General features: G+C 41.8%; 8 protein-coding genes across 11 annotated transcripts in view; 3 read left to right on the top strand and 5 right to left on the bottom strand.

Annotated features, from left to right (window-relative positions):
• The window catches only part of LOC123765701 (uncharacterized), an 8,462-nt gene extending 6,864 nt beyond the window's left edge, over window positions 1-1,598 (top strand). The window contains exon 2 of the mRNA XM_045754389.2: window positions 1-1,598. This exon is cut by the window's left edge and continues 1,181 nt beyond it. The gene's annotated coding sequence lies outside the window, so the exon portion shown is untranslated.
• Window positions 1,599-16,137: 14,539 nt separating this feature from the next.
• On the bottom strand, window positions 16,138-32,792 carry LOC123765897 (glutamate receptor 1). Its single transcript, XM_069336871.1, has 12 exons — window positions 32,768-32,792; window positions 32,390-32,559; window positions 30,344-30,496; window positions 28,694-28,855; window positions 27,828-27,922; window positions 21,961-22,143; window positions 20,261-20,487; window positions 19,781-20,001; window positions 19,287-19,413; window positions 18,656-18,821; window positions 17,699-17,879; window positions 16,138-17,262 (listed from the first exon to the last, which is right to left on the bottom strand). The coding sequence occupies exons 1-12, from the start codon at window positions 32,790-32,792 to the stop codon at window positions 17,218-17,220; spliced, it is 1,755 nt and encodes a 584-aa protein (XP_069192972.1). The 3' UTR covers window positions 16,138-17,217.
• A 14,258-nt stretch (window positions 32,793-47,050) lies between these two features.
• LOC138371844 (putative uncharacterized protein ENSP00000383309) lies at window positions 47,051-47,974 on the top strand. Its single transcript, XM_069336872.1, has one exon. The coding sequence runs from the start codon at window positions 47,051-47,053 to the stop codon at window positions 47,972-47,974; it is 924 nt and encodes a 307-aa protein (XP_069192973.1).
• Window positions 47,975-52,869: 4,895 nt separating this feature from the next.
• LOC123765706 (troponin C) lies at window positions 52,870-66,383 on the bottom strand. The gene is made up of 6 exons (XM_045754396.2): window positions 66,229-66,383; window positions 63,525-63,552; window positions 62,572-62,715; window positions 55,248-55,367; window positions 54,896-55,027; window positions 52,870-54,371 (listed from the first exon to the last, which is right to left on the bottom strand). The coding sequence occupies exons 1-6, from the start codon at window positions 66,229-66,231 to the stop codon at window positions 54,346-54,348; spliced, it is 453 nt and encodes a 150-aa protein (XP_045610352.1). The 5' UTR covers window positions 66,232-66,383; the 3' UTR covers window positions 52,870-54,345.
• A 1,260-nt stretch (window positions 66,384-67,643) lies between these two features.
• Window positions 67,644-68,177, top strand: LOC138371845 (uncharacterized). Its single transcript, XM_069336873.1, has one exon. It carries the CDS (start codon window positions 67,644-67,646, stop codon window positions 68,175-68,177), a length of 534 nt encoding a protein of 177 aa, XP_069192974.1.
• A 4,436-nt stretch (window positions 68,178-72,613) lies between these two features.
• LOC123765702 (troponin C, isotype gamma) lies at window positions 72,614-79,085 on the bottom strand. Its single transcript, XM_045754390.2, has 6 exons — window positions 78,933-79,085; window positions 76,799-76,826; window positions 75,450-75,593; window positions 74,930-75,049; window positions 74,283-74,414; window positions 72,614-73,611 (listed from the first exon to the last, which is right to left on the bottom strand). Exons 1-6 carry the CDS (start codon window positions 78,933-78,935, stop codon window positions 73,586-73,588), a joined length of 453 nt encoding a protein of 150 aa, XP_045610346.1. The 5' UTR covers window positions 78,936-79,085; the 3' UTR covers window positions 72,614-73,585.
• A 7,144-nt stretch (window positions 79,086-86,229) lies between these two features.
• LOC123765703 (troponin C, isotype alpha) lies at window positions 86,230-121,572 on the bottom strand. Of its 4 annotated transcripts, XM_069337178.1 has the most exons (7): window positions 103,196-103,341; window positions 97,071-97,098; window positions 95,874-96,017; window positions 91,209-91,328; window positions 90,111-90,242; window positions 89,603-89,667; window positions 86,230-89,521 (listed from the first exon to the last, which is right to left on the bottom strand). In XM_069337178.1, exons 1-6 carry the CDS (start codon window positions 103,196-103,198, stop codon window positions 89,642-89,644), a joined length of 453 nt encoding a protein of 150 aa, XP_069193279.1. In that variant the 5' UTR covers window positions 103,199-103,341; the 3' UTR covers window positions 86,230-89,521; window positions 89,603-89,641. The 4 variants fall into 4 exon arrangements, with proteins under 4 accessions (XP_069193279.1, XP_045610349.1, XP_045610347.1 ...); XM_045754393.2 differs by lacking the exon at window positions 103,196-103,341 and adding an exon at window positions 121,458-121,572 and having other exon boundaries at window positions 86,230-89,667; XM_045754391.2 differs by having other exon boundaries at window positions 86,230-89,667.
• LOC123765705 (troponin C) lies at window positions 110,805-121,440 on the bottom strand. Its single transcript, XM_045754395.2, has 6 exons — window positions 121,408-121,440; window positions 117,413-117,440; window positions 115,983-116,126; window positions 114,600-114,719; window positions 112,905-113,036; window positions 110,805-112,754 (listed from the first exon to the last, which is right to left on the bottom strand). Exons 1-6 carry the CDS (start codon window positions 121,408-121,410, stop codon window positions 112,729-112,731), a joined length of 453 nt encoding a protein of 150 aa, XP_045610351.1. The 5' UTR covers window positions 121,411-121,440; the 3' UTR covers window positions 110,805-112,728.
• Window positions 121,573-121,896: the final 324 nt, after the last annotated feature.

The following is a 121,896-nucleotide window of genomic DNA, read 5'->3' on the forward strand; positions in this document are numbered from 1 at the left end:
TCCTTACACAAGTTTCTAAAGGCAGTTCTTATGCTGGCCAACCAGCATATGCCGCTGATGATATCCTTTTGATGTGGGCCTCTGGGGACAGGTTCGGTGTGATATCAACCCCCAGATCTTTCTATTTGACTCTTGCAGAATTTATACTGGGTGTATACTACAATGTTTATACTGGGGCGTCAGTGTCCACTCCTTTTCCTGTTGAAATATAAATCATAATAGGAAAAGGAACTAGAAGCACACTGCTGCTTTGAAAAGCTGCTGAATCGAGCTATTAGCTCTTGGAGCCCGCCTTTCTAACCAATCTATTTTCCCCTCTGTCTACTACATATACTCTCTAGCACATGTACACACACACAAGTTCTTGTTCCGATCTCGAACCTACATTGTAGCATGTCTCTGCATTATTTTTAACTTTTAGGTAGTTTTCTTTGGTGGTGGTCAGGTGATATATACACCTAGAGGGGAGAGGAAGGGGATGTTATATATCCTTATATATAGCTTATGAGTCAAGACTGGCCTCAGCCTGGACTCGGGGAGTAGAAAAACTCCCGAAACACGCTCCAAGTATATACATATGTGTATAAAATATATATGTATATATTAAATAAAATTTAATAGACCTGAGACAAAGTGAAAGGGTTAAAATCAAATTAAAACTATTATGTATTATATATTAGCATATGTAAGTGGGATTTATTTGATTGTTACTGCCAGCAGCTGCTAATTTATTGTGCATCCTATACTCTTCTGCGAGCAGTAGCACAAAGATTACAAAAAGCACAAAAGCTGTTTAATGAGGCCACATTTGGTGTTAACATTGAATGCTACAAGTTATATGTACACCTTACATTTAATTATTACATCCTTGCTTGCAAAAAAGAGAACCACTGAGTGCACTGCAGTTGCAATCAGGCCTAAGATGTAATACTCTAGTGTGCCCTCCCCCCATCTTTGTCCACACACCTTTTTTTATACTATTTAGATCCCCCCACACAAAGTGAATTGCCAGAAATACTTGCAACCTACTCTTATTCAAGCTGTGCCAAAATCTAGTACAGTACTAGTTCAGAAATATTTCATACCACTGGAGGTTATCTTGAGATGATTTCGGGGCTTTAGTGTCCCCGCGGCCCGGTCCTCGACCAGGCCTCCACCCCCAGGAAGCAGCCTGTGACAGCTGACTAACACCCAGGTACCTATTTTACTGCTAGGTAACAGGGGCATAGGGTGAAAGAAACTCTGCCCATTGTTTCTCGCCGGCGCCTGGGATCGAACCCGGGACCACAGGATCACAAGTCCAGCGTGCTGTCCGCTCGGCCGACCGGCTCCCAGTGGGGATGTGGAGCGTAAGGGAAATCACTCGGCTCAACAGGAGTTGTTAGTTTTAAAACTACACAACTGTGGTAAAAATTAACAATGAACTGTAACATTGACTTGAGCAATACAATGAACATTTGGCATCATGTGATACCTATGATTCTTGATTTTTTAAGTATTTCTAATTTTTATTTAAACAATGTAAAAATATGGGTAGAACATCATATAATTGACAATTTATAATGATAAGCATATAATCATTAAATTTAAACCAACCATTGTTTGTTTTAGGATGAACCAAAGAGGAACCAAATATATATTAATATTATGCAGTACTAGTTAGTAATTCACTGCTGAAATATGTCAACTGGTTACATTGTGGTAACAGGAACTAGTAGTAGTAGTGTGTTGCTGCAGAGTCTGACTAGTATGGTGCAATGGGAAATGTTGTGATGTAATGATCCCATCCCATTTGCTTGACTCTCTTAGGTATATTTCTAGCCACATGTCCAGAGATTAGCTTACTGCCTGGCTAGTCAAACAAACTATAACCATCATATTATGTGAGAGACAAAGTAAGTAATTATCAAATGAACGCACCAAGCCGGGCAGGCTATGTAGCACCATCAAATGTATGGGATATTCAACATGCGCTAAATATCACTAAGGATGCCAATACGAGAACAAAAGTGCATAAGGCGAACAACATCAAAGGTATCCAATTCACCAAGGATTCCACTGAGGGACAGGTGACTGCGAGGGGCAGTCGGGAAGCAAGACGCACGCACATTCTGGAAGTCCGAACATTCAACAAGGATATGCATGACTGTAAGAGGGACAATGCAGTTTGGACAATAAGGAGCAGCATTAAGTTATACAGGAATCGTCACTACATAACCTCGCCAGAGCCGTTTTCCACCGCCGGTTATGGTGGAGGAAGGCCATGAGGACACACTACCCTCAAGAGCATGCAGCTTGTCACCAGTAACAGAAGACTAGCAATCCTGCCAATGGGCACAGATTGAGGAATGAATAACTAGGTAGAAGTCGAAATAAGGAACACCACTGCAGGGAAATGGGCCAAGTGTGGATAGCCTCCTTCGTGGCAGCATCTGCACGCTCATTTAAGTTAACACCAATATGGCTGGAAACCCTGGAAAACTCGACAGTCTTAAATCTGCTGGAGATAAGAAACAGCCACTATTGAATTTCGATGACCACAGGATGGACAAGATTAAATATACCCGAGCCATGAGGGCAATGTAACAGTCAACTACAACAACAAAGGAAGATTGAGAGTGAAAAAGCAGTTGATGAAGAGCTTACAAAATTGCATAAGTTCTGCTGTGGAGATGCTAGTCTCTGGAAGTAGGTGACACATATAGGTACAGTCAGGAAATACAACGGAGTAGCATATACCGTCAGCAGACTTAGACCCATCTGTGAAGACAGAGATGGAGCTGGAGTGTAAAGAAAAGTGAGCAAGGAAAATTCTATTCAGAACTGTAGGAGGGGTAAAAGCTTTAGTCATATGGGTCAAGGTTCTACAGAACTTAGGAAGAGGGACCCCTCCATGGGGGCAAGGATGGAATGACATGAGAAACATTTTTAACACAAACCGAGAGAGAACCTTGCAAGCCAGACAAACGTACAGAAAGGGGAAGGTGGTGAAAGGGAACAGAGGCCACAGGAGGGGTAATGGTCAAAGTACGAGAATGAGGGTGTTGTAGGGACTGTGCAAAGTAGTGAAGACAGTAGAGATCACAGTGATCCTGTAGAGACAGGAGGCCGATCAAGATAAAGAATTGTTGGAGAGGCGGTCGAGTAAGCAGGACAGCCATAATCAAGTTTAGACAGCACGACAGAGGAATGTAAAGAGAGGAGCGTGCGCCTATCAGCTTCCCAGGAAATATGGGACAAGTTCTTAAGTTAAGGGCCTTAGAGCATTCAACACGGAGGTAAGATACATGTGGTGACCAAGACAAATGTGTGTCAAAGATTAAGAGAGACGATGAAATGATGGCAAATATTACTTCTCATAACCTAACTCATAACTTAGGGGAAACCTTCAACAAGCAGCTGGTTTCTTGTCCTCGTCTATGCCACTATTGTTAGTGGCCCTCAGGTAAATCAGGTAAATAAAATCTGGTGAATTTTAGAACTTAATTTTAAGTCTGCCACTGGAACTCACTTTTTCTCTGAGTTTTCTTAGCAGATCTGCCAAACCTGGTACAATACTTGGTACAATAATTTTATCACAAAGTTATACCATCCTCGTAAACTTTCCCGTATGAAACACAAGCTCTTTCATGTCAATGTCATGCCTATTTAAGCTAAGAACCTCCATCTCATTAATTATGTAATGTGACTAATAGGAAGAAAACAAATTTGGGTTTTCAATCGAGTCAGTTTTAATTCCTGCCAATTCACTAATAGCATCATTGCAACCATGATGTCTAGTTTGTGCTGTAATAATGTTGGCTGCTGTTGCCATGTGAACATTTCCAATCATCCTGAAGTCAGTACCAGTATATAAGTATGTATCATATGAAGGCAACAAGCCTTGAAAGACTATTTAGCAGTGTCTGTGGCACAGAACAGTAAAATAATTCCAAGATATTTTTCAGGATGTCAATATGAGAGCAAAATGACATAAGACGAGCAATGATAATGGTATCAGATTCATCAACGGTTTTATTGAGGGGAAAGTGTGACACTATATACATTACATCCTGTGATATGGCTCTCATCAACTGCTCACACCATGAAGATATTGGATTTTCATTCAGGATGCCAAAGACATGAGCAAAAAGATATACATCGAATCATTTCAAAGGAAGGAGGGACTTATCAGGAGAAAGTGCCAAACCATTACGACTACTGTATATAGGACTTGGATGGGATCTAGATAAGGATTTTGATGGGACAGAGGGAAGGAATTGTTGCCAACCACTTGGACGGTCGAGGATTGAACGTCAACCTGCAAGAAGCGAGACCATCGCTCTACTGCCAGCCCAAGTGATTGGGCACAATTTCATAGGAGGCAGATTCACTGAGGATTTTTTCAAGGGGCAACTGATTCTAATGACCATTGGTAAAGCAAAATACCTGTCCTGTTTGGAGTAATTGATAATAAATGTTACGAGTAATGATAAGATTACTGTAAAACAATCAAGAAAACTTATTGGTTTACCTTAAGACTCCTTCCTTGAAGGAAAAACATAAGCGTCTTTTAAAGATAGAAACTCCAGTACTACTTGAATGATCAAGTATGCCTCAACAGTGCCTGAGCTGGGCAAAGCTGAAAGAAAGAGTAAAAAGCTAGAATAACGGAGACAAGAGGTCCACATAAAAATCTAAGAAAAACAGGGAAATTCACTAGAACCAACAAAAACAAAAGACTGGGTTAGGCATGGTGTAGTACTCCAAGAAGAGCCAGAACAAGAATGCCATGAGTACTGATACAAATACAAAGGACTCCTAGCAAAGAGCAGGAACTAGTGAAAGAATCACAAAGAAAGTGAGGAGAAAGGAAGCATACATGCAAATGAAAGACCAAAAAAAAAGTGCCACCTGGTTTCTATTTGGCAGAGGTAGAACTGCCCAAAGCCTTGAGATGTGAATACTGGTGGAAAGTGGAGAAGGGTTCACATAAATCCATCCACATAAGTCTGGGAGAACCAAATGTTTGAAAAAAAGATACAAGACACATACGAGTCATGAGGACCATGAACCAGGGCTAAAGCAGTCCCATGGAAGCCAGCAGAAGAATGCTGCTCACAAACCTCTCAAACTTCAACACCATGCCAAGTAGCATCTTGATTGCATAAAAGACTGATTGTGTCCTGCTGATTCGTCTAAACACATTCATAAAATGCAAATACCTCTACATATGAAAACTCAGCACTGCACAAAGGTGGCTTATGATTCCAATCAGAGGCAAATGGTTCCATCTGCAGCTGTTCAAAGATCTCGCACATACGAAAAAAAGAGGCCTTGTCCACCTCCCACTCCATTGCAATAAATAAAAAAACGAGATAGGACATCAGTGAGCACATTCGATTATGCCTAGAATGTGAACGTTCTGGGAATCTAAGCCCTGATAACCCAGTAATTAGAGAGACTACAGTTAGAATACAATGGTAGCAAGAGCAGTTCAGGAAGCAAGAGCAACAACTGAGAACCCAAAGTAAAGAGTCATTGAAATAAGCCAGGACAAAAATCCCTTGGAGTTAAAGTTCCCCAGTACAGTATAAGAGTCTTGTCCAACCAAGAATCATAGCCAATCTCTGAACCTTGACACATGTCAATAAGTGTTCTGGAAGTTCAGGTAAATGAGCAATCACTAACTTGAAACCACCTAGCAAAAAAAAAAAAAAAAAAAAGTAGTTATCTGGTAAAAAGAAACAAAGTTAGAACCCAGTACATATTTACCAACCCATCATCAGCTACAATGAAGCAGGGCAAGGCTAGAATTCAGTCAAATAATAAAACAGCAACACTGATGCACACGGACATCAGTGGTACCAGGTGAAGAAATCATCCAGCTATAGACCACTATAATAATAATAATGATAATAATTAATAATACTATTTGTTATCATTATTATTAATGATAAATAATAATCATCATTATTACAGCAGTGTTATTTACTTTAAACTCCTAATCATGCTAGTAAATAAATAAATAATTAATGAAGTGTCATGCTGTACAGGAATTTATTTATTTATTTTTTTTTTTTGAAATGCCAAGAAAATATGTTTGATCGGCAAGCAACAGGTGGCTGTTGCCAAAGAATAAAATGATTGTAGGCACTACAAAGTTAACCATGCCCATGAGTATTATAAATATACTAGTGACAAATAATGTAATAAAAGTAATGAATTATGTGCAGTCATTAAAATAGCAGTAATCAGAAATTAAAAGTTTCATCAAGTTAGTGAGGCTGCAGCTAAGGCAAGTTATATGACTGCTCATGAAATAGCTGTCTTTGAAGCACGTATTGGATAGGCATATGATACAAAAATGCATGTTTATGGCTACATAAGTTATTTGCCCTGAAAAAATGGTAAGCTTTTACAAATATAATCTTGTCAAGAAATACAATTGCCAAAAAATTAAGTGAATTATCACTAAAAATTAGTTCCACTCAAAGAGAAAGTGAAACTTTACTGCATTTGCTACTGCCATTGATGAAAATACAGATGTAACTGATACAGCAAAATTTGCAATTGTGATATGTGGCCTTGATGAAAGTCTGCAGGTAACAGAAGAGCTTGTGGAATTAATACAAATAAAGAGAACGACAGCTGATGACATCCGAGATGGGAAGCATTCACCAGATCAGATATTAACTGGACAAGAACCTAGTCTGACTACAGATGGAGCCTTGCAAATGACGGATAGAAAAGCTGGCATGGTTTCTAAATTAAGGAAAATTCTGCTTGCAATGAGCAAAATCAACAAATTTTGCAATTTCCATTGCATTATCATAGAAGTGCTAAACAGTAAAACATTCATTCTATACATTCATATGTCATGAATGTTGTCAAAAAGAAAGTGAACTACATATGAGCATGAAGTTCTAACCACAGATAATTTGATTGTTCTTTAGTAGAAAATATGAACCTCTCACAGACTCCCATCACACTGATGTTTCATGGTCAAGTCGGGGAACTGTACTGAAGCACTTTGATGAACTGCATGGTGAAATAAAGATTTTACGGAACAGAAAGGAAAGGTCATTCATGAACTGAAAGATAATGAATGGGTTTGAGATCTAGCTTTCATGCTAGACATCACAGAAAACTTAAATTACCTGTACACAAAGATGCAATAAACTGGCAACAGAGTTTTATGGGTGTATTCATACTCCAGGTTTTTTAAGGCAACCTGCAGAGTAATCTTTCATAATTTCCAATTTTGAATTCCCTGTAAAACACACCCGAGTTTTAAGCCGACATTCACACAGAAAAGTACTGAAGCAAGAATTCTGAGTTTGGGAATGAGTCATGAGAGATTTGCCAACTTTATATCTCCAAAATCCAAAATCTCCAAAATCAGATATTATGTTCCTAACTCTGCTCTCCTCTCACTATATTATGCACTAATCTACCCCTATCTTAATTATGGTATCTGTGCATGGGGGTCTACCACTGCAAACCGCCTCAAGCCCATCATCACACAGCAAAAATCTGCTATCAGAATAATAACTAACTCTGCTTTCAGACAACACTCAGCTCCCTTGTTTAAATCCCTAAACTTGCTAAATATTAACTCCCTCCACACATTCTCTTGTGTCAACTACATTTACAAAACCCAGTTCTTAAATGCAAACCATGCTCTGAAACTCTCCCTGGACAGATGTAATAGGACCCATTATCACCACACCAGAAATAAATATCTCTTTGATATCCCCAGGGTCAAACTTAATCTGTGTAAACACTCTATGCAAATTAAGGGACCTAGTCTATGGAACTCACTCCCTAGTGAATTGAAAAACTGTAAAACTTTTGCCTTATTTAAAAGCAAAACCAAAAAGTACCTAACTTCATCTTCTTAGTTTCCTACACTGAGCTTTAAATTTGCTCTGTACCTAGTGTTACCCAATCTCCTAATTTTTATGTAATATCAAACAACCTTATTGTGTTCATTGCTGTCTTCTTTTATGTGCTAGCCATATGCTGTATTGTGACTACCAATTTTTGTCAACTACCATTCAAGCCGTCATTGCAATCAATCTTATATTGTTTCTGCTGTATTGTGCCTACCTATTTTTTGTCAACTACCATTCAAGCTGTCATTGCAATCAATCTTAGCTACCTATGTGCTTTAATATACTGTACCTACAATTTTCTCTCATCTTCTTTTTTTTTTTAATTTCATGTAATCTGTTATCATTTTTTTGTCTATAAATTTTGCAAGTATTTACCTCCTTAAAATTTTCTTAGATTAAGGACCTGCCCAAAACGCTGCGCGTGCTAGTGGCTTTACAAGACTGTAATTACCATATCTGTATCCTCACATTCCTTATGTACATTCTTGTATATGCATAAATAAATAAATAAATAAATAAATATAAATACACACAGACAGATTTCTCTTTTTAAAACCCATTTTCTATCGGTGCAGCTGAAGTACTGGAATTTCCTGGGTTAAAATAATAGTACTATGTGTTCTGTTTTGAGAGAAAAAGTTTTAAAATATCTGTGTTAGCATATTTTATCATTATTTGACACCATATTTCCTCAGGATCAAGTGTTTTGTCTTAAAGATTACGACCATTTTTTTTAAGAACATACGTCTGTAAACAGCTCTTTTTCTGTAAGAAGATTTGTAACACCTCAGGTTATTAACAATGTACTGATGCACACCTTAATTCATTACTGAAGGTTGCTGAGGCTCTGTCACTTGAGCCAAACTTGGATACAAGGTGCCAAACCAAGAGATGATGCCAAGTGTCAGGAAACAGCAATACCAGGTAACAAACAGCCTGAGAACAATAATAAACAAACTACTAACAAAACCTTGTAGAGCTGTGACAAAGTGCAATCTACACTAGTTATTTCATCTATCACTATACTACTATGCAAGAAGAGCCACATAAAAAGATTTATTCTGCTCAACTTGATTTTTTTTAATTTAATTTATAATCATTCTTACTTATGGAAATGAAAATATTTCAGATGAAAAATTGCACAAGCATCACTTGCTTTGCAGCAATGCAGTTTACAGAATTTTGCAATTTATATTACATATATTGGAGAATGAATTAATGATACATCCCATCATATCTCCGATTCAAAAATTTGAGGAGAAAATAAAAAGACAAACTTACCAATTTATCTATGAATCCTGTGCAACCAATCAATCTTCCAATCAATCAATCTGTGCACCAATCAAACTTCCCAGAACAGTTTTGAAACCCTGAGTGTGAAAGGACTCCCAACAGGCACAATGACAGAGAAAGAATGAATGAATGATTGTTGGTGGCCAGAAGCACCCATCTACATTCAGAGAAGCCACGTAAAACGGTGTCAGGAATTGAGGCCGGCAAAGCCAAACCCCATCTACTAAGAATGGGTCATGAGGAAGGTAAGACAGCCACGTAACTGTCAATGGCAAGCAGGAGGTCAGGTGCAGAAACACTTCTTGATGAAGCAGACACAAACCTTTGACCTTAATAGCCACTCCATACAGGAAGGTATAACTCACCAGGAACCTCAAGAAATAGTCACCTATGTGACTGAGTGAGCCCACAGGTAAATATCAGGAAGAAGGTTCACTAATCTGAAAAAAATGTGAAACAAAGGCCTTATAATACATCCCTGATGAAAATCTTAGCTATATGGAAAACATGTAAATTAGTCAAAGCTTTTGCAGCTAAGTCTGGAATTTTCAACTAAAAATAGGAGAGATTTTCAACCTCTGGCAAATAGGAATAAATAAAACTCCTTAGGAAAGAATGGACAGTGAAGCACTAAGGATTCAATAAACAAAGTTTAAGAGAAACCTTACTTACCACATTACCTAAAATGGTAGGTCGGGCAGTGGACACTAGCATTGCAAGTCTATTTATAAAAACACCTGAATCATGTTGGAAGTTTCTTCATCCACCGAGTTTAAAACTACTCAAACCTCTGAACTTGAGCACACAGTTTGGTTGTTGTTGGTCTCAATTAAACATATCTGTGTGTTGAGTGGGATTACTGTTATTACCAATAAGTTAAGAGATATAATACAGCATATAAATATCCACTTAAATATTAAAAGGGTAAAATATTAAATAAATATTAAATATTAAAAGGGCAGCCACACTCTTGAAATGAAGGCATAAAGTGTAACATATCCCATGTATCATATGTACCTGTGATGGGAGAATAAAGTAGGATTTGGTAGTCATCATACCCATGTGCATCTATACTACAAGTTTATACTTAATAAGTTACTGCACAATGATAAAGATCTGGCTATAAAACATTATTTCATGGTCTTAACAAATCTGAAGCAGATGAATGAAAAAAAACTACCATTACTAGTCAAGGATCTAAACACTTTAAATATTGTAGTTATCAGTTGGTTGCATTTGAGGTTTCTTGAATCTGCCAATCTAAGCTGTTGAACCAATGGGATGCTGGTAAACATTGCAACATCATTTAGAGATATAAATCAGCACTCTTTCAAAGCAATCTACACAACATTTGTTAGACCAGTGCTGGAATATGCACCACTGGCATGGAATCTACCATAAAATAAAAATAAAAAAAGTACAGAGGTTTGCAATGAGATTGGTGCCAGAGTGAAGAGAGCTGAGCTATGAGGATAGCTCATGTAACTAGATCTTACAACCCTGGAGGACAGAAGGAAACAGAGGGGATACAAGCACAACATACAAGTTACTGAGGGAAATAGACAACGTGAACAAAGACAGGATATTTAAATTGAAAGAAAGTAGAACAAGAGGACATAAGTGGATTCAGGAAATGCAAATGAGCCAAAGAAATGTAAGGAAATACACCCTGTACAGGTGGTCAACAAATAGAATGTACTCAAAGTAGTAGTTATGGAAGTACCTCTATCCAGAACTTTTATGCTAGATTAGACAAGAAATTTGAATTAGGATAGTTAAATTATACTGCAACAGGTGCAACATGGCTAGTAGGCAGAGCATAAAGAACTAAACCTTACTTTCCCATAAACACTCATAGTTAAACAAATAAATTTACTGCCTAAAAAAGATAAAAAACCATTAGGATGGTCAAATAGTTGTTGTTTATTCAAGGGCAACGACAAATCTAAAAGTATACACCCTGCCAAACCAGATTCTGGTATTTAATGAAAGCCAGACGGCGTAAGAAAACCATCAATTGGTGCTGACCCCCTGGCAACACCCGAATACCCCCGTCAGGGCAGGTACCGGCAAGGCACACCACATGCAAAATAACAACCCTGGCAGAGTGAGAGGCAGGCAGCCTACATGTCCAGAGAGAACACAGGAGCCTCCAAGGGCCTGTAGCGAGTATATTATTGGGATAATCTACTCGCTACACGTCTGTACCGAGTAGATTATCCCAATAATATACTCGCTACAGCCCGCCAGACCAATGCACCTCTCGGCCAAGCCGGCTCAACGCCCGAGGTGAAAACCGGAAAACGCTAAAAAATTTATCAACGGCCCCGTGGCGATATAGACACCAGGCGTCGCAAACATCCGGACAGTTGAATTGGGTTACGTGTGGGGCAGGAAAAGCAAAACGTTAACCAGCAACCCTTAGACGGAGCGCAAGTCAGGCGCCCGCACAGTCAAGGTTGAACCAGGAATCATGGTAAAATAGTGCAATTATTAAATTATCAAGGAGTGTGTTGTTGTTAGTTGAGGGGGCAACGACCATCAAGGGATCGGATGCCCCCCGAGGAGTGTCGTTGTTGATTTAGGGGCGACGGCGATCGACTATGAGGAGAGTTGTTGTTGTTTTGACTGTCAAATGCTCGCTTGCGAGCAGGAGTCAAAACATTTTCATTTTCTTTGGTTAACGTTTTTGGGGAAACTTTAATATATTTAGTATGACATAATTTACCAGAGGACCACCATTTTCTAGTGGCATCGGACAAGAAGTCAGCAACTTCTCAAGTGTTCCACCATTATTCTTCAGGATTTTTTTTTTGCTGTTGAATACCCACTTGAATACTCACTTGTCATTTATGACAATGATGGAGAGGGAATTTCATGGATTTAATTCATTTTAATTTTTTTCCCAATAAGTGAAAAATAAGCTACATTGTGGCTTCTTGACCTTGAAGCTATTTGGTAAGTTAGTACATAGATTCGTAGGAGTGAAAGGGTCTGTGTTTGGTATGAGTGAAGGTATTGTTTTGATTTTTTCTGTTTTAATGTGATGAGTCGAGAGGAAAGTTAAATTATGAAGTATTTTAATTGTCACCAATTAAAGGAAAAGAGTGAGAGTGGTTGGTGGTGATTGTTAGGAATAAACGTAAGGTATTAATGGGTAGGAGTCTTATATATGACAGTTTGTGGTTATGGATGTATACGTTTTCTATGGTTTCAGAATTTTAGTTGCGCATCAAATGTAGACGATCAATTTTTCTGATTGGATATTTTTTGTAAGTACTCGAATTACTTGTTGCCTTAAATATGATAGGAACATACTAGGCATATGTTCAGCGAGAGTTTTTTTTGCTTCTCTTGGTGTATATAGTGAGCAGTACACAGTTTTGTTTAACTCTGGTCCAATTTAGTGGGGAGTGTCTGCCATACTGGGAAGGAACATACCGCCATACAGTAGTGGTGGCGTGAGTGATGTTGTTGTTTTAGATTCAGCTACTCGGAGCAAAAAAATCCAAGTAACACGGGCTATGGTGACCCCGTAGTGGACTTACCTGGCACATGAGTGGGGCTGTAACTGGCGCGAGTGATTTCAGCAGAGTTCAAGTATTGTATAGGAAGAGTTGATTGAGAATTAATCATTTCTGTTCGTCCTTGTTCACCACAGCAGTAATTGGGAACTTGGGTGTAAAGAGATTGGCAAATCGTGTTCCAGGGGGAAAACTATTCTTTTGTAAAGCTTAGGATGAGAGATGGGAAGGGAGAGCTGTGCCTACTGACAATAGTAGTCGTCTGTTCCTATATCCACATGAGTTAAAACAAACTACATAATAACTAGAAGAAAATCCTCTTGATTGGTCATCCATTAATTTGTCCCCATACGCTGCTAGGACTCGCTTAACTTTCTGAAGTGAACAGATTGTCTAGAACTCGTTAAATGGTGGTCAACTTCTTTAAGACGTTTGAACCAGAGTGAGTAAATCACTCACTCTGATTTACCTGGTGATTTACCAGGTAAATCATTGAAAAATCAGGGGTGTAGGTAGTCTATATATTTTTTAAAATAACCAGGCTGTAAGAAGGCACTACGGGCTCACCATAGCCCGTGCTACTTGGAACTTTGTTCCAGGTAGCGAATCTTTAACAACAACAACAACCAGGCTGTTAGACATTGAAACGCAAAATAACAATTAACAATAAAGTCATCAGGACGGGCAGCCCGTCTTTATAAACAAAGGCCAAATGCTTGTTAATCCAGCAGTCAAACAACTTGTTTATGAATTAAAACGGTTTACACCAGCCCGTTCTCCAAACAAAGACCCAAAAACTGATTCCATGCACCCGCCAAACCCCCTGTTTATGCAACCCGTCCTCGGCTCAAGTCCATTACATCCAGCGGTCGACTCCACAGACGCATTCATAAATTTTTACATGCTGTTCATTCAAAACGGGAATTTTCTCAAGTATAAATTAATATTATAATATATTAGCATATTGTGCATATATAGGCATAGGTTAGGTTAGGTCAGTTGTTTAGGTTCTGTTGGCGATTATTTGTATTTGTAGTACGTGGGTGAAGCATTTATAGCGTTGTGATTCGAACAAAATTCGTCAGTGAAACACTTGTTCCGGATATGTTCGAACGTCAGCAGTTGTGAGTCGTGTGTAAACCGCTTTTCATTCATAAACAGGGGGTTTGGCGGGTGCATGGAATCACTTTTAGATCTTTGTTTGGAGGACGGGCTGTTCCATGCACCCGCCAAACCCCCTGTTTATGAATGAAAAACGGTTTACACACGACTGCAACTGATTTCGTTTGAACACTTCCGGAACAAGTGCTTCACTGCCGACTTTTGTTCGAACTACACCACTGTAAATGCTTCACTCACGTACTATAAATACAAATAATCGGCAACTGAACCTAAATATCTAACCTAACTTATGCCTATATATGCACAACATATATATTATAATATTAATTTATATTTGAGAAAAATTTCATTTTGAATAAACAGCATGTTAACATTTATGAATGCGTCTTTCGGTTCGACCGTTGGATGTAATGGACTTGAGTCGAGGACGGGTTGCATAAACCCGGGATTTGCTGGCTGGATAAACGAGCGTTTGGCGAATATTTTAATGCTGGACTACTTCCGCGGGTCAGGTCATTGAGTCGTTAGCCGTGGTGAGCGATGGTGTTCCGTGACGAGTTGAATGGAAATATATAAAGTGCTTAAATAATGTTACCAATACTGCATAAGAAGCCATTGTGCTTAGTGACAGTGATGTTAAAGTGTTGAAGTGAAGGATATGTTCACCGAGATGTGCACCCTGCTCCTCTGTGTTGATACACTGTGAATTTACCCTAGTCCTGTTACCCATTCACTGCTGCGTGAACTGAGGCTTCAGTTAAGGATTGGCACCAAGTCAAACGTCGCCACGGGGCTTATAAGTATAAAGGTTAGTAACCAAGCAGTGGCTTTACATCAACGTCATTACCAAGGTCATCCATAGCAACATACAACACCACAGGTACGTTCCTATTTCTTTCTGTTTCCATAAGTCTATTTTTTTTTGAGATATATACAAGAGTTGTTACATTCTTGTACAGCCACTAGTACGCGTAGCGTTTCGGGCAGGTCCCTGGAATACGATCCTCTGCCGCGAAGAATCGTTGTTACAACCAAGTACACATTTTACTGTTGCGTTAAACAGAGGCTACAAGTTAAGGAATTGCGCCCAGTAAATCCTCCCCGGCCAGGATACGAACCCATGACATAGCGCTCGCGGAATGCCAGGCGAGTGTCTTACCACTACACCACGGAGACTGTTATATATATTTCAGGTTTCCAGCGCTCCCAGGGTGTGGGAGGTGTTCATAATTTTCGAGGGGGGCTATATTTATTGTGGAGAATTGTGTGTACAAGCTGGTTGTCCTGGCAGTGTGACGACAGCTCACTTTTACAGCTTTAGGACTCGTTAGTACAGCTTTAGAACTATTAGAAATAAATAAATAAATGCTTATTCAGGTAAAAAGTACATTCAGACAAGATGAGTTACAAACAGAATGTTAGATTCTGTTAAAAACTGACAGTTAAATACACTCATTGAGCTTCAGGGGCCAAAGTTGTTTCAATTAACCCCAGTGAGAAAATCAACGATGCCCTGGAACTTATATAATATATTTTTTTATATACAAGAGTTCTTTCATTCTTGTAAAGCCACTAGAACGCATAGCGATTCGGAAAAGTCCTTAATCCAAACTTTTTCCCCGGAATACGACCCGCCAAATCGTTTAACTACCAAATTGTTATTATTAACACCCAGGTACCCATTCACTGCTGGATGAACAGAGGCTACAGTTAAGAATTGGCATCAAGTCAATCCTCCCCGCCCATTATCACAACTTTAGTGTGAGTCGGTGAGTCAGCAGTACTAAGAATAAAGTACACCTTCTTATTCCAATATATATCACCTTTTAAATTGTAAGCTAAGTGTTACTTTATTCCAAAAATGTAAATATTATATAATCTGCTGTACACCTGTTTACTTCAGCCAGTATTGTAATGATTTGTATAAGTTCTTTACGAATAGTTTCTGAATCAAAATCCCAAAACTGTGATGATTTTTTTTTAAATAATTGATAAATACAGCTTCTAAATCTAAATCTTAGAGTATATATAATTAAAGTGATTACATGTTGTATTATTATCATGATTTTCTCCTAGGTAAATAATTTACTGTAAATTTGTGTCGACTAACTCGACTATGAATGTACAAACATTTATGAATAAAGTTTTTGAGTTTAAATTTGAACTTCATCTACAAAGTAAAAGGATATATATTATTGAGTAGAATTGGTTGCTGCGACGTCGTAGTTTGGGAATGGGATTAGGGTTGGAGGATTTATGAGATGAGGATAGGGATAGATTTAGAGATCGGAACAGGGGTTGACGATGTAACTGGGGACAGGGCTGTAGATGGGACAGCATGGTGAATAAGATCCATCACCCTTGACACACCACAGAATGGGATCACAGTTCCCGCTGGTGGTATGTAGAAGTTAACCAAATATTTTGCCATGTATACATTTATTAACACATTACAAACTTGTACAACACTTAAGTCTTGATTGCAAATCACAAATCAATATAAGTTATCAAATACATACGTTGCAAGGAATGATAAAGTTGAGAGAAGGAGTTCACTGTAACTTTCCAGCGTTAGTTACAGCAGTTGAAAGGTGTTAATGATGTAGTGTTGTTATTATGTACTAATATTACAGAGTCAGTTGTGTTGCCCAGGATGAAGCTTTTCTGTGAAGCTGTTTGTGATGTGTCACAAAACACAGCAACATGAGTTGTTAGAGAGTAGATCCGTGTTAATTACCGCTTCAAGTCTTGTGCGTTTTCAGGTCTTGAACGGTTTCAGACCTTGCACGGGTTCAGACCTCGCACGGGTTCAGACTCTATTCATTTCCTTCAGTGGTCCGAATAAGAGTTGTTTGTAAAGGCTGAATGATTAGTACAAGTAAACATTGAGTCACCAGATGTGAGAGCTGGTGACTGCGAATGGCTGGCTTAAACATCGATGTGTAGATGCCTCATAGTGTTCATTATTTTCAGCTGAAAATATTCTGCAATTCTTAAAAAAATCCAGTTTTTTTTTGTTGGGATGACTCTGATCATGGAATTTAGTATATGTTTATAGTGTTTCACAAATAAACATCCAACCACATTTAAGTAGGGCAAATCTGATTTTGTCTAATGTTAAGTAAGTTCAATAATATTTAAAGCACAGTCTAGAGTCTCTAGATGCATTTCAAACGCAGCTTAAACACAACTTAAGCCTAGCCCAAACAAACGGAACCTTGTCTGTTGAAATGTGTATTAAGAGTTATTTGTTGCAATAAATGGCCTTTAGGCACGAACAAACAACGACAGACTAGTAGGTTGGACATTAACAAGTATATTCAGTAGTACTGAACTATAATTATTAATTCGACTTGTATTAATGTTAGCGTCGACTCTGAGGGGTTAAGGGTTATTCCTCTTCATGTGTCATCGTGCGTTGGCTGCCTTTTCTTGGACCGGGAAACCTGCCAGAAAGTTTCTATTAAATGCAAATCAAAAACTAATTTCAATGTTGACTTGAGTAAGTGTTCGACGCGTGACTTTTTTATAATTTATCTTGAGAAAGGCTAGAATTATGTCAAAGTTAACAATGAAAAGCAAAAGGCGAAAGATTTATATGTTTTGAAGGGAAACCAGCAAATGTTCCCAATATACTCAACATATATATATATATCCTATAGCCATGCTGCCTGGGTAACAGCTTCTCCCCCGTATCAACCTACCCTGGCTTTGCGCCCTGCTGGGGCCACTCCAGACCGACAACCAGAGCGCAACTCCATAGTCTCCTGAGACTGATGGATGCCTACTAGCTAGCCATGATTCCATGAAATATAACGAACAAGCTCTGGTCAAAAGGCGTTTCTAATACCGCTCGTGGCAATAAAGTATCAGAAGTCTTACCACGATTTCTCCCCCAAGGACCAGTAGGCTGGCGGATATTCCCATGAACAGAAGGATGAAGACCGCGGCGAGGTCTGTGAGGCTGGCGTTGACGGTGGTCTGGAGGCTGCAGGAGCGCCCCACCTTCAGCCAGGTCGCCACCAGGCGTTTCATCACACCTATCTCCTTCATCCTCTGCAGGCTGTTCACCGCACCAGGGGGAGAGATGCATGGATCATTAACATGTTTATCATTGGTGTGTGTGTGTGTGTGTTTAATTACCTCATTGTAATTACCTAAATGTAGTTATAGGTTAAGAGCTACGCTTCTGGTGTTCCGTCCACTCAGTATTCTGTGTTTTTTTGTCATATGACGCTTTGAAACCATTGACGGTTTTGTAATTCATCGCCTTCTCATTTGTTTCAATCGTGTAAGTATTTACTAAAAAGAATAATGTGTGTGTGTGTGTGTATTTACTATTTGCCAGCAGGATCGAGGCATTAGGCGAAAGAAACTCTGGCCATTTGTTTTTGCCTCGTCCGCGAATTGAACTGGGGCCCTTTGGACTGACTCGCACGGGCGTGTGTGTGTGTGTGAGAGATAAGAATGAGACCAGCTGGTTACTACAAAAGATTAAACAATGCGATGGTCAGCGCAAACGTTGTGGTATGGTAATTACTATGCGAAAATATTGTATTTGAAAGTGTTCTCATACTAAGAGAGCTCATTTTGAAGGAGCCCAATCACTTACAATAAGAAAAATCTGATTAAGAGTCTATTAACGTAAAATACAAATTTCTATCACATGCCTGGGTGATACATCAAACAATGCAAGCACAAGTGGGTGATTTGCATACTTCATTTTCACCTGGTAACGGAAAGCCCAGCTTACACGGGCTCATTACTTGAAAATCTTGCAGTTTTTAAGACAGTGATCTGTTATCCAGTGTGAGGGATGGTCACGTGCAAGAGACGCACCTGTAGTCGAAGACGCCCCTGAAGGGAGATCTCTTCTGGAGACCGATAGCGATGCCTCCAGTGATGTACTGCCCAGGCAGCTCCTTGACCCGACACGCGTCTTTGGACGGCAGGTTCCGAATGTAATAGTTGGTGTTGACATCGACGCCAATGAAGACATATTTACCTACCGAAAAAAAGACATGGAGGTCGCTAGGATATCTAGTGGTTTGTCTTCTCACATGTTGATGTTGTGTAAGGTAGGATTAAGTGGTGAAAGAGGACGGTATCTCACAAAAGTGAAATAATAGATGGCAACTTTTGAGATATCCATGGCAGAGTAGTACAAAAAAAGAGCTAAGAGTGATCTTGGAGAAAGAATTAATGAGACATTATTATTATTTATGTATTAATGAGCCTTAGGGAAATGTGGGGAACATAAGACAAATATTTAGCTAAGTACGCCAAAGAACCATATATAGCTGTAGAAACTGGTAGATGAATGGGATACTCTGCTGGGTGGGTTTTCTTGTTGGCCGATTTCGATTATTTTTTGTTGGCGGATTTTGAATTTGGATTTAATTAAAGCATTTGAGCTTCAAAATGGGTATTTATTGACAATATCTCACTTACGTATTCGCCATAGGCTTACCTTTGAGGACCTTCTGAAGTCCTTCGTTGTAGGAGTTGACGATGTTGCCAGGACTGCGAAGTACCACCTTGTTCCACACGTCCTGCATGACGCGGCACTCCTCCGTCTGCGACCCCGCACATGTTTGCTGCACCATGAGACGTTTTCTTTAATGTGTTGGGTTATGAAAGGAAGACTAAATTGAATCTAAAACCATTTCCTGAATTTAATAGTCCGACTTTTGAGATCGATAACAATATATATACATTTGTAATGTAGGTATCGGAATGGAAGGTTTAACTGGTTCTCAAAACCCTGGTCAACCGAAGACCTTGAAACACCACGTAGAACACCCAGGAAATGCTAAAAGATGCTCAGATGTCCCTCTCGTAATCACGTCTAGACACATGCAAAATGCTGTACACATACTGATGCTGAAGAGATCTTGCAACAGTATTAGCATTGTGTTCGTTGAGTTACAAGGGGCTTGAAAGTGTACCATTGGGTCTACTTACTGAAGCTGTAACTTGGAAGAGATCGTTGTTGTTGGGGCCGGCATCCCAGCGCGTCTGGCGTGACAACTGACGAAGGTTAGAGAACGGAAGGGGAGCAGGCTTCTCGACGGCCAGGTGGGCCATCAACGTGGCTGAGTACGCTGTGTACACGATCAGCGACACCACGAACCCAACCCAGAAGATGATGCGTGCCGCTGTGCTGGATGGTGTTGGGTCGTAGCCTGCAGAGAACAAGGCCGTCTGTTGGGTTAAGGAACACGGGAATTCAAGAATAGTGATGGTGGGGTTCCCTATTGGATGGCAGGTACACGCTGGGAATAACAGTGAACAGGAATATTTAGTAGACGAGAAAAAGTACTGAAAGATATCAACAAAACAGTAGATAAGTTCATATCAACACTTGCAGCCATAAAAGATACAATGTCAACAGCAGAAGTATGTTTAAGAGCTGTGAAGGAGGGGGGAGCAGGAGGCACCGACCTTGCTGCAGGAGGGCCGACACCATGCTCCACGCGGCCACCGACAGGCTCACTGGCTCCTCTTCCGATGGAAGGAAATACAGACGAAGACGCTCGACGAAATTCAGGCCCAAGGCCATGACGGACATAGCAACGAACACACACACATACACAACTTTGTCCATCGGGTCTACGTAGGCCAGCAGCTTCTTCCTGAAGTCCTGTGGGGTCGACACGTACAGTCTGCGGCTGGAGCAGAAAGGACTGGGTTAGAATTATGTTCATTTTTTATATATCTGTTTAAAATCTAAGATTTCCATTTGCATCATTTTTCATGCCTCTATATTTCGAATACACGAGTCTCTCCAATAATACATTTTAACAAGCGCATTCTCTCTTTCTATCCGTTTTCTTTCATCACCTGTAACTCTCTCCTTTCCGGCACGGAGACTGTCCTAATATACTCGCCACCAGCATGCAACACACCTGCCATAACACCGACCTTGTCGCCCGCAAGCAACCCACGTGTGTTCACAGATATCACCAAGGGATTCAATAAATATCTAAACTGCCGCTTTTCCTGATCCAGTAAGTCCCCATCTCACCCAAAGGCAGCCTTGGAAACTTAACCAGAGACCAGAGGCTAGGAATCAATGTGGTCGGTACACCTAACTTCATCACATGCAACTACACATGATGGATCTATATTGTTACTGTGTTAGTATTGTGTTCAAGCTTGGCCACTATATCACAGTGGCCAAGCTTAAACACCGGGGTACACAATTTCAGCGACAAATGCTAGGAATATCTTAAAATTCTTAACCCAAGCGAACGACTTTCAGACATCGTCTCATACAATAGTAGTCAAGGCTCTGTGAATAGAAAAAAAGATCGAGCTACGTCCCATTGCCTCGGATATACGCAGCATACGATCATTAACTTTGATCAGGAACTTTGTCAAGTCTGTCAAACATCTTGATGCCATCAACAGCGCCCACTTGAGACACTCGGTCGAAGGATCAGAAGAATCAAGAACTTATGGATTAAAAAAAACAGGAATCTGCCCCTTATAGATTGAAATTATTTACTAAGGTCCCTTCCCCCCAAGAGTTCAAAAGATTCCTCAAGCAGGTACTCTGCAAAAGACTAAATAGTCATCGATACAACTTCACTAATCTTACAATAACACGCTTCTCTGCTCTCATAATTTGCATGCCTATGGCCTTTCTAGTTTGGGTAGTTCGTGCATACCTGTTTATGGAACCCCTGGAGGTGGCACCTTTATCGTCCTAATTCCTAGTGTTATCAATTAGTTTCTGTACAGATATGACATCCTGATCATTGCTCCTCTAACCTGGCTACCAGAGGAAGGCCCCACTACGTACTGACAACAGTGAGAACCGGTTTTTGTTAGTTGATAAAGTAACTTAATGTTGTTCCTTTTGCTGCTGCATGTTTATGTGTTGCAGCAGGTTGTCAAAAAGGACAGAGTTGAAACATTTTTAAATAATATTATAGACAGAAAAGAACCTGTTTTTTCCATCTGCATCCTTATTTCTTCACAATGAAAAAGTGTTCGAATTTGCAATTTAGTGATGGCAGTGAGTGTGCCATTAGTGACAATGTGTTAGTATGCCAGTAGTGGTGCCAGTAGTGGTGCCAGTAGTGGTGCCAGTAGAGGTGCTAGTGTACTAGGGTGTGGTGCCACGAACATGCCATTACCTAACGACAAAGACGGGTTGGGTGTAGGTGACGACATCATTACGCTCCTTTGTTATGGAGAGCTCTGAGACGGTGAGGTCAGCTCGGCCCTGCTGCAGCTCCCCGACCATCCCCGTCCACTTGTTGCTCGACCCATTCACTAAACTCCCGTAGGCGTAGCCCTTCAGGATACTGTAGCTCAACCTGTCGAAAGTCAGAGTTCACGGGATGTGGTGGCAGAGGACACTAGCTATGAAGGGTTGCTATCAAGTGTCACTAGACAGTAACAAAGAGGAGGGGGGACCTGCTGCATGGGTAACAGCTTCTCCTCCATATCAACCTACCCTGGCTTTGCGCCCTGGAGAGGCCACTCCAGACCGACAACCAGAGCGCAACTCCATAGTCTCCTGAGACTGATGGGTGCCTACTAGTAGTGTATACCGGCTACCATCAAGGGGCCACTAACAGTACGCATAGAAACTACAAGAGCGAGATATGTCGATGAAAAAATCAGTTGGAGCATTAAAGGGGATTTGAACCAACGTTCTAGTGAACATCAGACGCGTGCCTTAACCCCCACTCAGCCACCACGACAGGTTAAATATAGCTATTCAACCCGGAACTCTACTGAACCCATTAGGGAAATCTGGAGGCCTCAGCTGGTGCCACAAGTAGATTTGACAAATAGCCTGCCTGCACTCTGGCGTGTGGGTAATAAGAATTCTCAACCAAACGCCCCTTTTCAGAACATAAAGAAATCACAATGACGTGATATACTAATGAGGACGGGCTGTGTTTATGAGGAAGGGCTGTGTTTATGAGGACGGGCTGTGTTTATGAGGACGGGCTGTGTTTATGAGGACGGGCTGTGTTTATGAGGACGGGCTGTGTTTATGAGGACGGGCTGTGTTTATGAGGAGGGGCCGTTTGTCCACTTTGAATTACTGCCAACTGTACGAGCATATTCATGACGACAATTAACCCTTTCTCTGCTTACAAAACCTACAGAAAAGCCTCGTTCCAATAACGCGAATGGATTATTACCTTGTAAAAGCTCTCGATCGGCCTTTACGGGCTCACCATAGCCCGTGCTACATGGACATTTCGTTCTGAGTAGCTGAATCTAAAATAACAACAGCTCTCGGCAGGACCCGAGTTTCTTGTAGTCCGTATTTTGTCTTAGAGTACTGGGAAGAGAAGCAACATGCTTATAGATTACTGATAAATGGATCATGGCTCATTTGGTTTGGAAATACGTAAACACTTCAGTGTGTGTGAAGTGACTTGATGTGATTATTTGTTTTTAGTTATGACTGAAGGGTAAGGTACTTAGCATACATTATATATACATGTATATCATTTATAATTATATATGTATATCGCACATTATATATGGATTGCATCACTGTGATCATCTTCACTACACCTCGCACCGTCGGTTACCCCCTTCTACAAAGCATCATTATCATTACTTTCACCTCTTTTCCTACCCTTCACCACCTTCCCTTACCCTTCACCACCTTCCCTTACCCTTCACCACCTTCCCTACCCTTCACCACCTTCCCTTACCCTTCACCACCTTCCCTACCCTTCACCACCTTCCCTTACCCTTCACCACCTTCCCTTACCCTTCACCACCTTCCCTACCCTTCACCACCTTCCCTTACCCTTCACCACCTTCCCTTACCCTTCACCACCTTCCCTTACCCTTCACCACCTTCCCTTACCCTTCACCACCTTCCCTTACCCGTCACCACCTTCCCTTACCCTTCACCACCTTCCCTACCCTTCACCACCTTCCCTTACCCTTCACCACCTTCCCTTACCCTTCACCACCTTCCCTTACCCTTCACCACCTTCCCTTACCCTTCACCACCTTCCCTTACCCTTCACCACCTTCCCTTACCCTTCACCACCTTCCCTACCCTTCACCACCTTCCCTACCCTTCACCACCTTCCCTACCCTTCACCACCTTCCCTTACCCTTCACCACCTTCCCTTACCCTTCACCACCTTCCCTACCCTTCACCACCTTCCCTACCCTTCACCACCTTCCCTTACCCTTCACCACCTTCCCTTACCCTTCACCACCTTCCCTACCCTTCACCACCGTCCCTACCCTTCACCACCGTCCCTACCCTTCACCACCTTCCCTACCCTTCACCACCTTCCCTACCCTTCACCACCTTCCCTACCCTTCACCACCTTCCCTACTCTTCACCCTTCATCTTCTCTTCACCACTTTCCTTTCATCACTGTATCCCTCTTCGTTACTCTGTCTTCGTTTAATACGTATATTGCATGAAACAATATACTTATGCTTTAATTACTATACAGAAAATAATATGCTGGATGGACCGTTATGATGTAATCTAGTATTTAGCGAGATTGGAATATGATATAATTATCCATTTTATGCAAAAAAGGGGGTGGGGCGTAGGGGTCAAACTCGATTCGAACCTGATGACCCCCAACCAACTGTCAGTCACCCTGCAAAGTCTGGTGAGGGACTTTGAGCAAATAGCAAAAAAATATAGGATATGTAGACGACGACTCACAATAACATGACCAAACCACACATCACAAAATGAAGAAACGACGACGTTTTCGTCGATAGAAAGATGAAAATAGAAAAGCTCTTTCGCAATAGAAAGAGACTTTCTATTGCACGACTTGTTAAGGGTCCAGGGCGGACTGAAACGTCATTTTCTGATGTGGGGTTTTGGTCTTCATATTGACTGGATATTTCGTTCCCAAGCAGGAACTGTGGAAATTAAAGGGGAATAACAAAGATGGGACCGAAATATCCAACCTACATTGTTTTTTTCTAAATAGCGGGGGTTATTTTGTTGATTTTTGCACTTTCATAAAGTTAAATCGCACTCCCCACACTGGGGCCCTCCCACAATGGGGTCCTCCCACAATGGGGTCCTCCCACAATGGGGCACCTAGTTCCTACATTGTAGTGCCGCCTTTGGTTATCAACCGCGTTTGAAAAACATTTCGGTGATAATGCTGAGGACAACTTTAATAGGCTTGAAGGCGATGGTGCCCATGATGGCGCCCACAGCCGAGGTACCGACAGGGCTTTTGATGGCGTCCACAGTATTAGCGACAACGGCGGTTATAACGTTCTGTAAAAGTCTGGTATAGATTAAATCCACAAAGTGGCTGGCGACGGCGTCTATGATAGCGGCCTTAATACAGGTAGCGATGTACCTTAAGGCAGCGCCAACGGCCGTAGCCATGCCAACCGCGGTTTCCCGCCAAAACTGCAGGAGCGTCATGTCTGCCGCCAGCCACCTCTTGAGGTTCCATACCTGTCTTACCCTGCAGGCGAAGGTAGCCACGGTGGTGACCACAGGTAGCCTGGACACCCAGCCACTAGGGTCCTGCGGGAGTCGGGGGACATCACGCACCACCTGCAGCTTTGGGACCAGTTTCCCCAGCAGCGGAAGGTCCCCCAGAAGAGACCCCGGAAAGGACCCCAAAAGGGAGGCCATTTCATGCTTCTGGTCCGTGACCTGCGCCAGTCGAACCAGCTCAACAAGCTGATCCATGTAGCGACTCAGGCCGTGGTTGGTGCATATCAGTCCCAACCACACGACCACGGTTGATCCCAACCATGTGACCACTCGCTTCTCTAAGCTCTCCACCCACTCCACCTCGAGCACCCACTGGCCAACCTTCTGCCTCTCCAACCTCTCCAACGGCACCAGACGATCCAACAACCAGCAGCACACCAGCAACCAACCCACAACCTCCCACCCAAACCACCGTACCACCAACACAACCTTTTCAAATACCATATTGTAGAATACTGTGTTGTAGAATACTGTGTTGTAGAATGATTTATAACTATTTGTTCTTATCTTTCATAGGGGTTTGTTGACGTTGGGTGTTTATGAGGGAGATGGAGATGTTAAGAAATGAGGGGGACCAACATATCATGGTTGGCTTATAAGCGTGAGTCATGAGGTCGAGTTATGAGGATGAGTCATGATGAGGAGATTGGGTGAAAGAAATTATGCTGAATAATGAATGGAAGAATTTTGTCATTATGGTGAGGGATGTGTAGTGGTTATTGTGAGTTATCGGTGAGAGTTAAGGTGAGTGATGGACGATACTCACGATGAGTGATTGGAAACAGTCATGGTGTAGTTAGGATGAATGAGTTATAAGGTTGTGGCGAATTCTTGACGGGTTTCAGCTATGGCGACCGATAGGTGATAGTCATGGAAACATAATAGAGGGTGACATCCACCCATTAATGGTGGAGGGGGTCACCTATTACCTCCCCCCCCCCTTCCATCCACAGTGGTGTGAGATCCGACACTTCTTAAGTGGTACGGTAACATCTTCAGGCCATCGTAACTTTATTTTTTTCATATAATTACGCCAGAATCGTGAGCCATATCGAACTGGTATTCCTCGGTAGTGAAACCATAACGTGTTGAGTGCTGCAATCCAAGCAGGATGTAGTTAGTGGAACTCATCTCACCCAAACCCCACATTGTGAGGGGTGAAAATCCTTCCACGGGATGAAGACCTACACATTATTTTATACAAACATTAAGAAAAAGAAGTCAAAATCTTGTTGGAGAGTTTAGGATTCCTCCCTCACCTGTGTGAGAGTGGTGTTTGTAAGCTTGCAACGTGTAGGTTCATGTTATAACGTATATAATGTTGCCTTGCACTCTGGTTCTAATGGAACCTTGCACTGCATTGCAGTGTTGTCTTCACTATTCCCTTTGTATGACATAACTCTTATGTCAGCAGCGGACTTATTCCTCGCCTCAGCCCTTAACCTTGGCTCATATTAGACATTGTATTTGTCTGTAATGTTTTCTTATACGATCATCAGCTGTGCATATATATAATATATATATATATATATATATATATATATATATATATATATATATATATATATATATATAATATTTATTTATGTTTTGTTATTAAACAATCATTCGCATATGATTTATTTCTGTCTGCGCTATCTTTAATTTCTAATTCTAACTTTTCTGCCTATCTCGTATTTCTGAAAATGTATAGCCTATCGTTCACAAGTGGTTGGGCACCATTCCTTTTTTTTCCCCGTTCCATCCCAAACCCTTGTCCTGCCCCCCCCCCCTTCCAAGTGCTATATAGTCGTAATGGCTAGGCCTTTTCTCTTCATAGTCAGTCTGTCTTCACACATTGTATTCGAGTCCATGTTGTGCTACAAGGAAGGCCGTACATTACACTCTGAAGATGGAAAAAAAACCCTGATAAATTGGTCAAATAATTGGTGTCTTAACTTGTTACTAGATTTCGTTTCAGCCTATTACCCATGATTAGGATATTCTAAGTCCTTGGTAGTAGATAAAGGTGGTAGTCTTCTTCCTTCCTCATAACTTATTATCTTATGTTATATTATCTTATGATATCTATACTATCTGACCCGTAGCACAGTGGTCAGCGCAGTTGGCTTACAACCGATTAGTCTATGGGCGAGGCGTTTTGGGCACGTGTCCTTACACCTGATGTGTCTGATCACCTGGTACCGGGAGCGATTCAAGAACCGAGTCGACCCAACACCTGAAATGGGTTAGACCTTTCCTAACCCAAAAAGACCTTTTTTGGTTTTGACCCAATTTAGGTCACAGCACCCGGGTACCGCGGGGTTCACCAAGAACACGTAGGAAGAACCCAGAGCACCTTCCTCATGACTACGGGCTCACCATAGCCCGTGCTACTTGGAACTTTTTGTTCCAAGTAGCGAATCTTAAACAACAACAACAACAACCCTCCTCATGACTCCTACTGATTTCCTCAATACTCATTGAGTAATTTTTATAACAAGAGGTGACTCATGGCTTTACTCATACTCAAGGAATACTCACGAGAAGTTGTGAGCCATCTTGAGAACGTTGAGGATGTCTCCAATGTATCCTGAGAGGCGACCGTTGGGCAGGTAGGTGGTGTACAGGTCGAATACCTGAGGGAGAAGACGTCACCCCTTAATCTAATGATGTCACTTAGAAATTAATTATTGTTGAAATAATTTACTGCCCCTATCGCTTAAAAATTAAGAATGTTTTTTGTTAACGAGGTGATGCTTCTTAACGAGGCGTAAGGTTAGATTAGGTTAAGGTTAGCTTAGACTGGGTTAGGTTAGCTTAAGTACGGTTAGGTTAACTTAGGTTGAGTTAGGTTAGCTTTGGTTGGATTAGACTAGTTTGGGTTAAATTAGGTTAGATTGGGTTAGGTCAGGTTAAGTTGGGTTATGTTAAGTTAGGTTGATCCTCATGTCCTCATGAGAACATATCATAAGATAACCAGTAAACTATTGTAGCCAGGAACACCAGATTAGTTCACCAATCTCAAGATAACCTCAAGATAACCTTCTCCTTCCGTATTGGTGAACTCATTTCAGTGACATTAACTGTTTACCTCAGACTGCTCTTACTTTGTCATGTTTCAGGCGTCATTTGTATAAATAAAATTGTCATTTCTGTTGTTATATCAAACCTTAACCCCGACGCCGACGATCGGATAGCCATACCTTGACCCCGACGCCGACGATCGGATAGCCCTACCTTGACCCCGACGCCGACGATCGGATAGCCCTACCTTGACCCCGACGCCGACGATCGGATAGCCCTACCTTGACCCCGACGCCGACGATCGGATAGCCCTACCTTGACCCCGACGCCGACGATCGGATAGCCCTACCTTGACCCCGACGCCGACGATCGGATAGCCCTACCTTCACCCCGACGCCGACGATCGGATAGCCCTGGAAGTTGCGGCGTCTGTCGTATTTGTTACCAGCTGCGACGCCGACGTAGCCATCTGTGGGGCTCCACTCCCCGCCTCCTTCCACCAGGACTCGGCTCTTGGGCCCCACCCTGTACACGCTCTGTAAGTACTGCCACACCAAAACGGGGCCCTTGTCAATTGTTGTGAATACTCAGTGGTTGATCAATACTGTTTTGTAATTGCTGATCAGTAATGGTTGTGGCGGGTCATTAGTCAGGGTTGATCGTTGTTTGTGGCTGGTAAGTAGTCTAGGCAGGTTAATAGTCGGGGAGGGGGGGGTGATTAATTTCCGGTCAGTTGAAGTTCGGTTATAGTAAATGCTTGTGGTTAATGGTTGTTATTGGTTAATGGGTTCCGATTGTTCATTAGTCATGGTGATCAGTATTCACCGTTGGTCAATATTCAAGATCCGTAATTGGGTCATTTGTAACGTTTGGTCAATATTCTGGGGTCATTAGCCCATGCATAGTCAACAGTCACGTTTGGTACATAGTCGTGTTTGGTACATAGTCGTGTTTGGTATGTAGTCGTGTTTGGTACATAATCGTGTTTGGTACATAGTCGTGTTTGGTCAATAATCGTGTTTGGTCAACAATCGTGTTTGGTCAACAATCGTGTTTGATGAAAAGTCCTGTTTAGTACATAGTCGTGTTAGGTCAATAATCGTGTTAGTGTAGCAGTTGTTTGGTCAATAGTCTCGGCTGTCAAGTCATAGCGAACAGCTCTGTTGGGGCTGGCCAGATGTGGTCCCTATTCGCATGTGGGATTAGTTTTCTTTCAATTTGTATTTCACATTTGTCAGTTTAAAAAATAGTATTAATGAATATTACCATTAAACGTCTTGTCGCCTGCTAACAACCCAGGCTACAATTTGAGTCAATTATAATCTCATGTGAAGCACATCGCTTAGTTCATCTCGAATGATCAATTAAGTTCTGCTTTGGTTGTTGAGTTTCTCCACAATGGTGACGTTGCTTGTCACCATCGAGTCAATAGTGGTCGGCCGAGGCAGTATAGGTGTGATGTGAGCTGGCTGATATATGTGAGCTGGCTGATATATGTGAGCTGGCTGTTATATGTGAGCTGGCTGTTATATGTGAGCTGGCTGTTATATGTGAGCTGGCTGATATATGTGAACTGTTTTATATGTTGTGATTATGCTTTATCTAATCTCCTACTGTCGTTGCATCTGTCGATTCTTTTGAATTTAACTTAATTTGTGTTAGTTTCCTAACTTGACCCACAATGGTTCATCATGAACTAACATTGAACTAATCTTGACACTAAGAGACCTGGTAATACACTTTGACCATTGAACAAATATTTTAACCTTATATAAGTTACCTTTGCTCACGGTGACCCAAGTTGGCTTCTATTGACACAGATTGACCTACGTGATCCAATTTAAGCTTCCTGGAGCCAAAAATAGACCTTCTTGGAACCCCAAAATAGACCATCTTCGAGACAAAAACAGACCTTCTTGGACCCAAAAATCAACCTTGTTCGACCCCAAAAATAGACCTTCTTGAATCTCAATGACCATTATATTATAACGTTTAAACACTTCGCCTCACAGTGACTCAACCTCGTGACTTACCTGAGCCTGGCAAGGCCTGAAGGTAGCCAGGAGGAGAGTTGAGTCAATGAAGAGATCGAGGGCGTTGACGTGGTCATGGAGGGTAGCCAACTGATCCTCCTTCTCCAGAAGCACCAGCCACTGTGTCCTCTCCAGCTTCCCGCTGTCACTCGCCTGAGGAGGTCAGCACCAAGGTTAGCTCTGAAGGTGGTCAGAAAGGTCAACCTCGAGGACGAAAAGGGGTCACAAAAGGTCACCCTCAAACGTGGAGGTGGTCACCAACTTCGGAGAAAACAAATTGAGAGCGGAAGTGTCGAAAGATTCAAGGAATGACTTGGTTATTTTATTTATGGATTTGTATGCAACAAGGTTGAACTTGGAGCTTGTGATGATAGTCTTCGAAACCACAAGGGAGGATTTAAATGAGTAGGCAAATAGTTGTGGAATATAAAGGTGGAATGGAAGACTACATAAGCATAGGTCTTCTACAAAAACAAACAAATACAAATACTTATTCAGGTAAAGTACATACATACAGGGTGAGATACAAAAGTTGATGGATTTATAGATAGAGCTAGTACATACAATGCCTAAAGCCACTATTACGCAAAGCGTTTCGGGCAGAAACGCTTAATTCTATCTTAATTCTACCGCTTAAACGCTTAATTCTATCTGAACACACGCAAAATGTGTAAGAATCAGTTGGTTATTTGTTGCACTGAAGACATTCATGTTGATTAGGTTAACTTATTTATACTCTCCTGTTGCAAGGCATTGCAAGTGCTGCTACACTGTGTAATGCAGCTAATGCACACATATTTAATTTAATTAACTAGGCCCTCGTTGCTGAAACAAACATCTAAGACGTAATTCAAGATTTCGATCTTCATTGCTTCATTTGCAAATTTGTTGCCTTCATGTCGGTACAGCGATGGCCTCGCTTTTTATAGGGTCGGGGTCCGATTCTTATATGGTTAGGCACCGTTCTTTTACTCTATCCTCATATCCTATATCCCTGTACTCATATCCCATATTTTTGTAACATTAAAGCTCTTTGTCCCCATATACCAGTTCCTTGTTCTCATATTCCAGCTCCTTGTCCTCATACCCCAGCTACTTGTCCTCATATCTCAGCTCCTTGTCCTCATACCCCAGCTCTTTGTCCTCATACCCCAGCTCTTTGTCCTCATACCCCAGCTACTTGTCCTCATATCCCAGCTCCTTGTCCTCATACCCCAGCTCTTTGTCCTCATACCCCAGCTACTTGTCCTAATATCCCAGCTCCTTGTCCTCATATCCCTTCCTTGCGCTATATAATCTTATCGGTTTATTGTTTTCTCCATTATTATCTTTCCACCTTCCTAATAGACCCCTTAAGTGTTTTATGTTATTATTGCCTGCTTCTCTATTGATTACAAGGTCGACTCTGGTGTAAGAGTCAGTGGGCGCCAATAATCGGACTTTTTAGGCCTGTTGTGAGGTGTTTTCCTGTCGTTAAAGCTACTATATAGGACTTGGAGTTTACAGGTAATAGAGACCACATACACAAGACCATGCTAGACAGGAGTAGATTGTGCACTTCTATTGTTAGTTGACTTTTATGGGTATATTTGTGGAAGAAAAGTTCCGCAGATATATAGAATAATGATTACGCTTCCTTGCCGATACTTAGACCTAGATCTCGCCACATATCCGTGGGTATTACATGTTTACTGAGGTCTCCCGGCCCACCGAGAGTAACAGAGCTTTTCCCAACGCCTTACACTATGTCTGATTGACCTTATACCCTTACCCCTATGTTTGACTGCTCCCTTATACTCTTTCGACCTGCTCACTTGTATATTTAACTCCAAATTCTACCTCGTACGTTCATGCTTTACCTGAAGATCTTCCAGGTAGGAATGAAACGTTGTAGCAAATAAATCTTTCAATACTTACAAGTGGCTTTACCATGAATTTGAGCAACGTGATTGGTGTTCTTAATACTAACACTAAGAAAACAGAAACACAGAAAGCTTATACACACACCACAAGCTGAACAACGGCGCCCATGTTCACACATCCCACCTTGTTCAGAACGTCCTTGGTGACGTTGGTGTAGACGAGGACGAAGTTAATGTGGTTGAAGATGGTTGCGCTGTGGTTGTGGTGGTAGAGAAGCGTGCTGACAGTCCGGCCCTCAGCCCACAGTCGGGGCAGCAGGCCGCCCCGCACCACACATGCTGGGCTCACCGCTCCTGACACCAGCAAGCGGTATAGAGGTTATAGAACATATTGCCAGCACCATTTCTTACGGGCTCACCATAGCCCGTGCTACATGGACATTTCGTTCTGAGTAGCTAAATCTATTACAACAAACAACAGCCAGCGGTATAATAACATGAGTATATATAAGCAATGGAAGATGGTGTGTGTGTAGGTCCATGAGAAGAAGGGAAGGGGAACTATCAGGGGGAAAGCGCCATGCCATTACGACTATATAGCACTTGGAAGGGGGTCAGGATAAGGATTTGGGATGGGACCGGGGGGGAGGGGGGGAGAAGAAATGGTGCCCAACCACTTGAGGACGGTCGGGGATTGAACGACGACCTGCGTGAAGCGAGACCGTCGCTCTGCCGTCCAGTCCAAGTGGTTGGACTTGACGGTGGCTTCTACACCATCATTGAATGACAAATACAAGCTTCCATGAGAGGAAGCTTGTATGTATGTATATATATATATATATATATATATATATATATATATATATATATATATATATATATATATATATATATATATATATATATATATACGTCGTACCTAGTAGCCAGAATGCACTTCTCGGCCTACTATGCAAGACCCGATTTGCCTAATAGGCCGAGTGATTTTCTTCATTTTCAACCAATTGTTTCCAATTGGTTTATTTGAATTATTATTATTTTATTATATTATAAACATAAATTATTGACATAGTTATGTTAGTTTAGGTTAGGTTAAGATAGGTTAGGTTAGGTAGGGTTGGTTAGGTTAGGTTAGGTTAGGTAGGGTTGGTTAGGTTAGGTTAGGTTAGGTAGGGTTGGTTAGGTTCGCTCATATATCTACGTTAGTTTTAACTCAAATTTAAACAAATTAACTTATACATAATGAAAAGGACAGATTTATCATTTCATAAGACAAAAATTGCGAAAAATATATAAATTCAGGAAAACTTGGCTAGTTAGGCAAATCGGGCCTTGCATAGTAGGCCAAGTAGCCATATTCAGCGCCAAAGAGCAATGTTCGGTGCAATAGAGCCACGTTTAGTGTACAAAGAAATGTTCGGTGTAATATTGAGATGTATTATACCATCGACAATTATATTTGTTTTCCGTAACATTAAAAAATAATATTTTATATGAACTCAAAGAAGTATTTTGCATTGCCGTACAATTTCTTTATTAAATATTGATGCAAAATTGAATAAAAGGGAAATATGATGTTGTATACGCAATCTACAAGTCAATCTACTCTACGACTCCTGTCCACGTAGCTGAGTGGACAGCGCGCAGAACTCGTAATTCTGTGGCCCGGGTTCCATTCCCGGACCAGGCAGAAACAAATGGGCAAAGTTTCTTTCACCATGAATGCCCCTGTTACCTAGCAGTAAATAGGTACCTGGGAGTTAGACAGCTGTTACGGAGCTGCTTCCAGGGGTGTGTGTATGTGTATGTGTGTGTGTGGGAAAGAACAAAAAATTGTAGTTAGTAACAGTTGATTGACAGTTGAGAGGCGGGCCGAAAGAGCAAAGCTCAACCCCCCGCAAGCACAACTAGGTGAATGCAACTAGGGGAATACACACACACTCTACAATCCACCCGTCCACTTTACGACTCCCCTTCCCCCCCCCCCTCCCCGTCCCTTCACTCTCGACCTCCGCAGGAGCGAGTCACTCCAAGCACTCACTACACCCAAATAAAAACCCAAGTCGGGAGAAAGTTCCGAAGGGCACTTCATAATAGATGGAGACCCGCCGCACGAATGACGAGATAATGCTGAAATCGATTAAATTAGGAAGGGAGCACTTCAGGAGGGGGGGGGGTAGAGGAAGGGGGAGGGGAGGAGAGGAAGGGCGAGGGGGGGGGGAAGGAGGAGAGGAATGGGCGATGGAGGGAACGGAGAAAAGGAATGGGGTGGTTGATAAAGCAATAACAGGGATGGAAAGTCTTGAAACACAATGAGGTTGCAAGAGGAACACAAATGGTTGCAAGACAGGTTGCAACATAGAGAAAAGGAGCTGCAACACAGAAGAAAACGACTGCATCAAGGAGAAAATATCTGCAACATAGAGGAAGGGAAATACCACATAGAGACAAGTGCTGGAAAAGAGAGAGAGAAAAGGCCCCGTTTAGCAAGCTGGACACATCACACAAGAAGCATTTCAGGCAGCCGAGAGGCGATTGAATTTTACTTTATCAATTTCCAGAAAAAAAATACGAGGCAGAAAAAAAATGTAGTAGTCACCTTGAGGTATTTACATGGAAGGTTTCCCCCCAGACAGTAATTGGTTACCTGGGAGTTATAGCTGACTATTATGGGCTGCATCTTGGAAGAACTGAAGTCATTGACTGAAGGTTGACCTCGAAAATCGTACCACGTGTCTTGATTTAGACGGCGGGAACCAGTACCCAGCTTAGTACTCCTCTAGTTGTGCTTGTGGGGGTTGAGCTCTGGCTCTTTGGTCCCACCTCACTGAGATTCGTTAACATGTGGGGCTCAGAAAGCTGTTTGGCGACGCCAAATGTATTGAATAGAACTGTATGTTTCTGGAGGTATTGGAACCTCTATTCCAGAACAAATTCTGCAAACGTTGTTGATGCAACAATGATGAAACACTGAATAAACGTTAATACAACTAATACAATAAATAATAATAATATTATTATTATTAATAATGATAATAATAATTACAACATTCTCTAAGTGTTGTATGTTGTCATCTGTAGCCATTCCAATATAATTATAATTTGTATTTATATAACGTACACTTGAAATACAATACGGTGGGGGTATCGTAGGTATATATATATAGTAATATATATAAAATCACTAAAACGTTAAAACTACAAAAAAAAAGGCTAAAAATTAATAAGTTTAATGGGGTTTGGGAGTTAATACTAAACGAGAAGTAAGCTAACCCACGTTGATCTTACGTTAATTAAACGTTATAGCTACACGTTTTGTTAGCTGGGAGTACAAGCATCACTACTTGGAGGAGTACTCCAGTATAAAACTATATGCACATGTGAACTTTAAGTGTGTCATACACACACAGTTTTAAGACGATACTCGACTCAGAGAAACGAATGAGACAGAAAGTCCGGTTGTCAAGACCTTTTTTACCCCAGTGAGGAACTGACGTAGCCCATTATATATATATATATATATATATATATATATATATATATATATATATATATATATATATATATATATATATATATAGATAGCAGCAGCAGACTATATATATATATATATAGCAGATAGCAGACGGCTTAACGTTTGCGAGGCACTACACATTAAGAAGTCAACACCAGCAATCAACAGCCAATTAATGCACAACTATATTCTACCCACCTCAAGAATGCGCTCCAATATAGAAGCATCAAGAAATATATATATATATATATATATATATATATATATATATATATATATATATATATATATATATATATATATATATATATATATATATATATATATATATATATATGCATCAACAGGCAGACATAAAATTGATAGATATGTATCTCTGAAGACCTGACAAGACACCGTATTGGTAACAAATGACTGCATGAGATGCATTGAAAAGCCTCCAGTTAGCTGCCTGTATCTAAGTGCATGACGTGACTTAGATACAGTCATAACTACCTTTGCTTACTAAATTCCAACTCTAAACAACTCAACAAAGTAATACGTATTCATGGCTGTTGTATTCATGTTCTTTACCCATGTATAAAACTCTGTATTGGAATGACTTTTCCCATTCCATAACTATTTTATGGAACAGTCTGCCATCCTAATATTTTTTCTGAACCTCCATTCCTTCAAGAAAGTGAAGCTGTGTTTTTATCCCGTGTACATTTTTCTTCTGATGTTGTATTCCCAAGTGGACAACTTTTCCTGTGGCGTCTCTGGGCAAGTGACCTTTCTTCAGACCCAACATGATTGATAGCGATCAACTTTTCTGATTGCATCACTGAGTGAGTGATTCCTGTCTTGACCCAACATCACTGAGGGATTCTTGCTTTGACCCAACATCACCGAGTGATTCTTGCTTTGACCCAACATCACCGAGTGATTCTTGCTTTGACCCAACATCACCGAGTGATTCTTGCTTTGACCCAACATCACCGAGTGATTCTTGCTTTGACCCAACATCACTGAGTGATTCTTGCTTTGACCCAACATCACTGAGTGATTCTTGCTTTGACCCAACATCACTGAGTGATTCTTGCTTTGACCCAACATCACCGAGTGATTCTTGCTTTGACCCAACATCACTGAGTGATTCTTGCTTTGACCCAACATCCCTGAGTGATTCCTGTCTTGACCCAACATCACTGAGAGATTCTTGCTTTGACCCAACATCACTGAGTGATTCTTGCTTTGACCCAACATCACTGAGTGATTCTTGCTTTGACCCAACATCACTGAGTGATTCTTGCTTTGACCCAACATCACTGAGTGATTCTTGCTTTGACCCAACATCACTGAGTGATTCTTACTTTGACCCAACATCACTGAGTGATTCTTGCTTTGACCCAACATCACTGAGTGATTCTTGCTTTGACCCAACATCACTGAGTGATTCTTGCTTTGACCCAACATCACTGAGTGATTCTTGCTTTGACCCAACATCACTGAGTGATTCTTGCTTTGACCCAACATCACTGAGTGATTTTTCTTCTGGCCCTGAATCACTGAATGGAGAATCATTCTTCTCAGCCTGCAACATTGAGTGGGGGAACTTTGTGATTTCTGTGACCTCTTCCATAAAAGATTTTAGTATTCTTATCAAGGACAAGATGTAGAGCTTATTCTTATTCTCTTATTCTCTGAGTTGATCCTAGTCATCACGAGTCAAGGGGATCTGATGCTCTGTCACCCTTGTCACCTGTGCCAGACAAGGTTCCAATCCTCTGGCAAACATCACATCTTCTGAAACTGATGACAATCCCTGGCGAATGTCGCAGATTGTTTTCAAGTCTCGGTACTGGTAAACTGGGCTGATTACGTCCTGAGCTTAGTGTATCCAATCAGATCTTGTTTCGGTCTTAGTGCATCCAATCAGATCAGCTGGATGATACCTTCTTGTGGGGATAATTTATAATACTGATGCGTATTTACCGTGTGTTTTGATGCTGCATAGCCCGACAGCATGCTCATTATGCTGTCATGCTGTGTCATGGTAATACTGTATGTCGCAGTAATGCTGTTTGTCATGTTGCATGTCACAGAAATATTGTTTTCCCTTATGTGTTAACAACCAGTAGAGTACTATTATCATGCTTACAGACATATAACAGAGGATAGCAGACAGACTAAGTGTGTTCCGACTTCTAGACATGTAGTGTGTTACTGTTACTGGTTGGGCCAAGATTGCAAATCTAATCAAAAGATCAGTTGAATATTGTGTTAGTCGGGAACCAGGAACCTCGGGCTAGATTCACGAAGCAGTTACGCAAGCACTTACGAACCTGTACATCTTTTCTTAATCTTTGGCGGTTTTGTTTGCAATTATTAAACAGTAAATGATCTCCGAAGCACCAGGAGGCTGTTTATAACAATAACAACAGTTGATTGGTAAGTTTTCATGCTTGTAAACTGTTTAATAAATTCAACCAAAGTCATCAAAGATTGAGGAAAGATGTATACGTTTGTCAGTACTTGCGTAACTGCTTCGTGAATCTGGTCCCTCGTCGCATATGTATATGATATATGAATGCTATATGATATATGATATATATGCATATGTATATGAACCCGCCGGATTTACAAGAGACCCCAGAGTCATTCATCCCAGGAAACGTCAGAATTGCAAGGGGGAAATTTTCATTTCACTGTCAACGAAAATTTTACGTTCGAATTGATGGCATATAATACTGCGACGTGTTAATGGTGACGATACACGTGTTGTAGGTATGACTTAACACCATCCGGGAGTCAAGGCGTACACAAAAATTGGAAAATTCACATTTAAGCCACATCATTACTATATGTTAGTTCTTCCCCCCCCCCCCCCCCCCCACACCGCCCAACCACGTGGGCTGGACGGTAGAGCGACAGTCTCGCTTCATGCAGGTCGACGTTCAATCTCCGACCGTCCATCCAAGTGGTTGGGCACCATTCCTTCCCCCCCGTCCCATCCCAAATCCTTATCCTGACCCCTTCCCCGTATTATATAGTCATATTGGCTTGGGTCATTCATTGAAATGAATTCTTTTCCCCCCACACCCGTTGAACTCTCCTCCTGGAATATGGCATAAATAAAGAAGTCTTCCTATAAAAAATCCACTTATATAAACATCAGATCTCTCAATAAAGACGAACTTCGCTTGTATTTTTCATGGTGTTTTTTTTTAAGGAGTGATTGATTAGGTTAATGAGATTTTTGTTCACATGAACACGAAGGCCATATAACGACGCCGTCCCGAGAATCATGAGCGCCTGTGGGACCGATCAAGAGGTTTTATGAGTCTTTGTGAGGTCGTGAATTGCCCTCATAACACTGCTCTTGGTCAGGCTTCTACACTTTTCAAGTCATTATGTGATCTATATCCAGGTGTTCTCTCTTACGCGTAAGTCATTCGTGTGTTTAGTCACTCAGGTCCCGTAATAATGGTTAATGGTTGTGCTAATGGCATTAATAACTGTTCGGAGATTTAACAATTCGCTACACTTGTAATAGCCAATGTGGTCGAGGCCGAGGCCAGGTGGTGTGTGTCGATGATTGAGAACTAGGGGCTAGATTCACGAAAGCAGTTACGCAAGCACTTACCAACCTGTACATCTTTTCTCAATCTTTGGCGGCTTTGTTTCCAATTATTAAACAGTTAATGAGCTCCGAAGCACCAGGAGGCTGTTTATAACAATAACAACAGTTGATTGGGAAGTTTTCATGCTTGTAAACTGTTTAATAAATGTAACCAAAGTCGTCAAAGTTCGAGTAAAGATGTACACGTTCGTAAGTGCTTGCGTAACTGCTTTCGTGAATCTGGCCCTGGAGCTATAAAGGTTCCAGACTGAGGGCAGGTGGCGTGTATGAGTGTGTGTGTGTGTGTACATGTGCAGGCTTGTGTATACGTTCGTGGTTGTCTATATAAATATGCTATGTATATGCAGGCGACGAGTCACAGTAACGTGACTGAAGTATGTTGACCAGACCACACACTAGAAACTGAAGAGACGACGACGTTTCGGTCCGTCCTGGACTATTCTCAAGTCGACGAAACGTCGTCGTCCCTTCACTTTCTAGTGTGTGTGGTCTGGTCAACGATGCTATGTATATGTTGTGTGTATACATGCGTGTTCTGATGTAGTTATTAAGTTGCATATTTAAATTAATTCTGAACACGGATTAAATCATACATAAGCTCATAGAAAAAAAAAATAAGAATGCTTCTGTGTACATTTGTGCTAATAATCTCTTGTATGAGCTAATTTACTCACCAAGATGTACTCATCTCTATGTACTTACCTAGTTGTACTCAGATGTGCCCTTGGAGCTGCACGGGTGCAACCCATCACTATCTAGCGAGACCGATGCGGTTTAGACCTTGAAAGCGTTAATATTACGGTGCTATTAAAGTCAGTAAAGCAACACAATATTTACGTTGCGGTCGATTGCATAAAAAAGTGTGTTGTATTAAGTATGAAGACAATTTGGTCTCGTTATTGGTACTCGTACCAGCAATTCAATGGTGAATTTTCTTTTATTAGTAGATCTATGTATCCAGGTATACCATATTAACCCCCCCTTTTAAACGGAATGTAAACTCTTCCTTTTTTACATTATGGGGTTTGATAGTATAGCAAGCGGTTTACACAGTGATTCTGCTCCTTCCTTTACTACCTCCTGGGATATTTTGGTTGAAGACATTGTACTGCTCTCAATATGAAGCTTGTAAATAAAACTGCTTTACTTTTATATGTACAACTAAAATAATTTCATATTATTATTATTGAACAAATCCACCAGGAGCCGTGAAGAAGGTTCGAACCTATGTACTGTGTTCCCAAGCGCGCTCTAGTCGACTGTACCACGACTAGACTGTATCATGGGTGAGTGTAGACTGTATCATCAGAGTGTGTACATTGTATCATGGATCAGTGGAATTAGATAACAATGGAACAACAATTAGACAGTAAGGGAGGTGTGAAGACAATGTTACGTGCCGGGTGTTACAGTCACGTACTGTGCTTCGTGTACACTACACACGTACACTACCCAGCCACTTCAACTCATCAGCACGTCTTAAAAGATGCATGCCCCACCTGAGCGCACGGAAGGCTGACTTCATGATTACCCTTGTATCCAGTAATATACACAGGAATGTGTTGTCAGACCTTGGGGTTAGTTGTGGGCGTGTGTGGGCGTGGGCGTATGTGGGCGGGGCTGCGTGTGGGCGTGCGTGGGCGTGTGTGGGCGGGGCTGGGTGTGGGCGTGATGATAGTACTGTCATGGCGTTGTCTTCGGTGTTATTGAATACGCGAGAGACTACGTGAACCTGAATTATTGAACCTCGGACGCCTCACTTGACTGACAATAGAATACAAGACGTATCGTACACACAACATGACGGATCGCACCCTGATATCTCTACCAGTTCGCTCTCAAAATGTTACACATTTCGTATATAAATAGTTGCTCAATATTAAACCTTAGAGTGAAATGTTCTTAACAGGTTGATATCTTAATCCACTTAGCAGGCGTATAGTTACTGACGGAAGTGATTGATTGATGAAGGTTATGCCACCTAAGAGGTGGCACGGGCATGAATAGCCCGTCAATTGACCGAAGTGTCGGGCTGTGATATACATAATCTGGGCTTGATAACAACCACGGCCCCCCAGAGTACACTCAACACATCTTAATGTCAACAATGATCGAACGCACAAAAAAAAAAAAGTTTTATATAGTTATTATTTGATATATATATACCTGACTATGTTTTAGAGGTAAACACTGAATATATAATGTTACTTAACAAAACTGACGTCAGAGATATGCCACTTGCCTGTCTCCATATGTCATATGTTAAGCTATTTTTGGGGGGAGTTAACTGCAACTATTCAACTATTCGAGCCATTTATAGACTCCACGAGTCTTCACTTTAAAGGCTCCGTGACTCCATTCCCGTCTCCATGAGAAGGGGGGAGGAAGGTGGTGGTGCCTGTGGTTGGAGAAGCGTGCACCTGCTTCATCAGCGGGTATTGGGAATACATCAACAATACTCCCCCTTCCCTGTAATATCTCTCGTGAGGGGAGAGATATTAGCGTGAAGCAACTCAGACGAAATTGGTCGTTTAGGGGTTTGTGCGGTGTGGCTGTTTAATGGTTGTGGAGTTGGTGGGTGGGGCTTAATGCAGGATTAACTATTAAAAGGTTTCTCCACCTCGGTCATAAGGCCAACCACAGTGGTCAGGTCCTATATGGTGGGCCAGGTCCTATATATATTCAGTAATATATGTCTACAAGAGAAACCGCCGCCAAAACATGTATATATATATATATATATATATATATATATATATATATATATATATATATATATATATATATATATATATATATATATATATATATATATTGGTAGCAGTCTTTCTTGTAAACATATGTTGTTGAATATGACCGAAAGGGTAAGATTAATGATTCTTACAGGAATCTTCTCAATATTTCTTACGTTTTTCTTCACTGTCGGGTTAACTGAAAAATTAACTTCTTCAACATGTTGAAGACGTCATAAAAAGAAAGGTGAAACGCCATGCAACCTCTGAAGAGTCAACTAACACAACACTTGTACCTCCTATTAGACTATTTTACAGGAACTTCTTTTTGACGGCTCATAAAACAGAGGAAAGTGTTCTGAAAGATATTATTAATAGGAACGTTATCCATACAGACAAAAATCAGAAGATACAATTGACAATTTGCTACAAAAAACAAGAAAACGGCCAACTTACTCATGAAGAACTCTCCAGACACCAAACAGAACGACTTCAAAGAAAACAACGTCGTCTATGCCTTCACTTGCCCACTTGGAGACTGTCAGCCACCAAAGATCTCAGTATATAGGAAAGACAACAACGTCTCTTTCTAGGCGATTAACAATGCATAAACAACTTAGAACCTTAAATGCCCCCCGTCGGATTATGTGAACCCTTAAATATATAAACCATATATAAACTTGCATTCAGAAGTTATAACATTAAAAAATATGGGAAATATTTTAAATTAGTCGTAACTCGTAAACACTCACTTAACTCCCGCCTTTTTTTGTTCTCACTTTACCAGGTATCTGGGAGAACAAATCCACAAGGGCCGTGATGAGGGTTCGAACCTACGTCCGAGAGGATCCCAGATGCGCCTCAGTCACTCGGACGTAGGTTCAAACGCTCATCACGGCCCATTTGAATTTGTTCATTTGATGCATCACGCTATTGTGGTTTGTGTGTGTCTGGAAGAACATTTATTGCCCTTAAATAACTTTCAGCCCGCCCTTTCCTCTCTGTTGTTAGTGAAGAAGCTAACCACATGGACCACATGTTTGTGGAGGGAGCCGGTCGGCTGAGCGGACAGCACGCTGGTCTTGTGATCCTGTGGTCCTGGGTTCGATCCCAGACGCCGGCGAGAAACAATGGGCAGAGTTTCTTTTACCCTATGCCCCTGTTACCTAGCAGTAAAATAGGTACCTGGGTGTTAGTCAGCTGTCACGGGCTGCTTCCTGGGGGTGGAGGCCTGGTCGAGGACCGGGCCGCGGGGACACTAAAAGCCCCGAAATCATCTCAAGATAACCTCAAGGTAACCTCAAGAAGCTCGTCCTCTCCCTGAACAGTTTTTCTCTACCTCTCTCTACATGTTCTCTCCTCTCACTGTGACACCGACTCACCTTCACCTTGAGGATAGACGAAGGTGACGGTGGACCACATGTTTGTCAGTATCACATCACGGACAAGTTGTGAGAGGCAGGAGCAGTTGGTGTTAACAGCGGCCGACAGAACGGGGTAAAACAGAAGTCCGACTATGAGCCCACAGATCTTCGGGATTATATGAGGCTCCATGACCGTCTCGGATCGGACGTACAAGATATATATATATAAGCATCAGCGGATTGAACGGCCTGCCTTGTTCGGCGGGAAATCCGCGTCGTCTCTCACTGGTATTGGTGGCGGGCTTGGCTTAACGTGGCTCTTCATATATGTATGTATTTACGTGACAATTATTCGCTTTTCGGGGGGAAAAAACACTGAAAATGTTCTTGAATGGCGGGCCACTTCTAAGAGCTCGTTTGATTTGTGACAGTTTCCGAGATGGTTAGGTACTTATGGTGCGATGGACGTGGTGAGAGAAATGCCTTTTTGACGGGGGGCATGTTTCTTGGTTGAGTGTGGTCTCTTGGTTGAGTGTGGTCTCTTGGTTGAGTGTGGTCTCTTGGTTGAGTGTGGTCTCTTGGTTGAGTGTGGCCTCTTGGTTGAGTGTGGCTAAGTACGCCCTGGTGGCCAAGCGGGCGACACAAGAAGGCGGGAAAGTGGAGGAGCGTACGCGCGGTCGCTGCCCAGGTTAGTGCCGTACTGAATGTCTTACACAGAGTCGCAAGGTCCCGAGTCCACTCGGCCGCCAGCGACCTCCTTCCCTTGCAATTCCCGCCTTTCGTCGGGGTCTACCCCATGATATAGTTAATTGTTCACCACTCTGTAGTTGGTCTATTGCCCAGGAGACGTCGCCCAGTCCCCAAGTTAAAGAGACCTCATCCAACACCTAAGTTAGCGAAGCCTCTCCCAGAGCTTGTGCTAGCGTATCATTATAATTGTGGCAAAAAAAAATAGTTCGGAATAAATAAATAAATATTGGATTGATAACTCAGAAGCTGATAACTACTCGGTCGGTTTTCTTACGTAGACCTAACCAGGTGATTACCCTGTTTAGGGTGGGTAGTCTCCCTCCACCCCTTGTGGGAAGTAACAGTGGACATCTCCAATATAGCTCCTATATTTCCGATAAGCGACGTATTTTGAAAACTGCAGAGGGGGATTTGGGCACAATATTACCTATTCCCGATTTCATTAATTTAGATATTTTCGGTATAAAAAGTCGTAATTTAGAATTCCAAATGTGTACAATGAGCTAGAATTTCATTCTTAAGTAACGCTCAAGAGTCATGTTTCCGATAGGCATCGTATTTTGAAAACTGCTGGGGGGGGGGGGACTTGCGCAAAATATGAGCAATCGCATATTTTTACTAATTAGCATATTTTCGGTATCAAAAGTAGTAATTTAAAACTCCAAATATGTGCTATCGCCCTGAATTCCGCTCAAGGTCCAAGCCAAGGATGGGAGAATGTCTTCCCGACCTTCCAAGTGGTTAGAAACCATTCCTTTCGCCCCGTCCCATCTCAAGTCCTTATCTTGACCAATTCCCAGTGCTATATAGTCGTAATGGCTTGGTGATTTTTCACCTGGTAGTTCACGTCCCTTCCCTCCTCCTGAGAACATTTCCGTCCTCCGCCATCTTCTGCTTTCTTTCCTTATCTCTGTTTTACTCTGTTTCTCTGGCTCAGCTTTTCTTGTTCCATCGCGTTCTTCCAGCCCCTAGCCCTCTGAACCTTCTCGCTCATCGTCTACCCCAGCTCCTTCGTCTTCGTCTACCCCAGCTCCTTCGTCTTCGTCTTCTCCAGCTCCTTCCTCATCGTCTGAAGCTCAGGTTCCTCTCTTCCGCTGCCAGCCTCTTTCCCTCCCTGAACATCCCGAATGACCTCGTTGGCGCATTACAAGTACGAGACCACAACAATACAATCTACCAGCACCATTTTAACAATTATTTTTATTATAACAGATTAATTTGACCAAGAAAGTGTACTGGTGAAGAATCTGAGATGGGCACATTACTTAAGACGACCATGCTGGGCTACTAGGAGCTGCTAGGAGGAGGAAGGCCCTAGGAGCCCGACCAGATGGAGGACCATATTGGGCTCATAGGAGCTGCTAGGAGGAGGAAGGCCCTTTGTACTGGGTTCTACTGACACACTTTCTTAGTTAACATTGGTGCTAGATGAAGCTTTGCTAATATGGGTGCTGGGTGAGGCCTCATTAATAGGGGCGCTAGCCAATATTAATGAAAGTTAGGCTCTCATTTATTAATGAGGGCCTAACTCAACCCCCTTATGTAATAACTTACATGGGGGTTGGGTGAAGCCTCACTAACATGGACAATGAGTGCATGAGGCCTCACTAACATGGACAATGAGTGCATGAGGCCTCACTAACATGGACAATGAGTGCATGAGGCCTTACTAACATGGACAATGAGTGCATGAGGCCTCACCAACATGGACAATGAGTGCATGAGGCCTCACTAACATGGACAATGAGTGCATTAGGCCTCACCAACATGGACAATGAGTGCATGAAGCCTCACCAACATGGACAATGAGTGCATGAGGCCTCACTAACATGGACAATGAGTGCATGAGGCCTCACCAACATGGACAATGAGTGCATGAGGCCTCACCAACATGGACAATGAGTGCATGAGGCCTCACTAACATGGACGTAGGGTCAACAAGCACAGTTGCTCAGTGGATAAAATACATGTGACAAGTCCATTCACCTCAGCCATCTGGTGATCTAGGGTAGTAACCCCCTCATCTCAAATTATTTTCCCACCTATTTTTTTTCCCAAAATAACACAGGAAACAAAATATAATGATATATAACAAACAATGAAATTATCAAAATGGTGCTGATAGAGTCGATTTTCTTGGCCTCGTACTTATACTGCGTCAACCAGGCCATAGAGATGTGTGCTGAGGACGTCAGGCTCACGATGGAGGAGGAGCGGAACCTTAGGGCGAGGATTGAGGAGCAAAGGAAGAAGGAGGAACTGGTGCAGAGGAAGAGGGAGACGGTTCAGAGGGCCAGGCAGTTGGAGGACACGAAGGAGCAAGAGGCCCTGAGGAAGAGGAAGCTGAGGGAAGAGGAGGAGGAGAGAGAGCAGAAGATGGCGGAGGCCGGGTATGTTCTCAGGAAGAGGAGGGTCATTACGCGGAGGAAAGAGGGGAGATATGCTCCCAGCCGTGGTCAGGAGGACCTGGGACGGATAGAGGGGGCGCAGCTCCCCTCTGTGGCCTCCGGGGAGCAGAAGGGGGCGAAGCTCCCCTCCGAGGAGAAGGGGGAGCAACACTCGACCCTAAACCGAGTCATCACCTTGCTCGGTCTTCAGAAGAAGAAAATTGACTAAGTCTTCTTCTGAGTTATCAGTCCCACATTCACTTGTGTCTTCTCAACTACTATATTTTTTTTTTGCTGTGAAAGATCTCGTTAACGTTCTATAAGAGGCCTCGCTAACAAGGGTGCTGGATGAGGCCTCGCTAACAAGGGTGCTGGATGAGGCCTCGCTAACAAGGGTGCTGGATGAGGCCTCGCTAACAAGGGTGCTGGATGAGGCCTCGCTAACAAGGGTGCTGGATGAGGCCTCGCTAACAAGGATGCTGGATGAGGCCTCGCTAACAAGGGTGCTGGATGAGGCCTCGCTAACAAGGATGCTGGATGAGGCCTCGCTAACAAGGGTGCTGGATGAGGCCTCGCTAACAAGGGTGCTGGATGAGGCCTCGCTAACAAGGGTGCTGGATGAGGCCTCGCTAACAAGGGTGCTGGATGAGGCCTCGCTAACAAGGATGCTGGATGAGGCCTCGCTAACAAGGGTGCTGGATGAGGCCTCGCTAACAAGGGTGCTGGATGAGGCCTCGCTAACAAGGGTGCTGGATGAGGCCTCGCTAACAAGGGTGCTGGATGAGGCCTCGCTAACAAGGGTGCTGGATGAGGCCTCGCTAACAAGGGTGCTGGATGAGGCCTCGCTAACAAGGGTGCTGGATGAGGCCTCGCTAACAAGGGTGCTGGATGAGGCCTCGCTAACAAGGGTGCTGGATGAGGCCTCGCTAACAAGGGTGCTGGATGAGGCCTCGCTCACAAGGGTGCTGGATGAGGCCTCGCTAACAAAGATGCTGGATGAGGCCTCGCTAACAAGGGTGTTGGATGAGGCCTCGCTAACAAGGATGCTGGATGAGGCCTCGCTAACAAAGATGCTGGATGAGGCCTCGCTAACAAGGGTGTTGGATGAGGCCTCGCTAACAAGGATGCTGGATGAGGCCTCGCTAACAAGGATGCTGGATGAGGCCTCGCTAACAAGGATGCTGGATGAGGCCTCGCTAACAAAGATGCTGGATGAGGCCTCGCTAACAAGGGTGTTGGATGAGGCCTCGCTAACAAGGATGCTGGATGAGGCCTCGCTAACAAGGATGCTGGATGAGGCCTCGCTAACAAGGGTGTTGGATGAGGCCTCGCTAACAAGGATGCTGGATGAGGCCTTGCTAACAAGGACTTGTTGCTTTCTCAAAAGACATTCCACTTGACAGCTTCTTATGGTTAAGTTACAAATATATTTGTCGTAAGCTCGGGTATAGGTTCGCAATAAGAATGCGAGAGCCTCTGTGTGTCCGAGTATTTTCTGTGTGTCCGAGTATCTTCTGTGTGTCCGAGTATACATTAGGACATCTTGGAATAGAAGTTGGGGAATTGTGCCATGATTGGAATAATGCCCAACCACTAACACGGGAAGATCGGAAGCAGTACTGAAGATCCTCTCTACGCACGATATGCCTGGGTGTTGTCAATGGGAAGATATGCAGTGAAGATCGCGTGTATCGAAGATAGCTTGTGGTGAAAATCGCGTATCTGGTGAAGATCGCGTATCTGGTGAAGATCGCGTGTCTGATGAAGATCGCGTGTCTGGTGAAGATCGCGTGTCTGGTGAAGATCGCGTGTCTGGTGAAGATCGCGTATCTGGTGAAGATCGCCTGTCTGGTGAAGATCGCGGGTGTGGTGAAGATCGCGTGTCTGGTGAAGATCGCGTGTCTGGTGAAGATCGCGGGTGTGGTGAAAATCGCGTGTGTGGTGAAAATCGCGAGTGTAGTGAAGATCGCGTGTAGTGAAGATCGCGTGTGTGGTGAAGATCGCGTGTCTGGTGAAGATCGCGAGTGTAGTGAAGATCGCGAGTGTAGTGAAGATCGCGAGTGTAGTGAAGATCGCGAGTGTAGTGAAGATCGCGAGTGTAGTGAAGATCGCGAGTGTAGTAAAGATCGCGAGTGTAGTGAAGATCGCGAGTGTAGTGAAGATCGCGAGTGTAGTGCAGATCGCGTGTAGTGAAGATCGCGTGTGTGGTGAAGAACGCGTGTCTGGTGAAGATCGCGAGTGTTGTGAAGACCTCGTGTGTGGTGAAGATCGCGTGCCGTGAAGATCGCGTGTGGTGAAGATCGCGTGCCGTGAAGATCGCGTGTCTAGTGAAGATCGCGTGCCGTGAAGATCGCGTGCCGTGAAGATCGCGTGTGGTGAAGATCGCGTGTGTGGTGAAGATCGCGTGCCGTGAAGATCGCGTGCCGTGAAGATCTTGTGTCGCGAAGATCTTGTGCCGCGAAGATTTTGTGCCGCGAAGATCTTGTGCCGCGAAGATCTTGTGCCGCGAAGATCTTGTACCGCGAAGATCTTGTGCCGCGAAGATCTTGTGCCGCGAAGATCTTGTGCTGCGAAGATCTTGTGCCGCGAAGATCTTGTGCCCTGAAGATCTTGTGCCCTGAAGATCTTGTGCCCTGAAGATCTTGTGCCCTGAAGATCTTGTGCCGCGAAGATCTTGTGTCGCGAAGATCGCGTGTCGTGAAGATCGCGTGCGTCAGTTACAGGAATCTGATTTCAGCCATATTTCCGAGAATGCTCTTCAATGTTACATTTTAATTGACGCAATGACCATTTGTCCTTCCTTTGGTAATTACTGAATTGCTATTCGCGTCTTCTTTAGTGGCATTCTTTACCCTTAAACTTCGCTTGTTTGAACAAATCCACCAGGGCCGTGACGAGGATTCGAACCTACGTCTGAGAGCATCCCAGACGCTGCCTTGTGTATTGTGAATTCGCCCATTTGCTTCGGTTATCTTCCAACTTCCTTAACTGTGTTTGCTTCCAGGTAAGCCAAACCTGGAAGACACTCATTAAAAGTAGCTTTGGGCTGAGTTCTTGGAAACACACATACACAGAAACTTGGTCTCCTAAAATAACATATATGAATATATATATATATATATATATATATATATATATATATATATATATATATATATATATATATATATATACTGTATATACAGAGACCAGCATAAAAAGGGTGTCCTAAAACTATATAATATAATAATAATAATTTTTATTTAGGTAAGGTACATACATAAAGAGATTTTACAAAGTTTGTTGGCTTTATAGATAGAGCTAGTACATACAATGCCTAACTCATATATATACACAGACCAGCATTTAGGGGTAGTTTTTGGTCATTATTAAAACACACAGGAGTTCAGAGTTTCAGTTAGAATACATCAATATTTGGTTATACACTCGTTGATGAGCGTTCTGATTGCCTTCTAAACTCTCTCTCTCTTTGTAATAAATACACCTACGCCATCGCTGCCTTAGGACTCAGAGCCTTAGCTTAGAATTCTTTGCAAATTGATGATTGTCCCCTTTAAGATTGTCTACCTCCCCCTTAACATTGTCTCTTCTTAAGATGGTTTCCCTTTCCTTAAGACTTAAAACTCCCTTCAACTGAACTACCGATCGCCTCGGTTGTTCAGTGTTATAATTCTCGCCTGTTAACCACTTGGACTAGACGGTAGAGCTACTGTCTCGATTCATGCAGGTCGGCGTTCAATCCCCGACCGTCCGTGTTGTAATTGGGCACCATTCCTGGCCCCGTCCCATCCCAAAAGTCTTATCCTGACCCCGTTCCCAGGATTGTAGGGAATTGGGATACATTGGGATATGTAGCCCTTCCCAGGGCTACATATCCGTAATGGCTTGACGCTTTATCCTGATAGTTCCCGTCCCTGTCACCGTACGGCACTTCACCTCGACTGTGTCAAGGTCAGGCAGTGAAATTATTCACTGAACTCCAGGTAGAAAATGAAGGAATCTTAATGAACACGGAAACATCGTTTTCTTAGAGTTGGGTGTTACAATATTCTGTTTTTTTTTCTTCTGAACGAGAGAGAGAGTTCAGAGGAGTTAGTTATTCTGAACATTGTGAAAGTGTGTTGAGAGAATGCACGTTAGAACGAGTGTTAAATGAATGAGCAAAGTCAATAAGTTGGCACTTTTACATAGTTTCGTCACACCTCTTTAATTATTAGAACCTCACGAGGAGGTGGGGTGGCAGTTTTGACACGTAAATACACACACACACACACACACACACACACACACACACACACACACACACACACACACACATATATATATATATATATATATATATATATATATATATATATATATATATATATATATATATATATGTATGAGGTCAATTTTTTTTTATTGGAGTTAAAATTAACGTAGATATATGACCGAACCTAACCAACCCTACCTAACCTAACCTAACCTATCTTTATAGGTTAGGTTAGGTTAGGTAGCCGAAAAAGTTAGGTTAGGTTAGGTTAGGTTAGGTAGGTTAGGTTGCCGAAAAACAATTAATTCATGAAAACTTGGCTTATTAGGCAAATTGGGCCTTGCATAGTAGGCTGAGAAGGACGTTCTGGCTACTAGGTACGACATATATATATATATATATATATATATATATATATATATATATATACATATATATATATATATATATATATATATATATATATATATATATATATATATATTATTAAATATGACCGAAAAAGTAAGATTAATAATTCTAACACGAATTTTCTCAATCTTTCGTACATTTCTTTTCACTGTTGGTGGTAATTCAAAAATCAATTCTCCAAAATTCATTTTTATTTCTAGTCTGACGCGACACTTGAGCGCGTTTCGTAAAACTTATTACATTTTCAAAGACTTTAGTTAACACATACACAACTGAATAGAACTTACACATCTCCGATTTTGTTTATATCTACATTTGAGTGAGGTGGATGGGGTGAGGTGGTATTTAATAAGGTATTAATTTCATCAACACAAGACAGAACACGAAACAATGGGTATTGAATACAAGTGATTGTAGAAAGCCTATTGGTCCATATTTCTTGATGCTTCTATATTGGAGCGGAGTCTTGAGGTGGGTAGAATATAGTTGTGCAACAGTGAAAAGAAATGTACGAAAGATTGAGAAAATTCGTGTTAGAATTATTAATCTTACTTTTTCGGTCATATTTAATAATATATGTCTACAGGAAAGACTGCTACCAATATATATATATATATATATATATATATATATATATATATATATATATATATATATATATATATATATATATGTTGCGTCTTGGGCACCAGTCCAACTTCAGAGGAATTCGAAGAAGTGTTTGACTTGCAACAATGATCGAACCCGTCTGTGACATTCATCAATGTTTCCCATTGTTGTGTTCTTCAAGAGATCCATAACCTTTAAGCACCTTTTTGCATTATTATTTTTGTATCAACCCATGTATATCTTGTAACCATCAAATGCATAATAAAGCACAAAAAATATTCAAGGAAGGGGGTGGTAGGAGAAAAGCACACAGAAACTGTATTGGAGGGGATCTAAACATTCCCTCTAATGCGTTATGCGTGGTTTCCTCCGAGGCTATGGGTCCCCCTTCTTCCAGCTAGAGGTGGTACTCCCTTCCTATTTTATATATATATATATATATATATATATATATATATATATATATATATATATATATATATATATATATATATATATATATATTCTTACGTTTTTCTTCACTGTCGAGGATAATTGAAAAATTAACTCTCAAAAATTCATTTTTTTTTCAAATTAAAAAAAAAAATTTGGAGAGATAATTTTTCAATTACCCTCGACAGTGAAGAAAAACGTAAGAAATATTGAGAAGATTCGTGTTAGAATTATTAATCTCACTTTTTCGATAATATTCAACAATATATATATATATATATATATATATATATATATATATATATATATATATATATATATATATATATTATATATATATATATATATATATATTCATATATATATATATATATATATTCATATATATATATATATATATATATATATATATATATATATATAATTTACATTATATTCTCCGCTGTATCATGTTTCAACAGTATTTTACATAAGTACCAATACCATTATATTATAATATAACATAATATTCTGGTGTTTCAGCACATAATCCCCAGTCTTTTCTTTATTTATCAGCTTCTAGTAAAGGAATAAAGTAAAAAACACAGATTTTCTATATCTTGTTTATTAGCTGACTTTGCCATGTGTGGCAGAGCGGCGCATGACGTATATATATAGGCTTTGTATGGGAGCTGACAGAGGCCACTTAAACAAAAAAAAAAATCACACATATACGTAAATAAAATAAAGTTCCTGAGAATAATCAAAGATTCTCAGCAAATAATATAGGGTCACAGTGAAGGAAGCAAGGGGGCTTGGGGAATGAAGGAAGTAAAGATATTTGGAAGTGAAGCAAGCAAGGGGGGTTTGGGAATGAAGCAATCAAGGGGGGTTTGAGGAATGCAGCAGGCAAAGGGGTGTGTGAATCTAGCAAGCAAGGGGGGGTTTGGAAAGCAAGCAAGCAAGCAAGCAAGCGTGTTTGGGGAATGAAAAAAGCTTCTGGGAATGGTTTTGGGAATGCAAGTGGTGTTTCGAAATATAACTATAGTCTTGGAATAAAGCTAGGACCTATATATATATATATATATATATATATATATATATATATATATATATATATATATATATATATATATATATATATATATATAATGGAATAGCTTACGACTATCATACCACCAATGAAAGATCTTTCAAGGACAAGAAATCTTTCAAGGAGCCAAAACATGACCTACAAGACCTGGATGGAAGAAGATGGAAAATATTTATAGTCTCTTGCTAACGATAACATCATTTAAACTAAAAAAAAAAAAATGCTAAAAGAACATTAAAAAAAAGGTTTACCAATGGTAGGTGGGAAATAAGGGCGAAAGGGAATGACAAACAAATTAATAATAAACAAAAATAATGTAGCAACGACGTAGTAACGTTAAAAAAATGATATAATGACGTTTAGTCATGACTATCCTAAGACGGTATAGCAACCACAGTCATTGTTAATCGTTCAGGTACAAGCGATTATGGAAGCTTAACGACTAACGAGGATAGGCGTCATATCCTAGTGGCTAATACAACGATAGACATCCTAGATTAGCGTCTTTCTTAAGGATAAACATCCTAGTCTAGTGGTTAGAATAAGGATTAGCATTTGCGCTAGTGATTAGTTCAAGGATAAGCATTGAGACACAAGAAAAAGCGTCCTAGATATAGGATAATCATCCTAGGTCATGGATATGCGTCCTAGTTCAAGGATAACGATCCTAGCTCAAGGATAACCATCCTAGCTTAAGGATAACCATCCTAGCTCATAGATAAGCGTCCTAGTTCAAGGATAAGCGACAAAACTATGTGATTAGGTGTAAACTAAGCGTGCAAACAAGGCGTTAGCAGCAACATAAACACGTGACAATAACAAACAAACACGTAAGTCGAAACAAAAACAAAAAAAAAAAAAATTGGAAGAGATTGATCAACGGGTAAATCATACAGAAACAAATAAGAAGCAAATAAATGTCAAGTTTAAAAAATATAAGTAAGAAAAATTAAATAAGAAAATAAAGACAGCCTCAGTGAGGGGTGAATGAATTAACCATTCATCATAGCCATGAATTCTGAAATGAAAATTTGGCACATAATGAGATAGAAAAAAAATTGAACGATAAATTTATATATATATATTTTTTTGTTGATACGTGTTGTAATTATCAATTATTTTTCATGTATTCTTAATTGTATGTCAAAGAAACACCAAGAAAATACTCTTTCAATCTGCTGATATAATATTTTATTTACAAAGATGGCTGGTCTCTACTATTTTTCCCTAATCCTGTCTGTCGGCTATTTATAATTTCTGTCTTTGCATATATTTTTTCTCCTATCATGAGCTTATCCATTTTAAATCGTTCTAGAACATCTATATGCTCTGTCCTTCTCATCCTGTCTGTCGCACCCTCTGTCTTTCCTCGCCCGTCATCCTGTGCCCCACTTTATGAGACATCCCCTGTCCAGTATCCGTCACGTCCCTGCAACATGTCTGTCACGTCCTTGTATTCCTTGTGTCTCATCCCTGTCCTCTGTCCGATATATCCTTGTGTTCTGTCCGTCTCATATCTCTCTCCCTCTGTCTGTCTCTCACCATCAAAGTCGAGGGTGCCGGAGCCGTCCTCGTCGACCTCCTCAATAATACCGTCCAGGTCCGCCTCTGTCAGCCTGTTGTCCAGCTCCCGCAGGATCTCCCTCAGCACGTCCGTCGTGATGTAGCCATTTCCTGCGGGAAAAATCACAAATTAGGATTCGAGGACGGATGGAAGAAATGATGTCCAACCACTTGAACACTGTTTTACAATAAGTGAAGAACACTGGGGTAGAACACTGTTTTACAATAAGTGAAGCCATCGTTCTACCAACCAGTCCAAGTGAAACAACCCGGCATTAAGAGAACATTCTTATTCCATGTGAAACGTTATCGTAGTATTGAGATGACGTACCTTCTCTGTCGTAGACTCGGAAGGCCTCCCTCAGCTCGGCCTTGAGGGCCTCCTCGTCCTCCTCAATGAGGAACTTGGCGGCCAACTCCACGAACTCCTCGAACTCCAGCTCGCCAGATCCTGAGGGCGGAGTGGCGGGCCGAGTGTGAGAGACAGTATGAGAGGTTCAAGCGCCGAGGACGAGATGTTGACAATTGTGTTTGGCGTTGAATGGAGATCCAGGTTTCGTGAGGGTCCAGAGAGAGGGTTCGAATAGATCCCACAGCGTTCGTGTAGTGTGTTTGGCATGACAGGGGTCGAGAGGCCGCAAGTACACCATCACACCGTAGACATAAAGTGAGGGGTGGTGGCAGATGAACAGATATCCCAACATTATTTTGTTTTTTCCAGAATCCCGACGATATATTAATATGAACATGTGTTCATTGGGAGTGTTTTTGGTGAGGCCGCCGTGTGGGAAGCAGGCAGCCAGAGGGAGGGAAGACACAGCCACAATACCAGCAACAAGGGAGAGAGAGAGAGAGAAAGAGAGAAGCAAAGTTAGTATTGTGAAGAGTACTATTCCTGTCATGCCATATCTGGCACATGTTCCTCCACTCAACCATTACAGCTCTCGTATAATTATATAAAAACATATTATATCAATGCTTTAGAAATAGCCACATAAACTACTTACTCTAAACATTAATTTGTGTGTGCATTACAGTTAATTTAATATATGGAATAAATAAAATAATTTTAATTAAATTAAATGAACATACTCGAATTCACAGAAATGGTGAGTAATTTTCAGACAAGAGTTTATCCATCACAAACAATGAAGCTTCAGACTTCGGGATAAAAATATCATCATCTTCAAATAAAAAAACAAATAAATAAATATATAAATATATATATCTATATATATATATATATATTTATATATATATATATATTGTGACGATAATCTCCTTCAAGAGATTGAGCCTGCTCTTCCCTCCATAATTACGTCTTCACAATTATATAAAAAGACTATGGAAGAAATGTCCAACAACGACAACAACACCAGCAAGGCTTGCCAGGGTGAGCAGAAACGTATGCAGCCAGCCACCTGTTCGAACTCCAACCACCAAACTACCCGTTGATCGCTACGGCTCCGCTGATTGGTCGCCGGTCTGGCTGCACCTGCCTCGCCCCCCCCAATACTACCTGATGTCTGGGGTCGCCCCAACATCAGTCCTCAGAATGTTCAGTGCTTTCGTAGCCAGCACTCCTCCCAGCTAGACGTTAGCGTGTACTGAGAGAGGTGGTGGCTTTAAGCCAATATTCCAGCACCTCCCACTTACCTTTTGTTGCACTTCTTGTTATTTTGCCTTAACGTAACTTTTCATTGTGTCATTTAATTATTCTTATTATTTTGATTGATTTTATTATAAGAATTTGTTTGTGCATTATTTTCATGTTTTGATTTATTTAACGTCATTAAAATTTCATTGTTAAAGTTTTACTTGTGTTTTGTGTGTCTTCTCCTTACCTTACCACAGACGAAGTTCCAGTTTTTCTATTTTTTTTTATAACTATGTGACGAGGCCATACCCCTAGCCTTAAACAGCCGAACACCAACGCGTTACCGTCACAAGTTATATGGGGGCCTGTCCTAGGAGCTTCACTCAGGTACTGGTGCCAAGTGGTAATTTATGGTAAGCGTATTTAACTCTGTTAACGTAGCTTTACTATTTTTCATTCAATTTCATTTTTTATAAGGTGCGGTGTATTGTGCATTACGAGAGTAACATATAGTGAAGGTGAGACAACTTTGGATTACGTGGTGACTGTAGGCCGCAGTCATACTCTTAATTGGTCATCTCTCCCTCCATGTTATTACTCGTATTTACCATCTATGTCCCTTGAATATTTCTCATTCTGACAGATCATCATATTGGTACCCTGGTACTGTGGTCTGCCCCGGGTCAAGAGTACCCAATCTTCTGCAATCTGACTGTAGGAGGACAAAGAGGGCCATAGTTCCTCTAGCTCGAACTTTAGTTGCTGAATTGGGACCTCAGCAGCAGTTCTCGTCACCAGTTGACACCTCGCACCCCTACACGTCAGTCAGAGATGATGATACATACAACGGTAGGGAATTAGCTTATTTTTTCAGAGCACAAAAGTTCGCTAATTCTGTAAGTATCATATTAAATTCAGTGGGAAAAACTTGCTTTATGTCCTATAGAGACTTGGCAAGGTATGCCTACATCCTTGGACTACCAATTTTACTTTTGAAGCATTTAACTGTTTCATTTGTTTTCGAAACTCTGTTTCATTTGTTAGTAGGATTTTCTTGCCCTTATTCTCTTACATGAGTACCGGGTACAAGATTTCCTGCGCCCTTGATTTAAATTAATCATTTAATATCTTTCACTTAACGTTAATTGTTAAAGATCACACAGGATAGGCACCAGTTGCCACGTTGTCCTGTTTCTGACATTTCATTATTGAACATTCGTGTACCTTTATTTGCTAATTTCACCATGTTTCGTCTCCAAACTTTCCGTGCAAATCCAGCAGGTGAAATAGGGACTTTAAGTCGTGCCAAGAGGACTGAATTACAAACTCTTGCACATGAGTATCAACTAGAAGTTCCCTACCAAGCCAACAAAAATGACCTACACAACCTGTTGCTGGATTACTATTTAGAGCAAGGTAAGATAGACTCTGAAACTCATGAAACTTACTATATTGCAGATAAAACTGATTTGGCAACGCTGAAACTCAAACTAGAGCTGGCCAAGATTGAACGTGAGCAGCAAAGGGAAGCCCTCGAACAACAAGAACGAGCTGCTGCCATACGAAGAGAAGAACAAGAACGCGAAGCTGCTTTGAGGAGAGACGAACAAGAACGCGAAGCTGCTTTGAGGAGGGAAGAACACGAACGCGAGGTCGCATTACTCCGTGAACGTGAACGAGTACAGCTTGAAACACTCCAGGAGCGGGAACGCTTACAGCTTGAAACCAAACAACGCGAGTTGGAAATACAACGCGAACATGACAAGCAACAAGCAACTCTGGCTCTAGAGTGTCGTCAACGTGAAATCGCCTTGGAAACTTCACACTTCACTCAACGCCAACAAGCTACTGCCAATCTTCCCGTCAGTTTTAATATATCACATGCAAGTAAGTTAATGCCATCCTTTGTAGAAGCAGAAGTTGATGTGTTCTTTACCACCTTTGAAACCCTTGCTAATCAACTCAGTTGGCCTGTCGACCAATGGGCCACACTTCTCAGAGTCCATCTTACAGGTAGAGCTGCAGTCACACTCAGTACTTTGGCGTCTGAGAATGACTACTACACTCTGAAACAAGCAGTGTTAGACGCCTACCTACTTTCCACCGAAAGTTATAGAAGGAAATTCCGTGACCACCTGAAGGCAAGTACCACTACCTTCCTCGAGTTTGCTAACACGAAACGGAGGTATTTCATGAAATGGCTGGAAGCAGCACATGTCTCTACTTTTACAGAACTCGTCAACCTGATGCTTGTTGAAGAATTCTTGAGACGTGTGCCACCTCCTGTCCGCCTCTACTTAGCAGATAAAGAAGAAACCGACTACCTGAAGTGTGCTAAGTCGGCTGACACTTACAGCCTTATCCACCGGCTGACACCTGAACCATCCTCCAGTAAGAAGTCGTGGTACAGTTACGAGAAGGTGAGCCCCGATCAAGCTGGTTCACAACTGTACTGCAAGTATTGTAGACTCTATGGACATACCATAGACAAGTGTGGTAAGTCTCAATACAAGGGAACCACTGACCAACAACGACCCAAACCAACTCCTCCTAAGTCCGGTAAGCCTGTGATGAATGTTGGTGTTGATGTTAATGATCTTTCTCTTTTCAGTAACCACCTGTATACTGGAACTGTCTCTGCCAACGGTTCAAATCCGGAGGGACGTTTCAAATTGAAGATCTTGAGGGACACAGCGGCTCTACAATCGATCATCTTGAAGTCGGCTGTGCCCAACATAGTCTACACCGGGGAAACAGTCTTCTTCACTGACCTCACTGCTACCACTCCATACCCTCTCGCCAGAGTCCACCTGGATTGTCCCTACGTGAACGGGGAAGTCCAAGTCGCCGTCAGGGAAAAGCCTTTTCCCATGCCTGGAGTGCAACTTCTCCTAGGCAACGACTTGGCAGAAGACCTGCAACCGACCAACCTGATCGTCATGGACAAACCCCAGGTGTGTAACTCTGTGCCAAGTAACCCTATTCTTGAGTATGTTCCAGCAGAGGTTCAAGAGAGTGAAGTTTCTCCTCCGGTTCTCGTGACCACCCGTGCACAAGCCGCACGTCCACAGCCAGCTGACTCTACTGCTACCGCTGTCCCTCAAGACCCTCAGAAACTACCCCCGCATCTGACCAAGTTGGAGTTCCGTAAGTTGCAGAGGGAAGATCTTACTTTAACACCATTGTTTTTCCAGGCTGAGACTCAACCCGACAGTATTCCTGGGTTCTTCCTAGAGAACGACTTGCTCTACCGCATATATAGACCCAGTAAACTGAAGGAGGAGGACGATTGGGCCAACACCGAACAACTTGTGATTCCCACCAGCCTGCGGCCCACTATTCTACACCTGGCCCACGGAGCATTCTCCCACTACGGCTTCAACAAGACTTACCATGGGATTCGCCAAGACTACTACTGGCCAGGTATGGTAAATAACGTCAAACAGTACGTAAAACAGTGTCATACATGTCAGATGGCAGGCAAACCGAACGTCTCCATTCCCAGAGCACCACTGATTCCCATACAGGTGCCTGCGGAACCTTTCCACAGACTCATAATAGACTGTGTTGGTCCTTTACCTCGGACCAGTTCAGGTAACGCCTACATCCTAACCATCCTGTGTCCTACCACCAGATTTCCCATAGCAGTTCCAGTGAAGAACATCACGGCTGCTACGGTTATCAAACATCTATTGAAGATCTTCACTCAATACGGATTTCCCAGGGAGATTCAAAGTGACTGTGGCACCAACTTCACCAGTGATCTCTTCAAAAGGACACTGGAGGAGTTCAACATCAAACAGGTATTGTCCAGCCCCTATCATCCTGCTTCACAGGGTTCTCTTGAACGTAGTCATCAGACCATCAAAGCACTCTTGAAAAAGTTTTGTAGTGAAACCTCAAAGGATTGGGATAAGCAGATTGACCTAATAATGTGTATTTTCAGAAGTCTCCCCAATGAGTCCCTAGGAGTATCTCCTTATGAGATGCTCTACGGCCGTAAGTGCCGTACTCCCCTTAAGGCTTTCAAAGACTCTCTCAGAGATGCCACCTTCAGTGAGCATCAGAATGTGCCCCAGTTTCTTCAAAACCTTCAACACATTCTAGAGAGAGTCCACCGCTTTGCCCATGATAATCTATTGAAAGCCCAGGTGAGAATGAAGACTCATTACGACCAGACCAGCAAAGTAAGAAAATTCAAGCCGGGAGACTTCGTCCTTGCCTATTTTCCTATCCCAGGTTCACCTTTACAAAACAAATTTTCAGGACCCTACTGCGTCAAAGAGTGCAGAAGCAACAACACATACGTCATAGAGACTCCAGATAGGCGGCGGAAGACCCAGCTGTGCCACGTCAACCTCCTGAAGCAATATAATGGTACTCCTCCCACTGTCTTGATTAATTGTTCTACCTTCACAGAACCCTACATCCACAGTGAGACCATCCCGGCTTCTTAACCCGAAAGCACTGACAAGGAGTCGGCGCTTTCTAATTCCAAAATCCTTAATGATCTTCCCAAATGCTTTCAGGATAATAATCGTGCTCCTATGCCCTCTTCTAATTCCACTCTCACCTCGTCAGATAAGCCCTACATCCTCCATGTCGACGCCAATGGTACCGACGATGGTGGTGTCGTGATGCAGCAACGAGGCGAGAAGAATTCACCTGTCAGCGACTACTGCTACAAGGAACGACGGAACAATTGGCAAGGAGCTACTCTTCCTCATCCTGAAGCTTCAGCACTTCACTCCACACCTGAAAAGTGCTCGGTCCACCATCAATACGGACCACACCACCCTACACCTCCTGCAGCACGCCCACTTCTCATCTCAACGTCTTCTACTATGGGCTTGCTACCTGCAGAAATTCAACCTGGAGACACGCTATACCAAGAGTCTGACAACATCTTAGCCCATGATCTCTCCAGAGTTTATGAAGTAGAAGCAACTCCATCCATTACTCCACCACATAACGACGTACTTCTTCCAGAACCGCAGGCTTCGGGGGAGAGTTGTGACGATAATCTCCTTCAAGAGATTGAGCCTGCTCTTCCCTCCATAATTACGTCTTCACAATTATATAAAAAGACTATGGAAGAAATGTCCAACAACGACAACAACACCAGCAAGGCTTGCCAGGGTGAGCAGAAACGTATGCAGCCAGCCACCTGTTCGAACTCCAACCACCAAACTACCCGTTGATCGCTACGGCTCCGCTGATTGGTCGCCGGTCTGGCTGCACCTGCCTCGCCCCCCCCAATACTACCTGATGTCTGGGGTCGCCCCAACATCAGTCCTCAGAATGTTCAGTGCTTTCGTAGCCAGCACTCCTCCCAGCTAGACGTTAGCGTGTACTGAGAGAGGTGGTGGCTTTAAGCCAATATTCCAGCACCTCCCACTTACCTTTGTGTTGCACTTCTTGTTATTTTGCCTTAACGTAACTTTTCATTGTGTCATTTAAGTATTCTTATTATTTTGATTGATTTTATTATAAGAATTTGTTTGTGCATTATTTTCATGTTTTGATTTATTTAACGTCATTAAAATTTCATTGTTAAAGTTTTACTTGTGTTTTGTGTGTCTTCTCCTTACCTTACCACAGACGAAGTTCCAGTTTTTCTATTTTTTTTATAACTATGTGACGAGGCCATACCCCTAGCCTTAAACAGCCGAACACCAACGCGTTACCGTCACAATATATATATATATATATATATATACATATAATTTATATATATGTTTATGTTCATTCCAGTCCGTTACCCGGAAAGTGAACGTGACGAATAACGAATGTTGAACGGAATACATTTCCCAGGTAAGGGACGTGACTGAACTTGCCTAATCTGCAGTACACAAGGCAACATAACTACCAAACATAAACCACCTCTTAAGCTTGGGTTGATAGGACATCAGATCAATGATTATCAAATTCATGGCATAGCGTCAGAATAACTGTGGTATAAAAATATCATCATTAATATCCCCATACGGTCTTTTGCGTATACCTTAAAGCACTCTACGTATCGAAATACAAGGAGTGACTCCAGGCCTCGACTCACCGTCTTCATCAGTCTCAGCGATGACCTCCTGAAGGTTCTTCTCGGAGATCTTGACGCCCATCATCCTGAGGATGACACCAACGGTCTCCGGGGTGATGAAGCCTTTGCTCTCCGTGTCGAAGGAGTCGAACGCCTTCTGGAGGGCTGCAAGACGAAACCAGTGTTAGCATTGCACTGAAGGTCTCTGTGTACCAGACAGTGTAGAATAGAAGACGGTGAAGAATGTGAGATATAGTGTGAATAAGGAGGAAGTCAATCTGGTTGATGGTTTCTCACTGGGGTGAGAAACCACTGAGAATCAAGTCTGGCAATCCATTATACACCATTAAACAGAATTTAAAACATAGATAATATGATGTATATCATATAGAAAACTATTCTTTAAAGAACAATACCATACACGTGGGCAGTCAGGAAGGCGTACACAGAACACCATGCTTAGCAGGCACAAGAACCACATAAAAAACTGGGTTGACCTAAAATTCTCCAAAAAAGGTACAAAGTGCACATGATTCTAATATGCTGCAATGAAGACCATTCAACTGGTTGAAAGTCCACGATACCATGTTACACATCGGGAGATCACACCATAAATATGTGTTCATTCTCAGCAAGATATATCACTATATAAGGATAAGGAGGGGTGACTGAACTGGCTGAACGAGAACGGAAGGAGGGAGGGTGCAGCAAAGCTCAAGATCCCGTGTAATGTGCTAGGAAGATAGCACTAAATGGCAGCAAATACGAGCAGGTTTGACGATTCTAGACAATTGTTGAGAGTGAGAACCACTTATTTCACTCAGGGTGGAAATGCATATATATATATTTGTGTGTGCGTGTGTGTGTGTGTGTGTGTGTATGTGTGTGTGTGTGTTTGGGGCGTTGAGGGGTACAGGGGCATGGGACCACCGGTTACAAACATGCACTGGGCAGCCAGGGCATATGTTACCTACCGCCAATCTGTTCCTCATCCAGCATATCCTGCAATGCAATAGCAGTTTCCACATGGATTATTATTATTATTATTATTATTATTATTATTATTATTATTATTATTATTTCTTTTCACAAATTGTAGTAGCAATTATAATGCAGTTAATAAAGACATGAAATAATAAATAATTCATAACTGTTATTAAATATAGCAAAATAAAATTTAAAATCTACGAAAATAAGTGATACAGTATTGTGCTGTATTTGAAGTAAGTATTAATATAGAGTATACTGCGTGACATATACATCACTGTTCCAGCTTTGTTCAGACTTGTATACTGGAAATAATATGAAGAAAGCAAAATAAAGTTCAAAGCGAGAGCATAGTAAATGCAAATAATTTGTTGGTAATTAATAAAATTATGATGCAGTTTTGTGCTGTTTTGATTCAATAAAATAAAATGATTAGAACTGCTAACTCGTCAGATATTATTGATCTATAATAAAACAATAATCAGAGGCATAAATAAGCTTAGAGTTTAGTTCTTTTATAGAAATAAAAATATACTCGATTTTTTGCGTATGAACTTACCTGGTGAGAGAGGATAGACGAACTTAGAAAATCAAATCATGAAAGTAACTGACAGATCATTGTCACGTGGCGTGACATGGGTACAATTAGATTTAGTTGTTGTCACGACATGACAAGCGTAAAATATCTAAGGATTCTGCCTAGTCAGAAGCGTAAGACGAGCCCAATCATACAACCAATTGAGTGAGATCTTCACGAGGAAGATCTTTTAGAAGATCTCTGGGGCCCGGAGAGTACGGTGAAGATCGCCATTTATTTAGTTTCACTCAAATATTATGGTTGATAACGTCAACATTGGCAATGGAACAGGTTGTTAGTCAAAGGCAAAATTTTCGTAACACCTCTTTTTATCAAACCAAAAATATAGCCTTCCCAGAGATGCTGGAGCAGGGAGGAGAGGACCGAGTCCTTGTCCCACAAGACGGAATGGGTCTTACATGTATAGGCAGCCGAAATGTAGAAATATTTACCCAGTGAACTCACAAGCACATAATGTAACTATAAGATAAATATCTGTGGCTGTCCGTGTGCCTTGGGTAGTCTTGGGACGTGGCTTCGAGCCCCACTTGTACAAACAGGGAGCCGCCTTGTACAAACAGGGAGCTCCCTTGTACAGACAGGGATCCTCCTTGTACAAACAGGGAGCCCCCTTGTACAAACAGGGAGCCCCCTTGTACAAACAGGGAGCTCCCTTGTACAGACAGGGATCCTCCTTGTACAAACAGGGAGCCCCCTTGTACAAACAGGGAGCCCCCTTGTACAAACAGGGAGCCCCCTTGTACAAACAGGGAGCCCACTTGTACAAACAGGGAGCCCCCTTGTACAAACAGGGAGCCCCCTTGTACAAACAGGGAGCCCCCTTGTACAAACAGGGAGCTCCCTTGTACAGACAGGGATCCTCCTTGTACAAACAGGGAGCCCCCTTGTACAAACAGGGAGCCCCCTTGTACAAACAGGGAGCTCCCTTGTACAAACAGGGAGCCCCCTTGTACAAACAGGGAGCCCCCTTGTACAAACAGGGAGCTCCCTTGTACAAACAGGGAGCCCCCTTGTACAAACAGGGAGCCCCCTTGTACAAACAGGGAGCCCCCTTGTACAAACAAAATATATTTTGTCTCATATATATATTAATATGAACAAATACTTATCATAAGCATTAAATAGTGAGTAAAGAAGTTATATATTTTAAAGCCTGTGTTTGAAAATGCCATTTGATATTTTTTTTATTCAATATTCAGAATGATGAAATCATAACGCACTAGGTACAACGTGGCCAGTAGGCGGAACATACAGTGCTAAGCGTCACTCCCCCCCCCCCCCCCGTTAGTTAAGTTCATATACAAAGGATCCAACGGAGCCAGTCCATCCTCCTAAAACGATAGCACTTATGGCAACTAATTCGTCAAACATTGACAAATGTACTGTTGGTCCCCAGAAAGTTAATGTTTTCTATTACTGAATTAGCCCATCTGGGATTCTAAGAAATTGAAAAATGCAATTTAAGAATCCAAACCTAACCTAATTTAACTTGTCCAAGCAACCCTAGGCCCAATATGCGCTATATTAGGCCGAATATAGTACATATATTTGGTAAGTACACAAACACACACACACACACACACAAAACACTGTATATACAACCCGAAATACAAGCTCCAACACCGCCATACACCATCCAAACACCTCCCATACACCATCCAAACACCTCCCATACACCACCCACACATACCCAAATATTCAATCACAAATCTACATATATAAATTCCTACTTTCCATGACAGACTCAACCTGAGTCTGGTACAGAGACCAATAAGAACTTTTAACTAGAAAACACGAGTAAGCACAACGGGCTTCAGCTCCACCAGCACTATGACAAAAAACAAGTAGCTAACCTGGGAGTCAGTCGACTGTAGTGGGTGGCATCCTGGCAAAGGCCAGTCCTTGTTCTGAAGGAGAACCTTGATAACCTCGTATCCTCGGGAACGGAAAATAATTCACGAAATCACGTGCACAATGTGCATGCATATTACCTAGAAGTACTAACTAGAGAGAGAGAGAGAGAGAGAGAGAGAGAGAGAGAGAGAGAGAGAGAGAGAGAGAGAGAGAGAGAGAGAGAGAGAGGAAGTACTCACCATGTTGACAAGTGTTGTGAGGGGTTGAAGCCCGCTAGAGACACAGGTCTGACGTGACTGGAGTCTACTCGACCAGTGGAACTTTCGTCCGCCCACACAAGCCTTTTATTTTTGCCTGACAATATCCCAAAATGACAAACACTCCCCCACGGCGACCTCCTCCTCCCCTGTCTACCAGTTCCTCTCCTCCTAACCCCTCCCCCACTGGTTTCTCCACTTACCAGCTATAATACCTTTCCCCCCCTCTCTCCCCCACACACACCCCCCTCCCAGTAGTCAAATTTCATTACCCTCTAATCTAACACACCAACATTTTCCCTGCCTGCTCTCCTTGTCTTAACCCCCTTCCCTATACCCATCCCTGCTGCTACCCCAAACCTCCTCAATATCAATGTTTGTAATTCTTTTACCCATTCCCCCCATACGCTTCTCACCTTTCCCAGCCCCCATCATAGCCCCCACCCTCGCCCTGAGATCGTCCTCACCACAACCCTTCCTCCTCCTCCTCCTCCTCCTTCCCCCCAACTGTGTAACCCAGTATAGTCGCTTGCTACTGGTCTATATCCGTGGGTGTAGCGCACGTGGGGGCTCTCGGCACAGCTGGCTGCTATCTTAGTCTTTCTTTCACTCTTAATGACCGACACTACGTTTTCTTTCGTGATGTTGTTGATTTTATGTTTATAACTTAAACGTATTTGATTATATATATATATATATATATATATATATATATATATATATATATATATATATATAAATATATATATATATATATATATATATATATATATATATATATATATATATATATATATATATATATATATATTGTAAACCCCTGTATTCAGTATTCTGTCATGTCCCTTTCATGTTCTTCTATGTTCAGTTCAGAGTAAGGTGCTAATTGAGGTGAAGGTGAGAACATGCTTTCTGTTCAGTTTTTACCATTGAACAATTTAATAAAAATTTATAATGCATTAACTGATGAAGTAATTATAAGGATAAAGCACTAAGCAATTACGACGATATAGCACTTGGAAGGGATATAAGGATAAGGATTTAGGATAGGACGAAGGTATGAAATGAAACCCAAACACTTGGACAGTCGGGTTTTGTTCATTAACTGATGAACAAAAGTTAAAATTATGTTTTCAAACATGCAATAAAATTACATTTTCAAACAAATGATAAAAAAAACTTGTTTTTCGAGCAAATGATGTAAGTACATTTTGGAACAAAGGATAAAAAAGCATGTTTTCAGAACCAATGATAAAAAGTACATTTTTTCGAACAAATGTATTTAGCATTCCTGGTCAAGATGGTAAGACTAGTAAGCCAGGGAACCAGACTGGTGGCTCGCCTTGCTGACGGCAGGACTAGTGAGACATGCTAAGATCTTGGAGGCACAGAGACTTATGCTCCTGGTGGCACAGACTTATGCTCCTGGTGGCACAGAGACTTATGCTCCTGGTGGCACAGACTTATGCTCCTGGTGGCACAGACTTATGCTCCTGGTGGCACAGAGACTTATGCTCCTGGTGGCACAGAGACTTATGCTCCTGGTGGCACAGAGACTTATGCTCCTGGTGGCACAGAGACTTATGCTCCTGGTGGCACAGACTTATGCTCCTGGTGGCACAGAGACTTATGCTCCTGGTGGCACAGAGACTTATGCTCCTGGTGGCACAGAGACTTATGCTCCTGGTGGCACAGAGACTTATGCTCCTGGTGGCACAGAGACTTATGCTCCTGGTGGCACAGAGACTTATGCTCCTGGTGGCACAGAGACTTATGCTCCTGGTGGCACAGAGACGTATGCTCCTGCTGGCACAGAGACTTATGCTCCTGGTGGCACAGAGACTTATGCTCCTGGTGGCACAGAGACTTATGCTCCTGGTGGCACAGACTTATGCTCCTGGTGGCACAGACTTATACTCCTGGTGGCATAGACTTATGCTCCTGGTGGCACAGACTTATGCTCCTGGTGGCACAGAGACTTATGCTCCTGGTGGCACAGACTTATACTCCTGGTGGCACAGACTTATACTCCTGGTGGCACAGACTTATGCTCCTGGTGGCACAGAGACTTATGCTCCTGGTGGCACAGAGACTTATGCTCCTGGTGGCACAGAGACTTATGCTCCTGGTGGCACAGAGACTTATGCTCCTGGTGGCACAGAGACTTATGCTCCTGGTGGCACAGAGACTTATGCTCCTGGTGGCACAGAGACTTATGCTCCTGGTGGCACAGAGACTTATGCTCCTGGTGGCACAGAGACTTGTGCTCCTGGTGGCACAGAGACTTATGCTCCTGGTGGCACAGACTTATGCTCCTGGTGGCACAGACTTATACTCCTGGTGGCACAGACTTATGCTCTTGGTGGCACAGACTTATGCTCCTGGTGGCACAGAGACTTATGCTCCTGGTGGCACAGAGACTTATGCTCCTGGTGGCACAGAGACTTATGCTCCTGGTGGCACAGAGACTTATGCTCCTGGTGGCACAGAGACTTATGCTGCTGGTGGCACAGACTTATGCTCCTGGTGGCACAGAGACTTATGCTCCTGGTGGCACAGACTTATGCTCCTGGTGGCACAGACTTATGCTCCTGGTGGCACAGAGACTTATGCTCCTGGTGGCACAGAGACTTATGCTCCTGGTGGCACAGAGACTTATGCTCCTGGTGGCACAGAGACTTATGCTCCTGGTGGCACAGAGACTTATGCTCCTGGTGGCACAGAGACTTATGCTCCTGGTGGCACAGAGACTTATGCTCCTGGTGGCACAGAGACTTATGCTCCTGGTGGCACAGAGACTTATGCTCCTGGTGGTACAGAGACTTATGCTCCTGGTGGCACAGACTTATGCTCCTGGTGGTACAGAGACTTATGCTCCTGGTGGCACAGACTTGTGCTCCTGGTGGTACAGACTTATGCTCCTGGTGGCACAGACTTATGCTCCTGGTGGTACAGAGACTTATGCTCCTGGTGGCACAGACTTGTGCTCCTGGTGGTACAGACTTATGCTCCTGGTGGCACAGAGACTTATGCTCCTGGTGGCACAGACTTGTGCTGCTGGTGGCACAGACTTGTGCTCCTGGTGGCACAGACTTATGCTCCTGGTGGCACAGACTTATGCTCCTGATGGCACAGAGACTTATGCTCCTGATGGCACAGAGACTTATGCTCCTGGTGGCACAGAGACTTATGCTCCTGGTGGTACAGACTTCCTCTCATGGTTTTATATTGCAGTTATTGAAATATTTTCAGCGCATGAGAGAAGCATTTAATAAAAATAGCTTTTATTAAAATTTAATATTACACAATAATTTAGTAATGTGTAAAAAAAAAAATAGGTTATTCTCAAATACAATTGCCCAACTACTTGGACTGAACGGTAGAGCGATGGTCTGGCTTCATGCAGGTCGGCGTTCAATCCCCGACCGTCCAAATGGTTGGTCACTATTCCTTCCCCCCCGTCCCATCCCAAATCCTTATCCTGACCCCTTCCAAGTGCTATATAGTCGTAATGGCTTGGCACTTTGCACTAATAATTCCCTCCCTACCTCATGTAGAATTATTATTATTAAACAATAAAAATCAATGTATAGTTAGGCGTAGGTTAGGTTAGACTTGGCGTTTAGGTTCTAAAGATGCAAAGTCCGAAGAATGAAAAACGGTTTACACACGCAACCCGTCCTCGTCTCAAGTCCATTACATCCAGCGGTCGACCCCACAGACGCATTCATAAATTTTAACATGCTGTTCATTCAAGACGGGAATGTTCTCAAATATAAATTAATATTATAATATATTAGCATATTGTGCATATAGGTTAGGTTAGGTGTTTAGGTTCTGTTGGCGATTATTTGCATTTGTAGTACGTGGGTGAAGCATTTACAGCGTTGTGGTTCGAACAAAATTCGTCAGTGATGCACTTGTTCGGGAAGTGTTCGAACGTCAACAGTTGTGAGTCGTGTGTAAACCGTTTTTCATTCATAAACAGGGGGTTTGGCGGGTGCATGGAATCACTTTTGGGTCATTGTTTGGAGGACGGGCTATTAAACATGACTCAACTGATGCCGTTCGAACATTTCTCGAACAGTACTTTGCTTACGACCTCTGTTCGCAGCCCGTCCGTGCATGCAAAGATCCAAACTCGCTAATCCAGCCACCAAACCCCCTGTTTATGAATAAAAACCGGTTTACACACTACTCACAACTGATGACGTCCGAACACTTCCGAAACAAGTGCTTCGCTCACGTCCTCTGTTCGAACCACAATTCAATAAATGCTTCACCCACGTACTTCAAATACAAATAATCGCCAACAGAACCTAAACACCTAACCTAACCTGCGCCTAACTACACAAATAACGTTTATGTAAAATAATATTAATATTTTTAATACACAGTGTGTTAAAATTGATGACTGCGTCTGGGGAGGACGGCCGCTGCTTTAACCAGCCTAGTGTGAGGACGGGTTGTACAGCACCGGTTTGTGTCGTGTGCTATCATAGAGCTAGCGTTAATATCCTTTAACTACAGAAATGTTACTAGCTTGACACCGTATTGACCCCAGAGACTGGCACCGTACTCCCTGGCCCTAGAGATTGGCACCGTACTCCCTGGCCCTAGAGATTGGCACCGTACTCCCTGGCCCTAGAGATTGGCACCGTACTCCCCGGCTCCAAGACAGGGTCGTGCTGGCAGCCGCATCACAGCATTCATCAGCTGTGCTTAAGATAAGTGAAGACAGCTTAGATAATGTCGACGCGCGCCGCTGGTGGTGGCGGAGGGTTTGGCTAGAGGACGCAGCCTCGTCCGTTCTCACAAACAAGCCTTCGTCAAGGTAATAAAAGTGTTTTCGCTTGTTTGTAAACGGTGTAGTTGTGGAGTATAATGCGGAAAAAAAGGTGTTCTGTGAAATGCTTTGATGTCTGAATATAGTTGAGAAAAGGGGAAAAAGAAAACGGGTTTGAAGTTCTTTTGCTGTGAACGATGTGTCGGTGAGATTAGTTACTTATATCTCCTACCTTGCTTGTCTGTCCTGTCTTCCCTTCCTACTCCTCCCCCACTCTCTCTCTCTCTCTCTCTCTCTCTCTCTCTCTCTCTCTCTCTCTCTCTCTCTCTCTCTCTCTCTCTCTCTCTCTGTCTCTGTCTCTCTCTCTCCCTGTCTCTGTCTCTGTCTCTGTCTCTGTCTCTCTCTCTCCCTGTCTCTGTCTCTGTCTGTCTCTCTGTCTCTCTGTCTCTCTGTCTCTCTCTTTCTCTCAATCCTAAACACACATGCATACATAAATTAATACTCATATATAAAGGATAACATGTATTTTGAACTCCCAACCAAATGGTCCCGGGTTTAATGCCCCTGACACGACAACGGGATATTTGGGCACGTTTCCTTTCACCTGATGAACCTGTTCATCGAGCAGTGATATAGAGATATCACTGTATATAGGTATATATACATAAGATATAGGTATCGAGGACAGAATCAACAGCTGTGGGTTGCCCATCCTGAGGGAGAAAACCATTCGTTATTCTAGGCTATAGTGGGACGGCAGGTATAAGCCTCTCCCAAGGGAAGACACTGCTTTTCGTTAAAGCAGTTTGCCCAATCAGCTTCGCCAGATTCTCTGACCGGCGCCAGGGTATATAGTCTCGGAATAAAGGCTTTGTGGGGGGTAGCACTAGTTACGGCGCGTCCCAAGGGTGAATGTTGCAAGTGTCGAAGGTGAATGTTTGCTATTGCACACGTAAATGCAACTCAATAAACGTTTTATTGGCTTCGTTAGAGCATGAAAAACTTGGCTCGAGGAGTTGTCAACATCTTTTTTTCTGTTCTTTAATTGTTAATTTTACTGTTTTAAAGTCTTATATTATTGTTGTTATTATTTTGTATTATTTATGATCTCTCTCTCTCTCTCTCTCTCTTTATATATATATATATATATATATATATATATATGTCGTACCTAGTAGCCAGAACGCACTTCTCAGCCTACTATGCAAGGCCCGATTTGCCTAATAAGCCAAGTTTTCATGAATTAATTGTTTTTCGACTACCTAACCTACCTAACCTAACCTAACCTCCATATATATATATATATATATATATATATATATATATATATATATATATATATATATATATATATATATATATATATATATATATATATATATATATATTGACCCGGGCACTATGGTGGTTGCCTGAATAACTCTTCCGTGGTTTCCATGCTTTAATTAATCCCATTTCGAAACCAAAACAACACGTTTTCATGTATGCATTTATATCACCACAATGTTACAGCTTACGACGGCTACTGAATAACGTGTACCTCACCCAGTTCCGAATATACAGGAGATGGAAACTCAAGAGCATGATTTTTAAATTTTATTTATTTAAATGTACAAATCACTTGAAAAAAAAAAGAAAGATGAACATAGAATGAAAAAATGATTGTCAATAATGCTGCTACACGAAATGCCCGAATGACATAGAGATATTTAGATTTCATTAGTGTGAATATGGCCAATGATATATCATGATATGATATATCAATGATATGATATGTCATCAGTATGAATATAGCAGGATCGAGGCATGGGCGTTGACTAGCCATTGGTATGTGTTGAACAAGGGAATGTGACCATGAGTAGTGGCAATGATGAACATAACTTAGAATGACTCTTAGATGGCGATGATTATAGCATTATTTGTAGAAAGAGATGGAAAGCATTTCATAAAGTTGAGAATACGAAGGAAGGGAGCTATCAGGGGGGGAAAGCACCGAGCCATTACGACTATATAGCACTGCGTAGGGGTCAGGATAAGGATTCGGGATGGGACAGGATGGAAGAGGGGGGAAGGAATGGTGAAGTTCCCTGCTACTGAGGGAATTGAGAACAGCGGAGGACCAGGATAGAGAGAATGCGCCCTCTGAAGAAACATTCCACAAGAGGGGGAGAACTATTTAGCCCTCTGGTGGAGATGTGCCGCTAGAGGAACAAGATAGAGGTCTGAACAGGAATTCCCCCCTCTTTCCATTAGAGGAGCAGAATGGAGTCTTATGCAGGAATTCCTCTACTAGAGGAGAACAATAGAAGTCTTTTTGGGGAAATTCTCCCACCAGTGGAGGATAAAGATCTCTTCAGAAATCCTCCAACTAGAGAAGGATACAGGTCTCTACAGGAATCCTCCTCTCCCTCACTAGAAAGGCAGGATAGCGGACTCTACAATATTCCTCTCAATGAAGGGAAGGATTTTGCCCTCTGAAGGAACCGAACCACTACATCTCGGGGTAGGACATAACTGACTGGAATTTCGGAACTGCTGCTTTCTGGCGACATTCTAACCAGACATCATCTCCATGAACTCTGAAAAGAAATAATAAATAAATAAATAAATAAATGTTTATTCAGGTAAATTATTTCTTCAGGTATATGTCAAAATTTCGACAGGAAAAAGATAATGGAAAAGAAAGGGAAAATACGTGATTACGAGAGGTGGGCAGAGCATAAGTTTCTTGGCACCAGAAAATTAAATCGAACCAACGTCCTGGGTGCTGGAACGATCCCGTATATATATATATATATATATATATATATATATATATATATATATATATATATATATATATATATATATATATATATATATATATATATATATATATATAGACCCTCCCCAGGATAAAAAAAAAAAACACAACAGTTGCCTAAGTCCCGGGTACTATTTTACAGCTAAGTGAACAGATCGAGTCATTAGTTGAAAGGAAACGTGTCCAACAATGTCTGTCTTCCCCTGGGATCGAACCTGGGGCCTCCATTTGGGAGTTGAGCACGTAGACCACTGTACTACGAGACCCCTTACATTGCAGTGCCAGATTTGTTTTAGACACGTATTGGTCCTCATAGTCACTAGTGAGTTGTCTGAGGGTGACTTGGGTGGTGTTATTTTTGCGTTCATCGTGAGATATCTGTCTGTCTGTCTGTCTGTCTGTCTGTCTGTCTGTCTGTCTGTCTGTCTGTCTGTCTGTCTGTCTCACCATCAAAGTCGAGGGTGCCGGAGCCGTCCTCGTCGACCTCCTCAATAATACCGTCCAGGTCCGCCTCTGTCAACCTGTTGTCCAGCTCCCGCAGGATCTCCCTCAGCACGTCCGTCGTGATGTAGCCGTCACCTGCGGGAGGAAGGTCAAAGGTCATATGGATTATTATACAACTTTGATTTAAAGTCATGCGTACAAGCATTATTATTTTGTAAAGCAAATAACATTTATCAACTAGCTGTTGCAATGGCTAGTTAACCGATCATTTGATCACAAAACTACACATTGTAAGGAATGTAGTTTGTGTCGTTGGATAAGCCTAATAGGATTTCTGTCCCCGACAATGGAGAACCATTTGATACCTTGAACAGCGGCGATAAATTTATTGAGGTTACGCATTGAAACATTTCCATTTTCTTCTTTTCATGGTAATAGAAAATTTATTAAAGGATAAACTTAAGTAAACTTTTCTTACACCCATTACATAATTGGTTAAGAATATGTATGACCCAAAATAATTAAATATAATTTCGAGTGGGCTGATGAGTGGAAGGATGAGTGAGTAGGTGAGAGGAAGTGTGAACTGGGATAAGAGTGTTGTTGCTCCTAAATAGTCAAGTAACAGGTTAAAAATCACAGCAACTTACCGCCCTTGTCATAGATGCGGAAGGCTTCCCTCAGCTCGGCCTTGAGGGCCTCCTCGTCCTCCTCAATGAGGAACTTGGCGGCCAACTCTACGAACTCCTCGAACTCCAGCTCACCGGATCCTGAGGACAGAGTGGCGGGCCGAGTGTGAGATACAAAGTCGGGAGATTTGAAGTCTCCAAAAAACGAGACTGGGGGTGGGATGGGGTTCAAGGAACGAAGTTTTTTAACCTGAATGAAAATAAATGGAGAGAGAAAGAGAGAGAGAGAGAGAGAGAGAGAGAGAGAGAGAGAGAGAGAGAGAGAGAGAGAGAGAGAGAGAGAGAGAGAGAGAGAGAGTATATGTGTTCCGAACACACCTCAATCACAATTTAACTAGACAATTGTGTTCAAGTTCAAGTTCAAGTATGTTTATTGAGATAAGCAATAAATACATCTCAAAGGGATAGAGTAGCTTAGGCTATTTCTACCCCCCCCCTACAATTGTGTTATTGTCATGGAGAGCTCAATTCCTCGACTCACCGTCTTCATCAGTCTCAGCGATGACCTCCTGAAGGTTTTTCTCGGAGATCTTGACGCCCATCATCCTGAGGATGACACCGACGGTCTCCGGGGTGATGAAGCCTTTGCTGTCCGTGTCGAAGGAGTCGAACGCCTTCTTGAGAGCTGTAAGACAGACTTCTTGTTATTGCCTTCCGAGGTTATAAGGATTACGTCAAGAACGAGGTAAAAGAAAATATGAGGAGAAAACCCTGAACCAGAATGACTATATAGCACATAGAAGGGATAAGAGACAGGGTACGATCTCAATTAAACAATAATTATATATGCAAAATTGAGGCGCAAAGCTAAAAGGTTAATAACATATACATGTATAGTTATAGTTATAAGAGTATGTATAATTATAAGAAAAAAATGTCAACTTGTAAATAGAATATGCTTGATGAACATTGTTTATGGACCAAGAAAATGTATATTAAAGATCCATTAGTAACAACTAGATAAAATCATTCACTTCAGAGATAATTGTCTGAACTAATATCACAATTCCAGTATTCACGATGTCCCGAAGAGAATACAAAGTTCACTGCGAGGATGACTAAAGCAATTCATAATTACAGGTTGCATAGCAAAGGAAGGAAAAAAAATGGATTGAAGAGGAATACTGATCAGATTAATCAGTCATGGATGGATTCTATGAAGTGTACGAGATTAGGGTAATTGAACGGTAATATTGTCTTGGAATCGGAGTTATGTACATCAGTACATTAAGTAACTGTAGTACTCTATTAAGGTTAAACTGTATTTGTGTAGCAGAGTTCAATACCTCCAGCACTTGGAGGCGTTGAACTCTAGCAGTCTTCCCATTCTTGGAGTTTGTCACAAGGTTTTCCGTTAGTTCTCTGCAATTCTCCTTGGATTTTACATGTCTCATTCGCTTTACATCTTCAAAAATTGACAAGCGTGGATAGTGAGTTGACTGAGCAACGATTGCGTGAGGGGGAAGACGGCCTGACCCACAGTCTAGTGTGGAGGAGAAGACTGCCTGACCCACAGTCTAGTGTGCAGGAGAAGACTGCCTGACCCACAGTCTAGTATGGAGAAGACTGCCTGACCCACAGTCTAGTGTGGAGGAGAAGACTGGCTGACCCACAGTCTAGTATGGAGAAGACTGCCTGACCAACAGTCTAGTGTGAGAGACAGAGCACTATTTGGACTACAGTTCCCAATAGGACAAGAAGACTGCCCCACGCACAGACTGTGGTCCAAGAATAGGGAGAGGGGGAAAAGGATCTTCCTCGAGTACAGAAGTAAGGCCAGGAAAAGGAGTAAATAGGGTAAATGGGTAAATAGGTCACATACATACATACCGGAAAGCTGTTCTTCGTCCAGTGTGTCCTGCAACAGTAGTTAAAGTCAGCAACGTATTGTTAGCACTTAAATAATTCAGAAAAAACAATAGTACATAATGCAGAAGCAGAGATATTACTAATACGTGTGATTAATTGTAACAAAGGCTATGAACACAAAATCTAATTTAACATATTAAGCTTTTAAATAAGAAAATGGATTAACAGAAAGAAAATCTATGATAACGTAAATATACTGGCAAGTTAAACCGGCAAATAAAATAAATAAATAATAATAATAATAATAACATAAAAATAATATATTTAGTTAATTATGCATTTCGAGTTAGATTGTTAAGACCGGTTGTCGGACTTGTGCCTGTGACACACACACACACACACACACACACACACACACACACACACACACACACACACACACACACACACACACACACACACACACACACACCTCATAATCTTCTAGTCTTTCCTGATGTCCCCATACACACACTCCCTCACATACTTCCCCATCTTCCCTCCCTCTTGGTCTTAATCCCCATAAATCCCCCTAATACTTCCCAACTGTTCCCTCACCGGCTTTTACCTACCTCATCTTCCTCACGAACCCTCATACTCTCTCCTCTCCCCCCCAGGACCTTCTGCCTTAGTACCAGTGTTTGCTTCCACATACTCTCTCTCTGTCTCTCTGTCTCTCTCTCTCTCTCCACTCTCATTTCGTTTTCTGTAGTCGTTAAAGGGAGGTAGTTTTCTCTTTATTGAGATTAATTGAGCTCCTTTAGATCTTCTGACATCTGTTTCTCAGTGCCTCGATGTTTCTCAGTGCCTCGATGTTTCTCAGTGCCTCGATGTTTCTCAGTGCCTCGATGTTTCTCAGTGCCTCGATGTTTCTCAGTGCCTCGATGTTTCTCAGTGTCTCGATGTTTCTCAGTGTCTCGATGTTTCTCAGTACCTCGATGTTTCTCAGTGCCTCGATGTTTCTCAGTGCCTCGATGTTTCTCAGTGCCTCGATGTTATTGCAGGAATTATTTTCACATCCAAGATTTGTTCTCCTTGCGAGCGATGTAGTTATCTTTGCTTTATGGGTTAGTTTCTTTTAGCCACCTTCCTTCCTTTATCCCCTCTTCACTACCTTACACTCATTGGTGGTTAAACTCTAACAGCCATTTCTTTCCCCGATCCTAGTGTCGAAGTCTTCCTATAATTATCTACAATCCCCCCTCGATTTTTAGCATATGATTCCCAATAGTCGGGGACAAGAAGCCTTTTATCGAAGTCCCACAAGACTAAATACAAGTCGTGCAAGACTAAATACAAGTCTTGGAAGACTAAATACAAGTCCCACAAGACTAAATACAAGTCTCACAAGACTAAATACAAGTCCCACAAGACTAAATACAAGTCTCACAAGACTAAATACGATTCTTTCTCAGGTCTTGAAGTCCAGAACAATTGCTTAACTCCCGGATGCCTACTTAACTGGTAGATGAACAGCGGCATCAGGTGAAAGGAAACATTGGCAAAACGAGTCTGACTTTGGAGAATTGACTCCGGACCTTTCGGCAGTGACTTGACTGCGCTGACTACTGTGACATATGACAACAATGACATGAGTGTCTGTGCAAGTCACAGACCTGACTGGTACTACCACAGACCTGACTGGCACTATCACACACCTGGCTGGCACTATCACAGACCTGACTGGCACTATCACAGACCTGGCTGGCACTATCACAGACCTGACTGGCAGTACCACAGACCTGACTGGCACTATCATACACCTGGCTGGCACTATCACAGACCTGACTGGCACTATCACAGACCTGGCTGGCACTGTCACAGACCTGACTGGCACTATCACAGACCTGACTGGCAGTACCACAGACCTGACTGGCACTATCACACACCTGGCTGGCACTATCACACACCTGATTGGCACTTCCCCACACACCAGCCTGACACTACCCCATACACCAGCCTGGCACTGCCCCACACACCTGGCGGGCACTACCACACACACCTATAAACATTTTAGTCGAATAATTCCAGATAATACGTAAACAAAAAGCCACACTAACTGACGCTGTAAATCAGAGAGGAGAACGAACACACCGGGAGAGTGTAGCACACCTACCATGATGACGAGGTGTAGTCACTAGGTGTAGGGAAGGTGTGGAGGTGTCGGAACGGGTGTAGCGGGTGTGTGTGACCCCAACGTAAACACGTCTTGATATGAACCTCTCGCCTCAGAGGTTGGGGGCCTTATAACGCCTGCGGACGATCAAGAGAGAGAGATTCCGGACAAAACTGGCATCTTTTTTCTCAGATTTTTGCTGATCTTTCCTGACCGAAACCCGCGGTCGTAAGCCCCTCCCAATGTGCTAGTGTATTCCCCCTCTTCCCCCCCACCTCCTTGTCCCCCAAATTCTCTCCCCCTCTCTCTCTCCTCTCACAACCCCACACAAAATCCGGAGGCAAAAATCTTATAGTTGTTTTCCTCCCCCAGCGTTTTTTTGAGTGAGGTGTGGCGACCCGCGACCGGCCGGGTACACAAGGGGCTCAGTGCCTGGTCAAGACCCACCCACGACATTCTCTTAGTGATGACGCTCCGGCTGAACATTTTGGGCACACTCAGCTCTCCTCTTAAGAGGTTTTTTTTGTTCAGTTAGTTATTACAATAAGCGAATTATCGTCATGTTTATCTTCCAAAATTACGATAACTATATCATTTTCAATAACAAATACTTTTATATATAAAAAAGTCTGATGTACCTATTCATATTTTATTTAAAAAAAATGTGTACATTATGTTCTAGGACGACTACATGGGTTCTATTACACCTATCAAGGAAAAGTTTCAGATCAAGATTCTAGGACGACTGATCACCTAGATTAGTCTGCCTGGTTAAAAGAAAATGTAAATCTAAAATGAGATTCTTCCTCGGTTGAGAACATGTGTGTCGGACGGCCCTTGGCCAGGGGGCAGGGGAGGGGGGTGTGGGGGAGAAGTACAGTACTTCCTACTTATATACTAGCTTGCTAGCGTCCCTTACTACTTCCTCATTGGCTACTTAATTAATGACTGGTTTCATCCTTCGGTTGCTTCCTTGTTTGGCGACTCCTTAAGAGTGCAATTTTTATTTTATTTTTTGTCCGACACTTTTGACACGCTGGGTAATTCCTTCCTGGGTACTTTTTCCATGGCCTCCTTCTCCTTGGGTACTTGCTGTAATACTCCCTACTTGGTCACTTCCCTATTGAACATTTTCACACATGCGCCCACACACACACACACACACAGTTTCTCTCCAATACACAGTTTCAAACGTAAATATGACAGAGCCCAGTAGGCTCAGCAATCTGTACATCAGTTGATTGACGGTTGAGAGGCGGGACCAGAGAGCCAGAGCTCAACCCCCGAAAGCACAATTAAGTGAGTACACACACACACACACACACACACACACACAATGGTTGTTAAAGTTCAACCCGAGTAAATGCAAAGTAATGAAACTAGGCGGTGGAAACAGAAGGCCAGACACAGGATACAGAATAGGAGATGAAGTACTTCATGAAACGGACAGAGAGAAAGATCTAGGAGTTGATATCACACCAAACCATCACATCACAGCATGGAGTCCGTACCTTGTCAAGCACAAGGCTTTTACACTAAGCTGGAAAAAGTTCAAAGGTATGCCACTAGACTAGTCCCAGAACTAAGAGGCATGAGTTACGAGGAAAGGCTGCGGGAAATGCACCTTACGACACTGGAAGACAGAAGAGTAAATGTGACATGATCACTACCTACAAAATCCTCAGGGTGAATCGACCGGGTAGACAAGGATAGACTATTCAACACTGGCGGGACGCGAACAAGGGGACACAGGTGGAAACTGAGTACCCACATGAGTCACAGGGACGTTAGAAAGAACTTTTTCAGTGTCAGAGTAGTTAACAGGTAGAATGCATTAGGCAGTGATGTGGTGGAGGCTGACTCCATACACAGTTTCAAGTGTAGATATGACAGAGCCCAGTAGGCTCAGGAACCTGTACACCAGTTGATTGACGGTTGAGAGGCGGGACCAAAGAGACAAAGCTCAAACCCCGCAAGCACAAATAGCTGAATACACACACACCTTTGTGCGTGTGCGTGTGTGCAATACCCAACTACCAGTTTAGAGTGTAGTGAAGATACGCCAGTAAGCGTAGGAACAGTGACGAGTGTGTAGTGAGGGTGAGCCCCCATACCTGCCATTGTTGGTGCGCGTGACTTGTCAACACAAAAGCCTGGCGACACAATGGTCCACCACAAAGGGAGGAGCGCAATATTTAGTGGTGTGTGATGGGGGGTCGAGGGGACCGTGGCTCTTGCAGTATATTATTCCCGCGGTCACTCCACACTCAGCCGCTGTGGGCTTAATTACCATCAACTGCTCCACTTTCCTTTTTAGTGGGCTATTAAGTTTTTTTCCCCCGAGATAAATTTATGCGTAGAAGGTATAGGGAGGTATTTGTGAAGAGTAAGGGTTGTTGTTGTTGTTATAGTTCAGCTACTCGGAACAAGTTCCAAGTAGCACGGGCTATGGTGAGCCCGTAACTTACCTGGCACAGGAGCGGGGCAAGTAGCACGGGCTATGGTGAGCCCGTAGTGGACTTACCTGGCACAGGAGCGGGGCAAGTAGCACGGGCTATGGTGAGCCCGTAACTTACCTGGCACAGGAGCGGGGCAAGTAGCACGGGCTATGGTGAGCCCGTAGTGGACTTACCTGGCACAGGAGCGGGGCAAGTAGCACGGGCTATGGTGAGCCCGTAGTGGACTTACCTGGCACAGGAGCGGGGCAAGTAGCACGGGCTATGGTGAGCCCGTAGTGGACTTACCTGGCACAAGAGCGGGGCTATAACTGTGGAGTAAGGGTTATGCCAGCGTGAATATATAGCACTAGAAAGTCCTCTTGCCCCAGCTGCTATGAGGAGAAGGAGCTGGAATAAAAGAACTTTTTTTTCTATTTTAGCAACAACACATATAGTGTAAATAGATATAATGCAAAAAAATAATACTAACTTCAAAACTGAACATAATGGAAGCATTCGGTAGATTCCTTATCGTAAGAGATTTAGAACTGTTCTGAAACTCTGTTGCTTCGTCTCCGAGTAATAGGATTAGCCAGCGCCGTCAGCTCTCTACCTAGTGGCCCCGGGTTCGATTCCCGGGTACGACCAGACGTTGGTTCACGTTTCCTTTCACCTGATATCTCTGTTCACCTAACAGTAATTAGGTTCCCCGTGAGTTATTCAACTGTTGTGGTATGCATCCAGGGGAAGATCAGTCGTTGGCCAAGTGGAATTTCGATGGACCTAACAGGCCACAAAGTAGGACAGAAAACAAGGAGATGCCTTTTCACCCATAGGGTTATAAACCTGTGAAACTGCCTGCCTGCTTGCTTGCCTTTGACCTCCCGCCGGCTTCCTGTCCCCACAGAGGTCGGTAGAGATGGTGGCCGTCTGGTAAATTCAGGTAAATGTATGTCACTAAAATATTGATAATTATTGTACAACACACTCATAGTGTTTGATTGTATTCATATCACAATAGTGTGATTGTAATACTCCAACATACGTATACTCACCTGTCATACACCTCTTGTGTTCTAACTTGCGCACATTCTCCAAACATCAAATTATTCAACATACAATGATCCATACATCATCATACTCGTGGTGGCGCCAGTTCACTGCCTGCTGGCACAAGTACTCACCTAATTGTACTCATCTAATTGTGCTTGCGAGGGTTGAGCTCTGGCTCTTTGGTCCCGCCTCTCAACTGTCAGTCGACTGATGTACAGATTCCTGAGCCTACTGGGCTCTATCATGTCTACACTTGAAACTGTGTATGAAGTCAGCCTCCACCACATCACTGCCTAAGGCATTCCATCTGTTAACTACTCTGACGCTGAAAAAGTTTTTTTCTAACGCCCCTGAGTATTTAGCTATCAGTGACCACATGGAAATGAGGGCTCTAGGCCCAGCCAAGATCAACTCTAGATCAACCGGCACCCTACATCAGCAATCAACAACCTAGATCAATAGCCTAGTTCAACTCCTGGCTGTACCCGTTGCGTTATCATTTAGCTATTCTGATGATGGAAATGGTTGTTGCATCTGGCCTTGAAGTTATGGATGGAGGTGGCTTCCACAACTTCCTCCTTCAGTGTGTTCCACTTGTTGGCCATGCATATAAGACGCGGGTATTTCCTGATATTACTTCGAATCATTTGTGTTTCTAGTTCTTTATCCTCTAGTCCTACTCTATCTCTATTTAAAGAGGCGTTCCTAGTCTATCTAATTGTCTATTCCACCCTCAGTATTATGTATGTTGTGATCAATTCCTCTTAATTCCTTCTCTTTTTTTAGGATTGTGGGATTTAGTTCTCTGAACCTCTCTTCGTAACCCTCTTAGTTTTGGCTATAATCACTTTGCAAATCTCTGCACTTTTAAACTTTTGTTTTGTTTAATACCTCACTTGGTACTAATTCCAGGCAGGCGTTGCATATTTCGGTATTGGTCTAACATAGGTGGCGTAGTTACCCCTTGAGTCTTCGGATTTTTTAATGCAGTTGGGATGTTTGCCAGCACCTCATATGCTGCCGATGATATCCAGTTTATGTGTGTCACCGGCGTTAGTGATGGAAACGTTTTTCCCCGTACTGTTGGAACATTGTCTATTTTAATCAATATTTATGATTCTCAAAGCAAGAAGGGAAGCGTACAATCACGGGAAAAACATTATGACTCGCAATTGACTGTACTGAGTTCGATCCCAAGGTGGGACAGAAATAGTCGGGCACCCTTCCTTTTACCTGAAGCTCCTGTTCACCTTGCAGTAAATAGATATGCAAGAGTTAAGAAATTATTGTAGTTGCACAATAGGCCTGGACTAAAAAGTTAACCCTCAATACATATTCACTGAGAAGCAAGGTAAACCGGCTGTAGTATAATATATATATATATATATATATATATATATATATATATATATATATATATATATATATATATATATATACATATATATATACATATATATATATATATGCCTGTTCGGGAAAGTCTACAACTCGCCACATATTTGTTTCGTTGACATGAATTGTTCATTGTTCATTGCGTGTATGAACAAACGCTGGTAGTATATATATATATAATTAGGAGTCTCGCAATGTTGCAGTCTTCAGTTATTACTATAAACCATTATTTTCATAAATAGTATCAATCATCAAGGTTGACACAGTTCTTATGCCAGATTTGACAAAGAATAGTTGAATTATTATGCAGCAGGTAGAACAACGCTAAATGGCGGAGGCATGAAGAGCATTACTTCCCCATTGTGAATGATAGGTAAGTATACACACACACACACACACACACACTGGCGGGACCAAAGAGCTGAAGCTCAACCCCTGCAAGCACAACTAGGTGAATACACACACATACACGCAACTAGGCTAGTAGGTGGGACATGATCCTTGTTAGGTAAATACCAGCGCTCACCACCACCGTCCACTATTTATTTTTTCGTGTATCCCATCAAAGAAAGCGGAAATTCTAAATAAACTAGAGAAAACGATAAATCTCGCGTCGTTGCAGGAGGAACATAAATATATCTCTCAAGAAACAGCAGCGCCTGTAGACTGTTAATTCAAATTCAAAATTCTAAATGTTTATTCAGGTAAAAGTACATATATAGAAGAGGAGTTAGAAGCATAGTGTTGGATTTATAGATAGAGCTAGTACATACAATACCTAAAACCACTAATACGCACAGCGTTTCGGCAAAATAATAATCTATTATAACGATTCTTCGCGGCAGGGGATCGTATTCCAGGGACCATAGGATTAAGGACTTGCCCGAAACGCTACGCGTACTAGTGGCTGTACAAGAATGTAACAACTCTTGTATATATCTCAAAAAAAAAAAATAATAATAATATTATTTTGTTATCAATTGTTAATAATAATAATAATAAATAATAACACTATTATTAATACAATTTTAGCCCGTAATATACTTGCCTAACTCCCGGGGCACCTATATACTGCTTTATAATGAGCAGAGGCATTAAGTGAAAGGAAACGGGCCCAGCTATTTCCGTCAGCCCGCGGGATTCCGGATTGCGTCAAGAAGGCGTTGTCTTCAAGGTATTAAGCAACATATCTCGCTGAAACACAAGAGAGTCTTGGCCCAGAGGACCTCAGAGGGATTTGGCTTCTGTGAGATCAATCTTGACGTCGGGAGGAACTAGATGATTTAATTCGGGGGAGTTAGAAGCCTCTTAAGATGATTCTTAGCCCAATACACTCGTCACAATAACAATGTCATGAAATAGGAGTCGTGGTATATACGTTTATGTATATATATATATATATATATATATATATATATATATATATATATATATTATATATATATATATATTATATATATTTATATATATTTATATATATATATATATATTGTTAATATGTATATATATATATATATATATATATATATATATTTATATATATATATATTTATATATATATATATTTATATATATATATATATATATATATATATATATATAGGATTATATATATATATATATATATAGGATTATATATATATATATATATATATATATATATATATATATATATATATATATATATATATATATATATATATATATAGTGTAATATAATATAATATAGATCTATCTATAAATCCAACATTATGTTTGTAACTCTTCTTCTATGTATGTATTTTTACATGAATAAACATTTTGATTTTGATTTTCTCAACATTTCTTATGTTTTTCCTTCATTGTCGAGGGTAGCTGAAAAATTAACTCTCCAAAGTTCATTTTCACACTTTATTTATGGTCTGACGCCTAGAAGCGTTTCGCAAGACACTTCTTGCATTTTCAAAGACAATTTTACATACTCTGTCAATGCTTATATTCGCTTGGGGTGAGGTAATACAGGACATGATTGAGATGAACAAGTGAATTAATGGGTACACCATTGCGTGTTTTTGGTACACCATTTAGCGTATTGGCTCGGGGTCTTGAAGTGGGTAGAATGTAATTATGTGTTAATTGGCTGTTGATTGCTGGTTTTTACTTTTTGATGTGTAGGGCCTCGCTGATGTCGAGTCTCCTGTTGTCGTTGTGTCTGTCGGATCATTTCTGTGCTGCTTGTTAAGATTTCTCTGGTGAGTTAGAAGTCTGGCTTAGCAGTTTCTCCTAATACTTGCATTCCGTTGTCAGTAGTGTACCAAGTTCAAATACATTTATTGAGACAATTAGACACATTTAAAAAAGGATAGAGTAGCTTAAGCTATTACTTATCCAGTGAACGTAACCAAATACTTTGGGTGATAAAAATACATGGAAGAATTATCATCACCTTTATTGAGACAGTTTCGATACACAGGTGTTGATGATGGATAGTTGATGCATCATCGAAAAAATTTTGATTTCACAAGCCAGGCCTAGCAATGGGCCATGAACTAGAACTGGCCACTGGAATCTTAGCTAAAACCAATTTTGGCCATGCAATTTAGAAATTGGTTATAACAAATTCATCAATTAGATATGGCGAAGATGAAATTAAACCAATAAAATTTTGGTTACAAAAATGTCGAAAAAATAAAAAGAAAACTAAAAGAAAATTTGTTAATATCATCTGCCTTGTTAACAAGGGTCAGTTGCCTCGGTAACAAAAACCAGCTGCTTCGTTAGTAAGGGCCAGCTGCCTCGTTAACAATGACCAGCTGCCTGCTAACGAGGACCAGCTACCTCGCTAACAAAGGACCAGCTGCCTCGTTTACAAGAACCAGCTGCCTCGTTTACACGAACCAGCTGCCTCGTTAGACACACACCAGCTGAACCCTATCGTCGATTCCACAAGTGGAGGAAAATGCCACGATCAAACGTTATGAAATGAGATGAGAGATGATGGGAAGAACAGAAAGTTAAAAGAAAGCAATAAAAAGTTGACACCAGAAGAAAATCCTGATGCCTTCCCTATCGCCCCAACTCCTCAAAAAAAAAACCCTGCTTGGTGCTAAGAAAGAATAAGTGATTATGTGTGTGTGTGAATCACCAAACTATTACGCCTGGGAATCTAAGGACAAACTAAGTAGCATTAATTAAATCAAAACTTATTTGAAATCTTTAAAATAATAAACTTCTATGCAGGGAAAATGTAATCAGTATACAGGCCAGCACTATGCTGTTAATAATAAATATAAATAAATATATATATATATATATATATATATATATATATATATATATATATATATATATATATATATATATATATATATATATATATAATAGTAGCAGTCTGCAAGCTATCAATCGTTTCAAGTTTAAACTATCAATCAAATTTCATGGTATATGAGATCAAAACATGTTTTTTTAGGTAGTAAGCATTGCATGAATAATTACAAATCAAGACTCATCGCAGACGATGAGTCACAATAACGTGGCTGAAGAGTTGAAATCCAACCCACACATTAGATAATGTAAAAACGACGACGTTTCGATCCGTCATGGACCATTATCAAGTCTCCTTGATAATGGTCCATACGGACCGAAACGTCGTCGTTTCTTCAATTTCAATTGTGGGTTGGATATCAACTCAAGTTTCCGCAAGTCAGCAGTTGCAAACCATTAATCAAGTTTTAGTCAGTGAGCAATTTACAAGCGAATACTTAGGTTTCAGGCTGTGAGCAAGCTATAAGCGATTAGTCAAGTTACAGTGAGTAAACAAAATAAGGATTAAACAAGTTTCAGGAAGTGAATAGCCAACGAAAGAGTAAAAAAAAAATTCAAGGAGCAATGAATCCAATATATTCTTAAAAGAATAATAATCTTCGAGCTGTTTACAAAATTAACTGAAAAACAGTTATACTCGATCCAACAAGCCTTAGGGATTTAATAATCTACTGGCAGCGATTAATTCATTTCTAATGAGAAAGTCTTTCGGAAAGGATTAATTTAGTAGTAATAAGTACGCGAGCCACCACTGATTAATCTGCATAAGATATTAAATCCGTTGAAAAGGAGAACACGATTTAGTAGAGATTAATTCAACTCAGGGGAATAAGAAAGAAAAAATATAATCCCAAACGAGGATTTAAAACGATAAATATGAGTAGTTAACATATATTATAGTAAAAATTATAACGAGGGGTATTGCTAAAAGAAAGCCTGGTTTCAATTCTGTTAAGTTGTATATCTACATCAGTGTTATAAAAAGTGTTTGAGGCCGATATGGACCCCTTAAAAGGCTACAAAAGTTTTCAGTCACTTTTTTTTTTTTTGAGTATTGATTTAAAGAGTGAAATTTCAGTGTTGAATATGTTCCTGAACAGCACATGAAATCGGAAGTTGTATAGTGTATCTTTCCTCTTGATTTATCACCTCCCATATGGACAGCCATGAGTGAGCATATTCTATATTAGTAGTCTTTCCTCTAGAACTCTGTTACCGATCTCCACTCACGACCGACGTCGTGAGTGAAGATTGTAATATGGTGCCCCAGGGAGCAGAAAAAAATGCTTCTGTAACTTTAAATCAATGTTGAATCAGCATTGTCAAGATTGGTTCCTTGTTACATGACCATCATTTACCCAGATTTGTAATGAAGACAATTGAGTCCCTTTGATATTTGTAGTGTTGTGATTGGAAGCAAAGAAGAGGGAAGCAAATAAGTGAACTTACACTTCAAATTGTCAAATTATCCAGGGGAATCCTGGTGCACCAAGGCTCCATGATATGTTAGTAGTTTGCAAGAGCTAAGAGTAGTAAGGCATAACATATATAACAGGGAGTTGGAACAAGGCAATAGAAGGAAGTGGCTATGAGCTGCACACAGCTGTAATGGCATCGTTAGCGTCCCTACACTGGTGGTTATCAACATGTCGGTAATGTATAGAGGGGGAGCATATCTAACCTAACGAACCTCCTGAAAACTTCCCAAGAAAGATTACACCTATAGTTATATATATTTAATAACAGTAATGGCAGCACGCAAGCATTATACAGACAAACAAACCCCCCACAAATCTTTCCATCATCCAATAACCTTGAAAATAAAGTCACTATTTTTAAAATCCATTCGTGAAAATAAATACATTCAAGATGAAAATTTATCTAAAAATGATTGAAGCGAGGCTATACATAAACACTCTTTCATACAGGTAGCAATACATATAATGTTACTCGGTCTTCTAGACTGTGAAACGAAGCTAAAACATGCCCAAGAGAACTTGTAATAACATTTAGAAACAGTTTAGTAGTTTCGGATGCCTCTTGTCCCGGTAATCAGCTGGTATAGTGGAAATAATTTGCATTTTGAAAATGCAAATTGCTCTCAGACGAAGGCTAAAAACTATATGCAACGGGCCTTTTCCTGAGAGAGTTGCATAACAAAAATATTTTCTCCTCATGTCACATAGTTAATTTACAAGGCAACAAATGTTTGCCTGAAGTTTGAAGCGGGGAGGATGTGAAGAGTGAATGTATGCGTGATTGGTGATCAGGAAGGTGGTGTGATGTCTAGACCGGTACGCTAGGCTTGGACAGTGGCGCGTGACGTCCAGACTGGTGCACTAGGCTTGGACAGTAGCGCGTGATGTCTAGACCGGTACGCTAGGCTTGGACGGTGGCGTGTGACGTCCAGACTGGTGCACTAGGCTTGGACAGTGGCGCGTGACGTCCAGACCGGTGCACTAGACTTTGGACGCTGGCGTATGACGTCCAGACCGGTACGCCAGACTTAAGATACCAAACTTATCCCGTCATCATCTTCATGAATTCTGAAAACAAAAAGATACGCAGCTATGAGTGCAGCTGACGAAATAAATACTACAATTAGCATCACACAAGAAGTCCAAGCTTATAGAGTATGCTTGCTGGTTAGTCATTAGCTAATGCTGTGACCTTAATAACCCTTCCATGGTTGATAGGTCTTTAGCCCAACCTTACCTAATTTATATTCTCTCGATAGAGCTTCTTAAGAGAAAACTCTATTAAGACCTTTCTGCATATGCATTTCTTTGGAGGCACAAATAACAAGCGTTAATTTATCTCAAGACCTTGAGTGAAAACCCCAAAATATACATTCTTAATTTCAGTTTACTTGGACTGTTGAACATTGTACTGATCTGCATTGCAGTGTCTCATTTTGACGCAATCTCTGTCTTAGTGTCTCTGTCTTCGCCTCTCTCTCCGTTTTTCCCTATCTGTCCTCTCTCATTACCCATAAAGTCAATGGTTCCGGAGCCGTCCTCGTCGATCTCCTCAATGATACAGTCGAGGTTATCTTCAGTGAGCCTAGCGTCCAACTCCTGCAGGATCTCCCTCAGCACCTGCGTGGTGATGTAGCCGTTACCTGCCGGAGTAGATAGATGGTTTGTTAGGCAAGGAAGGGTTCGGGGAAATGAATTATGAAATGTTCAAAGATAAAATAATGAGTTAAAGGAATATTTTTTTTTGCGATATATATACATATTAAAAAATAAAAAAATAACTAAAGTCAAGGCCCTGGATTTGGAATTCCAAAAAGCTCATATTATTCCTTAGATCAATTGACGAAGTATTGTAATTAATTGTATGTAGTGTTTGTAAAATATTTTGGGGTTTGTTAAAATTCAAGATGCTTGTCACTATTCAGTGTGTCTTGCGGTGTTGACCCACCAGCGTCACTATCAATCATCATCATCAACATCATCATCATCCCCAACGTACACCTACCAACGTGCCTCGTCCTTTTTGTCCTAGTCTCGCATTTAGGCTAGAGACTAGCCTAGCTCTAGGCTAGTCTGAATGACTATCTCTTCAACTACGTTATTGTGACTGCAATACTTGCAAGATCTCTTGCCATATTCTTTCCTTACATGTTCCTCGTAACTAAGGGTTTCATTGCACAAGTTAATATTATTCCCTGATATTGACTATGATATCATATAGATCTCATTGACACAAAAATGCATGCTACTGATAACGTATCACATATATGTGAAATTATCATCAATTTGGTGATCTCTTCTCGGCTTAATGTCTTCTTTTTGCATTTATTCGCTTGGTGCTTGAAACTGGTGATATATAACAAGTTGATGCGAGGATACGTTAAATGTTGAGTCCCATGCAAGGACCTGGAATGTGGCTTGGTTATCTGCGAAATTTAATTTGTTAAATGAATACAACTTTCTACATTCATCGATGGCTCATGTGATTTGTTCTTGTATTCCATTCCAAGTATTATATTATCACACAAGTCTGGTATTCTCACCGTTAATATACTTCTGTCTGGTCGGGTAGCGTTATGAGCGAGGAGTCTGGCAGGAAAGTGACTTACCGCCTCTGTCGTAAATACGGAAAGCTTCTTTGAGCTCCTTCTTCAGCGCCTCCTCGTCCTCCTCACTCAAGAACTTAGCGGCCAGCTGCACGAACTCCTCGAACTCAATCTCACCAGATCCTGAGGAGCAAGCGGCAGGTTAGGCGTCGTCCATAACATGATTTTTAGACATAAACATCCCGTTATTTTCACGTGATTTTAGACATAGACATTAGGTTATTTTTACGGGATTTTAGACATAAATTTTTCATGTCTAAAATTTCCACTTGATGAAAACCTTTGAGTATAATTAAACACCGCAGTTTTTCATAAAAATCTACTGTTGATTTTTTATGTTTTTTAGAGAGGATTATAAACATTTATTTGAAACTGTATTTAAAATTATGAAATGGAAAATATCCATAACAAATGGAACTGCATAAGCAGCTCCTATTCATATCCATCCAAACTCTTTAATAACTATATCTAACCTACGCTTGAAACAATCAAGTGATTCTACGCCAAATATGCTACTAAGTAATTTGTTTTATAACTTAACATTCCTGCTTCCAGACCAGTATTTACCCAGGTCTTCCTGAAATCTAAACTTATCCAATTCATATTCCTTGTTTCGTGTTTTATCTTGAGCTGATATATTTAATACCTTCTTTATTCACATTTTAGAGAATGTAAATTAAGCTTTTTAATCCCTCTTCATTTGGAAAATATTTAATTTGCGGGATAAACTTTGTCATTCTTCAACTGAATGCATTCACTAGGTGTAGTCAAGTGAATTAATCTCCATTCTATGATATGGCGACCAAAAACTGAACTATATAATCTAAATGGGGCCTAACTAGAGCTGAAGAATAACACCAGTTTTTTTTATTGCTACTGCTTCTAAAAATAAATACCGGTTTTTATTTGCCTCATTCCAAATATTTATACTTTGCCTTAGCTTTATTATGCTGGACGGTTAAGGTAAATGTACTACAGAATGGACATAAACTCTAGAAATCATGTAGAGGAGGCTGATAAAGATAAGCCCAGGCATAAAAGAGCTTCATAATGCAAATATATTAACACAAAATGAGGCAACATGTTTTTGGGAATATATATATATATGTCGTACCTAGTAGCCAGAACGCACTTCTCAGCCTACTATGCAAGGCCCGATTTGCCTAATAAGCCAAATTTTCCTGAATTAATATATTTTCTCTAATTTTTTCTTATGAAATGATAAAGCTACCCATTTCATTATGTATGAGGTCAATTTTTTTTTATTGGATTTAAAATTAACGTAGATATATGACCGAACCTAACCAACCCTACCTAACCTAACCTAACCTATCTTTATAGGTTAGGTTAGGTTAGGTAGCCGAAAAAGTTAGGTTAGGTTAGGTTAGGTAGGTTAGGTAGTCGAAAAACAATTAATTCATGAAAACTTGGCTTGTTAGGCAAATCGGGCCTTGCATAGTAGGCTGAGAAGTGCGTTCTGGCTACTAGGTACGACATATATATATATATATATATATATATATATATATATATATATATATATATATATATATACATATATATATATATATATATATATATATATATATATATATATATATATATATATACAGTGGAACCTCTATTAACGAGTTTAATCCGTTCTGGCACCGAGCTCGTTACCTGGAAAACTTGTCTTTGGAAACAAATTTCCCCATTTAAAATAAAGGAAATAAATTTAATCCGTTCCACTCCCAAAAACATCCATACTTGTATGACTTTTTTTTATGTAAAAAAAATATATTTTTATATTGCACATGTAAATATAAATGTTTTGTTGTAGTGTTTTAATATTTACTTTACCTTATGAAGAGTAGTTGCTGGCTAGAGGGAGACGATGGGGAGGTGGGAAGGATGAGAGGGGTTATGGTGTGGAAGGAGAATCCACCTCTGAGTCAGGCGGACTCTCTCTTCTTGGGAATTTCACCCAAATTTCATTTCAAATGTCACACTAGGATGCATTAGACCAGCACCAAATAAAAAACTACGTTGATTACACTCATTGTGTCAACAATATAATAGTCTTACCACGAAGATACAATATAATGCCGTTTTCTCAAATAGGCAATGTGGTTATTAAAGAAAATGGAAATTTCATGGCAAACATGTATACAATCCCCAAGCCGATCGGATAAGAATTGAATTTTATAGAAATATTTGCTCAAATGACGCTTGAGCGCGGTGTTTGGGTGCATTCAAGAGAAAAAAAGTGTTACGTTCAAGCGACATATACCTGCGAAAGTGATAACACTTTCATAAAGTGTTATCACAAAGTGATAAATTAATTAAACATTTTCACACATCGGGTTGTCACTGCTTTATCAGGGCAGCTTTTCCAAGAATGCGTTCACCTTTTCAAACATTCCAAACACTTCCCTGATCTCAGTGGAAGAGGCAGCATCCTCCCTTACCTCCTCATTCCCTTACTAATGGTGTAAATTGTTGATGAGGACCTGCCATACTTCCTTGTGAGATCAATCACACAGACACCACACTCATGCTTTGCTATAATTTCCTTCTTTAAATCCACAGTAATTGTGTCTTTCTTCCTCTTGACAACACTATCTTTAGCAAGCAGCTTCTTTGGAGACATCGTGTTACAAATTGTAGTTGCAAAACCACTAAAAACCCAAAGAAAAGCTCAAATAAATCCAGAGGGATGCTTGTCGTGTGAGATACAACAACAACACTGGCGTCGGAGGCGTCCGAGAATTTGCGAGAACCCGCGAGACGCTAGGAAGCACCATGTGGTTTCACTCGTTAATAGAGGCGAGCTCGTCAATAGAGACAAATTTGCTGCGAGTGGCTTGCTCGTTACTGGAAAAACTCGTTAATAGAGCCACTCGTTAATAGAGGTTCCACTGTATATATAAACAAGCCTGAATGGTCCCCAGGACTATATACAACTGAAAACTCACACCCCAGAAGTGACTCGAACCCATACTGCCAGGAGCAACGCAACTGGTATGTACAGGGACGCCTTAATCCGCTTGACCATCACGACCGGACATAAGGAAGTGATAGCCGAAGCTATTTGAACCACTTCCCCGCCGGCACTCGGATGGTAATCTTGGGCATAGCATTTTATCAAATCACCTCATTCTTTGGGGCACACGTGAGGAACACAAATGATAACAAGCCTGAATGGTCCCCAGGACTATATACAACTGAAAACTCACACCCCAGAAGTGACTCGAACCCATACTGCCAGGAGCAACACAACTGGTATGTACAAGACGCCTTAATCTGCTTGACCATCACGACCGGACATAAGGAAGTGATAGCCGAAGCTATTTGAACCACTTCCCCGCCGGCACTCGGATGGTAATCTTGGGCATAGCATTTTATCAAATCACCTCATTCTTTGGGGCACACGTGAGGAACACAAATGCAAACAAGCCTGAATGGTCCCCAGGACTATATACAACTGAAAACTCACACCCCAGAAGTGACTCGAACCCATACTGCCAGGAGCAACACAACTGGTATGTACAAGACGCCTTAATCTGCTTGACCATCACGACCGGACATAAGGAAGTGATAGCCGAAGCTATTTGAACCACTTCCCCGCCGGCACTCGGATGGTAATCTTGGGCATAGCATTTTATCAAATCACCTCATTCTTTGGGGCACACGTGAGGAACACAAATGCAAACAAGCCTGAATGGTCCCCAGGACTATATACAACTGAAAACTCACACCCCAGAAGTGACTCGAACCCATACTGCCAGGAGCAACGCAACTGGTATGTACAGGGACGCCTTAATCCGCTTGACCATCACGACCGGACATAAGGAAGTGATAGCCGAAGCTATTTGAACCACTTCCCCGCCGGCACTCGGATGGTAATCTTGGGCATAGCATTTTATATATATATATATATATATATATATATATATATATATATATATATATATATATATATATAATATGAAAAACTGCAAAAAAATTGGATATCACTATGGTGCTGAAATTTACAATTGAAGAGAAAAATCATAACAACTGATTTACATTGGACAAGACGAGATTTAGGAAAGATTAGAGAAGTGCTTTGTGAAAGTAATTGTGCACGAGACAATACAATCAGCGTTTCTGAAACATTTCATCAATACATACGAAACTTCTAATTCAAATCACAATTGGAAATTTCAGAAATACTTATTATATAGATCAAGGATTCACGAAACCAAACTCAGAGCCAGAGTCTGCTCTGAACTTCCTAAGAAAATGGCTCACTAAAAGGAGGAATTTAAGGCAGGCATCAGATATTTAGAGATAACAAATGCAAGATTCAGAAAGATCTGCTGGAAGAGATATTTTGAATTTGTTCAATTATTTTGCACCCCATACCCATCCTGTTGACGTAGTGGGAGAGGTTAAAGAGCCACATTATGGGCTTGGGAACTAAACCCATAGCTCAAATATAATGAATAATGATAAATGTAGGAGGCAGAATGTAGTGTGAAGAGCGTTAATGAATGGGATATAGAAAAGAGAACAAAGGAACGAAAGATGGTTGATGAAGAAATAAACAAACCCCCCCCCCCAAAAAAAAAAAAGAGAAGGGAAAGGAGAGCAATTTAGAAATAACATATTTACATATAAGAAGCGCTTCAAAGTTCGCCTTACCATCCTCATCTGTCTCAGAGATGACTTCCTGTAAGTGCCTCTCGGAAATCTTGACACCCATCATTCTCAGGATGATGCCAACTGTCTCCGGGGTGATGAAGCCTTTGCTGTCCGTGTCGAAGGAATCGAACGCCTTCTGGAGTGCTGCAAGACGAAGCCTATGTCAGTGGCAGAACACTAAACTTGAATCTTAGTGGGAACTGACAATGAAAAATGCCTAATGATGTTTTTCACGAAATAGAAGTATACATGTTTTTAAGGAAACTAAAATGTTAAAAATAAGTTTTAAAACAATTAAAATAACTGATTAACAGTATGAATATATGGCATACTATTACACAACTAGGGGATACTTAACTAGCCAACGTCACCCACTGTTTGATCATCAGTAAACTCAAATGACCAAGCACAACGAGTTACAGTTTTCTTAAACCCTTAATAAGCCAAACCTTTTGTAAGAAAAAAATAAATTACAAACTAACTTAAGAAAACATTAAGTTTTCTTGGATTATTTTCGAACTAATAAGTTCCAAGAACACAAAATTAAAGCACGTACGAAGACTAAATATCGGACATTGAACTAACAAATGACACGGGAAAAGTTATTCATTGAGAAATTACCCACGGAAGTTCTTGAACTTGCAATAGAACAGTGTTGCATTGGAACTGAACATCTTGCAGGGATACGATGGGGTGCAATACAATACAGTGGTTTCAAGAACGCTTTATACACACATCAAAAAAAAAAAAACATTACATCATCAAAACAAAACAAATACGGACGTTTAGAGGACTAAAACCAACTAATATTTAATGCAAGTTTTAATCCTTGCTGTCGATTAGTTGGACAGGATGTCTGTTGTGGTTGTGTTGTAGCATATCATTGTCCCATAGAGGGTGTGGTGTAAAAGTTGCCTGGTTTACAGTATAGTGAGGACTGTGTGAGTTTGTGGTTGTTCCTGAGCCTATTGGACTCTATTAAATCTACATTTGAAACTGTGTAAGGAGTCTGCACTCACCACTTCACTTCTTAGTGCATTCAAGAGTGTGTGTGTGTGTGTGTGTGTGTGTGTGTGTGTGTGTGTGTGTGTGTGTGTGTGTGTGTGTGTGTGTGTGTGTGTGTGTGTGTGTACACATGAGGGAGACCCGGGACGTAGGGGCCATAACATGCACTAGGCTGCTGGGCCTCTGACATACCCGAAATTTGTTCCTCTTCCAGTAAGTCCTGAAATGGTATTTTGCATTGTTAGTATAATTGGACCTAATTAAAATAGGTTAGACAAAAATTTACCTTAAAAACACTGTAAATGAATTAACTTTAAAATTAAAAAAATTGTATATTAAAAACCTTTAAAAAAACTAACAAAATTAACGTTAACAAAAGTAAAGCTAATAAAGTAGGCAACTAGAATTAAACTCAAAGTAGAATATTAACTTAAAAGTTTATCCTGGAAAACAAACAATTTGAAATAATAAAATTATATGAAATAATAAAATAATAAAGATGAGTAAAAATTAAAAAGGCCTGAAAGCCCCCCCAAAGAAAAATAAATAAAATAATCAAACATAAAGAGAAGCAACAAAATACATAATACTAATAAAACGTAATTACTTTGTATAATGTTAATATTAAATACGTTACACCTGCAGATAACTGTATTGTGATAGGGACAGGTGTAGTGTTGTGAATGATGTACAGGTGTGTTATTTAGTTGAATTAAATAAGTATACATATATATAATTTTCATGATAATTGAGTTGAATTAGATAAGCTTCAGACCCATCCAAGAGGTGAACCAAATGAGTTGGAAACCCGGTCTACAGAGAACTAAATAAACCCCAGCCAACAGTGAACCAAACTAGCTGTTAGCGAGAGTCACGTCTAGGTAATTCCTGGCACTGATACGAATGTAAGACACTTGGCACTTGTGGCACTTGTTCATACCACAAACTCCCTCTCAGGGTCGCAAAATTGTTTGATTTTTGTCGTTATTTGATCTCTTCTGAGGAGCGAAGTTGACCAGCCTTGACAACATCGATTTATAGGGAAAGTTTTGCTTGGGTATTCTTAAATGTTTTTATAATTTTTAGTTTTGTTGGTAAAAAGACTTCAGAGTGTTAGTGGTTGGTGGTATCACAAGAAAATATAAGTTTCATGGTTTCGAGGAATTTTTCTTTTTAATGGGTGGTTGGTATTAGGAGTTAGGGCAGGGGAATGGGGGGAGGGGGGAGATAACAAAGATATGTGTAACTTAACCAGGCATTATGAAAATTTACTTAATTGGCTTGACTATATGAAACGGAAGCAAGATTTTTCAGCACATGAACATTACTCCAACAGGTAATACAGAAATTTTCAAATTGTATAATACTGTATATATATTATATATATATTTATATATATATATAGAGAGAAATATATTATATATTTCTCTCTCTCTCTCTCTCTCTCTCTCTCTCTCTCTCTCTCTCTCTCTCTCTGATTTCATAACACTTATTTCTCCATATAAGAAATACGATGCAAATTCTATTGAATAATTCATTTTTGAAAGAACTGCACAAATTTATGCAATTTATTGCCTAAAAAAAATAACTAGTAAAATTCTTTTTATGTCGTGTTTATCGTAGTCTGGGTAACTCAATAAGGTGAACGAGAAGCGTAGAGACTGCCCTTGACAAAGGGCACTTTAGCTGCACTCGGAGCAACGATGCTAAGAGCAATCCCAGATAAAATTAAGAATGAGTTCCGGACATAACCTCCACGTGAAGAGTGCCAAAGTCAATTAGTAGCCGCGAAGGAATTAGAAGACAGTAATGAAGACAGGAGAAAATGGACGCTATACAGAGGGCCACTGACGGCACTGTCGGATAGTGGCACTGCCGGATGAACTGGGTCAGCAACTGTATGAAACTAATATGAACATAACAACAGAAGGACTTTCTAAAGTCTTATGGGCCTGTGCGAAGCTGGTCCTAGTTATACCCAATCTCACCAACTCTGCATTTGTCTCAGCTACGCTTGAAACAATCCAGGAGCCGAGGAAGCTACAGAAAGCCTATTGGCTCATGACTGATTGATTGACAAAAAGTAAGCCGCCCAAGAGGTGGCACGGGCATGATTAGCCCGTAAGAGGTAGATTTTTTGGAGTGAATCTGATCTTTGGTCGTGAAAGGATATACTGTGTCAGTATATCAGTCAGTGGCTGCTCTTGCGGGGAAGGATACTCCTTGACAGTATTTATTAGGGTGTCCAGCTGCTGGACACCTTTTTTGACCAGAAGTTTGGCAGTGTTGATGGCTTCAGGGTGGTTACTGCAAGATTCGGGAACTCTTAAAGTTCTTCTAAGGTCGTTTGTTGCTTCTGATTCCAGGAGATAGTGAGGTAGTGGATTTTCTGTGATTGTTTGCCATAAGATGCATTTCCACTCTCTGGGGTTCACTAATTTCCCAGTTGCATCTGTAACCTAGACGTAGTCTATATAACCGAACTGCTATTTCCCTGTGGATTCCTTTTGGAATATTTAACCTGTCTAACTTAGTGGCCTGAAGATACCATATTGCAGAAGGCGAACCGTCTGCTACTCTCTGGTGTAGATGGGCTTTGTTGAGGCTTGCGAGTTTTTTGGTGATGGTGTTTTTTACGTACTGTAAGCTGGGTTGGATTCTTTTTAGGGATCATTGGATGACGATGGGCTCATGTGAGGCAAAATCTGTTTCAACTGGTACTAAGGCTCCAGCTGCCGCCTCACTAACGTAGCAGCTCCCAGGATGGATATATTTGTCTCACCGTCGCATGAAACAACCATGATGCCCCCAGCGTCTATTTCGTTACCACGTAACGTTTCCATAAATCAACACCGAGGGTTCTGTTTAATTCAGAAACCCTTACTGACCCAATAAGGAAACAGTGTGCAATAAAGCAGCACACAAAAGATGAGAGACGGCGCTCACAAAACACGCCAGGAAAGAGGAGATGGACCAGATGTAGAGGAAACACCTAAAGCATGTACACTTAAAGCAACACTACTCAACAACAACAACACAAAAAACACAAAACAAAAAAAGCAGAAAAACACCGAGAGTGCCAGAGATGCCGTGTGGCTTTTTAGTGCCAACTCAGGGCCAACCACTGAACCAAACAAGAGTAACACCACCGTCCACCGACCAACACTTGTCACCCCCCCCCCCAACTACTTGGGCTGGACGGTAGAGCGACTGGTTTCGCTTCATGCAGGCCGGCGTTCAATTCCCGACCGTCCATAAGTGGTTGGCTACCATTCCTTTTCCACCGTCCCATCCCAAATCCTTATCCAGATCCCTTTTCAGTGCTATATAGTCGTAATGGCTGATAATTCTCTCAAAACTCCCCCTTTCCTACTCCCCCCTCCCCCTCCTATCTCCTTCCCTTCTCTCTTCCCTCCATTCTTCTCCCTACCCCCCTTCCTCAAACCCCTTCACCTCCTCTTCCTCCTCCTCGCAAGATTTTGGGTACTCACCAAAATGTTCTTTCAAGGTCAAGAATCAGGAGCTAGACCCTCTTATGTGATTATATATTTACGTATGTACGTGTGTATGTATGTATGTATGTATGTATGTATGTATGTAATGTATGTATGTATGTATGTATGTATGTAATGTATGTATGTATGTATGTATGTATGTATGTATGTATGTATGTATGTATGTAATGTATGTATGTATGTATGTATGTATGTATGTATGTATGTATGTATGTGTATATGTGTGTGACTATGCAATGTGTGCTTCAATATATTCCTGTGAATATATGGCAAGACTCGCCACGCATTTTTGGTGCCCATTTTGACATCACGAAACGAACAAATCTGCGATTTTTACTTTAATAATTACAGTTTGTCAAATAATTATCCTAGTAACAACTAACTTAGCTTATCCTGAGCAGCGATGGCCACCATGGTTCAGGAAGCACACATATGAACTCACTCGAAACATTCACCAAAGACTGATAAAGCTAATTCCCTGGGATTTTGGAATCTTTGTTATCTTCTTTGTTATCCTCCATGCATAACATGGAGGATAAGTGTGCAACACTGAACACTTGCACACTTTCTCGAGCTGTGTAGAGCTAAAGTAAGATATGATAAATGTGTACACACATCGATAAAAGTCATAACTAAAGGGACATAACCAAAAATTTAACTTGCAGATGAAGTTAATTGATTTTTTTTATAAGTTTTATAAAGGGTTTGAAGAAATTCAAAACTTAGAATATGGGATCCATATTAGGCACTTTTATTTTCAGATCAAAATTAGGTTCTTTGTCTTTATTTTCAAAGTCACAGCTATCAAAGTCAAAGTCACAGCTATCAAAGTCAAGGTCACACCTATCAAAGTCAAGGTCATAGCAATCAAAAGTTCAGGGTCAATACCTCCACAATCAAGATCCCACCTATTAATAACCATTTTACAACGATCTTAAAAAAACTCACTAAATGATTATGTTATGTGTTTAATCAATGACCGTCAATGATCTTAATTCAGTAATAATCCTATATATATATATATATATATATATATATATATATATATATATATATATATATATATATATATATATATATATATATATATATATATATTTGGTTTGAATGTTTGGTAAAGTTTTTTGCTTTATTTATTTTCTCGACTGTATAAAATTATAGGAAAGTGAACGTTTTGGTGATGTGTTATATATAGGCGCCCTCTACACTCATGCCACCTGTTAGCATCGTCAAACATGGAGGTTTAACGTCAAGACGCCACACTGAAAATAACACTCCACCCCCTCTCTCACTGGGGTGGGGGTTGGTGGGGATGAAATTGTATCACCCACTGAAAACAAATCCACTCACTGAATTTGCTTCCGTGCCTCGCAACACTGCTTATCGGGGAGGTCGTATTCCTGCCTCTCGTTGCCTGGCCAGTGGTTTTGCAAATAAGAAGAACAGGTGTTTCTAAATCTCTCTCGCATCGCCGGCGTTCTCACCTGCATCTCTCAGGGCTTGGAAGAGTGCGTCTGCCAACCATCACTCGTGTACTCCTTAACCCCTGTCTCAATCTTTCACTCAGCAGTTACTCTTTGCACACTCTCTTAATTCCCCAGTCTTATCCCTAACCATTTGGATTGGACGGCAAAGCGACAGCCCTCGCTATCTTGCAAGTCGGCGTTCAATCCTGGACCATTCAAGTGGTTGGGCCACCAATCCTTTCCTCCGTCCTATCCTAAATCCTTCCCCACCCCCTTCCTCATATTCATTCCAAGTACTTTTTTAATCGTAATAGCTTAGCGCTCCCTCTTAATAATTAATTTACCTTATACAAGCACAAAAAATTACATATACAACAGTAAATAGAAGCAAAGAAATATCATTTGGTCAAACTCTTAATCAGAATGTGAGCTGAGTACACCTGCTCCTCCTCCTCTGAAGGCTGACCTCAGCTGCATTTTCGGGGGATGAACCACAACTCATTTGGCACCCGACGTACCTGGCGCCGAAGACAATATTGTTTACAAAAAGGGACCACCCCCCCCCCTTCACATCACCCTTTTTTGTAAACAAAAAGTAAACACCCTTCTGGCACCAGTTCACTTTATGCTTCCTTTTGCTAACTGAGCCGCTTGTAATATAGATTTGATAGGTTAGTCATGGATTACATTAGGCAGTGTTGGGGGTTAGATTAGGTTAGGCTAGGCGAGGATAGGTTAGGTTAGATTAGGCGAGGCTAGGTTAAGGAAGATTAGGTTGGTTTTAACGTTCTTCAGGGACCCGTCTCGTGTAGAGTGTGACTTGTGTTCCCAGACGTTCATATTAGGGCAAACATGATTACTGGTAATTCTCATCTCGATGTAAATCGTTCGCATGCGAGGTTACTTAACGAAGGAGGGGGGGGGGGGAGGGGTGCATTTTCTGAACCCATTATGCAATTCTGCAGCTTTTCTGCCACCGGTCACAGGAAGACTATGGGGTCTCCCCCAGTCACAGGATGAGTATACGAGGTCCCCTCAGTCACAGGATGAGTAAGAGTATGAGTATTAAACTTTCTTTTCAATCTTTCCATTCCCTTTTCTTAACTGGTTCCAGAGAAGGGCTTAGTAAGGCTGGGGCGAGTTATTCGGCCCAAACACATACACCACAACTAATGGCTAGTGAACACAAGGGGAGAGGGGGTGAGGGGGGAGGGGAGAAGAGAGGGGGAGAAACTCCCCATGTTGACGGGTGTGTGAGGGAAGAGACAGAAAAAGGGGAGGCTCACCATATTGACGGGTGTGTGAGGGAAGAGACAGAAAAAGGGGAGAGACTCACCATATTGACGGGTGTGTGAGGGGAGAGATGTGAGGGGAGACTGAAGAAGAGCGGATGGACACACACCCACCAAGACACACACGCAGCAAGTGGATCGCCTGCTCGCCCAACCTCGCCTTTTTATCCACACTATTTTAGAGCACAAATTCCGGCGCCGAGGCGCGGCTCATTCCTTCAGATTTTGACTTGTCTCTCCTTGCGTGTCTCTTCACCTCTAACTTGTCCCTCACTGTCTGTCCCTTCACCGCTAACTTGTCGCTCACTGCCTGTCTCTTCACCTCTAAGTTACTTCACCTTACGTGTCCCTCAGTCACTATCATGTCCCTCGCTCCGTGTCACTAAATAGAAGGTGCTACTTTTCCCTTAATGAGCACTAAAGCCGGGCCGGCGACCTATAAGTCATGCCAATCACGGAACTAGCACTAAATAAACGTCACTTTTGCCCCTTAGTGAACGTTCGCCCCCTTAAAATACGACATTGTCACTTCATGAACCACTCATAGGGTGCACCACCACTGTGTTAAATATTCCTCCTTCGACCAGACCACAATCGACTTGAGAATGGTCCAGGACGGACCGAAACGTCGTCGTCCCTTCACTTTCTAGTGTGTGGTCTGGTCAACATATTTCAGTCACGTTAGTGTCACTCATCATCTGCATATTCCTCCTTCCCCCTTGTCCCATCCCAAATCCTTATCCTGATCCCTTCCAAGTGCTATATAGTCTAATGACTTGGCACTTTCCCCTTAATCTTGATCTGACTCTTGAAGGGATGTGACCCTTCCCTTCTCTCACAAGTGTTTTTCCATCTGTGTCTGATCCGTTGGTGCCATAAATGTCCTTACGTGTTCCTGGCAGTGATCAGCGCAGTTGGCTCAGAAACGATTGGGCAACCTTTTTCTTTTCACCTGTTGAATCTCTCCACCTAGCAGTAAACAGGGGCCCAGGAGTTAAGCAACTTATTGTGAGGTTGCTTGGCTAAGAATAGGATCTCACTAAGCGTAAAGGAACGCTCTGTCTCCGACTATGGGAAACCATTTTTAAATTATTGACTCTATGGACCTATACAGAATGGCGGAAAGCAACGCATCCCCCTAAAACGGTTAATTTTTGGTTTTCTTAAAAACATACATTTATTTTTTATTTCCGAGTCTTCAGTGAACCTGGCTAGCTCTTTTTGCAGCTGGCACTCATGGTTCTCCCCTAGTTAATGAGCTTCCATGGTTCTCCCCTAGTTACTGAGCTTCCATGGTTCTCCCCTAGTTACTGAGCTTCCATGGTTCTCCCCTTGTTACTGAGCTTCCATGGTTCTCCCCTAGTTACTGAGCTTCCATGGTTCTCCCCTAGTTACTGAGCTTCCATGGTTCTCCCCTAGTTACTGAGCTTCCATGGTTCTCCCCTAGTTACTGAGCTTCCATGGTTCTACCCTAGTTACTGAGCTTCCATGGTTCTCCCCTAGTTACTGAGCTTCCATGGTTCTCCCCTAGTTACTGAGCTTCCATGGTTCTACCCTAGTTACTGAGCTTCCATGGTTCTCCCCTAGTTACTGAGCTTCCATGGTTCTACCCTAGTTATTGAGCTTTCATGGTTCTCCCCTAGTTACTGAACTTCCACGTTTTTTTTCCCTCCTAGTTACTGAGCTTCCACGGTCGTTCCCTCCTAGTTACTGAACTTACATGGTTCCCCTTAGTTACTGAACTTCCACAGATCTCCCCTTGTTTCTGAGCTGAAGGTGCTTGCAGGAACCAGCCTTATCTCAAATGACCCTCAAATAAGCAGTAGACTCGTGTCATTTGGACATTCATTAACATCAAAATGATTGGTAAAAATAATACGTGTACGGACTATGCCATTTGTTCACTGCTGGCCTAAGAACATTGTTCACCTCTCCAGAAGAAGAACGTTCACTTTCTGCGCCACTAGTTATGGTGAGAAGATGGGTTTTCTCCGGAACTGATTTAAAATGATTAGGTTATTCTTCAGCATGTTGGCGCATACTGCAACGCTTGCAGGGAATAACAGATCATCCACGGACATGACCAAACGATAACATTGCACATGATATCATTTGCTCCAACAATCCCCACTCAAGCATTTCAAATAATGGCTTGGTCACATCACAATACTGTTCGACCAAATGTTGTCCTCAGCGAAGGATACTTATACTCCAAATTTCGCATAGTAATTACTAACAATAATTCAGGAATAATTTTGTTGCCCCGATTGCACTGTGAGTGTTGTGGATACTGAGGTAGGTAGACTATTGTCAGAGTTAAACAGTGTTAGGTCATCTGCGTCCGCCGCAAGATGAACCGGATTGGACTGAGAATGGAACCCTGCGGACACCCGTTCTAAATGGACTGTCATCTGAGAAGCATCTTGAGTGTAAGCTTTGGTGCTTCTATGTGTGGGGTAGGATTTTAACCATAAGAATAATTTTCCTTGTGTGCCAAGCCGTGGGCGCTTAGCTGATATAAGGAATGCTGTCAGGGGGGCCCCTTTGAGGACTAGGTAGAGGGCAATATAGAATTTGCTATTTTTAAGAGAAGTATCTCTTCTTTCTCAAGGCAGAGTATTTGGTCAACGGTGAAATATTGCGGTGTGAAGCTGGCTTGGAATGGCAGTTGGGGGCGGTTGTGCACGAATCTTTCCGTGACTACTGATGCAACATAGTAATGAGCTGATTCTGTATGAGGTCGGTTGGGATGGATCCTTTCCTGGTTTAAGGGAGAGGAGAATAGTGATACGAGTCCACCGTGATGAGAGGAATTCCATGTGACCATCATAGGTTGAAGTGGTTTAGGTGGGGTTTATGTTCAGCAGATGGGATATATTTGACGAGAGCATATGGAGTCCCCTCCTCACCAGGGGCCAGATTCATGCAGTCCTTACGCATGTACTTACGAATGTGTACATCATTCCTCGTTCTTTGACGGCTTTGGTTACATTTATTAAACAGTTTACAACCATGAAAACCTCTCAGTCAACTGTTGTTATGTTATAAACAGCCTCCTGGTGCTTCGAAGCTCATTAACTGTTTAATAATTGTAAACAAAGCCGCCAAAGATTGTGAAAAGATATACTGGTTCGTAAGTGCTTGCGTAACTGCTTACTGAATCTGACCCCCCAGGTGTCTTGCTTGTGACAGGTGGGTTAGGGCTAATTGTAGTTCACTTAAAATGTAACTGTCGTCGCTGTCAGGCATGGCTGTTGGACCACGTGCTCAATTTCTTGTCTGAGGAAGAGTTCTTGGGCCTGGATGACAGTGGGTCGAGAAAGCAAATTTTTATAAATCAGCAAGATATGCACGTTCTTAAGGTGTTTGGTAGAGTGTTCCATTGATCACGAGAGGAAACTAAGGGAAGGCAGAGGCGACTTGGTATGCAATTGAATTAAATTTCTTTCTTTATTATGCACCCCATACCCATCCCGTGGGCAGTTTGGAAAGGGTTACAGAGGCACATAATCGGTTCAGGAACTGAACCCTTTAGTTCGTTTAGCTAAGCACATAACAATCTTTTGACGCTAGTTACACAATTATTAATGTTATATATATGCATGTACATATATATATGCTATTGAACGTTGCCCAGATTTGTGAATGTGGTGTTGAGGGTGTACTCACCTAGTTGAGCTTGCGGGGGGTTGAGCTTTGGCTCTTTGGTCCCGAGTACATATGAGGGTGTCACAGAGTACAGCTCATGTCGCTCGCTTTTGCTGATGATATATTTTTTGTTTGGCTGCTGCTGTGGCCCGCTTGAAGTTGATCCAGTTGTGTTGGGAGGGTGAACGTTTTTTTTTGGGGGGGGGGGGAGGGGAGGAGGGGAGGGGGGGGTGATGGCTTTTCGTCTTAATTCTACGGGTCGTGCACATTCTGGACTCCATCGTGGGTTTTAGTGGCTTGCTAATCCTATTTTCTGTTGTTTTCTTGAGTGGTTCTATGTTTTATTTTAACCGTCTTGTTTTAAAATGCCTTTCTTGGCATTTTATTTCTGTGATTTAGAATATTCTTTTCAGCTTTCAGTTTTTTCCATCAAATATTTTTGAAGAATATTTGTTTTTAATTTATTAAATACTATGAGGAGATTAGAAGTATGAGGTACTGGACGAGACCAAAGACCAGATATAGACCAGAGACCAGATATAGACCAGAGACCAGATATAGACCAGAGACCAGATATAGACCAGAGACCAGATATAGACCAAAGACCAGATATAGACCAGAGACAAGATATAGACCAGAGACCAGATATAGACCAGAGACCAGATATAGACCAGAGACAAGATATAGACCAGAGACCAGATATAGACCAGAGACCAGATATAGACCAGAGACCAGATATAGACCAGAGACCAGATATAGACCAGAGACCAGAGACCAGATATAGACCAGAGACCAGATATAGACCAGAGACCAGATATAGACCAGAGACCAGATATAGACCAGAGACCAGATATAGACCAGAGACCCGATATAGACCCTGCCTATATGGTCTGAACAGGTTCAGCTCCAGTATGAAATATTCCAAGGGTTGTCAAATGCTGCACTACCATAAATTTTGATCAATTATCTTAAGTTCGCTTGCCATATGATAAGCAAACTTGAGATACATGCATGTGATTGTAATCTTTCCTCTGCCGCCGCTCGATGGCTATGTAATCACCTAAGTGTAATTAGCTAAGCGTAGTTACAAGATGAGAGCTACGCTCGTGGTGTCCCGCCTTCCCAGTACTCTTTGTCGTAGAACGCTTTGAAACTACTGACGGTTTTGGCCTCCACAACCTTCCCACTAAGCTTGTTCCAACCGTCTAATGGGACACGAACCCCAATGTGTGGGGTTCATGGGTAAAAAATCAAATTATATGTTATTAACTCACTACAAATGTAAATTCTGGGTTTCAGGGTTTTGAACCCATTATGTTACAATGCCATCTTTTTGCCTGGGCTGGGCGTATCCGATCCCTTGATCGTCGTCGTCCCTCAATCAACAACAACAGCCTTTCTTCCACCTCACCCGCATGAAGGATAGGAGGAGTGGGGGGGGGGGGTGGAGGGGTCCATAATAAACTATTCAGATGTTGAGTCACAATAACGTGGCTGAAAATATGATGAATAACTCACACACACACACCAGAAGAGGAAGAGACGACGACGTTTGGGTCCGTCCTGGACAATTATCGATTGTCAATTATCAAGTGTAGTTTGGTCATCATAATAAACTAATTAAGCTAACTAAACGTCTCACTCCTTGTGAATAGGAAGTATGAAATAAACATTATGTTGAGGAAATACAAATTATATATCAAGTAGATCTCTTACCAAGAGATCAACATCGACTCCACAAACGGTCTGAAGGCTTGTAAATACTCAGGTGCCAATTACATCTGAGGAGATGATAATGTAATGCATTGTGAAAGTCGTGTAGGGGCGACCTGGGACCAGATTCACAAAGCGGTTACGCAAGCACTTACGAACGTGTACATCTTTCCTCAATCTTTGACGGCTTTGGTTACATATATTAAACAGTTTACAAGCATGAAAACTTGCCAATCAACTGTTGTTATTGTTATAAACAGCCTCCTGGTGCTCCGGAGCTCATTACCTATTTAATAATTATAAACAAAGCCGCCAAAGATTGAGAAAAGATGTACAGGTTCGTAAGTGCTTGCGTAACCGCTTTGTGAATCTGGTCCCTGGTCTTTTGGATTTCTAAACACGCAAGTCAGGTTGTGGTGTTGACCTTGAAGAGAGAGAGAGGTGCTGCTAGACAGTGGCGGAATTTGCAGGATTCTCTGGCTGCAACAATGCAAGAACAAGCATCTAGTGGCCTTAAAGCATCTAGAAGATAACATTAGACTAGTTACTTCATCAGAGTACCAGACAGTGGGACACTGGCGGTCACGAATTAGCGGCAGTTAACGGTGAAACGCATCGGCTTGTGGTAAGGTTTCATGGTAGTAAATCAGGTGTTTTTTAAGGAGTATCTGAGCATTCCTATGGATGAAAGACAGCCTCACTATTTCGGGAATCATGAGTTGTCGTCACCTCATGCGTCGAGGAGTATGAGGAACGCCACGACGGCCCTCCACAGCTGCGGAAGCAACTGTCGACTGCACTGTTCTTCAGCAAGCGTTATTGTATGAGGTGATTGAATTAACCTTTTATTTACTTGAGTTTAGAGTTGTTTGTTATTTTAGATTCAGCTTCTCGGAACTGAAATTTCCATGTAGCACGGGCTACGGAACCTGTCCTCTTAAAAAGAACGTCGCTTTTGGCCGTTTGCCCGTATGGCTAAATATGGACGTAATTTGAAAATGAAAAAAAAAATGAAATTAAATTTGGGATTTTTTTTTTCGACAACAGTAAGTTAAGGGTCCTCTGATAGGTTAGGTGGGCAGGAAAATTCTCAGAAAGTTTCAAAACGGTATGAAAAACGTTAATGGAAAGTTGCCTCTTTTAACCTTGCAGAGTAAGCCGGACGACTCAAACAGAAAACGGGACAATACGTCACTTTTGTCAGTCGATTTCATATCAAATTACGTCCAAATTTAGCCATAGTGCGCATACCAGTCAAAAGTGACGTTATTTTTAAGAGGACGGGTTGGATGGTGAGCCCGTAAATGATAGTTTAGAGGTTAGGCAGAGATTATATTGACCATTTTGTGCCACTTCATTTCTTAGTTACCATTTTTAATAGTTGGGTCAATGAGCCCTCACAATTGAACTCTAGTGAATTGTAAATGGGATTATATAACTTCTACTGTTCTTAAAGATGTGTTGGGCGGCTCATCGGGAGGTTGGCACCTCACAGGTCATGATGGTATATTCGTGAGGTTTATTTGTGTGTCGAATGAAGTTGATTTTCCATTGGTAGTTATTAATTTGGCTTGCGTCACTATAAGTGTATATATGGTGCATAAGAAGCTTGCTTTATAATGTACCCTTTGCCAATATTATACATAATGATGCCATAGATTCTGTGTTTACAGGACTATACGTGACAAAAATGAACAAGAGTTGATGTGTTACCATCTATGTGTATATTCCATCTTTGGACTGTCTATATATGTATACCTGTAGATATTCCTTCTATATAATTCTCTTGTGGTTTTAAGAACAAAGTCGTGCCCCCTCTTGACGTTATCTTGAGAGGATTTCGGGGCTTTAGTGTCCCCGCGGCCCGGTCCTCGACCAGGCCTCCACCCCCAGGAAGCAGGCCGTGACAGCTGACTAACACCCAGGTACCTATTTTACTGCTAGGTAACAGGAGCATAGGGTGAAAGAAACTCTGCCCATTGTTTCTCGCCGGCGCCCGCGATTGAACCAGGGACCGCAGGATCACGAGTCCAGCGTACTGTCCGCTCGGCCGACCGGCTCCCTCCCCTGGGTGCATCTTTATTTTTTTATTCCATTTTATTGGGAAATAGCAGTGCCATGTTATCACTCTTTTCAGAAGACCTACTCTATTATACATTAGAGGAGAGGCTACTTTATAGCACAAAATCATACATTAATCACACTAACTCCTAACTAACCACTCCTTGCGTCACGAGGCTGACAGAATTATACATAATAATACTTTCAAATTGGGTAATGAAAACAAATATCCAGACTTGTCATTCTATATTTATAAATCAACTTAGATAATCCGCTGTTGATGAGAAGGACGATGAACTTAGCAACAGAGACGCTTTTGAAAGCCAATTCCTGGCGTCTGCCATCATCATGACCCAGACACAGTGTGGGGTGTTTGCAGCTGTTGGTGTTTGTCGGGTCATAACTGTTGGGGCGGTGACAGCAAGAACCTCTGCCACAGAATTGGCAGACAAGCGAAATAAAACATTCATATAAAAGATGAGAAAGAAGAGAAAGTGGATTTGTTGGGCCACGGAGAGTACAGTTAACACACAAAAATAAGCAAGAGACGGAGAGGGAGAATTAAGATTGACGAGGCAGCAGCTGTCAACCCGTCCTCTTGAATAGTACATCGCATTTTGACGTATAAGTCCCCTCCCCCTTAAAGCCAAAATCTGATGAACTCCCGTTTTTCCATTCGTGGATCCTTAGGTTAGGTTCGGGCAATTTAATACACCAATTTAGGGACGTTGAGAACGCTCGAGAGGACGGGCTGGACATATTCCAAGGACAGTCAGATGAGGGTCGAGAGGCTAGGAAGGGCTCGAACGAGGGTCAAACGTTCTGTACCATCCTATCCAGACATCATTTCCATGAACTCTGCAACGAAAATGTAAAATAAAAGTTGCGTAGAGGAAGAATAAGTCAGAAGATCTTAAGAAAGAGAACTTCAGTATAGCTACGTCAGAGGGAAAAGAAAACATGCAAAGCATTGTAGTTGAAACAGGTAAAATCTGAGGGCACCGCTCCTGTGCCAGGTAAGCTACGGCCTCACCATAGCCCGTGCTACTTGCAACTTGTTCCAAGTAGCTGGATCTATAACAACATTAAAATCTGTTGGAGAAGCCCATTAGTGTGACTTAGACCTGTGATGACGACAGAAGGTATTAATACACAATAAAACAACACTGATAATAAACACATGAAATCAGAAGCAAAAACACAGTGAACAGCAAAGCATGGAGGCGGACAGAGGAAAACATAAATTATATATATATATATATATATATATATATATATATATATATATATATATATATATATATATATATATATATATATATATATATATATATATATATGAAAAGCAGCAGGAAATATGAGATAATGTCAGGGAAATGAGAAAACTGTAATGCAGGAGGAATACAAAGAAAAAAGGTGGACGGATGAATAAGCAAGTAGAGGAAACGTTTTTACTGAACATCTTGAGTGACTGGACACCACAGAACCACACAGATGATCTCCATGGGATCAATACATTATTTACGTTAAACTCATCATTTAGGGAACAATATTATGATCCTACTAACCTACAAAGCGTATTGCAGGAAGGTCTATATTGGCATAAAACTGTACGATGGTTTGCTTAGCCAGGCAATAACGAGCTACAAGCGAGTGGCCAAACTCAGGAAATAAGCGAGGGAGGGAATTATCAAGGGAAAGCGCCAATTCATTACGACCATATAGCACTTGAAGGGGTCAGGATAAGGATTTGGGATGGGACGGGGGGAAGGAATGGTGCCCAACCACTTGGACGGTTTGGGATTGAACGCTGACCTGCATGAAGCGAAACCGTCGCTCTACCGTCCAACCCAACGAACTAACTTGGAAGCTGCCTAACGTCACAGTTAATGAGGCACAGTTAATGCGTGTGTGGCATAAAGCATTGCAATTATAAACAAGTTTTCACCAGTAAGCACTGGGACACAAAACAGATGATAATGAGTAATGAAAATGGAACTGATAAGTGAATGAGCAAGAGAGAGTAAGCGAATATTCAGCAAGTATGAGAGAACAAGTGTGAGAAAACTGAGAGAGAAAATATGAGAGAAAGTTAAGAAAGCGAGTGTGGGGAAGGTTGTAAGGGATGCAGATACGAGAGGCTGAAACCCTGCGCTTATCCGTTCATCATCTCCATGAACTCTGAAACGAGAAATATATACGTTATAGAGAGGTGGTTTGTGCATGGTGTCTCTATGTTGGGTTAGCGTGCTACCTGAGGCAGGGTAGTTATAGCACAGTGTGTGTGTTAACTCTCTCTGTCTCTGTCTCTCTCTCCTCTGTCTCTCTCACCATCAAAGTCGAGGGTGCCGGAGCCGTCCTCGTCGACCTCCTCAATAATACCGTCCAGGTCCGCCTCTGTCAGCCTGTTGTCCAGCTCCCGCAGGATCTCCCTCAACACGTCCGTCGTTATGTAGCCATTTCCTGCGGGAGGAAGCAGCCAGTGACGAGCCCCAGCAACAAGGGATCTGATTCTTCACGAACTTTAGAAGTAAAGAGCAAGGTGTAAAGGTTTCAGGATGCGATATGTTCAATCTGAATACCAGTGACGTTTAATATTTTTGGTTTACCTTTGCCCGGGACGGGTGGGTTTATCAAGGTGTTCGTACTGGCCTAACTTCAACATACATCATGTACTAATGACGCTCTGGAAACACTGAACATATCCAGTGGACTCCCTGAACAACTCTGAACCTCTGCAATGGAGCCAGAAAAACCTTAAACCCCTATACCCTGAATAATACTTAACCTCTGCAGTGGAGCCCTGAACAACAGTGAACCTCTACAATGGAGCCTTGAACAGTACTTAACCTCTGCAGTGGAGCCCTGAACAACAGTGAACTTCTACAGTGAAGCCCTGAACAACACTGAACCTCTACAATGAACTTCCTCTTCACTTTTGAGATTCCAAACAACGTTTTGATCGCCCTGTACACTCTCTACAGTCACTCGAGCATCGGGTCTCAGTTCTTTCGTCAACAATGCGGCACTGTAATGAGTCCCCAAAATTGGCCTGTGCTCAGTAATTAATTTAATTAATCACTCGGAACAGTACGATTTTCCAATATCATTCCCACCTGGGGTCAAATGGTTTCGCGACGCTGACGATGTCTTAAGAATTATTCAACGACATCTCGGAGTGTCTTACTGAAGTTAAAATTGACAGAAGAACTTAAAAACAACAAAACTGAGGTATAGTAATATGTAATTCACTAACCCAGTTTCACTGTATAACTCTTATCCAGTCCTCATATCTAGAGAGGATACGAGGACAGGATTAGTGCTAGGATATGAAGACGGAGGGATGGAACAATGTCTAACATCTTTGCCCGTCGCAAATCGAACGACGACCTTACATCTTGCAAGGTCGTCACTGAACCAACCAGTCCAAAAGGTTGGGTGATTGAATGCTTTCTCAGAACTTTCAGGATTTGTGTCCAGCCGCTCCTTGAAGACGAGTGGAAGCTCATCACCGAATCCTCAATAAGCCTCAAATTCCCGAGTACGTCAAAAAAATCAGAACTCGAGAAGCGATTTGCTAAAAAAATGTAAGTTTGATTTACACTGATGTACACTTGTTTAATCCAGCCACAATTGCAATTATGTGTACAGGTTGTTACAGATATAAAGTTTCTAATTCTGATTACATTCTTAACATGGAATATCCAATTAGGTTGGCCGCAAAATCATAATCCCGCCTGTTAATAGATATGATATGCACAATATCATTTTATATCATTTTATTTTTTATCATTAAGGTTAGGTAATGGAAGTCATTAATATTTGCGAGATTATCAAGGTGATAAGATACCAAAGTCTAATATATAGTATAATAATAATAATAATAATAATTTTTATTTAGGTAAAGGTACATACATAAAGAGATTTTACAAAGTTTGTTGGCTTTATAGATAGAGCTAGTACATACAATGCCTAAAGCCACTATTACGCAAAGCGTTTCGGGCAGGAAACTTACGAGTGACTTACCTTCCTTATCATAGACACGGAAAGCTTCTCTAAGCTCAGCCTTCAGCGCTTCTTCATCTTCTTCAATGAGGAACTTAGCGGCCAGCTCCACGAACTCCTCAAATTCCAGCTCGCCAGAGCCTGTAGGAACGATGAATGGTTTAGTGATAATTCATCGTTGATGAGAGATGATGATGACGATACACGAGCAGTGATAAGGGGAAGGGAAGAAAGTATATGATGGATACAGCATTCTTTGTGGTTCCTACGATGTAACCCACTTCTTGGGGTTGAAATTAATTCAAAGATAATTTTTATTAAAAATAGTATAGGTAAAGTTTGTTTTCTTGGGTTACCCCTATTTAACCTTGCATTTCTCTCATCGTGAATAGAAAAAGAAAACATAGAGTTTAGGGGTAACTGTTGATCTAAGTTCATTGTTAAAGACCAATTTCAGAAATGAATTAATATGAAATTCTGAATTTCCTGAGGTCGACCGAAGCAAAACATGTGGAAAATATTTAATAAAAGTAGTAAATATCAAGGAAAGCAACACTTATATACGAAAAAACAAAACATAATTGAACATGAATAACCAAGTAATACTTGTCGAGTTAAATTTCATAAAGTACAAATAAATGAAACACACAGGATGAGCATAGCCATAATGAACACGGCGTAAAGAAATTATTAAGTGTAAGTATGATAGGGAGGGGGCGGGGCCCGCTGCCCCCCCCCCCTGACCAGACCGTAAGAACGGATTGCGAGGCGCTGCCCCCCCTCCCCCCTCACCTCTGTATATTCATTGTATTCGGGTATAACAGATAAAGAGTATTTTTTAATATTTGATTTCATCATATATCCAGCTCTTATCAGCAACGAAGAAATTGATGAAATGTGTTGTATATGGGGTCTCGGTAGTACAGTTGGATTCGTTCTCGACTCACAATCGCAGCTCGTCCTCATCAACAAAGGCCAAATGCTCGTCAATCCAACCGTCACCCTCCCTTTCTTTATTAATTAAAACGCTTTACGCACGAATCACAACTGTTGACGTTCGAACATTTCTCGAACAGTGCCTCGCTTAACGACCAATGTTCGAATCGCAACTCTGTAAGTGCTTCACTGATCACATCAGCGAGTTCAGGAGTAATGTTCTTAACAAAGAATTCAGGTGAAAGTTAAAAATAAAAGAATGAAGTCAAGAAGAGAACCATTTTCTTTCTATAATCCCATTATTGTGAATTTGTTTCAATGCTGCTGCTTCGTAAATGGTGTTTGTCAGGCCAAACTCACACTGGTCTGACAAACACCATTTGTCAGACCAGTGTGTTTATCACGGATTATTAACAACAATGACCAAGCTGCTATTGGATTTCAAAAACTACCAATTCCTCGACTCACCGTCTTCGTCAGTCTCAGCGATGACCTCCTGAAGGTTCTTCTCGGAGATCTTGACGCCCATCATCCTGAGGATGACACCGACGGTCTCCGGGGTGATGAAGCCTTTGCTGTCCGTGTCGAAGGAGTCGAACGCCTTCTGGAGGGCTGCAAGACGAAACCAATTTTAAATGCATGGAGATACGCCTCAAGGAGTAACTTAAAACGAAAGACGCCAACAGTTAAGCAAAATTATTTACTCGAAAACACTTTATGCGTGACTTTTCACTAGGGGGATGTGAGTGACTAACTCACACATACACGTTAGTGATGATGCGAGTTAGAGAAAGTGGAATAATGTTTTCTGAAAGTCCCAGCAGATCAAATTTCTGAGGAAAAAATTGAGTGATGCAAGAACGGGGTTGAAAACGGCGCTGTGGTTGCAGGAACGGGGCTGAATGCAGCTCTGTGGTTGCTGGAACGGGATTGAACGAGAAGTGTGGTTAATTATTTGTGTTACGTGATTCACGAATAATTAATCCCGTTTCAGATTCACACATTTAGCACGAATTTTATCACCACTTCTGGGTGAATCTAATTGAGATGAAATATTTTGGTAGGGATTTGATCTTTTTAATGGGAATCCTGAGTGTGGTGAGTTTGATGTGGAGCAGAACTATTGGTACGGGGACGGCCTGGACTATACTGTAGTGTGGAGAGATGTGGGCTGTCACTCTCAAAGTTTGATGTGATGAAGAGGTGGATTGTCTTTCTAAGGTATAGTGTAGTGGGGCGGGTTGCCTGGGGTATGGGTGTAGTGTACTGGAGCAGGGATGCCTGGGGTATGGGTGTAGTGTACTGGAGCAGGGTTGCCTGGGGTATGGGTGTAGTGAACTGGAGCAGGGGTGCCTGGGGTATGGGTGAAGTGTACTGGAGCAGGGGTGCCTGGGGTATGGGTGTAATGTAGTGGAGCAGGGGTGCCTGGGGTATGGGTGTAATGTAGTGGAGCAGGGGTGCCTGGGGTATGGGTGTAGTGTAGTGGAGCAGGGATGCCTGGGGTATGGGTGTAGTGTAGTGGAGCAGGGATGCCTGGGGTATGGGTGTAGTGTAGTGGAGCAGGGGTGCCTGGGGTATGGGTGTAGTGTAGTGGAGCAGGGGTGCCTGGGGTATGGGTGTAATGTAGTGGAGCAGGGGTGCCTGGGGTATGGGTGTAGTGTAGTGGAGCAGGGGTGCCTGGGGTATGGGTGTAGTGTAGTGGAGCAGGGGTGCCTGGGGTATGGGTGTAATGTAGTGGAGCAGGGGTGCCTGGGGTATGGGTGTAGTGTAGTGGAGCAGGGATGCCTGGGGTATGGGTGAAGTGTACTGGAGCAGGGGTGCCTGGGGTATGGGTGTAGTGTAGTGGAGCAGGGGTACCTGGGTATGGGAGGGCACTCTACCGGGATGTATATACGTACCGCCAATCTGTTCTTCATCCAATGAATCCTGCAACAGTAGTTACGGTGTTAGTTACACATATTACTGCATATAATTAACTAATGCAGTGTATAATTAAAATAAAAAGCCTTGACAGGAATAGAGAGATATTACAATAGTCTTTTAGCTTAGCAAAATAATAAAACAAATATAAAATCTATTTTGCAAATAGGCAACATAATGGGAAACATGTGATTATGTTAATGGCATTATTTCTCATGTCTAATGTTAATGGCATTATTTCTCATGTCTAATGTTAATGGCATTATTTCTCATGTCTAATGTTAATGGCATTATTTCTCATGTCTAATGTTAATGGCATTATTTCTCTACATGTCTTTGATGGGATTTCCACCACTGGGCTTTAGCGTTTATGGATTCTTCACCATGCTGAAGAATTCTACATGATTGGCTGAAAAACCAGACTCTACACTGAAAGCTTAAATCAGGGAAAATAACAGTGCTTTTTTTTAGGCATTAAAAAGTAGGAGAAGCAGAGATAAAATAGCAACAGATAACAGAGTACTCGTATTAGGCTTTTTAAGAGAATAATTGGGAAATATAAAACTTGGTTTTCAAGCATGATGACAAGTTTGAGAGAGAGAGAGATGTTGGGACTTAAGTCGGGATAAGTTTGTCCTTCAGTTTGTCCTCTGCGGTGTGTCGAGGATCACCTGCACGGCTGGCCCTCCACCACTACATGAATCTCACCCCTGAGAATTTTGTATGTTGTTAACATGTGCACCCTGACTTAAAGCAGTTGGCCTCTTACTTTGGACAGACATTATATTTTTTTAGATATGTTAAAATGCACAAGTGCAAACGACAAATAGAGGAAAGAGAGGGAACGGAGGAATAGAGGGAATTGAGAGAGAGAGAGAGAGAGAGAGAGAGAGAGAGAGAGAGAGAGAGAGAGAGAGAGAGAGAGAGAGAGAGAGAGAGAGAGAGAGGGCAGGGATACAAGAGGGAGAGAGAGAGGGAAGGTAAGACTAAATACACCGTCAACAATATTGATCTTACTACTCGTATGTTCTGGGTATGGGAGGGGGTATTGATCAAACTCTACCCCTCCCAGGGAGGTGAAGCAAGAAGTATAGGCAAGGGGACATACAGCAGTGTGAGGGGGGGGGGGACACAGCTATAGGTCTCCTCACACTCCTCACTGGTCCTGTTAGTATGAGGAGGCCAGAAGCCTCATTCTTCACACTTACACACCGGAATAGCCGCAGCTGCCGCTGGGTACAACGGTCAGTGTAAACAAACTGAAGAATTTGGGTCAAAACTGCCGGGTACGAGGCCAAGAGACACCAGTGTCTCTCATGTATCACTTCACCGACACATGTGTCTCATGTATGGCCACACCGACACCTGTGTCTCTCATGTATCACTTCACCGACACCTGTGTCCCTCGTGTATGGCCACACCGACACCTGTGTCTCTCATGTATCACTTCACCGACACCTGTGTCCCTCGTGTATGGCCACACCGACACCTGTGTCTCTCATGTATCACTTCACCGACACCTGTGTCCCTCGTGTATGGCCACACCGACACCTGTGTCTCTCATGTATCACTTCACCGACACCTGTGTCCCTCGTGTATGGCCACACCGACACCTGTGTCTCTCATGTATCACCATATTCCGGACGTTGCAAGGAACCCTTCGACAAGTTTCGATCACAACGAAATATTTTCACATATCTTCTTAGGATAATGAATATGCTCTCATCACATTGTCTCATATTGTCTCACTCGTTGGAACGAGTGGAACATTCCACTCGTTCCAACGCACCCTACATCACGCTCCACTTGTTCTGACTCACCTTGCAGCACATTCCACTTATTCTGACTCACCTTGCACCACATTCCACTTATTCTGACTCACCTTGCACCACATTCCACTTATTCTGACTCACCTTGCAGCACATTCCACTTATTCTGACTCACCTTGCAGCACATTCCACTTATTCTGACTCACCTTGCAGCACATTCCACTTATTCTGACTCACCTTGCAGCACATTCCACTTATTCTGACTCACCTTGCACCACATTCCACTTATTCTGACTCACCTTGCACCACATTCCACTTATTCTGACTCACCTTGCACCACATTCCACTTGCTTAACAGCTTCATTGAATATCACAATTATTGTGAGACAACCGAAACACTTTATATAATGTTAACACAATTCCCATATCAGTGGTGGTGTTATCAACATGGTCACATCAAGAGTAGTGGTGTTATCAACATGGTCACATCAATGGTGGAGTTTACACTAATTTCAGCACTGAAATTTCTCCCATCAGCTCAACAGAGACATTGCACAGCAAGGTGATTGGTGCTGATATCAACACAGCCTTAAACCTGTGAGTGTGCTCTTACACACACACACTTTAAATCTATGAGGGTGTGGCTTTCATACACCTTTAAGTCTATCTATATCTTGGGAGCCGGTCGGCCGAGCGGACAGCACGCTGGACTTGTGATCCTGTGGTCCTGGGTTCGATCCCAGGCGCCGGCGAGAAACATTGGGCAGAGTTTCCTTCACCCTATGCCCCTGTTACCTAGCAGTAAATAGGTACCTGGGTGTTAGTCAGCTGTCACGGGCTGCTTCCTGGGGGTGGAGGCCTGGTCGAGGACCGGGCCGCGGGGACACTAAAAAGCCCCGAAATCATCTCAAGATAACCTCAAGATGTGTGTATTGTGTCTCTTCACATATCCAAGACTATGGGATAGTCCCAGCATGTCCTCAAACCACCTTAGGACCTGAGGACCACCATCTGTAGGGGGCGAGCCCCCCCCCTTCCTCCTCCTCGACGGGGACCGGAAGCCAGCGGCTTGTCAAAAGGTCCTGTTATTATTGACTGAGGATTTTTTTTCTCATACTGTTTTTTTGTACGGCATATATATATATATCCTTCCCTTTAAAAAAGGTGATTAATTGATATAGATTCCTCATGCTGCTCCCACAAGCTCACACACACACACACACACACACACACACACACACACACACACACGGTAGCTGAGTGGTCAGCGCGAAGGACTCGTAATTCTGTGGCCCGGGTTCGATTCCCGAACTAGGCAGAAACAAATGGGCAAAGTTTCTTTCACGCTGATGCCTCTGTTACTTAGCAGTAAAATAGGTACCTGGGAGTTAGCCGGCTGTTACGGAGCTGCTTCCTGGATGTGTGTGTGTGTGTGTGTGTGTGTGTGTGTGTGTGTGTGTGTGTGTGTGTGTGTGTGTGTGTGTGTGTGTGTGTGTGTGTGTGGAAAAAAAATTAGTTAGTAGTTAGTAACAGTTGATTGAGAGTTGACAGGTTGGCCGAAAGAGCAAAGCTCAACCCCCGCAAGCACAACTAGGTGAATACAACTAGGTGAATACAACTAGGTGAATACAACTAGGTGAATACACACACACACACACACACACACACACACACACACACACACACACACTCACACACACACACACACACACACACACACACACACACACACACACACACACACACAGCGTGTGTGTGAGCCACACAAATGAGCCACAGAGATATTAGAAAGAACTTTTTTAGTGTCAGAGTGGTTGACAAATGGAATGCATTAGGGGGTGATGTGGTGGATGCTGACTCCATACACAGTTTCAAGTGCAGATATGACAGAGCCCGATAGGCTCAGGAATCTGTACACCTGTTGATTGACGGTTGAGAGGCGGGACCAAAGAGCCAGAGCTCAACCCCCGCAAACACAACTAGGTGAGTACAACTAGGTGAGTACACACACACTGCCAGTGTTGGGTTGTTTCAGGTCACTGTCCGGTTAGGTTAGGTTAGGTTAGGTTAGGTTAGGTTAGGTTAGGTTAGGTTAGGTTAGGTTAGGTAGCGGCGGACGGGGAATAGTAATGTGTAGAGAAGCTGGAAGCCCAAAGTGGGCGTAATGATTGTGTCGTCTACTTGATGTGAGGGGAGAGACTCACCATGTTGACGGGTGTGTGAGGGAAGAGACAGAAAAAGGGGAGAGACTCACCATATTGACGGGTGTGTGAGGGGGAGAGATGTGAGGGGAGACTGAAGAAGAGCGGATGGACACACACCCACCAAGACACACACGCAGCAAGTGGATCGCCTGCTCGCCCAACCTCGCCTTTTTATCCACACTATTTTAGAGCACAAATTCCGGCGCCGAGGCGCGGCTCATTCCTTCAGATTTTGACTTACCTTTCTCCTGTGTCCTCTTCCTGCGTCCCCCCCTCCCCAAGCCCCCCCCCTCTCCCTTGAGTCCCCACAGCACACACACACACAGCCACAGAATCCCAACACTATAGCTGCTTGCCCCTGTTACCCGTCCATCACTATAACGGACCCCTGGCTATAACGGAACTCCAGACGCTAATTCGCCTCTAAAAAACAACAACACGTTAATTAAGGGTTATCAGTTATCGAGTTTTTTTCTGCTATCGAATTAG

This window comes from Procambarus clarkii, chromosome 37 (genome assembly GCF_040958095.1).
Source record: "Procambarus clarkii isolate CNS0578487 chromosome 37, FALCON_Pclarkii_2.0, whole genome shotgun sequence".
Classification (NCBI taxonomy): Eukaryota; Metazoa; Arthropoda; class Malacostraca; order Decapoda; family Cambaridae; genus Procambarus; species Procambarus clarkii.

Bases quoted from the DNA above. Each gene is read 5' to 3' on its own strand.
- LOC123765706 (XM_045754396.2), bottom strand. The intron at 62,716-63,524 runs GTAGGTAACATA...TTCGTCTTGCAG, and splicing joins GGATGAGGAACAGATTGGCG to CCCTCCAGAAGGCGTTCGAC. The intron at 55,028-55,247 runs GTACGTCATCTC...TTTTTCCCGCAG, and splicing joins CCGAGTCTACGACAGAGAAG to GAAATGGCTACATCACGACG.
- LOC123765705 (XM_045754395.2), bottom strand. The intron at 116,127-117,412 runs GTACGTATATAC...TTCGTCTTGCAG, and splicing joins GGATGAAGAACAGATTGGCG to CCCTCCAGAAGGCGTTCGAC. The intron at 112,755-112,904 runs GTGAGAGAGACA...TTCTCGTTTCAG, and splicing joins CGGCACCCTCGACTTTGATG to AGTTCATGGAGATGATGAAC.
- LOC138371845 (XM_069336873.1), top strand. From the start codon at position 67,644: ATGCTCCTGGTGGCACAGACTTATGCTCCTGGTGGCACAGAGACTTAT.
- LOC123765702 (XM_045754390.2), bottom strand. The intron at 75,594-76,798 runs GTATGTATGTAT...TCTGTCTTACAG, and splicing joins GGACGAAGAACAGCTTTCCG to CTCTCAAGAAGGCGTTCGAC. The intron at 74,415-74,929 runs GTAAGTTGCTGT...TTCCTCCCGCAG, and splicing joins CCGCATCTATGACAAGGGCG to GTGACGGCTACATCACGACG.
- LOC123765703 (XM_045754393.2), bottom strand. The intron at 96,018-97,070 runs GTATGTCAGAGG...TTCGTCTTGCAG, and splicing joins GGAAGAGGAACAAATTTCGG to CACTCCAGAAGGCGTTCGAT. The intron at 91,329-95,873 runs GTAAGGCGAACT...CTTGCTCCTCAG, and splicing joins CTCTGAGACAGATGAGGATG to GATCTGGTGAGATTGAGTTC.
- LOC138371844 (XM_069336872.1), top strand. From the start codon at position 47,051: ATGCTGGATGAGGCCTCGCTAACAAGGGTGCTGGATGAGGCCTCGCTA.
- LOC123765897 (XM_069336871.1), bottom strand. From the start codon at position 32,792: ATGGCATGGCGCTTTCCCCCTGATA. The intron at 22,144-27,827 runs GTGAGTATTCCT...GACTTTCGACAG, and splicing joins AAGATGGCTCACAACTTCTC to GTTGAGCTACAGTATCCTGA. The intron at 17,880-18,655 runs GTGCGTCTCTTG...TGCGGTGAACAG, and splicing joins AGGGGCGTCTTCGACTACAG to CCTGCAGAGGATGAAGGAGA.